Below are 130,747 nucleotides of genomic sequence, written 5' to 3' on the forward strand. Positions count from 1 at the left end.
AAAGAAAAGAAAAGGCATTTCTGCTTTCGTCTCTCCCCTAAAGGTCATGGAGTTAGAGATAGGGAGTCCACACAAAAGCCTCCAGTCTGTCGGCAGTCTGGTCTGGCCCAGTACGGTGCCAAAACTGAGGTCATTATCAACAGAGCAGTCCCAAGCTAAGCATATTTTTATAGATTGTGCTTGTGTGTGTGTGTGTGTGTGTGTGTGTGTGTGTTTAGGGGAGGTAAGCATGAGTGTATGTGCTTATTTGAACGAGCTGAGTGTGTGCGAGTTTTAGTGCATATGCACAAAACAAAAGCGCTCCGCAGAGTGTACAGCGCAGTCGTCAAACGTGTGACATGCCGCCATTTTCTCATCACAAATTGGTCTGAGATAAATGGAATTTTTGCTGAGTTGAAAAGTTTACCCAGACATCAAACTGATTTGTGTCGTTATGATGTCTGAGGAGTTATAATGTCAACAGATTGCTGATGGTGCACTTTGCGCGGGCTATTAATGAGGCGGTGTGAAGCTAGCACTTCTCGGCATGCTTCGAGAAGAGATGTCCGTTAGCTAATTAAAGAAACTCAATCATTTTATACTCCAATCAATTACCTGAAGCAGGTGGTGGAAACGGGGCCCGACACTCTGGCCCCGTGTCTCACGTCAGCTAACTATACCCGAAGACACTTTACTACATTGTTGAATGCCTTTATGAGGAGAAAGACTAAACAAGAGGCTTGACATGACTTTATTCGAGCTGCCAATCTTTGTGTGCAGCAGACTGCAGACATGATGTTATGTCTGCGCGTCAGATCACAAGCTGCAGTGTGATCATTTCATTTTTTAAATATCTCACAGTATCACCGAATAGGAATAAATGGGTCCATGCAATTTTAATGACCCTTTTTAACTTATTTTAGATATCAGCAAAGTCCTTTTGAATTATTTGTAATTATCTTTGTACTATAGCATGTACGCTAAAGTGTTTGCCTGTGGACATTCTTTTTAATCACTGTCATCGAGGGTTGAATGTGTTTTTTGCTCTTACACACTGGAGAGAGCACATAGCTATAAACAGGAATTACCCAACAATCGCTTTGTGAATGTGGTGATAACAGCGTGTTCCAGCACTGCTGGGGGATCTCCCTGGGTGGAGCAGGCTGGCCCAAGGGATGGAATGAGTGAGGGAGGAAGGGAGGGAGGGAGGGAGGGAGGGAGGGAGAGGAGGAAAGTCATTTCTGATTAACAGTGGCAAAACGGGGCATGGGGTCATGCCCATCTGTCGCTAAAAAAGGGAAGGACAGGCCGGAGCAGTCAGGTGTGTACGTTTATGTGTTTGTGTGCTATGTGTGTGTGATTCCTGTACACCTTTCATCCCTGCCACAACAAGCCCCCCCACTCTCCACCCTGAAGCTCATTAAGCAGTGACCTCTCACCCCCTGCAGGACGGGAGGGATGAGGGTGGGAGATGTGATCAAAGCCGGGGGCCTTCCTGATGAAGTTTGCGCTGCACCGCATTCACCTGATTGGATCTGATAGCAGCTGTCTCGCCTGTGTTGCAGGGCTGAAGCAGTGATTGTTAGTGAGAGACACAAAGAGGAAAAGTCACGACAAGCTGTGAACTCATGTTTAAAGGCAAAGTTAGGGACATTAAGGTCGATCATGTTAATGATTAGAAAATAAAAAACGACCAGATTTTCTAAATCTTCTCATTGAATTGTCTCTCATAGTATTGAGACATCTCTTAGTTCGAAGAGCCCATGCAGCTTTTGGGATGCAGATCATCTTTCCACTATTAGTGTGGCATGCATCATCAGTGTTCACCTCACTGTTCCTCTTCCAATCCCTTGTCTGAGAAAAGGAAACACCACGTCCCTGTCCTCAGCGATCTGTCTTGATGACTTCCCCTCCGTGTATATGCGTGCGTCTGATTAAGCCGTGCACCTTCGGTGCGTGCACAAGTGTTGTTGGTCAGCCGGGGTCGCAGCAGAGGAAAGAATGCGGCAGTGGAAAGGAATGCAGGGCTGATTAGCGCTTCTTACCTGTAAGTGAACTGGACGTGCCGGCGTGTGATGAGACCGAGGAAACGAGGGAACAATAGGACAGTAGAGATTCCTTTCCACGCCGCATTCCAGCGATCCTGCAGCCGGGGCCCCCCGCTCAGAGCTTTGATGAACCCTTCTCGCGGCTTCCTGGGATTGTCGCTCCACCACAAACACAAAAACATGAAGCGGTCGGTGAGTGGGGCCAGGGAAGAGAGAGCACGGCCGTCCTCAGGATGTCCTGTTTTGATTAGCGTTAGCATCCTAAATGCACCATAGAAATATTATTCTAACACAGAGAAGAGCTCCGTGGTGACACATCCACTTCTTTCCACTCTGCGACCTCCAGGGTCAGATACACTACAATGAGCCAGGAATCAAAGAGGTGCTCCTCACCCAGTGATCTGACTGAGGAAATCATGTGAGGAAAACAGAGCGATGAAATGATAGGGAGAGGCTTCAGGGCCCGTCAACAGGTGAGAGTTTATCAGGCCAATGCTTTGAGAATTTTATAAGAAATACCTAATTTTTGGAATCATCAATAATGCCCGAATTGTTATCAATAACATATTGATGGCATCTCTAAAAACTGGAGTGTTTTTCTTTGGATGACAGGAAGTGGTGAGTGGCGGAGGTGGATTTCTGAAATGCCTCCCTATGCTAGAATGAGCTGATATTCCTCCTCAAATCAAAAGAGCGTGTTAGTTTCTCAAAGAGTTTTAATAAATATCAAAGTGGGTAAACACTTTATAAATTGGGGATCAAACTCATGTTATTACTGCCTTGTCAAGCTCTTTGTAACAACTCAATAACTACTAACAGCTTCTTATATATTAACTTAAGCTGTTATTCAGTCAGTCTTTTATGAGAGATAGGGTTAAAGAATTAAGGTTTAAAATACTAAAATAAAATAGCCAAACAACTAAAATAGCTTATATTATCATAAATCTGAGCTGATTTCAGTTGGCTGAAATTGGTAATGAACTGACGGTATTTCCCGTTAATCCTTAGCTCTGTGTTTTGAGCACCAGCTCTTACACACAGTGTCCTCTTTGTAGCTATGTAGCTCACACTACATCTTTTCTGTCTCCTGTGGAATCAGAGAGCAACGAAGCATTGCGGCATGGTTTGTTGTTTTGCTGGTGCTTGAGGGCTTTAGTTTGACAGGAGGGCACCACTTTGTTCACCTCAGTGTCCAGAAGGGACCCCGAGGGACCTCGGGGCCTGGATGTCTCTGTCAGGGCTGTGGCAGGACTCGGGCAATGGGGGGCCCCGCTGCTCACTGGGTCAGTGGACAAGCTAATCGATTTTATCTCCGTTTCACACAACACGCCAAACCCCTACTGGCCTGATATTCACATGTTCACTGTTCAGAGGAGTATGCTCCTTCCATCTTCTGTCTCTCTCTTTTTTTTCTCTTTCAGTTTCTTTCTTTTTCTCCCACCAAATCTCTTGTGTTTCTCATTTGTCTTTCTTCTACTGTGTTTTGTCTATTTCCCCTCTTTATCTACCTCCCTCGCTCCATCTCTCTTTCTCCCCCTTAGAAGGGAGCGTTTTAAATTTAGCCTCCATGCCTGTCTCGACGATGGCACTCCCCTAGAGGGAGGCTGGTGGGCAGGCAGAGGAGCCCTTGTTTTCTCGGCCCATTCCTCTGGATAAAGCGTTGGAACAAGGGAATGAAAGCTTTGGGAAAAGGTCTGGAAACTTCCCATTCATCAGTGTAAGGAGATACTGCGCTGACAGTTAGCAGACGGCCAGCCAAGTACAACACGGGACAGCCGCGTGGGCCTGCAGTGCTCGGCTCAACAGACAGACAGAGCGAGACCAGACCAAACACCCCACTCATCTCTGTTTGAGGAAGTAACACATGTTAACATTTTAGGCATTTATTCTGATTCTCTCGCGCAGAGTGTCTCAAGTGCGAACAGTAGAATAAGTGAATGATTACTGGTGCAATCATAACTAACATAGTAATGAGGAAGAGCAGGGGGCAACAAAGTACAGCACTGCAGACACATAATGATGACATGCTGTCATTTAAGTCGTGGAGCAACCTGTGGTTAGTTCAGTTATTTTCTGATTTGGCGGAATTGACAACTTTTTCTACTTTTCCAGGTCCCAAATGAATTGTGTGTCATTACTGGTATATACTGTGTGCTATGGGTTTTGTTTTGTATTTTTATTATCAGCTTTCATTGTTTTGACAGTCTTTTTGTGTAAGATTCTACAGTTTACATTTTCATCATTATTTTTATTGATCGCCATTTTTCGTGTCCTTTCTCCTGCCTTTTTTTGCCAGTCTGACTCACCCTCCCACCATAACTTCCCATCAGCCACTGCAGCAGGGAAGAATGCACGCATACCCTCAGGGGCAGTAATACATTTATGAATGCAAAGATTTATACGCACCCATAAACACGTGCACCTACACATGTTTGAATATTTATCCATCCTTCCAAGGGATTTTGGACCCAACACACTTGTATACACACGGACATGTACCTGCTGAGCTGGGATGGGACAGCGCATTGGATGGCAGTGCATGGTGGGACACTGCAGGTGTGAGTCTGTGTCTCTCTGCCCAGCCATTAATCGCTGCCATCTGACAGTTCAATCTATGAGGGGCCGAGTGGAGCAGCCGGCTGGTTACCAGGGCAGGTCATTACTGAGCATGGAGGCAGCCAATCGCATCAGCGATCAATGACAAAGGTTGTAGAGGGAGAGAGTGCAAAAAAAGTGAGGGAGAAGTAGAAGGAGGTAGGGGTTGAGAAAGATGGAGGGCGAGAGAGGCGATGGAGATGTAGGGTGAAGGGAGGGGAGAGGAGAGGTATGGCAGGATAAAGGTAGTTACGATGCTGAAGGTCAGTTCTTGGTTGTGGAGTGGATGACAAACAGGCTGTCAACTGCCAAGAAATGGAGATATTCATCTGATGGCGCACAACAAAAAATATGGCCCCTTGCACATGCACACCACATAAATGCGCACAGAGACACAGTCATTGCCATAGCAGCTTGATTGAGAATGCAGCAGGGGAATTTAGTGTGAGGCATTGTTTTATGAATTCCATATACAAGGTGTTGGCAGTCTGCGCCGCCCTTTTAGTGGTCAGTCCGGGTTGCGCTGTCGTAAAAGTAATGACCGGCTGTGAAAAAAAAAATATCTGTTCATGAAAACGGCACAACTCCCCTTCGGACCCGCATCGGCTGCCCACCGCGTTACCACGGGAACGGCTGCCATGACGAAGTCCGTCCCGTGGCGTTTACCCAGAAGTCAAACGCAGTCTCCCTCTAACGGAAGGAATTCCATATATGCTTTCATAACTCAGTGAATGTCGTTTTCACCTTCTCACCCATGTTTTTCCTCAAATCTTTTTTTTTTTTTTTTTTTTTTGGAATGTTGATGAAGGGATTAATTGATGTTGTGGGTGACAGTATTTGGCCAGGGCTCTGATAAAACAACAGTGAGATCTCTCATTTCTCCCCAGAGGCCTAGAATAGCAGAACTGGTCGTTTATTCTGCACTATCTCTCAGCAGATCCACTGGCCCTCTCTCCCAGACACACACACACACACACACACACACACACACACACCCCACAACCAGGTCATCCCAGCGTGGACAACACTGAGTGATGATGAGTCATTATAGAGAGTGTGCCCTTCAACCTCCTCCAGTCTTTATGGATCACTCTCTGGCAGAATCATATTCCCTAATGCCAAGTTCCTGTCCATCTGCCTGCCTGTCTGCCGGACAGTCAGGCCCCTAAGTCTCTCTCTCTCTCTCTCTCTCTGTCTCCCATACTCTCTCACTCTCTTTCTCCCCTGAGTTTCACACACCAGTTCATCCCAGACATCTCTGTCTCTGTTTATTTTAATAACAAACAGAAAAAAATATACCTCCCTTTCCCATTACCAAATGTTTGAATTTGATCGTTTTCATGTATTCCATGGTGAGAATAATGGACATAAGTGTTGATTTGTTCAGATCATTTTTAGATGAACATGAGAAAGTCTTCAAAAGTTGTCTGTTATCCAAGGGTGTAATAGTTCAGAAGATGAATTATCTTTTCATCCGTAGCTACCATGTACTTCAATGTTGAGATTGGCATGCAGCATCACTGTAACTGAATTCACAGTAATCCAATACATCTCTTTGAATACGAGTGTTTTCCCTCCATCTATTTCCTAACTTGCATACGACCGTGGTAATTCCTCAGTGCGCAGAGAAGCAGTGCAGCAAGGAGAGCAGAGGGAAGGAGTCAGTTTGGATTTCTACACATCCTCTTCTCTCTGTTACTTTAGTTAATCCAATACTAACACTATGCCGAGGATTTTCTCTGTAGATCAGGCGGCTAATATGTTTTTTGTGGACGCTAGCATTTGATCCTTCTCTCAACAAATGCAATTTGTTTGGCCTGATTTGATCAGTTGCAGGCACATAGTTCAATGCAGGCAGGAGCAGGTAAACCCTCTATACGATGGGAGTTAAAATGTGTTTGTGTCCGTGAGAGGGGAAACTCTATTACAGGTGTCCTGGACCACGGGGCCCTGCTGGCTCTGATGAAACGCTCTTTGGGTGTCAATGCAATTGTGATTTTGTCTAGCCCGGAGACTGGCCACCTCTTGGGTTTTAAAGCTGGCCCTGAAAGGCAGAAAACAAAGTCTGGCTGTAAACCGTACAATTACAATGGTGGAAACTTTGAAGGGCACTTCCTGATGTAACATAGTAATCTCCCTCGGGACACCAGAGAATGATGCTGTATAATTTTGGTAATTTTTTTGTGGAATAAGCATTGTTGTATGTTTGTGCAGTGCATGCGACTTGTAAAGTGGTACTGCTCCCCAGCCAATGACATACTGTATACATTGTGTGTATATATATACCTTTGAAATGGAACAGACTGTATACTACTACAGCAAGCAGGCATAAGCATCGGTAACATGGCTCTGAGATACAAGAGATCCACAGGGCCAGCAGGATTCTGTTTCTTTATGACTTTTTACTTATTTTAGCCGGTGATAAAACAGCATTATAGTAGCCACAGATGTGTTGTCAGTAAGACTTTGTTGAAAAGCAGTGTCACAATTTGTTGTTTGAATCGCCTCTCCTGCTTTCAGCATTATTGGACAATTGAAATCTTTTTAAATTTCATATTTGGTTTATTTTGTAAATGTTGAATCTCATTTTAAAGGCAAAACGCAGTTGTCCCCAGATGTATGTACCACCCTGCAAAACATTTGACCTATTTCAGCCCCAGAGGGTTCAGAGACATGGGATGCATGCTATGTCACATCGTCCCCGCCCAGAGCCCCACAGATCAAATACAGGTATGATTTATGTCCGCTGTCTCAGCCTTCACGGTGCATGTTCTCCCGCGTTGGAGCTGTTGGTCAAACCCAACCGCAGTAGTAATTTGTCTCCTTACATGTGTAGGAGGTGAGGGGCGAAGGTCAGTGAAATGAAAATGACCAGACCTGACTTAATTGTTCTATCTATTTGTGGTTTGAGACAGGATGTCTGTCTGAATGTCTACCTGTCTATTTGTCCATCTGTCTTGCTTCTCTCTTGGCGCCGTGTCTTGTGTCAGTTGGTCGAGACCCTCTGGCAGCAGTCAGGCCATTATGGGCACTGATCTGATCCAGCAGGAGTAGAGGGTTCACTGAAGAGATCTGTCTAGGACAGATACTATCACTGTCAAAACACACAGGCCGATGGAAAAGTTTTCTCTGGTTTCCCTGGTCCTTATTAACGGTGTTATCAAGCTCACAAAGCTCCATGCAAAAAAAACTAGAACATTGGTTGGAGTGGAGTTATTATTAATTCTTGCCTGTATTTTTATGTACATGCCGTTAAAATATAACAAATACACTCATGGTTCAGATATGATGCTTAAACACCTTTTTTTTCTGCCAATTTCCTCGCCAGCTTGGCACGTCTGACAAGGTTAAGCCAGCAAATTGTGGCGAGAAATGCTTCCTGTGTGTGATTACATTTATCATGTATAATTAGGAAGTTCTGCTCTGTCTACACATGATGACCTTTCACCCCGAGTGTGACAGTTGTAGACTGGTGTTGCCAGACACCCAAATGTGCTGCCCAGGTCGTGCTGCACCACAAAGTCTGGTTTCCGCTGCAGGATCAAGTGTCTTCGATTTGGGTTTATTTCTAAGACTTGAGACTATAAGATTTGAGGAACTTATCTGTGATTCCTTTTCTCACTGAGACGATTAGTCATTTAGAGCATAATTTCAGATAAATGAGCGACACTAAAACTGCATTACATACAGATGTAGATTGGCACTTTGCCGTATCCCATTCAAATGTTCAAACTATGTTTGACATGACTGCAGACTGCATCTATAATGCTACACGTTTTGTTAACTCATGATTAGAAGTAATACTTAGTCAAGTATGATTATATGTGTTAAACAGGGTTGTTTAGAGGGTTGTTAGCGTTAGATGTTATTAAGAGGTCGCTGCAATGCTATTTTCAAACAGGAGATTAACATATGAGATGGTGAGGATAAAAAAATGATTTATTTTTTACACGTACTTATATGGTTAATGCAACAATGTTCAATGATGTTCAAGAATATGTACAACAGAGAAACCTTTACACCAGTATCTCGTATGGGTTACAGTAACTATAGGTGAACTACAGTGACTTTAAGTAACACGATAGTGAGGCGCAATGGTGAACCCATCATAACGTGTGTTCACCCTTGTATACAGAGGCAGTGTGAGTCGTGTGAAACCCTGGTTCTCAATGTAACTTTTTCTTTATTTGTTGATGTGTGTGCGTGAGCCATTGCCAACTTCCTATCTGTGATGCTTGTGTTGCCTGGGCTATAGTTTTCTACTTATTTAAACCTTTCTCTAAATCTTAACTTTCTTTGCTCTTTTGTTTTCTTCCCCTTATACTCCTTTCCTCCTGTCCATTGCTCTGTCATTTGTTCTTCCTTTTCCTTTGCGCTTGTACCCTTTTTGTGTTATAATTCCCACCTATTATTTCTGTCCCGAGCCCTCATTAGTCATGTCGCTGTCAGCCGCCAGCTGCAGACTCGCATACACACAACCGCACGTATTCTTGCACATGCACAGGTATGGAAGTCATCAAGGAGAGGTCAAAGGTCTGCCTCATTACCCAGCCCCAGTGAAAACTGTTGGTGTGTTTTATGCACTGGTATCAGAAAGCAGAGGGAGGGAAATGAGGAGAGGAAGAGGGGGAACGAGGGGTGGAGAAAAAGCAAGATAATGAAGAAGACTGTGGCTTTAAGAGGAAATATGAGAAGAGAGAATGAGTGATAGAAGGGACAGACAGAAAGACCTCTTCTTCATCACTGTATCAGTGCCTGGTCTACTCCACTCCATGCATGTAAACCAGATCAATATAGCTCGCTCAGAAGATGGGAAATTGTGGTTAGGTGGAGGGTTTGAGGGGTTGAATTGAGCTGCTGGCGGCATACATGCCTGGTGTTTCCTGACGTTAAACACAACATCTCTAAATAAAGTCATTAAAAGCAGTCCAACAGAAGCCCATTCATTCATTCATCTTCTTCTGCTCGCTCGCACACACACACACACACACACACACACACACACACACACACACATACATTCACATTATCTCTCTTTTTCTCCCAGTCAAACACACACACCCACACACATACAGAGTTGAGACTGCGTGGGACATGATACGCTGACATGTGACAGAAAGCAAAGCAGGAGTGTGTGTGTGTGTGTGTGTGTGCATGTTCAAGTTCAGCCTCGGAGGTCAGAGAGAGGGAGAGAGAGTGTGTGTGTGTGTGTTGGGGTGTCAGCTGGGAGCAGTCAGGGGGACACTGGTGATGCAGACTGACATGGGACATAAACACTCAGTAGTATAGTGAAGGGGCCCATTGTCTCAATCGCCGCCATGTCAGTCTCTGTGTAATGGAACGATATGTCTCTGTATGTTTGTCTAATTGCCCAATCTCCCTCTCTGTCTGTCTGTCTTCTGACATGTCTATCTCACTGCCTGACTGTCTTTATTTCTCTTCTTTTCTAGATACATTTACACCGACATTTTAGGCATAAGATTCTCTTATCCCAAATGTCTGCCAACGATCTGCCAATTCCTGGAGAGCTGTGTCTGTTTGTTATGTGTTTTTCTCTCCTGGTCAAGTCAAATCATCAGGATGTACAATCACAGAGAATATATTTTAAAAAATAAGTGGGCCGGTATAAGAAGATTTCAAAAAGTCTGTCATTCTGAGTCACAAAAAGGACAAAACTTTGGATTTAGTGTTACGAGAAGTGGCATTAGTCGCAGGTGGAATTGTTAACAAGTTCAGTGGTCCAGAACATGCAAGGGAGTTATTAGTTCTGGGATTTCAGAGCTGTGGCTGAGCCCAGAAAGGAGGTAAAGGTGTGCGGAGGATATGAGATCTTTGGGGTTGAGGTGCCGGGATTGTGATGAGGTGTGTGAGATTAATGGGAGTGAAGCTTTAAGAGAGGGGAGGCAAGTAAGGGTGAGGTGCTGAGGACATGCCGGATGGGTGTTGAGGATTTGCGTCTTTGTAGGTTTGAGTTTCTGTTCTTGTCTATATAAGCCTGCATGGAAGACAGTCGTATTTCAATGTTTTTAGTAATGTTCTAACCTGAATTTAGACTCAAGAACCTTAACCTGTAATGTCCGCTCAAAACCCCACCGTGTCATGTGAAAAATGTATGGAAGTCTAATCCATACTGGGCTGTTTTATGCATTCCTCAATAAGATTTCATTCAACAGCAGAAACATGTATTAAAGAGAGACAGAATGTATTAAGATGTCAGAATTGAGGGCTTTACAGGCAAATATGGAGGTGGTTAGAGAAGGCCAAAGTTCATCCACGTCTCTTGGCTGTTTTATGTGCTCGCTGCCACTCCCCATCTCAACGTGCAGCCGCCAGCACCTTCTTTCTTTTGTCAGTTAAAAAGTGGTTCATGTTACGTGGATAGTATTAATGTTATTATTTCGATTATTTACCGTACTTCTTTCCTGAATACACATTTAAAGCAAAAGAGGCACTCGTGATTTACATTTTTAGACAAATAGTTTTAAAAGTGACCACATCACTTACAAATGCTTTTTCAACTCTTTTTATTTTTTTCTTCACACAGTTACCAGCTAGAGTTACTGGCAGGGACCATGTTTAGAAACGGGTAGGCATACAGAGGGCTAAACTGTAGTAATAATCCAATTATAGTAATAAGTAGCCCAGTCAAACATGAAGGGGTTTTACGGGCACCTCTCTTGAAGGACATGTTTCCCTATGGCGGCTTCCTGCTCACACAGACACACATATTGAATGGCTTCAGCTCAGCTCCTCTGTGTCTAAGTAGTACGCAGTGTCTGTTTATTGTAGATGAGGTGTGGATGTTTATACTCTCCACGGAGCAAAACAAACCAGCCAGAAGTGTGAGGTGATTCTAAAATAATCCACGAGCTCTTTGGCAAATTGACACAGTGTAGTCCCTGCTTGTGTTATTTGTTCATGTTGGCCCTGAAAATGCACTTACACATTCACCTCCTGGATACCAATGTTAGTTCCCTGCAGGAAATGTATTCTGTATCTCTAAATGCTCTCTTTTAATCTATTTGTAAAGCCTGAGATTAAAAACATTAATTTAGCTTGACGTTTACATTAAAACAATATGTACGGATCTGTCTGGTCAGGCCAGCAGACATGAATCACACTCAACTAATCAAATGAGTCATTTAATTACCCTGGTATTCACACATAATTAGGAATCTGTTCTTCTCAAATTCTTTAAAGGTTTGCTTTCATTATATAATGCTTTGTGTCATCAAAACACATTCATGTCCGGAAGGTTGCAGAGGTTGCATTGTATCATGAAATCAAAACAAATGATTTTGTTTGTATACCTTTTCACACTGTCTAGCTTCTTTTCCCCCCCAGTTTGCCCGTGCATTAGCGTTTGTATAAATACATCATAGAAACGCACACAATGGCCGAGGAGGGATGGATGTCAGTGGTCAGAGCAGATAAGAATGACAAAGCTCTACACTAAGCCACGTCACCACCAGGCCTCTCACCTGCCTGTCTGTCACACAAACGCACTCAACCATCACAGAGTGATTGTTTGTGCCCATGCATGTGTGTGTGTGTGTGTGATTGATGCGCTTCGCCTTCCGACGACTTTACTCCCGCCCACCAACCACCTCGCTCCCTCTTGTCCCACCTCAGTCTGGACTGTCAAGGAAACATGAGGCCTTGGGAGATAGCAGCATGCTCTCCGGGCCGGCCCTCGGCCCGCTCTGTCTCTTTTTCTCTTCCTTGTGCCACTCACCGCTGCTGTGGGAAAAGCAGAGGAGATGAGGCCTTAAAAAACAGATCATTGTCCGCCTCCTAGATTAAAGCCAGAGAATGTGAGCATTGTCCACTGAATGGCTAAACCTTCCTGCTGTCACTCAAATGCTGCTCTGAGCGCTACTTCATGTCTAAGAGGCTTATCTGCACTGAAAGGCCCCTAGCTGCTCTTGGGAGAGAGGACGTAATGAAGCGTGTTTTTTTTTTTTTTTTTTTTTTTTTTTTTCTCTTCTGTAGGGCGAAACCTGCTGCTGGGGGGCTGGTGGTGGTGGTGGTGGGTGGTTAGGGGATTCAGGGGGTGGACGTGGCCAGTGGGACAGCTGCAGCCCTCGCCCCCAACCGCTCCCACTCCTTCTAACTGCCTCTCTGGAAAGAATTGTCATTTATCTAGTCTCACATGAGAGGGAGCGCCGAATACGCGGCATACGGGCCTGAACCCCATTGCTAGCGTGATGGGGGGACATGGGGACATTATGTGGGGACGTGCCCAGGGACCTGCCTGTTGTCCTCGCTCAGCCGTCTGTGGGGATGATCAGCAGGCCACTGATGTGGTCCTCTCTTTGTGCTCCGCTGTTTGAAAAGGGGAAAGTTTAAGTGCTGCTCGCATTCAGGGCTGAGGGCCAGCCAGGCTGGGAGGGTTAGCTAAGCCTTGAGGCCTGTGTGTGTGTGGGTGTGCATGTGTGTGTGCTTGCATTATCATAGCCTGTATAAGAAAAAAACTGCAGGTTCCTTGGTCAACATCATGATTATAATATGTACAATTACGTGTCATCAACATCCTGTAGGAGTAAACTTGTTTTGTTTGTAATTTGAAAAAACTGGAATAAACCTGAGCCAAAAGACAAGAAGAAAAAGTGACTTATTAACAAAATTTTAACAAAGAAAATCAGTTTTTTTGCACGTGATGAAGTCATGCATTATTAGGTGTTCAACAACAAAGGTCTTTCATCAAAGTTCTTCACCTCACGGCTAGTTTTGTTTTTGTTCAGCTGTTTCTGCTCAACGAATCCTTGCAAGTGTTACCACCATGCTCCACTTGTTGAGTTATGAAACATCTGCCCTGATCTCTGCCACTGCTCCGGCATGGCACGCGTGGGTTTCCCCCAGTGGTCCACATATTAGTTTGCGGATGATTTACAGAAGCCATCAAACCCTGAGCCCTGCTGTCCTGTTCCGTTTGCCCTCTGCGTGGTCTGCTCGTCCGTCTCTGTGTCACGACGGACACACCTGCATCCTCGGCAGCCCCCTCTAACCCATAAGCTCTGTCCACTTCCTGTCTGCAGTAGCACTATTTCATTGACACAGGTCCTTGTAGCATGCAAAAACACAGCTGGGCTGGCATATTCAGTACGTAGAAGTGTCTGATTTAAGTGTTTTGGAAACAGAAATGTGTTGAAATTGTGATACTGGGTTCTTTCTTTTTTTTTATCACCTTTCCAAATATGGCTGTTTTAGTTTATTTGGCTTTTTTCCTTCAGTGCTGTCTGTGTTGGTAAAGGGATGTTTAAAACATGACAGAATGATTCACTTTATGAGCCCAGGGATGGTGTTTGCTCTCTCTTCTCCCTGTCAGGCCACGAGCCATGCATGCACTCACTTAATGTGATCTCTGACCTGGGCATCTTGTGGGGTTAGTGCAGCCTGCGCCTATTCTGTCTTGTGGCGGGAGGTCGAGTGGGCTGGAGAGCTTCGGAGTAGACCAGAGGGCTTGTCGGCTGGAGGGGGATGGGAGAGGGATGTTAAGTGGTGTGGCCCAGCTGTGGCGGGTGGCCCAGTGGTCCATTTAGAACTCCAGCCCCACGCTGGGAGATGGTACATCCCGACAAGCTGAAGGGACCCAATGCTGGTACCAGCATGCTCTTGGCTCTGTCAAAATGTCAAAAAAATGAAGGTCAATTTGTAGGAACATCACTTGTGCAGCATGTTAAAATGGAAGCTCCGGGTGTCCTGTGGCGCTCTATCATTTATTGTGACTTTAAGAGCTTCAGAGAACCATCTAAAGCGGAGACAGAACAACAAGAGTTTACGTTTAAAGAATACTTTCATTTTGACTATGGTGTTGACTACTCTGCTGATATTCCCGACCATTTCCATGCAATCTGTTGTGTAACAAAGTAACAGTATTCAAATACTGTCCTTTTATCTCACAAAATGTTTTTGTCCAACTCAAGAGGATGAAAATCGGATTCCTGAGAATTTGAATGTTAAATAGAAAATGATTCATGGGAATGATCACTACATATCAATGATTCACACAATACAATGTGTCCATGCACCCAAGAGTGATAGGTGCCACATTGTGCAGGAGATGGAGAGTGGATTTGAAGGTTCTTTTTCAGTAAACATTTAAAAGAGTGGAGAAGTGAACAAAAGCGTTAAGAAGGAGCTGTTTTGTTGCCCCTTTTTTAACCTAAATAGGCGGTCTGTCCGACCGAGGCCTTGGCTTCAAAGTATTATCCCACACATGAAATTACCATTTCTATCAACTGGGGAGAAAGATTATGCTTTTTGGGTGTTCTTCTGCGTTTCTTCCAGTGGATTCACTTGGTGAATGTGACACGTTTTGTGTCTCCCACCCCCTATTGAATTTAAAAGTTCTCTATTCTCAGAGTGAGCCGAGGAGAGTCCTACACGCGGGCTGAATAGACACTAAATCTTTCAAGGTTAGGACTTAACCTTCTCCCACTCTAATTCATCTTCAAACTTTAGTCTGAAACCAATCAATATCAGATGATTGGTAAACAATGTGCAGTGTCTGATAGGCAGGTACCAAGGGCCCTCAATGGGATTGCAAATGCTTTGTGCGTCCCGAGTCGCTTTTGCTCTAAAGCACTGTCACAAAAAGTGAAATTACCATTCGCTTGGAATGATGCCATTCATCTTTGTCACAGCGCCAAGCTCAGCACGCAAGCCGCTCCCCTCAAATTAATTCCTTGTTTTGCATCAGCTGAATTTGCCCAAATCCAGGAGGATGGCTCCGGCTACACCTCGCCTGCATTCTTTAATGTGGCAATTCCAGCTGATTTCACTATGCACAAGGCCCGGTGGCTTTATTTACAGCCTAATTCGCAAAGAAAAGGAAATAGATATGAAAATAAGTTGGGAAAATAAGATAAATCTGGTCAGGAAATTTCAGAGGGCCTGCCTGTTTCAACCAGGAGAGTTAGAGTAGCATAATGCACATAGCTGGCTCCTGTGAGCCGACGCTATTGTCAATTTGTCATTTCATGTTGCAGGAGCTCCCGTACAAAGGTAATGTCTTCCCGGAGGCTCTTGCCCATGTAATATAAAGGGAAAGCATTGTAGAATGAATATCTGAGGGATTCATTTGTTATCCTGCATGAGATATTCCACAAGATGTCAGGACAGGTAAAGTCCAATTTAGAGAGAAAAGATTGTAAACAAAAAACAGTCATTTATTTTCGTTTTTTAATCAACTTTTTGATGTGCCAAAAGTAAGATTCCCCAAAGAACAACATTTAAATACAACTCTTTGATTAGAAAAAAAACATCTTACATTTGTGTGAAATCACCCTTCGTTTGGATTGACACGGAACTAGTTGAGACATTTCCACTAGGGGGCTGTGACTTGTTCTTTCCTTCGCTCTCTCCTGTGCTTCACCGAAGCCTCTTCTGCTGCTGGTTAACCCAGCCCTGCCATCAGAAGCCGTCCGGCATTTTAGCGGTCACATCTTTGTTTGTTTCTCTCTCCAGCTCATGTAGATGTTATCCCAGTGTTGTTTCATGGTGCAATGACAGCAGTGATGAGATTTTAAAGAGTGGGTTGTCTTCTCCTTTTACTGTCCTCTCCCTGTTTGACTTACATGCTAAAAATGGTTCCGAGGCTAATTTATGGTTGCGGTGACTGTAACCGCTGATTTGTGATCCTCTGTGTTTGTGTTTATGGACCAGGCCTTATTTTCTTCATCTTATCTGCAGGCAGATGGACAACACGGGTTGACAGGGTTTATTTAGATGTTTGCTTTTTCCAGCACACAGTATGATGGAGTGCAATTACCAGGAATGTGGAGTGAAGCCCTGGGGTCAAAGGCGTTTTCCTCCCTCGTATGAGTAGACCAAGGTCTCTTTGCCTAATTCCATGTATAGGTTTTGACAGACGTTTGTGGCATTTCTAAGCATAGCAAAGCGAGGAGTATGTACATTTGAAGAATCTGCGGAAGCTCTCGTTTGGACGAACGTGATCAGGGATGGTAACAGTGAAAGAGAGGACAGGACAGGGGCTGCTGGAGATAAGTGGGTCAGGCCTGAGAGACCGTTCTTCACCTCAGACACCTGCACCTCTCCACAGATCCCCCATCAAGGGCTCACTTTGTCCCCGGGCTGCACCATTGTCTGCTGAAGGGCCCTCCAGACTCCAAGTGGACTCAGCCCAGCTCTCCCCAAGAGACAGACAAAACAGCGGATTCTAAAGTGCCAGCCCCTTGGCATTCCCCTGCCTTTGGGAGATAAAGAGGGGAACTTCGGCCTGATTCACTCCTCCACTCTTCATCCCTCTCCACAGTCCTCCCAAAAAAACAGGAGATGAGGAGGAGGAGAAAAGAGGAGACTTGTGAGGGGGTAGCGGAGGGGTGGTCTCAGGGTCACAGAGTGATTAGTGAGGAGCAGAGTGGCGCTCCTTTTCCCCTTTGGTCCTCCTCCTCTGTGGTCACTGAGAAATGACTTCCACTGGGCTTACTGGGGAGTGTGGGTGGAGAGGGAAGTGGAGGAATTATTCCCTTCTGTCTGTCTGTCTGGACTATATTTAACCTGCCTGACAAGATGAATGTTTCCAAGGGAGTTCTACCCTCAGCATAAATGAAGCCATTATACTCTGCTCTCTTGTCCTCTCCTTTGCTTTTCATTAGAAACCGAGGGTTTAGGATGAAATGGCAGGAGGACGGTCAAAATCAGGGTAAAATACAACCTGAGCGCAAACGCAGACATGCTGGGCCGCCGCAGGCTCTGTTATGAATGTGTGCATTAACACCGCCAGTTTTGCTACTTATTTTTCATGAGACAAGTCCTGTATCCGCACTCTCATAAGCACACAGGCACATAGTCAGTGGGCCACATAGTCTTTTCAATATGGCACATCAAATGCATGGACCCTCCCAAAAAGCAAACACTGGCATTTATACATGGACACATGCACAAAGTGCTGGTGTGGCCAGCCTGTGCAGGCCATACGAGTTGGAAGTGATTAGGGAGAAATATGCCTGTCTCCCTGTAATGTCAGTAATAGGCAGCAGCACATCAAAGTCCAGGCCTGTCAGAATGATCCGGATCAAACCGGCCCCCATCTGGAAGCCATAACAGACTTTTCACTCATTTAAACACTCTTAAAACACACTGAACAGACATGGAGCTCCCGTCTCTGCTCACCACTCACCACCACTCATATCAGCACCCTCTGCCTTCCGTGTGTGTGTGTGTGTGTGTGTGTGTGTGAGTTACTCTCTCATTCCCTGAAAATTCTCCAACTCTGTATGTATTTTCACATTTAATGGTAAGACCATATGTTTCACATTTGTGTATTAGGCTACCAATTTTAGATGATTAATGTTTTCAGTGGTTTTTTTGAACTAACTTTAGAAGAAATAACATCGACAGTGAGCCACAGATCCAGTTTTGACAGTTAATAGTGATATCTATATATTGCCTAATGCACAGGCAGACATTTTTGAAGCAGCATAAACATCTGAGGTCCCAAGATATCAGAGATAATATTATTCTTTGTGAAGGGCATGAAAATTGGAATCAAGCACAAGCCTGTTTTCAAAGTCAAAGATAAGTATCTTGTCCGTGCGATAATGACGCGGTGCATTCTGAGACAATGATGTAGAGTGCTTCCCTCTCGCCTGCCCGCTCACACCGTGTTGACTGGACTCCTGGACATATATTATCTTTCCAAACACAAGTCGGACACGGCTCTAAGTGTATTTTAATTGGCTTTGAGCCGCCTTCCTAAAGCAAACAGCTGATGGTGTAGCTGGTGGTGCGGTGTGCTTGGTGACTGATGGGTGGCCTGCAGTCAGGGTGGGGTGCAGTCCGATTGCCTGTCCGTCCGCTCCACCAACAATCTGGCCTATACGGGACTCCATTGTGTCTGCGTGTGTGCACATATGTGCGTTTGTTTAAATGACTGCATGTCTGCGTACATGCACACACCTCTGGCATACTTTGAATATCTGTGTGTCACTCTAGGGTGTTTCACATTTAAGCTCACTCGCTACTGTAAAAGAGCTTAACGCCTGGCAGATAGCATCTTGAGTTAAAGTGCAAGTGATTTAATACTAACAAATAAAGTAGGCATGTCAGCGGGCAGCCTAGGCCCCTGCTGCGGCCGGACAGGGAGTGGGCCTTCTCTCATATCTCCACCAGACAGGGAGACAGGGGGGCCTCTGGCTCCACAAACCGCTGATGCTGCTAATGCACGCTACTTTTCATTCCCAACCTTCACAGTCTTCTGTCTTTCTGTCCTTTTTTTTTTTTTTTTTTCTCTTTAAAAATACATTGTCCATGGATCAGAAGTGCCAGTTCCCACTGACGAAAGATGCAGCATTTCTTTAGTTTTCCCTTCTTTTTAAATTGACTGGTTCGAAAGATTGACGGAGGGGTACACAGTTGCATGGCCACCATTGTTTAACAGTCTGTCGTTGATGTTGGCTGAAGTGTCAAAAGCAAGACTTCTGTTGGATTCATGTATTGCTGGCCAGCAGAAAATGAGAGTGGAGTGGTTCGGAGAAAAGGAAGAAGGGGCGGCAAGCTGAAGAAATAGGTTTTCGGAGTCTGAGCTCAGCATATGCAGAGAAGTCCTAAAAACGATTTCGTTTTACAAGAACCAAGGATCTCACTGCTAACATGGCCAACTCCACTCTCATAAAATCTATAGACATCCATTATAAAACACCAAGGCACTTATAAGTTGTTTCGCCCGAACCCAGCACACGGGGCCGTCTGCCTCCAAATCCCCTCTGGAAGTGTTTGAAAACAAAGCAAAGCTTTGCTTCAACCTCATTAACTAGTTATAATAAACAAAACAATGTGTTTTTAATGGATGGCGAATCCCGTCTCCCCCTTTCCCCTCCCAGCTCTGGTCCAGAGCGACTGGCCAGCGGTGGGTTTCCCATGACTGCAGCTTGCGGTGTCATGATGATGGATGGGCAAGGTTGGGGGGTGGGGGTGGGGGGGGGCCCTCCCTCTTGCCCTTCTCCTTTGGGACGTCCAATGGACTGACAGGCACATTGTAGCGCCCGACCCGTGCTGACGTACTGCTCCGCCCGCTGGCACAGCCACAGAGAGCCCCAGAAAATGCCCGCTTTTCCACTTTCACATCCAGCATGTTTCACCTCACACGCAGTTACAGATGCGGAGGAATGCATAAAGAAGCATATGCAAGTGTGTACAAGAGGACACTCTTAAACAAACTCAGTGTAACCTTTAATCATTTACTCGATACATTGCAGTAAATGCGTAAAAAGAGACACATTTGCAATATTGTCCTTATTTTCCAAGTTTCCTGATGAATCATTTTGAAATTATAGTTGCTATAATTCACATTTTTAAGGGTAATGTTGAATATTTAGTGCAAATATTTTAGTGGAAAACATCGGTCGTGTAGCGCTGGGTCTGCGTGCTGAAAGACCACCTGTACCTGACGACCCCTGCTGGCCCTCAGCGGGGGGCCACATTAGCTTCCTGATGAATAAACACCAACAGAAGCTCAGCGGCCCCAACACACACTCCTATGCCGTTAAACGAGAGTGCCACCCATGTGCATACACACCTCTCTCCGTCCATCTCTCCTTCTCTTTCGCTCTCTCTGTCTGACTCACTCCACAACACGCAGAGCTCCTTTGGAATAAAATTCTCCCAGCTAGTGTAAAACAATCCAATAACAGCCAGCACCTCTCGAAATAAAACAATAGCTCAGCTCATGCTGGTGTTGTAAAACAGCTCAGCCCATTACATGCACGTACGTGTTACCATACTGTATATCTGCCCTTTGGGTAATAGCACATTTTTCCTTCATTTGGTGATTTAGGGATTATAAAAATAGCAAAGCCTGTGGTTCGTTCAGGTGTGACTGCAAGCGTCTTTCACACTTATTCGTACATTGTGTTTTATGCACTTACATGCTTCTGGTTCCAGTTGTTGCAGCAGAGCGCTGCCAAGTGAGCAACGGTCCTTCTTGAGTGCTCATTTTTTCCCAGTGGCTGCCGTGTTGACTGCTTCATTAGGTCAAAGGTCATTTGAATAGAAGGATAAGATATAAGACTCAGACAGACCGAGTGTGAGGGTGTGAGCGCCCATGACCCTTTGCGACACTGTTCCAACGTGTTTGTAAACAGGATGTCATTAACACTGGGAACTGACCAGGCTCACAATGACTTTTGTCTCCTTCGGTGTGTGTGCGTGTGTGTGTTTAGAGAGGAGGTAGAGTGAGGGTGGGAGCCAGAGAGAGAGATGAGGGGGTGAGGTTGATAACATTTCAAATAAAACACTTCGCATACTTCCACTGATAAATCACCACCCTCACAGTTTTCTCAGAACTGCCCTTGTACTTTTCTGTCCAAACAACATCCAGGTTAACTTTGTCACATCAGATAAGCACTGGCAAATATGATGAAATTTATGGCTTAGCGTGGCTGCTGTACTAATACAGTGGTGGGTTGTGTGAAGCTGTACTAAGTGCATTCAACTGTCAGCTCTTATTGTGGTGTCAGTCCTTCCTTCTAATTAGTGTCCTCAGCAGGCAGGAAGTGGGCCTGGGCTGGACTAATCTGTCAGTGAGGCCAGACCATCCTCGCCCCAGCGACTGTTTCCTTAGATAAACCCAGAGCCCTTTATCTAAAAGAGTTGCGACACTCGGGGGGTCTGGGAAGCCCCTAGTGATTCTGTTATTAGTTCTTTGATTTAATTTTTTTTACATATAATCCAGACCGGGATGGACTTTTATGTAAAGACAATTTTAATCTTTATTTTAGAACCTATGAGAATTATTAGGGATTTCTGTGAGTTGGATGTGAAGAGAGTGGCAGTGCGTTCACATCGCGGTACAGGTCGTTATGACAGGTGTTGATTGAGCATGAGAGGGAGGAAGCGTAGTGAAGGACACTTCCTGGCAGACAGTTTTATCAGCGAGGGAGCGGAGGGGTCAGAGAAAGGGTGGATGAGGTTATCGCTCTCCGGTAGTCATGTACTGTATGCGACTGGTGCACCGAGAGCCTGTGGAGGCCTGGCAGCTGCCCAGAGTTGCTGACCAAGGTAACTGTCTCATTCATATAAACACAGTGTGAGTTATAGCCACATGTTGGGACTATCAAGTACAGAAGTTTGTTTTTTTTCTTCTTAGTTTATATTGTGCTGCCATGGTTCAATAGGTCATGAAATAGGTGGAAGGGCTTTCTCCGGTATGTCCAAAAGGGACCTGAGGTTGTTTGTGTATTGTCTAAGGGCGCTGACACATCCTGCAGAGATATCTCATGCTTGTACAGATTGCGAGGCTGTGTTCCAGTGACTAATGTGCGAAGCAAACACACAACTCGAGGAGCAAGACATGTAGTTTAAAGACTTTTTTGGCTCTCTGTCACACCAGTCACAAAACAAAGTCAATTAGACTCAGACAGGAAAAGAGAAAGTGAGAGAAAAGGAAAGGGAGAGTGATGGGGGGGGGGGGGGCAGCTTTTCCTTCCCCACTCCCTCCCTCCCTCCGTCCTTTTCTCCCTCCTTTCCTCCCTTCCTTCTCTCACCACCAGCGGGGTCCAATTCCTCCACTTGAGCGCTCAGGGCCAGCAGCGGGCTGATTAGACCCACACCCCCAGCCGCGCTCCGCCGAGGACTCTGCAGCGGGACGACTTCAAATGCACCTCGCTCCTGCCACCCCAAATAAAACCTGACTGGTCCTAATGGACACGTTTTAATCTCCCTGGGTTATTTGAAGATTTCTCCAACCCGCTGCTGGCCACAGCAGAAACAAATTCCTCTCGCTTTGTTGATTAAACCGCTGCCTCTCCACCGTTGCTTATCGTCCAGCAACGAGCCGCTCTTTTTAATTAAAAGTGAGACACCACAAGTGTGCAATTAACAGCTGGTAATTATAGAGCTCTTCAGAAGTGCAACACTCCACCTTCATTTCAATTATATAATGGACAAGTGGCTATTTGATCTCCAAATTAGTGAACTCTTGTAATATTTGTTTTGTGGCAGATTTGGAGGGTTAATAGTGGCCTATGGTGGCCTCCCTCTTCCATGATTGATGCAAGAGCAGAAAGGGGGATATTAAAAACTGGAACAGTCCATCAGGAAATGCAAATCACACCTTCATGTTTATGAGCAGGCAATGGGCCTGGCTGGCCAGCCGTGGCGTTTCATGTGGGAAAAACAAGCGCCCACTCTGCCGCAAACTGATTAGTACATTTGAATTTGAAAGTTTAATTAAGTGTTTCTAATACAGATCGTTTTGGAGAGTGACACATAACATTAACTTGTTTGATACTTAATTTTGCTGCCGTTTGATTGCAAAGCAAGCGCGGGTAAATCTGCAGCACAAGTGTGGAAGCATTGAGCGCTATCCCAAAGGAGGCAGAAGCCATGCACTTAATTTAAAACCTTTAACTGATAACTGATGAAAATGTATTTAATGACCAATGCACTCTTTGAGTGTATAAAGCGGAACACTTGTTCAGTTTTAATTACAATTGATTTCCATCTATGTACATGGCTGTGGCTTTGTTAGTTTAGAGTTAGCATTCTTTCACTCAACGCAGACCATCAATATGAAAAAAAAGTGGACCTTGATTGATTTTTGGCTACACGAGAGCATGCAGCAGGTTCGAATGTGGCAATTATTAATTGGCTGCAACACTTGTAATGTCTTTGGGGGATGCTTTCCATCCTGGCACTTTTTTTTTTCCGGATTGTCAATGTATCAAGTGGTTCAAAAGAAGTTTAATCTTTGTGCTGTTGTGATTTGTAATTGCTTTATTTCCCAAGTCAATATAGTTCTTTTAAAATGTATTTTCTTGGTGGTATATAAGAAGCTGCACTGCGCTGCCTCTTTAAGATTTGATATAAAAATGTTTCTGCATTTTCATACAGTATACATAATTATTCTAAAATGAAGTCGGTGTTTCTTTACACTGACCTAATATGATGTTGGACATAGCAGATTAGCCATGGTAAAAAGATTTTAATGAAGCAAATTTGCTCCGTCAATAGAGCTGTCAAATATAGAGAGATGCACCCTGAGACAAATAAGAACCATATTGTGGTGAAATTTAAGTTTATTTAGCAAAGATTAAACCCCACTTGTAGAAATAATGCCGTATCAAATGCATTAGTGTAAGAGATCTCCAGATAATCTGTTTTAAATTATGCTTGACATGTTCAGACAATCTGTCATTAATTCCACAGGCATGCCACTCCAAATATGTACAAATCAGGAAAACCAACGAGAGAGAAAAAGCATGACGTCAACAGTCTCAAGTCACTCAAGCCCTTTGGAATCTTTCATTGGTGAATATTGGCAGCTCATTGTGAAATAAACACCAAGTATTTAAATTCAAACCAGGTCATTATGGATGGTTCTTAAACAAAATGTCAGTCATTAAGGGAGGCCATGTGGCTCTGCTTAGAGTCCCCGTTTGTTTGAATTAGGAAGAAGAAACGGGGGATTTCTGTGATCCTTCTCATCTGTCTGAATGACACACTGAGCGTCACTGAGCGTCACTGAGCGTCTCTGTGTGTTTGTGTGTGTGTGTGTGTGTGTGTGTGTGTGCCCTTGCTCGCTTGTGTGTGATCTCAGTCTAATCTGAGTTGTTGTTACTGTCATGTTCCTCCCCTTCCCTCATTGTCCTTCTGCATTCCCACCTCAATCTCACTGTCATTTGGCAGCTGTCACTCTCCATTTATGTCCACCGTCTACCCTCCTCCCCACACATGCACACAATAACACACACTCACATTCTCTCACAGGCATAAAATGCAGGTAAGAATAAAAGAATATAAATGAGAATAGTGCAAAATATAAGAAAATTATTGTAAGGAATTTTTAGATTTTTTGTTTTGTTGTATTGTACATTGCTCATCCAAAGAGGTTAAAACAATGTTTAATATCTTTCAGCAATATAGATATATCTTATGTGTATCAAAGAAATGAAAGTAAATAATATTGCATGATTACAAACTTTAAAAAAATCGCAATACTACTATAGGTCTTTGAAGTGGCAGGTCAAGCTGAATGCCCTTCTCAGTCTTGACAATGACCCACACTGTTTATGACCAGACTCCCATGCAGAGCTGTGTAGTGTATTACACACAGAGACAACAATCCCCATACAATAGCACAATCCCACTGTATTGCCCAGTTATATCACCTCCTAAATAGAGGGAAATTGACATCCATAACAAATAACATAAACAGCTTCAGTGCTCCGAGGGGGATTTTGTTGCTCGGGGCGCGGGGCTGAATGTTAGCCTTCCAACAATCATTAAACAAACATCCTCTCCAGGACCTTTCCATGCCCGGGTCTATTCCACATGTCACACTGTGGTTTGGAATGTCTCTGCAGCCGCGGACATTATTGTATGTAACAAGTTCTGTAACAAAGTTAAGGTGGAATTGGCCTGCTGCTGTGGTAGTGCTTGAGGCAAGCAGACCCTGCGAGTGGAAAAGAAACCCTCAGACAAAGTCTATTCATATCCAAAAATATTAAATGGAGGATGTCAGGTTGGTAGTAGGTGGTCAACTTGTCACATTAGAAAATACTCCTGCTTTCCAATGGTTAGTTTGGTTTAGTCTCTCTTTCCCAAACACAGACCGTGTTTCTGATTTAATTCAGCTTTTTAAAGGAGTATCGGTACCTTCTGTGTTGAATCTGTATGAGACGTTTTCAGCCTGTATATGCCCATGCTTCGGAATTGTGCAAAAGGGTTTTTTTCTGAATTCATGTGAACCATTGTGCATGTTAAACAATGCCCGTATTGATAACCTCTGACCTGCCACTGTAGTACCACAACAGCTCTTTTTCAGTTTCAGTTTCAAGTGGCAGCCGGAGGTGAGAGAAAAGATTCATTAAATGAATCTGAGCAAAGAAATGGGAGCCGAGGCTTTCTCAATGTCCAAAGGTTTCTCAACAAAGAGAAGCTTGTTAAAGGAGATGGAAGAGCTATGGAGATTTAGTAGCACCCTGATTATACACAATATATTTCACTTGTTTACTGAATGTTTCTCTGTTGCATCACAGAATATCTGTGTGTGTATGTTCCTAGTAGTGTCTGTTGTCGCCCGTGTGTGTTTAAGGTGTCCAAGTGATGAGTTTGAGTTTGTCAGATGCCTCAGCCCCGAGTTGAGGGCCATTTGTCATTGGTGGGATTCATTATACTTGTCCCTAACCCCCCCCCCCAGTTGGGCAGTGTGATCACCACTGACCCCACAGCACCTTCATTATGTCACCACAGCCACCCTGTCACTACAGCAACTCTCTAACTGTCTGGGTGACACCCCTGGGTGGGACTCCAATCTCTCATCCAGAGGCCTGCCTGTCTCTGAGCTTGTCACTGTCTGTGTGTGCATGTGCGTGTGTGTATGTGTGTGTGCGTGCGCATGTGTTCAGACATTGGTCTTTGGTTTGTGGGTTTTTACGTTATTAGTTCTTAATAAATCGGTATGTCATTTTGAACACTTTGATTGCTTTGTTGGTCAGTTTAGTTTCCTATGTCTAACAGATTGTCTGACTGAATTCTCCTAATATATCAACCATCTGGTTCCCCAAACAAGTGCAAACCATGGAGGTACAAACAACACTTTTCTATTCCAGCTTTTGCACCATCTCATCTATTATCCCTTAACAATAATTTCAGGCACATAAACCGACCCCTAAATTAATTAAATGATGTCCCAGTAGGTGTTTGGCACAGTATATATATATGTATATATTTTGGTTACCCATTCCTGTGCCACATTATCATATTCTCCTTCCCATTGGGATCATTTCAGATAACACACTGGACACTGTTATGCTATTACTTCTCCCCCTATTTTCTAATCAGCAATTATTCAATTATGTCCCATTACTTGGAGGGTGTTGCCAATGTCGCCGCCCTGGGCGTTTAGCCCCTGCTCTCTGTCAAGAGGAGACCCCAAGGGCTCCGCGGAACGCCTGTGATTAGTGTTGCGTCTGCAGAGAGGTGACAGAATCCCTCTTCAAATATTTTGTCTTCATTTTACGGCTCTGAGATGCAATTATGGAGCAGCAGTTCATTACGGCAGCACGCGGCGCTTCATGTTTTATGCATGCTGCCTCATTTAGGGCCTTTATTAACGAGCCAGGTCTGACCAGGCTGCGCTATGGCCACCGCCGCCTGTGTTTGTGTAGGTGTGTGCCGGCAATATGAGTAAGCACAAGTAAGGGAGTGAGTGAACGAACTGGAGTGAGTAAGATGGAAAATAAAAAAGAAAAATGTGATTGAGAGAAAACTGAATGAAGCGAAGTGTGTGTGTGGTCAGTGTAGTGGTCACTTCACCGTTGTGCCCTCTTTATTCCAGGAGCCGGCCCCATAACGTGGCTCTATAGTGTTGAGAACGGCACACAGGCTGGCTTGGCTTTAAGGCAGTAGATTGAAGGGGTGGGGGCAGCAGGGGTGACTAACTGCACCTCCCTCAGCAGAAGAAACTCCATCTGCATCCAACATTGAGACAGATGAGGCCAATTTGGCTCCTTAAATTTCTGGGCTGTGATGGATGTGGGGTGGCTGTGCACAGTGAGAGGTTCGTAGAAAGGGTGTGAAGGGAACAGGGGAGAGAGAAGGGAGACAGGTGAGAAAGAGGGAGACATCCAGGGTACAAAAGAAAGGGAGAATTAGGGGAGGAAAGAAGGGTGAAGGAGACTCACCTCTGAGCATGAGCGGTTTGAATTTATCGCTTAAATTGATTTATTTACTGTATTGCCATTTTTGCCTTGCCTTGTAATATACAACGCTGATACAGAAAGTTGGGAAAGAAAGTCGAGTTTCCTCGACTTTAATACAGTACGATATGATGCGAGTACATAAGACACACATGAGTTTAGTAGGCCGTATTTGGTAAATGTTGTTAAGTGATCAAACCCCCTGACCGGACACATTAAACTACAACAAACAGCATGATGTATTACTGTCTGATACCAGCGGCTTTCCAGGATTGAACTGAGTCTAATCTAAAGCCAATGTGTCCATAGCCAGAAATTTATGTAGCCAAAAATGTTCTTGTTTTCTGTTGGGAGGTTGGCCAACAACATTACACACTCAATGCCCACCAGGCTTTTCTTTCTCTTTAGGGTTCAGTGTTTGCGCACAATGGAAACATACCTGGACAAGGCTATTAATTCACTGATATATCATGCATCTGATCTCAATCAGGTGTGCCTGATTATTAATGTCAAACACTTGGCAGAATGAGCTCAAGATTGCATGCATTACTTACAAAATAAAAAAATGTTATGTTACAAATAGAAATTTCAAGTAGTCAGCTTGTATTTACCTACAATTTTGCTGAGCTTTAACTGACTGATGGCCTTCCCACTGCCAACCAGAGCTCCCATCTGCTCTGCAGATCCGCCCCCTTTGATAAGAACTAGCATCCTCAGGCCTACATAAATATTTTATCAAGTATAATGGAAATTGTCAAATCAATCTAATTGTGTAATACATTATGAAGACATCAAACTTAAACAAAGCGCATATGCTATCATTTCTTTTAACGACTGGGACAGCCTGGGCCGGGTTGAGCTGGCGGTTTGGTACCCAGGGGGCCTTCCACAGGGCTGGGGGGCTGGCAGCAACCACTCTGGATATACGTCTCTCTCTGCTCTGCCCAGACCTGCCTCGCTCACATTTCATCAAAGGAATCAATTTCTCAAATGTGCACAACTGTGAGCCATAATTATATTAGGGCCCAATGGCAGTTAGCCATGACATGAAAGCGAAAGAGGCAGAGTGAGGAGAGGGTGAGAGAGAATGCATGTTTGCATTGACATGTATTGTGTTGTTACTAATGCAACTTTGGGATAAACATTTGGTTTTACTCTTGGTTTTAGTAATAAATGTGGCTTTCTGCTTTCCGATTGTCATGTTTATGTTCTTGTTTCACCTTTCAGTGGTACTTAGTGTAGAGTTGTTGTCTTTGTTCTTTGGAGGTAAATATCGCTGCTGTTTCTTTCTAAAAGAATAGAGGGATTGCGGTGGAGGAACAGGGAGATGGATGAAAGGAATGGCACAGGTGCCCAGAACAAACAAATCAAAGGTTTAGGATGTGTGGTGTGGCAGGATGGGGGGGGGGGGGGGGGGTGCTGAGTTTGGATTGAATCGGAGGCGAAGACAGGAGAGATGATGGGATTAATGACCTTTATCAACACATTGTTTTTCTACACGTCACTTCAGAGGAGAAAACAAACAAATCAATATATTGAAAAGTTTGTTTATTTGCACATGATTCACACTTATACATCAGTGACTCAAGCATATGATAAGCAAATGCTTACAGAATATGGAGAGGCACAAATGGTTATTATTTCTTTCACCTAATTTTAAATAGTAATGGTCAAAATGTATGAAGTCACAATATTGTTTCTTACAGTAAACTATTACAGGACCCTGATAACCTAGATTTCCCGCACTTGCAGAGTTATTCTATCTCATCTTCACCCCCCCTGCCTCTCCTCTCGTATCCCCTCCTCTTTCCTTTTCTCCCACTCTTTCCTCTCATCTTCTCTATCCCGGGGTCAGCATGTGATTTGGAGGGCCCTCCCTCTACGCCCCGGCTGATGTATGGCTTGTGGAAACAATGTGAGCACCGGGTTGTTATTCTGTTTGCTTTACATTTGACAGGCTTGAGTTAGCGTCCAACTGGGATCCTATCTCATTAGCCCAAATGTGTGGCTAAAACAATCATAAAAATCATTTGGCAACCGGCATCCCACTTAGGAACACCTGTCAACATACAGCCGGAAGATAAACTCCACAAATTAGACTCAGGACTGAGATTGAATCAGGGAGAGGGATAGAGAGGGAGCGAGCTGCCCATATGCTGCATGTTATTAGAGAGTTAATGATATGAAGTGGTTGGGTTGATGGTGAGGCTTCCTCGCTGATGATATTGATTGTGGTTTTAGTACGTAACCTGTGTGTGTACGTGAGTGTGTTGCACATCCAAGTCTGTGTCGTCAAGACTTCATTCATTTGCATTTCATTAAAAAGAAATGTGCTTTGTTAATCCGTCATATTGATTATCCCAAACAACAACATAAGTAGAAGCACAGCCATTTGTCTTTTGACACAAATGTATTATTTCTTTTTCGAGAACCTGCTAAATTGTGTGCTCATGTGTTTGTATGCATGTGTGTGCCATTTGGTAGTCTACAATTGTATGATTTTCTACAAGTCTCTCCTCACTCTCACGTACTTTTCTTTAATTATTTTTGTATGCAAACAAGCCAACACACACTCACGCACACACTTCTCCCTTTTCCTCGGCTGTATCTTCCCCTCCTCACCCTGTCCAAACATACATCTTTATCAAGCGGCTGTTGTCGGACAACATTAGATAATTAATAGGCCATTTGTCAGGCCTGTGAGGAACATGTTAAAATCCCCAAGCAGCCCAGATAAATCCTGCCGCGCACACAGAGCCTTTTGTTGTGTCAGCCTGCCATCGGAGCTGCAGATTTACCATTAAAGGACCCTCATTATTAATCACAACTAATGCTAATTAATTAGGTGTCTGTGTGTGTGTACACAGAGGGACCAGCTCTAAGTTTCAGTTTGTTGTGCGATGTTAATTGGTAACTCGGCCCAGGTCCTTTAATGGAGTGTTTTCCATTTGGAGGAGGGAGCAGTTGACTAACATAAGGGTGAAAAAACATAGACAATGCTCTCATTAAATTAAGACTGCGTAAAGAGCTCTGCTCTTGTTACTCTGTGGTGTGTGTGTGTGTGTGTGTGTGTGTGTGTGTGTGTGTGTCTGTGTGTGTGTGCTTGAACAGTTTGTACAATGAGTGCCTGTATGTGAGCAAATGAATGTTTAGATTTGTGAATATAACTGTAATAATGGCATTTTATTCAGAAATACAGTACCTGCAGTATTACCTGTTTTTGTCCTCAATTTTAAGGGTATTTAATGCTATTTTCAGCACTTTTTTTAGGGTCCAAATAAAAGCATTCAAATACTACCTAAAATCGACTATAGCTACATTCCATCATTTTAAAATAATGATAATTCAGCTACCAGGTGTAATTCGTCCCATAACCTTTGCTTTTCTTTAACAAATTCTTAAATAGATATTTCACAGTTTGAGAAAGACAAAATGGAAAAGACAGCAGCATTAACAAATGTCCTATTTTATTTGTAAATTTCACTCTTTAATTGTTTTTGGTTGTATAAACTAATCTTGAGAGATAAATTATGGACAATTGGCTAGGACTATACTGTACATATACAGCCACCTAAGGCTATGAGTGTTTGTGGTTTGCAACACTCAGTACCACAGTCACCCCAATGGACCCGCGGACCAAAAGAGTCCCTAAAAGCGGCGCTAAGGCCTCCATTAAGCACAAAGACAGAGTTAATTAGGAAGCTTATTGCCTCTCCCGAGGGCTTGGGGCTCCAAACGCTCTCCTATACACCCTGCTGAGGGAATCTAGGCACAAACTGATGCACTGTAATTAACTGTGCTTAGCAAATCAACAGCAGCCATTTTCTCTTTGGCAGTAGCTGTAAGAGCATTCAAATTAACATTAACTAAAGATAATTATTTTTATTTTCGTTTGAATTTAGTCACAATGACTTGTCTCTCAGATGTTTACGCCGACATCGCCCTCAGGGTATTCTCATTTTTCAGGCAAATGAATCAACATGCAATAACGGCAATCGTGCCGTATCCCCCTCAACCCCTCCCTCAAATTATGAATCCTCCAAACAATTTCTAAGTAGGTTTAGCAGCAGTGCAGTAGCCATGATAAAAAAAGAAGGTTCTGCTTCTTATCTCTACACCAGGAAAAGCATGAATGCTGTTGGAGAAATGGCACAAACACACATGCTTTTCCTGGTGTAGAGATAGAAATAGAAAAGAGAGGAATGATGAAGAGTTCAGTTTCAGAATCTGGATGTGATGACTAATGGAGGGGATCATGTGTGATTATGTTTGACCTGCAATACAAGGGTAAGCCCCCCCCCGTCCCATTTGTCTGTTATCACAGGCAACAAATGATGTCTACAGATAAGCATGATGGCCAGTCCTCGTAAGGTGAGGAGTTCATTTCCATATTTCATGATCTAAGACCCCATCAGTCAACTGTTGGAGCTCTCTATCTGGCTAGATGAAGTGGTCTTTGAATTGGGCACAGGTTAAATAGGTGAATAATGGTCCCACCTTACACATTGCAGTGTTATCGCCTGTCTAGCTTTGTGCATTATGAGCAGAGATGCAGGAACTGGGGCAGAAAACTTAAATTTACCAAAACTGTTGTTGGCTAAATATCATTTTTCATTAGCTTCCCATAAATATTTTTTGTAACAAATTGTATAGTATACATAAATCTGATTATGTGAGTATACATACATAATTCACCATACATATTATAAAAAAAAAAAAGCAATGTATTTTTTTAATTGACTCTGTTATCACATAAGAGGTGACAGAGTGAAATGGTTGAATGTAGCAAAAGACACACATTTGTTCGAAAGAAATGTGTAAGTGCAGGAAAGACAGAGGTGCAGAAAAAAATGAGAGAGGGGGGGGGGGGGGGGGTTAACTATGTCCACAGGTAGGTTATTTCTCTCTGTAAACATATGTATCCATTTGTCCCGTGGGTGCGTCCCCTTGGCGTCCCGTCGGCAGTGGCTGGGTCATACCTCCATTAAGGGCTTTGTCACAGTGATTAATAGCTCCTTCTATCATCTTTAATTCACTCCCTGATGATGGCGGCCCTGCTCGCTGCTCGGGGTAATCGTGTGATGTATGAGTCCGCCCAACACCTCGTGGCAGAGGTGAAAATCATTCCACCCATGCAGATAGCAGGCCCGGGAACAAATGTTTTCCCTCCTTAATAAAAATTAATGAATTCGGCGTCAAGCGAGAACATTTAAATACATATAACATACAAACATATGCGCATATCTGTGTTTATGCATCGTGCCGTGGTGTATTTTCTGATGCCCTTGAGTGATTTTGATGAGGAGATAATACTGTTTTCCTCATTATTTTGCACTGAATCTTATGTGTTGTCTTTCAGATATCAACATCAAAGTTTAACTTTTTTCTATTTTACACTTGCTTTCTTGTACTATCCTGATGTGCCATCTCTGTTGAGAATGCAGTTGAAGTCATGGTGCTGCTCCCAGCTGGAGTTCCCCTTCGCTACCCAGAATTCTTTTAGACCTCCCTATTTGATGAAGGGCGTCAGCTTGCAATGATGAAGTAATGTCCATTACTGAACAAACAAACAGGATTATTTGCTTTAAGTAGACTGAGACACCCTGACATGCACACATACACACGCGCGCACACACACACATACACACACACATATCAATCCGATCATCTGTGTCTAAGTACAGCTCCGGTCTTTGACTTATCAATCATCTGCACATGAAACCACAATTTTTAAAACTCTGAACATAGCATATTTGCTTTCTGCTAACGTTTACCTTACAGAAACGTATATGTTTATGAGCTGAAATGCTCTCGTGGAGTCCATTGGACCGGGGGAATTTCTGGTCTAAATCAAATATAAACTTTGAGACCAGTGTGAGGGGGGACATGTCAAAGGAGAAACAGCAATGGGGGGATACAGTTACCTTTAAAAGCTCTTGTCCCTCTACCATATGGCAACCTTCACATCCAGGACTATAACCGCGGTACTCCGTGCTGAAAATCATTACCTTGACTCCGAAAGCCACATTGAGTTTCATGCCCGGCCCGGCTCAGCAACGTCTTTAAAATAAAATTCCCCTCAAACTTGCTGGGCCCACACAGTGTGTGTGTCAAACACAATAGTTGCGTAGACCCTGAGATCAGGTATTGCTGCAGGGGATCACTATGAAAAATACTTAAGTTGTAGATCTGGTTGGACAAATACACGAACATAGTGCATAACACAGAAAATGCAGCCAAATATCTGTAATATACAGCTGATTCAGCACAATGTGTTCATGCATTGGGTTTTTTGTTCCCAACAGCAAACGCACGTTTTGACAGGGAATTATGATTCTTAACCGGCAGAGGAAAACAGCTCCTGAACTACTGCGGTAGTTGACAGTTTTGCATTACTTTTCACAGGACGTTGTGCTTTGACCTTGCACCTTTTTTAAGGATATTTATATGCAACCCACTTTGCTTATCTTGTTCATCGAGTATAGTGGTAAAGGTTGTGGCCGTTTAAAGGGGAGAGCACATGAAAAAGTTCAATGACTTTGTCCAGGTCTTGAGTTAATCTCTCAGGTTAGTTTATGACCACCTGTGGCCAATCACTGTGACCCGTTCAGTCAATCAGAAGCACGGTTACTTCATGGCCAGTGAACAAGAAGTGCGTGTGTGTATCTGTGTGGATCAAAGGTTCCATGGCTGACAGCGCAGCGGTACAGTGTCACACAGGCAGCCCTTTAGGAATGTTCCTCAGCCCAGGGATGGGTTGCGGAGCCTCATTAGCAGAGCCCCCTCTCACCGTGGCCTGTCGGCCCGCGTTAGGCGCTGCCCACGTCAGATGCACGCTGGGGGAGCCTGCAGCTTCCTGTGAATCATTTCCGGCTTTGAGTGTCTTTCTGTCTCCTCGTGTGACACCTGGCCGGCAGTCTGTCCCGCTAGATTGTCCGTTTGCTCGTTTGGTGACCTGTCCGATCGTCTGCATGTGAACTTGTCTTTCTCCGTGTCTGACTTCCTTCACATGTGAAATGTATCCGTCTTTCTGATTACTGTGCTCTCTGTCCTCCTTGTTTGGGAGAACAATGCTACTTTGCTCCACCTGCACACTGTGTCAACACTGCGATTGATTGAATCCCTCTTCCACCATTAAGCTCCACCAGCCACGTGTGCCACTCTGAAGAAGCCCAGTGTGGGTTCAAGGGTCGTACTTCTATGTCCTGTTTCACTCTATTCACAATTAACCCCAGCATGCTTCCCTCTGTTTTCACTGTACGGTGGAGAAAGAGTTCAGGAAAAGGAAATATAAAACAGTCAGAGCAGTACAATGCTGAGCAGACCTTGCATAGCCACCTTGGCATCAGCCCAAACTAATAGCAAACAAACCATGTTGTTGCTGCAGGTTGTTTTGTTTTAGCTCCAAATGCCTGTTTTTGACATATCGGGTGTTCTTTATAATTTTGATATGAATATAAATGTGTCCGTTGGTTTTTTCCTAGGCCAGGGACATACCTAATGATTAGAAACTAGAAACAAGGAAAACATTGACATTAGAAAAAAGTGTGCTCCTGTAATGCTCTCCTGCTTATTATTACTGAGCCCAATGAAAGTGGAATGGAGGCTTTGTCACATGACACCACCACATGTTTTTATCATGGTATCTGTTGGACCGGCTGTCTTCCGCTAACTGATCAAGTTAAGATATGTACACTTTGTATGTTTAACTCAATTGTCAGTGCTGTCAGGAACTCATTGGAAAGATAACCTGTTGCCATCGTTAGTTTGTGATAATCCATCAATCACAAATATATCCCTGAGCATCACCCTCACGTAGAGACTCTCTGTGTGTCTTTCACAGGTGATGGTGACGATGAGTTCGCCCTCTACCCATCCGACATCTTAGACGATGTATGTGGCTCTGACGGTGATCCCGCTACTTCTTCGGCCCTGGCAGAGTACCCAGCGTCCCCTCTGCTCTCCGAGGATGAGGCTTCACCCCAGCACCCCTTGTCATTCCAACACCCGAGCAGCTTTTTACCCCAAGAAGAAGATTTGACCATTCCCCTGGACTTTGAACTGCGAGAGTCAGCAGTTCCAGGCGGAGGCCTGGGCATCTGGAGCCGCAGGAGGGTTAATGTCGGAGACCGCTTTGGACCATATGAGGGAGAGCGCATGCCTTGTCTCCGAGACCCCACTCAAGGCTGGGAGGTAGGAACATGATAAACGATGAAGAGTTCTTGTGCATATTCTCAACGTGATCCAAAATGATTGCCTTGCAGAGTCGGTACTAAAACATCGACGTTTGACAGAATTAGTGTTTCAATAAGTGTACTGCAACCGTTATAATATCAAGAAAACAGGCATTTTTTAATTATGGAGTGACCACCATGTTTTTCAATGGTTTTAGGTTAGATTACATTGTAGCTAGGTTAAATCAATTTGCTCTACTTATAACAGTATAGCTTAAGCTTTGGTACAAGTATGAAAATTGCAGTTACAAGGATTTTCTGTAACAGTAATAGCACACTTTCTGACAAGGTTTTTTTCCTTGGCCAATCATGTATCATTCGCATCAGGACTCTTTTTTAAAATATATATATATCCTCCCATGTCGTCATGCTCACATTTAGCCCAGTGACCACAAGGTTGTTGTTGGCGTTTGTTGCCCAGTGATCTAATATGAGCTCAGTGCCACTGAAAGAAAGGGAGTCGAGGTTGTGCTCTTAACTCAATTAAAATGAAAAGCCATAAATCCCCTTTTCATCCCAGTTAGGGACCCAGTGCGGCCATTGGCAAATCACATATTGGTCAGCCGGCACAAATAATCGAAGGCAGGGTCACAGGACAAGGTCAAAGGTTAGATGCGGCCTCCGTCAGTGTCATGCAGGTTCAGTTTTATAGAGTAGGAGGAAGGGGCTGGCAGAGTATCAGCCTCATTAAGTCTCCCGAAATAGATCCCCTCTAATTTGGATGTGAGGATTTAGTCCTTCATACTCAGGCCTTTGTCCCTTTGTCGGACGGAACCAAGCTTATTAAGAACTGCTGACCATGCAGTTCATAAAGTGAAAAGTCGCAGGTTTAAATAAAAAGATGATTCAATACAGCAGTCCTTCTCTTACCAGAGTCTCCCAAACCCTTAAGTCCATTTCAGTGCTGTGCTTTAAAGCGGACTGAGAACATGTTGGTAAAGTATCAACATTCGGCTCATATAAATAGTTTGGGATTTGGACCGGTGCTCGTTAGACCATTACTCCAGCCCGTCAGCTCTGACTCAGTGGTTTTGGCGCCTCGAACCAAATCAAAATAAATATCTTTCTTTTTTTCACTCTGGACCACATTTCTCCAAGAAACAACTTCTCCCTCATTATCAACTGCTGGGTGAGACGCAATATATAAATCCTAAATGGCTCTTAAATTGTAGTGAGGGAAAACTCTTCATTTTTACCCATTTTCATAATACAGAATCTTAATAAAAAATCTCTGTCCCTCTCAAAGAGATTTACAGCTGGTTGAACAAGCTCTCTGGGTTATTCTTTTTCCCAGGGAAGGAAATAAAGGAAAAAGAGATTTCATGAATTTTAATCCGGTGGTAATTTATGGGGATCTTGAATAATAATATGTATTTAAAAAGCTGGGATGTGTGTGTGTGTATGTGTGTGTGTGTCTGGGGGCAGGCGGGTGGGGGGATTGAGGGGAAAGATGGGATCCTGGCGAGGCAGCACTGTATCACAATGTTTAATTACCACCCTGACAGCGAGCCATAACTCTTTCCATTAAGTAAATAAGTTGTAAAGAATTTATGATGAAATGCCACATTATTCAGAATGGATATTCAGTGATGACATCCCTCTGCATTAAATATGGTAAATGCCATTAAGCCCTCCTGACCCTCCCCCCTCTCCTCCCATGCCCACCCGTTCACCATCCCTCATCCGTTGCTCACCCCCCCCCCCACCCCACCCCTCCCGCCTGCAAACCTTCAATATGCCAATAAGCCTGCGGAGGGTCTGTAAAAATAAAATTGATTTGGTAAATGTGAGTTAAGATAGATATGTTTGCTTTCATCATCAATTCTGTGCGCCGCAGCGAGGTGATGTCACCGACCGGGGAACGCTAAAGTGGCGCTCCCATCTGGAGCGTTTGATGGAGGGCCCTGAGCGGCCCAGGCCAGTGGTGACAGACTGGGGGAAGTTTGTCACCAGGGAGGCCACCGTTCCTCAGAGCCATCACCATAAATTTGGGGGCTTTATTCATAAAGGGGACGAGTGAGTTATAGCGTCCGTGATGCTTTATGAATACAGGAATGGTGACTTATGGGAAAGATAGGTCCGGTAAATAAGGGGTAGAGAGGCAGGAGTGAGCGGTCTGTTGGGCTGAGATGCCCACCTACACTGCTGTATGCAGAACCAGGGTGCTGACTCTGCCAGTACTCACAATGCTCACTGTGTGTTTGTGCATGCAGTTAGATGTGTGTTTGTGAGCTGTGTTAAGGATTTTAGAATTGAATCGTTTCCCAGATGTTGTCTGTCGGTATAAACAATGTATCACAACCCAACCACTTTGTTGACTGAAGCTTTACTTTCAGTTAAAAAAATGTCAAATCTGAAAATAGACTGGATTTATTAATTCGAAAGATCAATGAACTAATGCATTAATAAGGAATTAATTTAATGGAATTTGTATTTACAACAGAACAATAAACACCTAATATAGGAACAATGGGAGTTTTGTAATAAATCCAAATAGCTTTGAATATCTAAATAGAAAGTGAAGTGCCCTTTCAACCCTGGTGAATAGTGAAAGTCTTATTTGGACCCACCAGAACAAAGCTGACGAGCGATTCTATTACCAAAGTTTAGCACATGGGCTGAGCTTAAATTCATCTAACGGGGCAAAGAAATCAAATAATAGAGGGTTAAGTACTCGATATGTTTTCCCAGACTTAATTTAATACTTTCACTCAAGTAATAGAAATACAAATTATAAAACATGAACTGAAAATATATTGCATTCCAACTTTCATATTTGGGATGAGGTGGCCAGCTCTTGCCCATAGTATTTGCATGCATTTCTCCATGGCTTCCTTGAAAGTACTCTTAACGCCTGGATGCCCACCAGTTTATATTCTGCTGTCTCTCTCTCTGAGTCGTTAGGCACATTGAAATTCAAACTCCATTTGTGTCTGTCTTCTTCTCAGCAGCGACAACAATGAGACAGAGCGTTAGAGTCCGGGAGAGAGTTATCCAGCACTCAATGAGCCTTTGGGCTCACCCAAACTCGCAGCCCCACGGGATTATGGGCCCTGGTCTTAGAAAACCGGGTGCCTCCTCTCCTGCTGTAGGAGCGATGGGCGGAGCAGGTTAGGGGTGCGAGAATGGGTGGGATGGTGAGTGGGGCGGGACAGGGGCGCTTTAGGGCCTTTGTGCACCTCTTGAGTGAGAGGCGGAGGTGCAGGTGGAGGCGATAGTGTTGGTGGTGGGGAGGTGGTGAAGGAGATTAGCAGTGATGGTGAATGGGAGTAGAGGATTAGGTGGCTGGGCAGGGCCTTTCCTGCCTCTGCCTGTCTCCTGAACCTCCCGGTCTTGAGAGGATGGGAGGATGTAAGGAGGAGAAGCAGCTGCCTGGCCAGGAGGAGACCCATCATTTAAACTGTTGTCAGCTGAAAATCTTGCATTTTCTAATGATCTACTTAGAAAAACAAATGTGTTTGCATTCGGTTTGTTTTAGTGTTGAATGAGAAACTTTCAATTTGAGATCCCAAAAGACATTTTGTGATAAAACGTGAGCTTATATAGCCTGTGGTTATGGTGCCAGCAGGTGATTTGTCACATTTACACAACCGCGGAAATCTCGCATGCAAATTTTTCAGGCAACTGTAGTTCATCTGTAGTTACTTTTTTGCCTTTTTTATATGTGCAGACAGTGTGAACTCTGGGTGAGGTCGCTCCTGGAATCGGGTTTTTTTTTGTGGGTTGCATGTGTGCACACATGCGCTCTTGTGTGTGCATGTGTGTAAGACAGAGTGTGAGAGTGTGGATGGAGGGCGTTTCGAGAGGGCGTGTTTTTTGTGCACGGATAAGCCGCTGTCCTGAATGAATGCAGATGTCTCTGGCTGGCTGTCCGCCTGTCCCCTGTGCACTGACGGCCTGTCACCTCTCTCTGTCACAGGGAGAAAGAGCCACTCTTGGTCCTCCTAAAAGCCCCTAATCCCCGAGCCCCTGCCACATCCCATCCACTGTCAGCGGAGATGGCCCTGCCCACAGCAGCGCTTAGAAAGGCAGGCGCTAGGGATGAACCCCTCTGTCACTCACGCACCTCTCAATGGACACACATCTTCACATTTTCACACACACACACGTACACACACGTATCGTTTTTTAGAAATACTAAGTGAAAAAGTCCTGCATCTGCAAAGGCGATGTGAATGGCGGTTGTCAATGCATTGTGCTGCATGAACACAACGGCCGCGCTGACATCATTGTGGGACCCGTTCTCTTTCATGAGAAGAGCACTAACTAGCTGCTGAGACACTGTCTGTAATTATGAAGGAGCCGCTCACAGCATTCGCTGGGGTCTCATTGGCACTTAATGAATTTTAATGGGGACAATAAAGATCATTAAACTCTGTTGTGTGTGACCGGATATTGTAAAGAGGGAAATGTGTCACCATGTAGACGGAATGTTCTGGACAAGAGGCTGGTGAGGAAACACAAGGCCCTTAATTATACCTTCTTTTATTGTAAATACCGCTACACTTCTAAGCTGTGTCGGACTAGTAGTTGGGACACATAGTTGGATAGACCTGATGGTAAGTAACTGCTAGGGTTGTGGGCTAAAAGTAAACATGGTCATGGGCACAAGAGTTTAGCTGGATTTGAGCTAAGAACCAGGCTTAGTGTAGAACATGAACTTGGACTAAGAGGTCTGAGGGTACAGGACAGACTTAGGGTGAAGTGGGTTTTCACCTCTTTCTATAGTTTTAATAAAGTCTCCAGCAGTTAACATTGAGGAGTGCCTTGTTATTGTCCTGCTTAGAGGCTGACCAGTCACAACAAACACAGAACTATATGGCGTACTAAGCTAAGCTAAGTCTAGCTTTCACCCTGGTTTCTGAATCAACTTGCATGCAGTTTATGATCTGATTCCTACTTAATTATGATTTGACTATAGTTTATTTGCTATAACCATGGTCTTTTCTTTAACATATCCATACTGTAGTTGCGATGGACAGATATTGTAGAAAGTGAAAATTGTAGCTTTAGACATAAAAACAATTGGTGGCATTGAATGTAATCTGGGGTTTTACAAAGTTATCCTCTATCAACATTTTTGTCAAATCTATTCTATCAAATCTTTTATTTACTACTATATCTATAATGTCTAAAATACCGCATGTCGCAACAACCAGTCACAGTAAGTTTTTCGAAGACTGAATTGATTGACAATTGATTAGTTGGATTGGCCCCAGCCCAGTTGAGTAAATATCATGTGCTTTACCTGCTGTGCTACCAAAAACACCCCTGGCCTCTAACTTCCTTCACATGGTGCAGAGTGTGCAGCCCCGTAGCGCCTTCAGCCGCGTGTGTCTGTGTCTGCTTTTGTCTCTCCTGGAGTCTGTGAGGGAGATGAGCTCCCCATTCAATGTAACTGGAGCTTGATTGTCTTGGAAGGGAGTGATGTCCATTCAAAAATCCCAAAGACAAAACAAGCTGGGGGTCCGTCTCCCTGCCTCTCAGTTGATTGGTAATCCCTTTCTTTGGGTTAATCTGTTGTGTGTTGGTGCTAGTTGAGGCGTGTGTTTGTCTGTTTGTGTGTGTGTGTGTGTGTTTGGGGGGGGAGGGGGGGGTTACTGATGTTCTGATCTCATGTGAGAGAAGATGAGGCACATGAGAGAGTGTGAAATAAAGTGTGAGAAGATTCCCCTCTCTTAGTGCAGGGTCAGTCAAATCCTCCACTTTCTCCGGAGGTGGCTCTTCTCTCACACTAAAACAGGACAAGAAAAAACAAATTTCTGATTTACCCCTCATTCCCTCCTTCTCCTCCCCACTCCTTCCTCCTCCCTCATTCTCTGTCTGAGTTCCCAGCAGGGAGGGGAAGCTAGGTTAACTAACTGAACAAAGTCAGAGTGAATTGCAGAAGGACAAAGGCGGGCGTGAGTGGGGGCTATGCCAGTTGGTAGGTGTAGCCAGCAGCACAATACCAGGTGAAGGAGGCTCTCGTCAGGGGTCTATCCAAGTAGGTCAAAGGTCATGGACCTAATTAGATCTGAAGTGAATGGAGGGACTTGTTTGATTGAAGGAGGAGGCCGGGAAAAGGAGAGATGAGGAAGGAGGAGTTCACCTGTTTGAAAAGCACAGAGGGGGGGACATGTTTCTCCCCCCATTATATCTGACCAGTCTGGATGCAGAAAAAAATCGGACTAGCTGATGGCTCCCAGTGGGACTCAAAACACACAGTCTAAGCTGAAAAAAAGGGGGCTGATCTGATCGGAAACACATGCAGGGCAAACTCAATAACACAATGACAAACGTCTAGACGGCCACAGATATAATAGAATTTATATGCAGGTGCATTGACTCATCGGCGGAATATAAATGCCACTGCCTTGTAACACACATTTATATCATCTATCCTCAGCTGTTATAGCACTCTGGATACACTGAGAGAGATGCACACTGCATGACTTGCCGGAACAAGGAAGCTTCAAAGTCCCTGTCGAAGCCATTATTTTCGAGGCATTTCTGTGTTATGCGATGACTTACAGGGAAGTAAAAGGAGAAATGAGAGATGAGAGGTGGCATGTAGCAAAACGCTTACCAGCTTGCATTCATTTTACCACAAGAATTTACCAAAGAGTCTATTTTTTAAGGTTAGAGTGTTCTGAGTGAACCTTTAAGTCAAAATGTTAAACAACCTCCTAATTTACTACTCGATAGGCAGTAAATGTGTTGGAAGTATTGAGGTAACCTTAGGAAAGGACTATGGGGAATGTGCTACTGACTCCACATAAGAGCACTTTAATCAAACGCACCTCGTCGACTGTCTGCAGAGCTTCCCCTGGGCAAAAAAAAGTGCTGTTATTAATTTACACACACACAAAAATCAACACTACATGTTTGTAATGTGTATGCGTGCCCATAACTACACGGTAAACCCCATAGGTTTACACACACACACGCGCACAAAATGTGCCCCCTGCACTCTGCACAGATAGGAGTGAGAATGAGGGGACCCCTAAACGGCATACAGGAAACAGAGGTGATGAATTCCGTGTGCGGGGCCACAGAGAGAGGCTCATAGATACCTTATCTAGGGGGATTGATAGGGGAAGGGCCTTCCCTTAAAACACACTACTGATTGTTTCCAAATGTCTTCTCAACAGGGAGGGTTAGAGAGAGGGAGAAACGGCGACTCGGGGGCAGAGCTTGCAGGCTTTTTATTGGTCCAGTCCGGGGAAACAGAGAGGGAACAGCAACTCTGTCCTGGCTTTGCTGCCCCGAGTTGCTGCTAGTGCTTAACTACCAGTCAGATCGCATTACCCAGGCAGTAAATCTAAGTACCGGTTAACGCAAATAATCAAGAGCTAATACTGCTCTACAAAACCACTTTCTCTGTGTCTGTGGTCAGCGCTGCGCAAACAGGCACGGCCCTCTGTCCTCTTAGCCTCCGCCAGACTCTCCCTCACTCTCTCACGGCTATTATAACCTACACACAGTCACAATCTCCATATACTTATGTATCCATGTATCCCGTATGGAGTGTGCTGCTTTGTGTGTTTAGTGTGTGTGTGTGTGTTCACTCACATGTTGGAATCTCTCTTCTGTCTCTGCACCGCAGTTCAAAGGGTAATGGGACATTGCGGTCTGGTTTGAGAGCTTATTACTGGGTTAAGCGCTAAAAAACGCAGGCCGGGCCACATTCAGCACAGTAACACCGTACCCCTCTTACAATTACTCCATATTGCCGCTCCAATTAGAGTGGAGCAGTTCCAAAACCAGAACTGAGAGCTGCCAGGTCTAGAGAGAGAGAAAGCAGAGGCCCCGGGTGGCAGTAATGAGGTCTTAACCCCGACTTTGCTCTATTATGTCATAATGCTTTAATTCGAGCCATACGATAGGCTGCTGTGCACTCTTATGTTATTGGAAAGTCAATATTTGTGAGCTGGCCCTGTCTGGTCCCCTCAGATGTGGCCTGGGAGTAAATGCACAAAAGCCAAAGATTGCTGAGGAGTGAATGATTGACAGAAGGCCACATCAGGTTGCTCAGGAATGGTATTGCATGATGGCGTCCTGCTTCTTGACAAATTGTGATATGATAAGATAAATAATATGTCACGTCTTCGCCAGCTGATGGATACTTTAGTCTATAGAGCACTATGTCACAGATATAGTTGTAGTCAATGGAAAGCACCCTTTTAGTACTACCAGCAGGGCAGTATTATTACTAATAGCAACAGCAGTGTTCATTCAGTTTATTGGCGGCAGTTCCTCATGTAAAGTAAGATGCAGGCCATTGAATTGATCCTACACAGCATCTGTGATGTAGACTATGCATTTTTATGATATGATTTATGTTGGATTTGACCTCTACTCGGAGATTTTACTTTACCTACTTTTAAGTATTTCGCCGAGGTCCAATTCTGAGGTACTTATACTTTACATTTCTATTCTACTACATTTCAGGGGGAAATGTATACTTTTTATCCACATTTATTTATGTAATAGCCATTTGTAGAAAGTACTTTTCAGATTGATATTTCACATATAAATATAAAAATATGATGCATATAATTTATATATAGCTAAGCTACCCAACAGAAGTTACCTTAATCATAATCAACTAATATCATTTATGAGAACATCATGCTCTGAAAGGAGGCAGTTGCCATAATGACTGAAGTATGTTTTGCTGGTAGTTACATTTTAATGCTGGACTTTTACTTGTAATGTGGTATTTTCACATTGTGGTTTTATTTCCTCTTACACAACACAGCGCTCCGGCCCACACACCTGAGACCAGCCACTCGCGTTGGGATGACTCTGCAGTCAAAAACAGTTTTTGGCCTACTGTTGTAGCGAGTGCTAATTAACTAAAAGGGTGTTTGTTCATATTTTGTACAGTGTTTGAAGGTCACATTTTAAATTCGTGTGGCTCTTGTATTTAATGGGGTTAATTACCATGGTAATTATCACTACTCACATCCTGGTCAATAATTGTTTTGTAATTGCTTTCAGGTTGCATAATAATGATACAGTCCATCAATTTCTGTCATTGCATAATTTCTAACAGGGGAAGTTTGGTTATGTTCAGAATAAACATGCGTTCCTTTTGAATAATGAGAACAAAGTGGCAAATACTATGTTTTGAAATAAGTGAATCAAGTACCGTACCTGCTTTTACAGCTTCAGTAACTCGTTCAGAATAATTTGAAACTCTCCAAAAAAAAATGTTTTGAGAATTATTGGAAAAAAACTATTCAGCAATGGTACAGCAAAAATACAAAACACAATACTCTTCTGCAAGTGCTCCCTCTCTAAAGTCTCACGATGCTGCACTATAGGCTACATATGCTGCAAATCAGACTTCACTTGTGTTCTGCAGAGTTACATTTCTTGTTTACACTCACAGTGACTCCAGGAATGTTATTGTAACTCCATCACAGCAGCTTTTGCAGAGTATCTTTTTTCATACCAAGCATTGTTCATTGTTTGAAGATGTAAATTGAGCAATAAAAAGGGAATGTTTCTGGGATATATTGGATTAGACATCCAGCATACTGTATGCTCATGTGTTTTGCATCATAGATTTCTCAACTTTAGTGTGGGGCAGGGGATTGGGCTCTACACATGGCAGTCACCCTAAAACACACAGATAAATGCAGCTCACTCATGCGAAGATCGTGGGGAATAGATAGTGTTTCTCCTCCCGGGAGAGAGTGGAGGGGTGACTGGGATGAAAAGGGGACTTAAAACATACTTGTGCATAGCGACTGAGGGGGTAGTCTGTGAGAAGATAGGATAGGCAAAACTAGACAACGAGACAGGGTGAAAACAAGAGTGATGGATGAGGCAGACGAGAGACAAAGACGGATAAAGGGGAGAGAAGAGTACAAGAGAGAGAGACTAAATCAGTCATAGTGAATGAAAGAGAGGCAGAATGAGCTGAGAAGGTGGAGAGAGAACTCAATGTCCTGTCTCTGGTACGTGCCGAGGGAGACAGATTTCCCGATGGAGTGTTCCCAAGTGTCCCTCTGCAGTCTGTAATAGGATTTTCCAGGCTACAGCAGGTAGTCTGTGAGGGAACTTTGTTCATCGGCGCTCACAGATAAGGGTTAATGCAGCCCAAAGGTTCCTCCACTACACAGGGCGCTCTGGGAGTCTGTCTCTCCCTCCTCGCCGAGCCTGTGCTGTCAGCAACAATCCGTCACAAAGGATTTCATCCTGCAAAACCCAGTGGCCAATTCTGACATCTCCAACAAACTAATTGTTGTCTCCAGTCCTGGCAAGCCCTGTGAAGTCCTAACGAGTTAGCGTCTTCTGCACAGATGAGAACAAAATTGCAAAATAAGTGTCTCAGCCGAATTATGCTTTGTCATGAGCCCTAAACAGGAGAGGAGAGGAGAGAGGATGCCAAGACAGACCAGACCAGGCCAGAGTCTCTGAGAGCAGGGTTTGTGTCATCCGTATTCTCTCCTCCAATTGTTCTCTTTCTCCAAACTGTTTAATGGCTGCTTCCCTTCCCTCCAAACCACTTTATGACACGCATTGTAATGTCTTTAGAGTTCTGGGCAGCCTCTGATCGGGCCATGCAGCGCTTCTCTCTGGCCCTGAGTGACAGTGGGACCAGGTCCAACCACCACCCAGGACACAGAGCCATAAATCATCCTGCTGGCACCGGGCTCCACTTCCTGAACAGCTACCAGTTCCTGCAGGGGACAAAAAGGCCTTTGTGGGCTTTAGGCTGCTAGAGCTTCTCCTCTCTTTGAGGATTCTGAAGTTTATGAGCAATGCTGAGAACGATTGTGGAGGAAAGACAGAGTTTACACACACACACACACACTCTTTCTTTCTCTACGTAAGTTTAATAAGGCTGTGACTGAACTACGGCTAATAGCCACTGAATGCGAACACCTGTTGAACAGCAGGTCTTGATCAGATCAGCCACTGTTTGTTCATGTACGTTACCATAGAAACTTCCCATTGATGTTACTTTACGAAGATAAAGTCATCAGCCTTAAGTTTCTGCAGGAGTCCAACTTGGCCATTTTATCACTGTATAGTGATGTGTGAAGAATCAAGACTGCCGGAGCTGCGGTGGTCCTCGCCAAAGGTGGCCTCCCTCCATCACTCCATCCCTCCCTCCTTCCTTTACATTCCTCATTTCCACCAGTCTCCGTCCTCCCTGTGTGTTTGGATGGCTCCACCTCACTGTCAGGCTGTGAGGGACGGCTGTTTTCCTTGCAGGCCAGATCAAGACAGGAGATTGGCCCCGGGGGGCCCGAGGATGTGAAGCTTCTGACACGTCCCGTAAATCTAGGGTGTCCCATCTCCAGTGCTCGATCTGCGCGCAGCAATGAGAACACCAATGAGGCGTGAGGATGAACATTCTTCAGGCCGTTCTCACACACAAACCCCTGGGTTTTGCTTGGAGAATAATACCTCGCTGCCGCTCTTCTCTGAGAGCTGTCCACCTCGGCGAATATTCTGCCTTTCCACCCCTGGTGAAATACGTCCCCAAACCCCAACTTATTAGCCATAAAAGTTTTCACAAGAAGGATGCTTGCTTAGTGTATGGTTTTGTGTTTGCGTAACATGATGAATATGAAATGGTATGTTATTCTTGTGTCTACTAGAAGCAGTTACAATCTGCTTATGTTGATATACTTAATTCCCATAGTCCTTAATATACTCACTCACATACACACACATTCTTGCACATGCACAACATCAACAAGACAACATATTACTCCCATGTATAGGATATACTGTATGTGGGGTAGTAACATGTTTGACCTATGTAACTACTTTCTGTCTATCTTATCTATATCAAATGTAAAATGTACGGTATTTTTTACTAAATGTTTGGGCCATGCTTTCATGTGTGTGTATGAGAGGAACATTTGCAGCACACAGAAAGACAAACAGACGGGCAGTTAACATGCAAATCAATAGAAAGAGGTAATTTAGGCAAAGAGACAGACAGACAGACAGACAGAGAGTAGACTGACCAAACAACAACAGACAGGCTGGCCAGCCCATGTGTTCCCTTTTCTCCTCACCCACCCAGCCACGTTAGCCAGATTTTTCACCCAAATGGAAATGCAGCCTGTCATTTCCACGAGCCTCCAACCGCTCTGTCTGTCCAATCCGTCACAGCGTGCCGGCGGCCGCGCAAATAGGCCTGCCACTCTCACTGTCATCTGAGTAAAGGATGTCCCATCGTTACCACAGGGTGGGACCAGGCAGCACTCAGGTCCACTTTCACTCCTCCTCATTTTTCCTTCATCCTCCTGCCTCCTCCTCTTCTCACAACCTCATCCAAGTGATGAGCCTTTTGGACCTCCATAGGAGTGTGAGGTGTATGAGTGTTTGGGGGTGCCGTGTATTTTTTTTTTCTGTGTGCAATGAATGTTCCAACCCCATACTCCAATCTCCCCATCAAGAGTCAAAAGCAGTGGTATAATAGGAGCAGGGGTGAGGTGAAATAAATTGTGTCCTGGACTGGTAACCTAACAGCCATCATAAATAATGTAGACCTATTTGAAGGGGAAGATGGGGCATTAGAAGCTATTTACACTGCAGGAGCCGTGCTATCGATCAGCACGGGGCGTCCCATGGATAAGAATGGGATGATGTCATGGTTATTTATGGTGATTCCCGATGGTAAGGCTACAAAAGGGGTTTCAGGGCGACAGCATCATCAGTTTTTTTGGGGTGCAGGGGGGGTATGATGCATTCTGTCATCAGTGGAACAATCAGCAGGGTGTTTGAGGGAGGTGAGGTGTAGCAGTAGCATGCCTCTGACATACACATACCAACACACACGCACATTTAGTTTGCATGGACCCGCATATACAGACACAGACAAGCCAACCTGCACACACAAACATTATACATGCATACAAACACACACAATGCTAAGATAAATGCCTCTGGTGTGATTAGGGTCCATAAAAAGTAGTTAGAGGAGATGGCTCAGAGGACATAGAGTTCATCTCTGTCTCCATGCTCCACATACACCAGCATGCGCATATAAAGAGAGTGCAATAAAACACTGGTTCTCCACCGCTGTGCTCTGAAGTGAGCCAAAGGCCATATGCAATGCGAGTCTGAGAAAGAATTACCATTCAGGGATCACTGGTCAGGTCACATAAGTACATGAACCTCAGTTGTGTTGGATGAGAATTTAGGAATTGTGAGATCTGGAGACTGGCTAAGGTGTGCCGTGGGATTTGACTTGATATCATACATACTGTAGAGGGAGAACAAATAATGATATATATGTTCTTTGGAACATTCACAGTGCTGAGTGCAATACCGGTGTAATAGGTATGGCTTGTAATTCAGTCACCTCAGAAATATATATATATATATATATATATATATATATATATATATATATATATATATATATATATATATATATATATATATATATATATATATATGGTGAAATATTCTTAATTATTTAAAAATATCATCTCTTGATAATCATTGCTCTTTCAGTTATAATTTCCCCCCCAAAAAATGTATAATGTTGTATAATGTGGTGTAACCACATAGAAACATAAATGGACTAGCAATTATGGACACACTTAGACTTTATATGGTGCCGTATTAACAGTGTTGGGACGCAGCAAACACACACACACACACACATACAATACATCAATAAACCTTCATTCTGCCATAAGCTTTAAAAATGGTTGAAGAAGGGGAGCGACAAGGGTAGAACTACAGAAAGAGAGACTCCCACAGCTGAGGGAGGTGTGGTGGGGCAGTGGAAAGAGGAGAACAGGAGGGGAGCAAAAGCTGGCACAACTCCACAGTGTTTTCTGTCGCTGGCCCCTCGGAGCAGGAACATTATTGTGAATATTGGTTCAGAACTTCTGGCACCCAACCAGACACCGGCCCCTGCCTGTGGAGGAGGAGGAGGGGGGGGTTAGCAGCAGGGTTCAAGTCCCGTCATGCACACACACCACTACTGCCATTAACCCCCCCCATCTCCTCAGCACACTCAAGACTAGAAAGGCTCCACAACAACAAGATGTGTGGAGCCTAAAGTCCTGCCCAGCCCTGATAACAAGTCCCAGCTTTTTTTTAAATAAGCAAACACATGTGGCTGTTTGATGTCACCCTTATCTCCGCTAACTTTAAATTCTCAGAGAGTTTCTCCGGCGAGATCAAATTCAGTAATTAATCTGCTTGCTTTTTTATGAATTGTTATTGAGCAAAACTTTTTCTCGCACTCAAAAGCTTGCAGCTGTGGCCGTGCACCAGTGGAGTTTCCGGCAAGGCTTCTTTCATTCTGCTAATGAGAAAGCAGCTAAAAAAGCCTGAAAAAGTCTGTCGAATTCCGCACGGACTTGTTTTGCTTCGAAACATTTAAGTTGTGTGATAATTCTTGGATGAGCGGTGTGGAAGTATATAGCCATTTGTATGTTTGTCATAATACGGCTCAGCGCTGTCCACAGTTGTCTGCTTGCCTCTTGGGCCTGAGGGCCTGATCCAAAAAACAGATTGCACATCATTTTCAAATTGAACTCTTCTGTTTTTTTTTGAGTCTCATTGGAGAAGAGGAGAAATTGAGCTTAATGAGTTCAGGGAAAGACAATGACAGAAACCAAGCGGCTGGATTCTAATTTTCTTCAGAACTTAAGGAGTAAGTAGGCTAAAGGCAATGATGCCACTAAAAGGGCAGAAAGCAGCCTGGCACAGAGTTGAAATAACAAAAAAAACACAAAGAGACCAAAGTAGGAGTTGTGGAGAAGTGGAGAGGGCACCTCCCTTTAATGGGAGGAGGAGGAGAAGGAGGAGGGTGTAAGGTCTATTCAAGAGGAACAAGGAGACACAATGCAACAGGGTCAATGCTGGGTCAGCAAAGTCCATGAACTGGAGGGTACAAGTGGTGGCAGGCAGCAGTGAGACTGCAGAGCATAGACAGGTGAGCTGTTAGCGAGCCATCAGAGGAATGTGATGCAGGAAGGTGTTTTCATGCTCAGCCAAGAGAACCAGACCCATGCTCTCCAACTAACAGTAGAGAATTACACTCTGCTAATGCATTCGTGTATGTACTTAAGGCAGTTTTTGGAGTGAAGACATTCAAGTGGTTTGTTAAGGTCTTTTGACAAAGCCATCACAAAGGTCATGTATCTATAAGTATCTCTTTGACCTGTCACCCATGACCCCTCAGCCAGACAACACAACAAGGGGCTTAGAGAGGCGGTACCATGGTAACACGGTGGGTCAGTGAAGGGACAGATGGGATAGTACGCATCGTGTTTTTACACTTGCATTATGTTGTTTGAATGCCCATATACACCTGCATGCACAACTGTGTTTTCAGGTACGGTATGTGTGCCCTTCACCAGAGAGTGTGTATACCTGCTTCATATTTGTCGCCGTCAGCAATGCAGTCATTAAGAGAGGGCACATTGAGGTCTCTACTGCACTCTTACACTATAAAAAAAAAACAGCCCCCCCTCAACGCCAAACAAGCCCGACGAGGATGAGTCGTTGGGCTCCCAGGTCTCTAACCCAGCTTGCCCTGGGGGAGGAAAGAGGTGGGGGTTTTTGTCTCTCACCCCCCTTTTGTTAGAGTACCCCCCGTAATAAATCTGGATCTGGTAAATAGCCCATGAATAAAGGGAGATTTTATCCTCGGTGGCACAGGGAAGATTTAGTGGGCAGAGGCAGCGTCGCCTCTCTTCTGAACAACTACAAAGTGGTCACTCAGCGAGCCTTAAGAGGCATAAAAAGCCTGCGGTAGTTCATTAAATCTCCAGCATGAAGATGGGACCGCTGTGGCGGTGATTTACGGCAGTCAGGTGCATATAGAGGCAGTGGCACTCAGCCCCACCTCTCATTCTCCGTCTGTCCCAATGAGGAAATAACTAAGCATGCTGCGCTATTTATTGGCTGCATATTTGGGAGACACAGAGAGAGAGGGACGGGGACACTTTGAGGACAGAGAATGGGCTGAATTGGAGACAAAAGTGGTGTTTTTTCAACCCTTGTTTCTTTTTGTCAAACGTTGAATACGAGCAAGGGATCATACCTGAAGCTTTCTTTGATGATCAGCCATGTTGGTGTGGCTCCAGGTGGATGTGCTCGGCCCTAATAAAGAGTCACGTGAGGTCACAAACGGTAAAGAGTCAGCGGTCAAAGAATCAGAGTGAACTTTTCACTCTGAAGCTGGTTGACCTAACCTAACTGGCTTTAGTTTCGGGGAAACATGGAAACATTACTCTGGCAACGTTTCTGCATTCAACATCATGATTTGGTTTTGAGACTTTACTTTTAATAATAACGTTTGTTAGTGAATATTTCTGTTAATAAAATACGACAACTTTACTTTTTGAAGCCATATTCAATGCATCAGTGTACTACATCATACAGGCTCTTGGAAACATTTTCTCCTTGAATTATCCCCACTGCAATAAGATCTTGCTGTGCCTGTCATGCACACATGCAAATCCTTGCCTCCTGCCTTTTAAACTGGCCTTGCTTTAATCACTTCACCTTAATATGGTCACACTCTCACCTTGACGTATTTGCCGCTGAGCCACTTGAGATGGGGGAACATTAAATATTTGTTTCCAGATTCTTCTGTGCTTTCTGTCGGTGATAGGGCCTTCACTTACTCAGCATTGTGTTTGTTCTGTTCAAACATTCACACCGCAGAGAGGCAGGGACATCGGATAGAAAGTGCAGTATGTGTCATGGTAATCTCAACCACAAAAGATTTGATAATGCTGTCATGGAAATGAGTTGTGTTTTGATTTGTCTCAGAAAGTCACAAGTGCCCCTCAGTAGCCTTCAATATCACGCTATACCCATGAAGATATGGCTGACAGACATTTTCCCCTTAGATGAATTGCTGCAGAATAAACTTAATTAATGTTGCTCTCTCGTAGCCGATCATTTATTATTTGCCGATCATTTATTTTTTGTATTAAGTATAAAGTTTACAGTATGAAAGCCAGGTGCTGTACACAATTTTTTTTATTCAGTGGAGATGTCAGAAAAAAATGCCATCGTATCATCTCAATGAAAAATTGCTGTCATAGTTTTTTCCACATAGTTTTCCAGACAGCATGTTTACTTCTCCGAAAAATGAGTTTAAAAAAAATGACCAAGCAAACTTTGACTGTTTACACTCCCGTCCTTTTTTCATTCCTGCCTCCGACTCAGAAGGTCAAAGCAAATCTGTTAATCTCCTCACTGAAGGACAGCATAAGGGCAGATGAATGCCATTTACCATGGGAGTACTGGACTATGACTCTCCAAATAGGATGATTTAGGCTTGTATTAATCAAATTCAGAAATGTCAAGTTTCCTTGTCCTTTATAAAGTTCCTCTCTTTCTCCCCATTTCTCCATCCTTCGCTCTCTGTCGTCCCTCCTCTCCTCTCTACCCTTCATCCACCCCTCTTTCCCTCTCTGATGCCCGGGATAAAGATGTAGGGCCTGATCAGTGGAAGCTGATGTCCTAATAGAGAAGTAATGAGAATAGATCTGCTGGCTGCCTGGCTGTTTTGCGTGTCCCGGCGTGCCACTGTGTTCAACCACTTATGAAAGACACGAGGGGGAGAGTGCGATGTGCTCTGGCCCTTAGCACAAAGATAATATTCACTGTTTTATCCACCTCTGCCTGACAAATGACTGTCATTAATCAACAGCCAGAGAGTCCGCCCTGTGAGTGTGTGCGTGTGTGTGCATGAGTGGTAAGAAATAGAGGATAGAGGTGAATACAGAGCATGTGCCTTTCTGGGTATTTGTGCAAGGAAGAAATGCAAACACACACACACACACACCTTACAGATCTTGCTATAGATAAAGGATATTAATTTATTGGCCTACAGGGTTGTTGCCTCCTAGATTTAGGTTCACCTTCAAGCTATTCATAGTGTAATGTGTGTAATAGAATAGAACATAATCTAAGAAGTGAGAGGGAAAACTCAAGTGTATAGAAAGACGTATCCAGAGAAAAAGCAAGAGGGACAAGTGGGAGGGTAAATTAATGTGGAGGTTAACGGGCACAAAGGGCCGGTGTGAGGGCCAGTTGTTGGCCCTCTCAGTAGATGAGGTGGCAGGGAGAGAGGGCCCGAGGAGGGCCTTTGTGTGAATGAATGCGGCTCACCCTCCAATGTTATCATGATGGTGAGTCATTAATCACAATCCTGACAAAATACACAGTGACCAAGAGTCACACACTTGGCAGCCAAGTGTACACACACACACACACACACACACACACACACACACACACACACATAATATACAAGGACATATAAGCACCCAGTGCTAACTCGTACAGAATGTGTGTGTGCACATGTTTGTAACGCTCTCTAACTCACCTGCCCTGCTCAGAGACATACTCACATCTCCTGTGGGCCACAGCAGTGATTGCCAGATAAAAACTAGTACAACAACAAAGAGCTGCTGGAAAAGGCTCAAACTGTAGACTGATTTATTTTCCATTTACTTTTACCAAAATGTCGAAGTATTCTTTATACTTCTGCCCTCCAACGCCTCACCTATACGGAGTAACAAGCTACATAAAACTCTTTACTACATCAAATTGCTGTACGGTAAGGGAGGTCTAAGTAGCTTGCTACGATAGGACTTGGCAGCCAAGTGCTGAGAGCTGCTGGCCTACAGAGCTGGTATCCTGCACAGAGGCTCCACTCTCTGAGTTGGCTCTTGGCCCTGGTCCTTCCCAATGGCCTCGGTCTGGTCCTACTTGTCCACGACCCTGCCAAACCTCCACCAAATCCCCGAGGAGCATCCCTGCATCTCTGATCTGCGCCACTCTGCTGCGCTCTGCCAAGTACACACTCCAACTGCCCCACCAAATCCAGGCATGACCTGACACACACTGCCCCGACTCTCAGCAGAGGCCAACCCCCAAAACAAAAAAACCTTCCTCCTCCTCCTGTGACCTCTTTCTTCTTCTGTTAAACATATTTTAATTGATCTGTTGCTGTTTCTTACACTTTTTCACACACACACACACACACACACAAACATGCAACCCAAAGTCATTTGACACTGGCAGCCCTTTCATATGCACTCGTGCCAATAACAGAACAAATTACTTTATGTTGTGTTGCATGTTGTCATAGTGAACTCTCTTACACTCCTCATTTACAGCCCTCTCAGACTTTTTTTTTTTTTTTTTTTTAACAGAACTCTTTCATTTGCTTGTATCCCAGCAAAGGGCCCACCTTTCCCATATTTCGTTTTCCTATTTTTCCCTTCTCTCCAGAAACAAAATTACATCCGAATGAACGGTGCAAAACACTTTTTTTGTCCCTCTGTTCTCACTGCTATTGTGATTTTTCCCTTTTGTTTTGGTAAAATGTGTATTCTCGAACTGAATGGCCCCTTTAGTTTAGTCTGTATTGTTATCTTCTGTCCACTGTCTTTTAGTATGTTTTCAGAAGATGTAGATGAAATACATAACCGCATGCATGGGACAGTCATTACTGTTACTCTTTCATCTTAGATTGGTCGGTGAGAAATGTAACCCTGCTTCTCAGGTAGGCTCCATCAAATTCAACCACTCCAGCACAGTCAAGTAGTTGTTTTTTTGAAGTGCCTCCCTCCATATCTTTCTTTCTCCCTCCTTCCTCTCATCCTTTGAGATCACAGAAGCCACCGTAAGCCCGGAGCATGCCCCAACTGGGATATGCCCACCAGGGAGCAGCCTGCTGCTGGAGCAGTGCCACAGCAGCTAAGATTTTAAGCTTCAGGAGACCGCTAAGTTACTGTGGTCACTCACAGGAGGGATCTCAGTCCCTGCTCATAGTCGAGCAGGAGACAGAGGAAGCCTTTGAAAAAAAAAGAAACGAGAAGAAGAAAGTGGTAGAGAACATCAGGGAGAAATTGGGGCAACAATGTGAGAGGGATACACATCTGTACAATAGCTGTTTACTGTTGTACTGTTCTGGGCTCCCTCTGTCTGTCCCTCGCCTCTTTGTGTCCGTCTGTCAGCCAGTGTCCTGAGAAGAATGTGCGGCCTCCACATATGAGAGCATTTAACAAGGCTGTAGCCGTCGCGTTTAATAGTTCTGGTGATGATAATTGTGGGCCGCGTGATGGCTTGCTCGTTAAAGCCACTGCAGTAAGAGTGGATTTCAGGGCTGTAATTGCAGCTCATTAGGATGATGCCAATCGGGAGCTCTGGCCCGGCTCAACGCCCATGTGCGTTCTCTGTGGCCCTGAGCTCCCGAGGTCCTTCATGCAGGCACTCTGTAGTGCAGCACCCTTATTAAACAAAACCATGCAGTGGACACATTTTACACAGCATGATGTTCTGCTTTTATTCTGTCATGTGGGCTTCATCAGATTTTTTGAGGTTTTAATATTGTGTAATATTTTCACTTGCTGTCTTTAATTCCCAGTTGTTAGGAGATTCTCAGAATTTCCCACTTGGCAAATACCTACATTTAAATTTCTATTAACAGTCAAAGAGGTGGTTTAGTATATTTTCCTGATTTATATATCAGTTAGCTTTATTTAACAGTTGCAGCCAAATAAAAAGGACATATTTCATTCACGCTGAGGCAAAATGTGGTAAAAGACCACATTCTTTGAAAGTTGTAAATATCTTTAGCTCTAAAAATTGACGAAAATTGCTTTCTCGTTTACTTTCAAATAAAATTTGCATTCGGGCCGGCATTGTTTTGCCCAGTGTGTCATGTTTGGGAGTTTGAGTCAAAGCCAGGTTTAACCAAGCCTGGAAGTGGAAGCTCTGATGTGGCCTCTGTCCCTGCGTGGGGGTGCCCACATGCCTGGTGTATAATTTAAGATTTCTGGTGAGCTAAATAGCACTCTAGCTCAATAGCCATCAATATGGCCGCTTGTAAAATGTGTCTGGGACCAGTTGGAGGCTGGCTGGCTTGTTAGGTGCTGGGAATATTTGAGGCAGGTGGTGGAGGGCCAAGGCCAAGGTCCATATGGATCTGATCACAGAACAGTAGTGGCAGCTTATGAGGTTTTGTTGCTTTATTCCAGCACATGGTGTCTCTCTAGTTCCTTCAGTCAGTAGCTCTGTTTCTGTGCTTGTCTGGATTTGTCTTTTCGTCTCTTTTTTTTGTCATGCCTGTGGTGTGCGTACATATCTGTTTTCTGTTTCTCTCCTCCATGTCTTAATATTCTAAACTTTCTTTTCGGTGACTTCCTTTTCAGCTTTCTATTTAATAATAATAATCACACGGTCATTTTGTTGTGTGACAAAACTTTTAGATGTTGTTTGCATACTTGTCTTTGATGTTGTCAAGTACATCTGGAGCTTCAGGCAGATTTAACTATGGACAAGTAAAGAATAAAACCCTCTCGCTTTTCAGACGGCCTGACTTCTAATCACAATGTCATGTTTTCAAATGCGCTAAATGAATCCCTTCTCCCCCCTTTGTCTCTAACCTCAAATATTTATTGTTGGCGTTGTCTGTTGGCGGTGAAGGGAGCGGCCGGGTGGAGGCTTGGAGGAGCACAGAACTCTGCAGTGTGCCGCGGCCAGAGAGGCAGAATGTGGGCCCAGCTCAACCCGGCCCTGGGGGCCCGAGTGTGTAGCCGAGCTGCTTAATTGAGATCTCAACGTGACATTGAGCGCTTGTAAATTACAATGTTCCAGACGAGGTAGAGAGGCCTTCATCTCAGCAGCAGCAAGCATATGGTTTGAAAGGCTGTGTGCACCTCCCTGCTTGTCTGCATGTAGTTAGCTACTCTTAATTTTGTAAGTGCTGTATTTGAGTTATTAGGTCTCTCTTTTCTGTGATATGGCTGCAAAAAAATTCTTAGTTAAATATCTGTGCCAGTCGGCATTTTTGCGGTCATGTAAGCTCTCCCTACCCTCTTTTCTAAACCAATCCACTCCTTTCGGTTAAACCTCCAAGCAACGTCATCAAATTACCCCACCCACTTCTTCTTATTGCTCCTCCCATTTTCAGTCATTTATCAACACCCACTAGTTGATTTGAAATGCAGCAGGACTGTGATACTTAATGATTAATCAAGCATCTTTCTTTTATATGTTTTAAGTGCTCAACTTTCAAGGATAGGCTGACATCTTTTTTACACAATTCCCCGTTAATAGTTACAGTAAAACAGATATTAAATAAGAGGAACCAACAGTTATAAATAGCAGAGAGCAACAGAAAATTAATAAGTTATAGGATCAGTTAAAGCGATCACCGGCAGGTAGAGAATAATTATTGAGAACAGTCTTGAAGTTAACCGTAACCCACTGTGACATGTACATGCACGTTGGCATAGAACACACACCTACACACACACACACACACACACACACACACACACACACACACTTCCACAGGTTGTAGGAGAACCACAAACACACACAGGCACACATGCATGTATACAGACTTGTCAGTCAAGCAGCTTGACTGTTTATATTAAGAAGTTGTAATGAGTGTGATGTCATTTCTCCACGCTCTTGAGAACAATCTGGCAATCTGGATACTGTCAATCACTCTGTGCCTGCAGGCGTTAGCAGACCGAAAGTGAGGGGAGGGGGGCTTGTGTATGTGTGTGTCTGGAGGAAGGGAGGGAGGTGGTACGTTTGGAGAATGTGTGTGTGTGTTAGTTTAGTTTCGAGGTTCTGATGAGCAACTCTTGAACAAAGACCCAACATATGAGCTGCACATGGTGCCCTATTTGAGGAATGGGCTTCATCATTCTCACCTCATCACCGTAGCGACTGCAGTCTCGCACACGCCTTAACACGCACCCACACGTACCCACTCTCAAACGCACACCCTCACACGTCCGCGCATACCGCTCCACACATGCATATATGTCCACCCCGCCATTCATACGCACAGCTGCCGTTCACTTACCCACAAACACCCGCAGTGCCCCTTTCCCCCCCCCCCGTGACCACTGGAAAGGATGGAAATCTGTTTACTTTTTACATTTTTCCCATGCTGCAGCAGACAGGAAATGTGTGAAGGAGTCCTAATGGGCGCTAATGACACTGACCCATTGTATGTGTGAAAATGGTGTGATTTTTTCTCTTTGTCTGAGAATTATTGAGTAAGTCAATGCGGGAGGGAAAAGGGGGAAATATGCTTTTCATTGTGTTTGGCAACTGCTAACTTGTGCACGTGTGCAACTGTTGTTTGAAATTCTCTCAAAGTACAGTGTCTCATTTACTGCATGCCTCAACCCATGCTCATTAGCATGATGTAACAATAATTACTGGTGACTTTCCTAGAAGTTGCTTTGCAGATCTTGGGGGGGGACAGAAGGATGAAGACTGTCGGAGGGGCGGGCGAAGCGGGCGAGCGGGAGACTACAAAGTGACCAGCCAAGCGACCACCACTGTGTCTACGTCCTTGCTCTTTTTGTCAAGTGCATGTTAATGTATTAATGAAATGCAAAATAGGAGGGGGGCATCCATATAAACGACTAATTAAAATAATGAGGAAGGAAAAAGCATGTAGTGCAGTGTCACTATTGATTAATTCATTCATAAAGAACGGGCGGGCACAGCGGGTACAGCCCCTCCACTTCACAATGTTCCCAGAACTGCTCAAAGAAAAGGAGGCTGGCGGGAAACAGAGGCAGACAGACAGGTACATTGTACAGTATTGAACTGTCAATGCACCTACCCAGTGGGGCCAAGAAACTAAAATAGGTAGTGGACCTAATGGGTCTGAATTCATATTTAGATAAGCATCAACAACTAACAGGTTTAATCGACGTAACTTTACCTAATTAGAACTTATTATATTCAGCATCTCTAGTTTTGTCCCACACACCTTTATCGGTACCAGCATTAGAATCTCTGTCATTTTTTTTTATTTGACTAGAAAAAGTGTCTATTAAAAACATTCCTGAGATAAATCTGTTTTTATGTAACTGATTTATTTAAGTAGCATATGTGTGCATACATGTGTGCACATGTATGTGGTGTGACCCCCCCCCCCCCCCCCCCCCAGTTGCTTAAGATTTCCATTACCACACTCCTCTTGAGGTGACTTTGAATGTTGAATGTCTGCTTGAATGTTTCTATCAGGTCATTTGTATGTATCCTCGGTCTCTGAGTTCTCTTACAGACAGATTAGATTCTGATTGCTCCCCGCGTCACGTCCCTGAACTATGTTGCACTTTACTTCCTTGTTTGGTTCTCAAACATGTGAACAGCACTAATGTTTTCTGCCCATATCAGTTCCCGTTGCTCTTATTTAATGCCTTTTCTCATGCTTCTCCAATAACAGTTGTCTGCTGTTGTGTATGTGGCAAATGGTTGTGTTTAAATACAGGAAATTACATTTAGAAATTTTGCATCGTGCGTGATGTCTTCCTTCGTATTCATTGACTTTGTAACTGAATTATATTCAATCATTAATTTATATGGACCCAGGTGTCCTTTTTTAGATTTCCTGTGAAAGTCTGAAATGTTTCATATTTCCATTTCCTCCTCTGTATGTCTCATTCCCTGAATCTTTCTTTGTGCGTCAGTCTGTGTGCAGGCAGCAGCAGGGCAGCTTGAGTGCAGACAGACGTTCCCTGCTCCCTGCAGAATCAAGGCCCATCAATCATGTTAACATGTTAATTAGTGGGATTTATTTTATTCAGCAGAAATAACAGTGAGGATCCCATTACAGAAACTGGCCTGAGGGAAAAACGTGTGTGTGTGTGTGTGTCATGAGCGTAAATGTATGGGTTGGGGGGAGGTCCTCTGGGGGAAGACCCCCTTCTCCTCTTGTGTAACACCCAATCTCTCTCAGTGGCACGCTGTGAGAAGTAACGATAAAGCTGTAATCAATCAAAAAACTTAAGTCAATCAATTATTTTTGAAAATCAGACATCATGTATCGTGATTTGTGTGGTCATTGCGCGACATGCAGCAGTACATTTCCAATATGTCAAGCTCGATTCACTTAATAAAAGCGAACGGACATGCAAATCGCTGGCTGCGTTTTATTGAGCGAAGTTGGTGTGTGAGCAGCAACACTCTTGTGAGTGGAGTGGAGGCCTGCCCAGATACAACTAAAGATTTACACTCCACTGCTCACTTTCAGAGTGTAAATAAGATTAGCAAATAATACGCAGCGCTCAAGTTACTCCACCTGACAGTCTATGATAGGTTTCGTGTTGCGTGTGTAGCAGAGGCCTGGGCTGTTTTACAGCCTGGCTGAGATGCATACGCTTGCTGTGCATTTGCTTGTGGTTGTTCTATATGTGTCTGTTCAGAGGTGAGGGTGATGCCAATAAATGTCTTATTGTGTTGATATAGGGATAAGTACCTGTAAACATAGACGTGCAATGTGTGCGTATAAGTGCGAGTGTGCTCATATAGGCAGCTGAGATGTGCATTATACAGAAGGAGTTGCAAGTCAGCGTCAGGAAGAGTCTCACAACGTGTATGTTCAGTGTTCTGCTCGTCCCTCTCTGCCGTCTGACAAATCCAAAAATCAGGTACATCAAATCATTATGCCTGTAAGCACATGTAGTTCCATTAGTGGGTCACACTTTATTCAGATTGTCCAAGGCTGACACTATGTGTGACATCAAGTTGACTGTGTTTAACAACAGATAAACAGGAAAGCTGAGAGCAAGAGGCCAGTCATGATGTGTTAAAACATGTGACACATCTGTTAGGATACCAGGATACCCCTGAAGAGCCCTTTCCCCCCCTTTTTAGATACATTACGATGAGGTTTTTTCAATCAGTGCTCCATCACTGAGGCAGGGCGTGTGCCACTGACACATAAAAAGGAAGGTGACCGGCAGGAGAGGGAAACAGGAGCTGGGAATCTGATCCACCTTGTCTTTATCTGGCCCAGTAAAACAACACCACGCTCAATAGCACATCAGCCTGCTGCAGACATACACGTGTGTGCACTTGTGTGTGCTCCTCACAGTGAATGTGTTTTCCCATCTGTATATTTCCATACAAGCCTGTGTGCATTTATGGGCATGAAAGTGTGGCTGTGTAAACAGTTCTGCTTGGTGCCATTTTTGTTTTCATACCTAAGTATTTTGTGTGTGTGTGTGTGTGTGTGTGTTTCTGTGATATGTGCAAGGCTGTTTGATTGTTTCACCACCTGTGCTCGCCATGTCCACAGATTAGTGCCTCCCACCCTGACACTCAAATCAAACACGGCTCAAGTTTCTCAGCTGTCTTTTGTGTCGAGCGTGTTAAGCGATTTTTAAAGTGGCCCTATCCGGTTTCTCCTCCGTGCTGAGGGGGCAAACTCTCACTGCCGCTCTCTATCTCTAACTTTCTCCTAGTTTTTTTTTTTTTTTTTGGTCAAGTCAAGTGCAGTTCCTGGCCTCTTTCTTTCTGAAAATGGAGGAATTAAAATGATGAAACAGACGAGATTAAAAAAAAAGGAAGATTGTGACACAGATGTTTCCAATTAGCAGTTCCGTCACTGAGTGATTGAAAGACCCCGAAGCTATGCGTTTGCCCACTGTTGTCTGTCCTGTCCATTCCACAGAGTGAGACATGAGTGGAAAGCTCATGTCTCACTTTTCATTCAGCATTTAACTGCCATCCTATTTGCATAGCTGAGGACAGAGGAGGGGGACAGGGAGATGTGTATGCGGTGGCTAACGAAGTGGCCTGGAGAGTGCATGGATGGACACTTGCCAAGCAACCCCCTCCTTGCACCCACAGCTTACTCCCAGTCACGGCTGCCCCCCACCACCACCTCCCAGCACATCGATGAGTGTACCCACTCTAAAAGCTCACAAATTCTGCTCCCTGTGACAATGGTTAGGTCAGCCTAGATAAAGCACGTCCATTAGAGGCAATCGAGCTGGGGGACAGAGAGACAGAGACAGACAGGAGGGCAGGAAAGGGGGGAGTGGGAGGGCTTTGACAAATACCAAAGGTGGCCATAACTCTGCTTGCCTCCCTGGGAAATTTTAGCTGTTTTTTTTGTTTTTTTTCTCTCTTTCTTAGAGCCTGATAAGTGTCTTTGAATGAAATGGGTTTTAATTAGCAGTTCCTAAGTGGTGACGGTCATTTGGAAGTTCATTAGCATATTGCCCGGGTGTTTGGCTGTTTAGATGGCGGTGATGGTGCTGCTCTCTGGGGCTCGCTCTGTCTTTTTTTTTTTTTACCATGGCAGTGGGTGTGCAAAGGATTAAGAAAGAGAGATACTGAAAGAGAAAGAAATGTAATTCAAGAAAGACATTCTCTAAGCAATGTTGCACTTGTGTCTTGCCATGTTTCCCTTATTAACCTCCGTTATTGCTCTGTTACAATCCTTTCTTCATTTCTATTTCTTCTATCTCTCATCCCTCCTTCCTTACTCCCCAGTTTCTTTCACTTTCAGCGGTTGGCTTGTGGTTATGTGGGGATGGAATTTGATGGCTGGCGGTTGGTGGTTGTTCTGTAGGGGCTTTGAAGGAATCCATCTGTGACCGTGTGCTTGTGGTTTGGTCAGACGGTGCAGACCGGCCTGCTGCGGTGGCGTTACAGAGTGGTACTCGAAAACAGGGGACGGGGTCATCGTAAGACATCGTAAGCCAAGATGCTGAATGCTGCTGTGATCCTGTTGTAATTACATTTGCAGGAAGGTTTTCCTAGAAGTTTTGTGGTATTAAGATAGAAGGTTGGCCTAGTTTGAGGAGATTTCATGGGAAGTCACTTTAGACAACTCGTATGCTTAAGAATTATGAGAATGAGAGGAATAAATCAAGGATCACTGTATTGTTAACAACAACTGGATCACCAGTCTGGTTAGAAGTGGCGAGAAGATGAATTGGAATTTAGTTCACAGTTGTTATAAATGAAAATATTATGAATAAGTGGTCGACTTCTGCTGACTTCTGTTGATAGTATACAGGAGTCCACCTTTTTTAAATTAGATTATAGTCTTTGCACCTGTTTCTAAATTCATAATGTGCACTTCCAAGTTGAAATAAATTGATAATATTAAATATATTTCAATTAGAGTAAAAGTAACACTTGTGGCAGACGCTTTTCTTGGATGCAATTCAGCGTCCATGTATTGATGGAGTTTCCTGTGGCCCCCTCGTGGTCATGTTTTCAATAAATGAACTGTGAGGTCAGTGACCTCGCTTTGACAAAAGCTTTGACCTCATTCTCAGACAAATGGCCAATAGTATTGACAGATGTATCAGCACCTGTCAATACGTTTAACAGTAACATTACAGTTCAGACATAAAGAGAGACTCTGAACACAATCCCACCTTCAAATGCAAGTACACGCACTTGCTACGGACATTTGTTTGACTGAACGCAGCGTGAGAGCAAACACACCTGCCCTCCCTCTCCCGATCTCACTCCTGCCCACACACACACACACACACACACTGAGTAAGATAAGTAGTGCTTAAGGAATATATTTGTTGTGATTTGAATTGCGTATGTGAGTACTGTGAGAGATCAATAGCTCTATATGGAATGGCGGGAGATGTCAATGGCTTAGTGACAAGGACTGACTAATGAGCAAAGGGTCTAATGGCAAAGAAAGAGGGAGGCAGAGTGCGTTCCCCTCACGATCACCTATACCTTATTCCCCACCTCCTTCTATTCCTCCTTAAATCTGTCCTTTCACCACTCAATCACTGCCTCTTGCTTTTTTATCAGTCTTCGACCGTTGCCTCACCCTCTCCTGCCCTTCCTCCTTTCTTCCCTTCCTTATGCCTTCTTTCTTTCCTTTCCTCCCCCTCTCTTCATACTGACATCACTCCCTCCCTGTGTGGTAATGTTCTAAAGTTGGCCCGGTCCATGGCGGACTGCTGCCGATATAGACTGATTAGCTATAAATCTGGCTGCGGTGACCAGTTACCTCATAGGGGTCAGACAGACAGACAGAAAGACAGACACGAGATGAGGTTGAGTGAGTGAGCGAGTGTGTTTGTGTTAGCCTGTGTGTGGATACCGACATCCACACGCTGTCTGACTTACCAGGCTTTATTAATGCAGCGATGACTGATAACACTCACTTTCAATCCATCTCGCTCCCAGTTTAAATATTAAACCACAACCAAAAGCCGGGCGGTGACCTGAGCTTTTCCAAGGATCAAGTCTGTTTGAATGGGAAACACTTGATGAAATGCTCATAGTGTTTTTGACTAATCCCACAGGAATGTGTGTGTTCATGTGTGAGTGTGAGTGTGTGTGTGTGTTCTCTCTTTGTCACTTTGCTCTCACTGAATAAGATCTGTCAACATCATTAACTCAAGCACATTGTTTTTTTAGTCTAAATCAAGGTAAATAGATAAATATATTGATGCAGAAGAAACTTGAATTGAATTACGTGATTTACACACTTTCAATTCTCACTTACTCTTAAAGAAACCGTTGTACCTGTATCTATACTTAGGCTATGAATATGTTTATGTGTAGTTCACAAGAGTATACAACCATAAGGACATTTTATATTGCAATATACTTTCCTGGACTGTGTCATAAAAAACTCAATCAATCAAACAAGATTTGATTTATTTATCAATAATTATATCCTCCGAACTACACTCACCTTCACAACAATGCAGGATTTAAAAATATGAAGTGAGTGACACATCTTTGGACTGTGGGAGGAAAGTGGAGCACCCAGAGGAAAACCCCTGTGAAAACAGGGAGCGCGTCCAAACCCCACACAGAAACAGCCAGGACTCAAATTATGTGCAATTGTGGATTGACCCATATGGAAGTTTTCCCAAGTAGCTCTGCAAAATTCTCAGGAAGGTGCAGGTATACGTGCAAAACATGCAGCATAGTTCAGCAACTTTTAGACGGTAGTGCTCATTATATTTGGCCCCTGGCTCTTCCATTTTAAAATGTTATAGATTTGTTTTCTGTTGACAGAAGGGAGGCGATGACGAGAAGTATGAACAGACAGTTTGACCTTGGCACTCCGACTCTGGCTTTGCTCCGGTGAGCTCAGAGAATGGCCTGAAGCTGCTCCCACAAGGTGTTCTGTTCACCACATGTCAAAGAGAGCCCAGGAATCTGCCTTAATCTAGACTTTGATCAGATCTGCATGTATGCCACTCGTCTGATTATTCTGCTCATATTTGGTGTGTACATGATTGTTTGCACATGTGATTTCATGTGTGTATCTTGCATTATTTACTGCATTTTTTGCACGTTTTTGCATGGAGGCTCTGATAACAACAGCGTCAATGTATTGCTACGATCGTAGCAATATATTTATCCATCTTCCTATTGATTAATTGTCTGTCCATGTTCATAAATAGACCAGATCTCTGTTCTTACCTATAGGACTTTTACCCTTTTAAAATTGAACCGCTTTCAAATTTAGAACCCACTAAACAACAAGTTTAAAAGTGTGATGAGCAACAAGAAATATAAGGCACCTGGTGTGAAAAAAGCAGCATCACAACAAGTTGCAAAAAGCAAATGCTGTGTGATTGTGGCCAACAATAGCTCCCAAAGAATATCATATTTCATTACATTTTAAAACAAATGCAAGTACAATGCCAGACCCATGCAGTATCATATCCTGTATGTTAATGACAGCTTGAAACCTTGTGGTACAGTGACAATGCACGAAGAGCGCCCGTCTCAGAGAACGCAGTCTTGCACGAGACTTGCGGGTCGGAAGCATGTCTGGACCGAAAGCATGCTGTTCCACTCAGCACAGACAAGCCCCTCTTCACACAGTGTGTCTCTATGCCTGTTTCTTTTTCAAATTGCATTAATATTAACACATGATAATGAAGGTCCATACACAGACAGAGAGGCCTTTTCTCTCTCTCTCTCTCTCTCTCTCTCTCTCTCTCTCTCTCTCTCTCTCTCTCTCTCTCTCTCTCACTCACACTCACTCTTTCCCTCTGTACGTCTCTGTCTCTCTCTTCCTGTGACAATCTAAACCAGATGGCACGGGTCACGGAGTGTGATGGTGGTAGTGAAGTGTGCGTGTGTGTGTGTGTGTGTGTGTGTGTCAGTGTGTCAATGTCCAGATATGTGTGTCTGTGCATGCGTGATTTGGAGGGGATCAAAAGTCAGGACAGGAGGGGAGAGAGTGGGGAGGGGAGGGGAGGGTAGGAAGGGTATGGTAGGGACGTGCCAAGCCAGGAGTCAATCGTCGGGGTCTGGGGTTGGAGGGGAGGGAGGGGCACGGGTCATTAATTTGCTGTCCTTTGTTTTGTCAGTTTGTTTTCATGAGGCCCTGGTCGAGCCGAAAGTAAAAGCAGTCAGCCTGAAAATTGTCTGCCTGCTCTGCAGCATGTTCTCCCCTCAGGGCTGACCAAGCCACCCCTGGGATGGGGGGGTGTTGCTGAGACAAGGAAGGAGGTGGAGAGGGGAGAGGCGGACGAGGGGCGCAGGGGTCGACCCCACTTCCTTCTCAGCCACTTCGGCCAAGATTGATCACAGATTACAGATAGCAATCCTGCCCACTCCACCGACTCCTCTGTCTCTCACCCTGTCGCTCGTGTTTCTGCTTCACTTTGCTTTCAGACAGGCGATCAGCCAGAGATAAGACCTCACCCCACCAATTAATATCAGGAAATGAGTGCAAGCAGCAAAGCACTAATCAATGCACACTCATGAACACACAAAGTTATTCTTGTGCTCGTTCAGCCAAGGAAACAGTGCTTCATGTTGTCTTTGTGTTTCAACGGCTGCTGTAGAATTCAAGGGTTTTTTTGGTAGACGATACTTATGACGTGTGTACTGTTTTTATTACACTATATCACAATGTTTAGACATCGAAGTAATAATTAACATTTAGTGCTGGAAAATGATTTCAGTTGCGGACCTGTTCAAATCAAATTTTGGCGTTCACTGGCTCCAGTATGAGAATTTCTCCAATGCCAGTAATGATGTAGTATGCCAACAAGGTAAACACATTTTAATATGAATGCACACTATAATAGTTTTGCATGAATAAAAACAATGTAATGCAAAATTGAATGCCATTATTTCCATCTGCATTATTTTCCGTATTACTCTTCATATTTACTTAAACATATCAGGCAAAAAGCAGCCTGGTATGCCAACAGCCGCAGTACCTATGAACCACATATTGGAGCATATAACGCATCGTAAAAAACAACAACACAATCACAGTATTTATGAAAACACATGTGAAAAGGAGGACTGCACACACCAAGGTATTCTAGTCTTGATGAAAACAGGTAAGAAAAATACATTGTTTGGCAAAACATTGGAGCAAGTTAATCAGAAATGTGTGTGGGTGTGTGTGTGGGTGTGTGTGTGTGTGTCTGTGAGTCTGTGTGTGTGACTGGCCCACTGCACGCTGAACCAATAAAACTGAAAATCTGTGGAGTAAAACACTTTACTTCTCTGGTTACACCCCCCACGGTTTTCTGCTGCATGCTGGAATTCCCACCTCTGCACCCCAGGGTCCACCTATATTTCCCACAATGCATTGCTTGGGGGGTGGGGGGCAAATGCCCCAACACTGTCAGGGTAAAGGAGAGAGAAGGAGAGAGCGGAGAGGAGAAGACAGAAGAGGTCAAGAGTAATAGTGGGCATCAGAGGCGAGACAGAAGCTGAGAGGAGGAGGCGAGAGAGATTTAGAAGGTGTTGGCACAGCTCACGTCACGCCAAAGTGGGACCGAAGGTCGCAGGGCGGGCACACTGAACTGGGCACAAAGTGCGTGGGTGATGAAGAAGAAGGAGGGAGGAGGCGGGGCAGGTCCATTAAAGTCTGGGCAAATGTGACTCCCAGATGTCACCTTTCCAACCACCAAGCCAACACACACAGGCAATCCCATACAATCCCCAAACCCACATTGGCCTCAGAGTGAGTCAGTGCTTAAAGAACTATGAAGTGTCGGTGTGTAAAAGAGCTACATGTGCACATGCATGTACTGTGTGTGTGTGTGGGGCGAGTGTGTGTTTGAAACGCTCAGGGTTTTAGGCCTTGTTAAATGCAGCCTCGTGGCTACAGAAGCTCAGTGTGTGTGTGTGTGTGTGTGTGTGTGTGTGTGTGTGTGTGTGGGTCCGGCCGCTAACGGGGGGGGGGGGGGGGGGGGTTTACCAGATTGTGGATGGAGGATATTAAGAAAAAGAGGGGAGGGTGCAGAGGGGCATATTTCACAGAGGCACCCCTGCTGAGTGCTGTGTACCCACATTGTTATGAGTGCACAGATCTTTAGGCCTGTAAAAATACCAGTGCTCCACTCAGCAGCAGCGTACAAAGGAGAGCCCTCGCGCTTTGTTACTCTCTCTCTCAAAAACGCCAAGTGACATCAGCCTCCCTTCCTTCTCTCTCTGCCTCGCTCTCTCTTCAGTTTCCCTCTCCCCGCACTTCTCCTTCCCTCTCTCAACCCATCTCTCTCTCTCTCTTTCTCCTTCTCGCTTTCTGTCTCTTTTAAAGTGTGTGTAATGGTGTTGTAATTTCTCTGTCTGTCTGTGCTCCGGGAGGCCTAGTGCAGCCAGATGACTGCGAGCCGACTAAAGTTTCACAACATGTAATTAGGGCCTAAGTAGCAAGGTCAGTGCTGCCTGGCCCTGTGGCCGGCCCCTCTCACCCCTCCTGCCCTGCCCTGCAGCAGCTATCTCTCCCTCTCAATCTTTCCTTTCCATTCACTTTTTAATTACGTCTCTTTTTTGTCCCCTTCTTCTCTCTCCATGCCCCTTTTTCTGTCAGAGCTTTTTCTCCTTCTCTCCCTCCTCCTCTCCCCTTTAAATGAGGCATCTCGCTCCAGCTGTTTCACATATCCACACCATCTCATTTAGATAAAGCCTGCCATCTTCCAAAAAAGAATGGAAATCATGTGACGGCCTCTTTATAGAAACTTTTAATTTAATTGTAGTTTCTTCTCTTATAAATGGTTAATTGAAATGCCGGAGGGTAGCCTGACTCGAAAGTCAATAAAAAGTCCTCAGAATAGAAGTTTATAGGGGTTGTCTATGTACGTAATTAAACCCTTCAGGCGCTTTAGAAAAAAGAAAATCTGTAAAATAAATGGTTATGCAAGACCGGCCTGCTGAGAAAAGGGATCTAGAGAGACGGAGGGAGACAGATAAAGAGAGAACAAGAGACAGAGGCTATTAGGACAGTGGAGCACACAAATCAGTGGCCCTACCGACACCTCAGGGATGCCTTCACGGTGGCTGACAAGAGCAATACTCCACAGCCCTCTGCCTCCCCGAAAAAACAACAAGGGAGGAAGGAGAAAGCACCCATTGACATTTTTTTCAGCGTGTAAAAAAGACAGCTTGAAGAGGGGGCTTTTTCCTCAGAGGTTACTTTTGAATTACAGTGACAGTTGTTGGTTTTAGTTCGTCCACGTTTTACTAAGATGGACTGTAACATATAAGAATAAACAGTAAGTGCACTTCAACTCACTGTCTTATCCAGTAACTTGTGTCTGAGTTGTGCATTTTTCTATCTCCGAGGTTAATTGGCTGAAACAGTGTGCACCGCATGCATACTGTAGGCAGTGGGGTGCCGGCAGTGGTTTAAGTTCACACACACACACACACACACACACACAAAAACCCAACTTCTAGTTTTATGATTACAGCATACTTCAGGGAATGGGGGAACCCGTTAAGATACAGCTGGGCTGTTGGGCCAACACAGGGAGGTCCTGACGGTCACAACTTTGTTTACGTGTGCTCATAAGCCTATATTTCATTCATCCATAGATCCACCACATGCATTATATCCTTCTATCCGCACACATCTGTTTGTTTTTTATGCTACTGCCAACAATGTGTATTTTCTAATGTGTGTGAATACGCACATGTGTCGTTTTTTTCCGAATGCGCGTGGACGTATGGCAGGGGGTTGTGTTTGCATTGTCCTTGCACATCTGCATACGTCTTCTCCTTAGACATCTGTTCGTTTGTGCGTGTGTGAGTCTTTATGTGTCTGACGGGTGTTGACCAAAGAGGTGGCCTGACTCCTCCTGACTGATGATAAATGACAGCGCCAGGAGCAGATAACCCTCCAGGAGTTTTCGCTCTGGAGAACAGCGGTGGAGAACATTCTGAAACTCCCCGCTGACCTGACACACACTGCAGCCTCTGTCCTGTTTGTTTTCTCTGCCTGTCTCTCTCTCTCTCTCTCTCTCTCTCTCTCTCTCTCTCTCTCTCTCTCTCTCTCTCTCTCTCTCTCTCTCTCTCCCTCTCCGTCTCTCTTTCTAACATCGCCACAACTGCTCCCTCTCCCCCTCTCTCCTTCTCTCTCTCTCTGCTCTGGTCAGTGATAGAGGAAGGGCCCAGAGCGACCTGCTCACTGTGGGCAGCACACCGTTCTTGGCGCCAGCCAGTCGCAGGAGCCCCCCTCACTAGAGATTTGGGAGGGGGCGCTTCTGCTGCTTCTCTTTTGCCAGTGTCTTGTAAAGAGGGGAGAGGAAAAACCTTAAAAAGAGGGGTTGATCTGTTATCAGGTAGCTGTGGCGTGGGTCGTGCCAGAGCTCCTGTCGTCCGGCTGTACATTGGGGTCTTTGTTCAGAGATGTGTCATTAGCTTGTGTGTGTGGTTACAGTAAATGGGTGTTTTTGGATGGAAGATGTGGGTGGACGAATGGATGCATGCACAGTAGCTTGAAGCTGGAGACCAACAACGATTCCATGGCTTGTTAAATCAAATGCCTAAATACATCTATTGGGGAGTGAGGAGGAGTGTGGAAGGCTGCAGGCTGGGTTGTAAAAGGGGGGGGGGGGGGGCTGGATGGTTAAGAGGAGGAGGAAGAAGAGGAGGAAGAGGAAAGGGGGTGGGCTGCTTTTACAGCCGGGCAGCAGCAGCAGGCTCTGTTTAATATATGAAGTAAAGAACAGATCCAACTGCGTCATTAACTCTCAATTACAGCCATGAGGCTAGCAGGCCGGGCTGAGCTGAGCTGGGCACTGTGTAATCTGTACCTACACGTGTGTGTGTGTGTGTGTGTGTGTGTGTGTGTGTGTGTGTGTGTGTGTGTGTGTGTGTAGGTGTGTGTGCGTGTGTGTGTGCACACGCAAGGACAGTTAGAAGCACAGAAGTGCATTGTGATGGAGAACATACTGCCTGGCTTGGTGTTAAATCGTTGCTGAAAACACACAGACGCGTAGCAAGCATATTAAATTCTCCTTTACAGTGTTTGTGCATAGTAAATATGGGCCATGTTTGTGTAGTTCAGTTCATCTAAAATGCTTTTTAAAACGATGATGCTTTAGTATTTATGGTTCTCTTGAATTTACAACTGTGGTTGTTTTTATAAATTATCAAGCAGGGGAGGCCAGTTATTTATAAAGTATCCTTTTTATCTACGATACAATATGTCCAGAGAGATTTATTTGCAGTTCAGCTTATCATAATTATTTGGAAAATGTATTTTTCTTATCATTCATTAGAGTTCAGCTCTGTGACTGTCGGCCGGACTACTGTCAGAAGACAGAAGTCATAGGAAGTGCCGAGTGTATGAGGAGACAATTGTAATATCTATAAATCTGAGGCGGCCGGAATAAAGTGGAAATGGATTTCCCACTCTCGCTTTTGCGAGAGTGGGAAACACAGCTGTAACCTGTTAGGATCATTTTGCTTAATTAAATGTTTCTATTAAACCAAAAAACATATTAGGTTTCCTCAGAGCGCTCTCATTTAAAAAGTTAAAGCAGAAACACTCACACTTAACTACTCGTATATCTCCCTCTGTGTCTCTCTCCCTCTCTTTCCTTCCTCTGCCTTCCCTTTCTCATAGATGAGTTTAGTTATAAAACTAACTGATGCAGATGAGGCCCGTTGCCCACATGTGACTGAGATATGCTTGTGCTTTTGGTTTTATATAGAGACTTTTCCACTTTACAATAAACTCCATGACAGCATATCCAAATCAACAGACACAAACAGCCACCAGTGAGAATTACTTTCTCATTTATTAAGGGCCTCTGGTTTTTGATTAAATATTTTTACAGGGTTTTTTTGTTGCTGTTTTCGAGAACTGTATGCTGACAGACAGGTTCACAGAGAAACAGATAGCTGGACTGACAAGCAGATACATAAATAGACAGAATGACAGGAAAGACATTTACACAGATAAACAAGATAAATATATGGACAGACCAAATCTGTTTGGGTTTCAAACCAGTTGCTTGTCGAGGGTATTTTTGGATTATCTTTGCATGTACAGTAAACCATCTAATCCAGTCAACGATGGATGTATACACTACAAAGTGGATTTTAAAAGTCCTTCCTGAGCTGTCTGGTCTCTGGGATGCCACAATGACAGTCTTGTTTAATTGGTTTTCTTTGAGGACATTCACATTCGGACTGGCTCCTTGTCAGTGTTTTGGGTTACATGGAGTTCTTCTTGGCACCCAAAAGAGAGGTTGGACCTGACTCACATTATGCTCTCCTCTGGCGTGCCAGGAAGGGGTTACAACGCGGGCAGTTTTTGGCTTGGCAGAGCGCAGCTTGGCTTGGCACCGCTCGGATTGGCATTTCCATCAATACCGAATTTTAATGAATGGCAGCTACATGAGCAGCGCTCATCAGTGGCTGCAGTGATGATGATCTTTGAGCACATGTAAAAGTCCACAGAAAAACTGCTCAGTTTGATACGGATTCAGAGATGAAGATGAAAGAGAACATAAGATAATGTAATGCACAAGTATAAATATGTTTGCTGAATAAACTAGTTGTTTAAGGCGCATTCCCTCAAACCCTGCAGTGAACTTGAGTACAGCAGCTGCCGTGACCATTATCAGTTTGTGACGACGGACGCTCTCTCACCACAATGACTGAAGTATTCAGTGTCTCATGTTTTCTCATTCTCACACTGTCCTTCAGAGCTTCCCTCTATTGTAGCGCGCCCCTGTCCCATCCTCTCATCCTCCCACTGTGTTTGTGTGAAGAAGCTTGTTTCCCCGCTGGGCCAGGGTGCAGGGATGCCAGGCTGAAAGGCCCCAGGGGAGAACGCTTTTTGAACCCCTCTTGTCCCCCTGGTTTGATGCAGTGCATCTCTCACTTGTAGGGTGTCTTTGTCCAGCACTCCAGGAGGTCCATTACTTCAGACCGTTCCAACTACAATCTTTGAACCCCCCCACGCTCCTTAAAATCCCTTCATCCTCTGAATGCTGCTATCCTGTCGTCCTGGGTAGAGAAACAGGGGCAAACAGGGGTCTCCAAGTGTCTTCTGTTTGTGACAACTGGCATGCCGTCTTATATTCAGCCATATCGGAGCAGACGTCAAGGGAGTATGGTGGTCTAGCAGTTCAAGTGGTCCAGTCACTGAACTAGAACAGTTGGAGTGGGTATCCTATACAAAGAGATTGGGCCACAGAAGAGGAAAGATAGTAAAGTCCTCTTAAAGTTTGTCAGTTTTGTTCTTTACGGGGAACTTGTCATATCAGAACAAATGGATCTTATCCTCCTTCAATGATTTCAGTTTCGCTCTGACGGCCGTTACATGGACACAATGGACGGACAGAAAAATAAACAGACTGGAAAAATAAACAGACTGTACCTCACTTTGTAATTCGGCACTCTAGCATTTCTGAATGATGGCATTAAATGTGGATCCCACTTCTATTCTGAACAGAGCAGCTACTCAAAAGCAGCGTGTAAGCCTGAGGCCGTGTGCGTAGGTGTGTGTGTGTGTGTGTGTGTGTGTGGTGGTTTCAGATGGACCGCTCAGGCCTGAGAACCGGGGCAGCAGTAGAGTGGTGTTTCTGTGCGGGGCTTCTCCCTGGGTATTTACTGAGGGGATCTGACTGTTTGGATTGGTGATTTAGGATGTTCACTGGGTCAGAGGGCACAATTATACACAGAGGCCGGGGTCAGCTATGGATTGCCTTTCTGCCAGCTCTTCTCAGTTTACCCATGACGCCAGGCCCCCACCCCATCCTCTGGATCAGCCCACCCACTTTAGAGACACAGAGTACCATTGACCATCCTGATAATTGTTAAACTTTTTAAGAAATGTACTCGCAAATAGATAGCAAGTCATTTTTTCCACCAATTGCATTTTGCACTATTATATGTATTCTTAGTTACCTGATGAGCTTTGGTTGTTAAACTTCTAAAGACAAGACGAGCAGCATGGCCGGTATAATAAAAGTGGGCCACTGGTCGTAAGGGTTCACAAAATCACCCATCCCATTTCTATCAGCATCTGCACGCATGTTTTGTACCCTGGCAATATATAGGCATCATGTAAGCAGAAATACTAAGCTTCAAAATGTTCATGCAACCTTGATGTTCATCTCAGGAAGCTATTGATGGATTTACATTTTGAGATTATGCCGAAGGACAGCAATTCCTTCAGTCGGGCTGGGACGATATGCTAATTGCCGATTTGATACATATTCTGATTTCTAAGTATTGAAATTCTATATTACAATTTAACGCCATTTTTGTTTCCTTTTTTAACACTAGATCAGGGGTCTTCAACGTTTTTCAGACCAAGGACCCCCCAAACTGATAGAGAGAAGGAGCAGGGACCCCCGACTATATATATTGTATAAAATTGTGTTTTATAGTAAATGGGCCTAGTACACTGCCATTTATAAACATACCTTGTCAGCTGATACCAATGCCAATATCAACATTGTCTGTCAATTGCATGATAATCATGCATACAAGCTATTCAAATTGACGTTTTCATTTTAAACATAAATGTGGAAACGAAAAATGAGAGATGGCATATTAGTGCCAGTGCCATGCATAAACATACCTGTTATCTTTCATACAATACTGAACTATTAAAATAATGGACAGATTCATGTTTAGAGAAAAAAATAAAAATTGTAATTGTCTAATCAACCAAACATTTCGCGGACCCCCTGTTGAAGACCTCTGCACTAGATCATGTGAAACAATTTGAACCATGCACTTCTAAGGACTTTTACTTTGGAAAATCTAAAGTTTTAAAGATAGTCGTACATTGTGAAATCAATGTTTTCCCACCTCCATTGTTCAGTGTGAACAGAGGTTGAGAAAATATGACAAAGTAAATGCAGTTTATGGTAGAGGAAGGAATGAAATTGCTGCTCCTTGTATTTTTCGGGGAAGTTCAAATCACCTATGGGCTCTGCACTATGGATGACATTTCTTCCTGGGCAACCTCCCCTTATGTTTGTGCTTGATGATTTAAAGTGATTACATGGAAGCGCACAGAGTTCTGTTGAACTTTTTCTCTATTTCTTAAACTAATTTACTGTTTGCACGCAATGCAGGTTGTCACATTGTATCACCACAGCAAAGACCTGAAGAAAAACTTTGCCGCCCGCCTACCCTCTAAATTTCAGTCATGTTCCAGGGCTCTTTTTTCATGCCATTCCTGCAGGAGTTGTGGGTCTTCCCCTGCGTGACCACTGACAGGCCTTTACGGTAAAGAGCTGGAGAAGCTGAAAGGATGTGTGTGTGTGCGAGAACACCCCGACTCCCCTGCTCTCCCTGTGTGAATACCTTAATTCATTTACCACTTCGAGGTCGCCAAACCCAAATATTTGCCTCTGCGCATATTTAATATTTATGATGACGAAAGCAAACATTGCCCGGTGGATTGAGTGACACGGAGAGGTCAATCTCTGGGTTTGGCCGGAGGGGGCAAGAGGGAATGTTATTGGTGTGAATGTGTGTGTGTGCTCTCCTGAGAGAGCCAGTCCACATCTTAGGAGCAGTGCACACTGCTCTGTTTGCCCTGAAACACACATGCAAATATGACACGGTTCAGCAAACAATTTACATGAATTTGTGTATTATGGATTCATGAGCCTAAATCTCAACTTGTCCTCTGAAAAGGACAGCTGTGTTGATGAAAGGGTGTTAAAGTGTGCGCGTGGGTTTAGACGAAGGGGGAGTGTGTTGGCCTTATGGTTATGTGCCTGTACCTAGGTTACCTACATTTACATCTGTGTGAGTATGGGTCTACGTCTTTTCTTGCTTGATTGTACATGCACATGCTGTGCAACTGTATGTGATCCAACGAGGTGATCCATTAGGGGGGACAGTTTTACGAGCTGGTTTCAGATCTGGATCAGCTTGGATGAGATCCTGTTTCCTTTGGACTGATCTCTCTCACCACTGATTCCGGCTCAGGAGCTGCATGACTAAACGGTGCATACCTAATCTCTTTTGAACTACAACCCAAAAGAAGCAGCCTTAAATTGTAATATCAAGTTTGCAGACAAGATCTACTTTCAGATTAAGTTGCATGTAGCTTTTGTAAATGTATATGCCTTTTGCTTTAGAGAGAATCTGAGTTGGACAAGATGGTATAAGAAATGAGGACTCTCGGGTGGCTCTCACACATTTGTCTATGTGCAGTGGCTTTTACAAATGAGCACACACAATGCATTAACATGTGTAAAAGTATGTGATGTTTAATCGACATCTACACGCACCAAGTGTGTTGACATCCCACCCACCATTCAAGCAACCTCACCGTGACCTCAGAGACTGATAGTGTTTGAGGAAGCAAACTCAGGAGATCTCTTATACACACAGATCACCCCTTCACCTCCCTGCCCCTATCTCCCCACGTTTCTGCCTTTCAATCCTTTCTTTCATATGAGTTATCTTTATTTTTGCCCTTCCTCCTTTCACCTCTGATAAGTTATTGTGCAAGTTTGTGGAATGTACACAGGCCAAGGATCTCGATGAAGTGTCATTGTTCCGTTTGTTGAAAGGCACTCTGCTCTCTTTCTTCTCTTTGGGATATGAGCGAGGGAAGAAAAGGCCTTCATGGCAGAGTGATGAAGAGCCTTTCCGTGAAAGAGACACAAAAAGATGAGGAAAGAAAGGGAGAAAATCCTGAGACAATATTTAACAGTGATTCACCTACAGTTCACACCACCAAACAGAGATATGGACTTAGTAACCCAGTCAAGGGGAAAGCAGGTATGCGTGTCTGCCAAAATATGTGTCTGTGCATGTGCGCATGTGTGAGAAAGAGATAGAGAGAGCTCATGCATTCTCTTTTTATTTAGTCAGTTAGTGATAATTGCAACACACTTACCTCACTTGTGTGCAATTTGAGTGCAAATGTAAAAGGCTTACATGACAACAACAGAGGAAAAAAGCAGAAACAACGGCGCACTTTCTAAACGCCACCGACAGCAAGTTATTCACGAGTAGGAAAGTTCATCCCAACCGACCAATTAGTGCCTTTCTGCAGCCACCGTGACAACCCAGGGGACCAATAGCGAAGAGTAATGGAGAAAGAGACGCCGAATGACAAAGTCCAGCTGGGACTCATCATATTAAAGCCCTCTTCATGTTGTCAAAGATGGATGGATGGATGGAGTGAACCCAAGAAGAAGGCAGGCGGGAGCATGACAGTTTTATAGAAAAGAGTTCATTGATCCCAATGTCCACTGTGAGCTGGGCTGCAAAACAATTAAAAACAACTGCTGCTTTTTTAAAAATATTAGCTGAATGAATGACGGGAGATGAAATGAATGTAGATTAACAAGGAGGTGACATATACAGGAAAAATAAAATAACTAAGTGATTAAGTTGGTATGCTATTTTAGGTAAATAATTTTTACTTGAATTTGCACAAAAAAATGGGTAACACAAAAATTAAGGAAAATACTGTAAAAGTAATCAGTTCTCATTTTTGCTACTAAAAGCCCATAATCGTGTTCATTGCTCATCTTAACCAGATCAAACAAAACAAAAAAAAGCATTGGTGTCATCAGCAAAAAATGTTGCTTTTGATGGAAGTGATCAATTTACATGAATCAGACAAATATAGGCCCTAAGACTGATCCCTGGGGAACAGGATATTTTTCCATACACTTCAAATCATTTTTAAACCTTCACATTGCTTTGGTGACACAGATTAATTCACCAAGAGCGAACTTGTCCTTTTGGAGTTTTCTTGCAATGAATAAGGTTCACATTTGCAAATGCGGATCTCCCAGTTAGCTGGCAAAAGAGAGATATTGAATAAAGTTCAGATTAGGACACTGATATTTTCATTCTAAGGTGCACACAGGTGTTTTCCCTGTAGATTCATGACCTCTTGTCCATGCGTATGGCCTTTCTGCCTAGTTAAAGGCCTAACGTCATAACTTTGGCTGTGTATCAGAAGGGTTGGATTCCACTGCTTGCCCATCTTTGCTTCAGACAAGATTTGACTGGGAAGCCGAAGGCTGGTTTCCACGGGAGGCAGAAAGAGACACGCTCTTGGGGAGATGGGCCTAATATCAGACAGTAGGACGTAATCAGAATTAGGTTTTAACCTGTCAATACAGTTGCAATACCACAGACACACACAAAGAAAAGCTTTCTGTAATGATATATCATTATTAAAACTGCCCTCTTGGTATTTTTATTGTTTAAGAATTCAACATCCTGCTTATAACACCAGCCTGCCAGTTCTGGTGGGAACAGAAGATGCTTGCCGTACTCCAAAGACATTTAAAGCGCACCAAACCCCATGGTGCTTCACAGGATAAATGCTGATGAAATGCAGGTCTTTGGACGTGTCTAGTGGGCAATTGTATACGGACAAGTGGAGTTACTTTGTGTAAATTAGTAGAATAAAGTAATTGTTGTGATGGGGATGGGGTCAAGGCCATGTTCATGGTAGTGGGGTGAAAGCAAGAGCCTGTGTGAGAATGACCTCACTGGGGCAGCTGGCAGCACTCCCTCTCTTCTTTTGTCAGCTCCAACCATTTGATGCCATTGAAACAGAGCAAGGCAGAGAGATTGAGAGAGCAAAGGAGAGTGCTAGTGTGAAGGTGCAGAGCAGCGTGATGCAATGTGAGATAGCAGCTGAGTGAGTGTTCTCTGTGTGTAGTGTGTGTATATGTATGTGTAGTGTGTGTGTGTGTGTGTGTTTAAGCGCATGCAGTGTGTGGTGAAATGACTACATTTCCTCTAATCGCACCAACCATTCTATTATAGCTCTCTCTCTATTAGCTCTCACTCATCTCTCACCCTCCTCTTCCTCATCATCATCATCTGTCCATCCTTTAAGCCCATTCTTTAATTTGCCAGAAAGCGGAGGAGGAGGTGGTAGCACTGAGGTGGTGGTGGCATTGGGGCGGGGAACTGGGTGATGTTTTGAAGGCTTTGAGAGTTCCACACCTGTGGGTGTAAGGACAGTTTGTAACCTTATCTCCTATGCTTTGTGTGTCTCCCTTTTCTTTGGCGCTGGATGTGAACAAATTGAGCATTGTGTTTAGGCAGGGGCCAGGAGGATTTTGAAGGAAGGAACCCAGCGAGCCCAGGCTCTGCACAGCAGTAGCCTGAGACGAAAGAGATCAGGAGTGATTCCATGTGTAAGATTCCTTCCTTCTCACGGACAGTGCTAATGAAGTGTGTGCACCCTTTGTTAGACAGGCTCCTCACGAAGAGCCAAGCTCTCCTACAGATACTCCAGAAAGGATTGTATTCTCAGTAACGTCTTTGCAATGTATTTGTAGTGCCCTGAGGGTTACGACAAGCAGTTACTGCACTGAACATATGCCAGAAAGTTTCAGTTTATTTAGATGTGTGATTTAGGATGTATCGGTCCATGCTAAAATAATCTTCTTTATAGCTGTTCAAAAAAAAAGACCAAACAAACTATTACCCTCTCTGGTAATATCTACTTTAAAATATCCTTTACAAACATTATTTTCGGGCTTGCTGATAGATATTGCATGAATGAAGCACTGCACAGTCTGTGAATGATATCTGATCCTGTGACATGCTGGGAGTAAAGTGTTTTTTTATTTAACCCGCAAACTTTATCTCTCACAACTACAAGTTTCCAAAGACAATTTCACATGTCTCTCTCAGTTTTCATACAATTTCTGAATTGACATTATACATATGTAAGTATCATCTACTCTGTGTGTACATCAGAGGGTTATGTCTGCATAGAGCTATCGGAGTCCATATCCGCTGTCACGCTCTCTTGTCTCCGCTCTGTCGAATGCAGATGAGGGGGGAAATTAGCCAGTGTGGGAATATCAGAAGAGACAGATACCCGTGTCACCATGCATCCTAATAAAATAGGCTCCTGTTTCCAATTACAGCCGGCTGTAATGATAACGCGATGTGAGCAGCAAGACAATAGTATTGCATGTCTGCTGAGTCCCGGTCTTGTGCCTGAGCGAGGGTGAGAGAGGGGGGAGAAAGACTGGGAGGAGGTGATGAGTTGGAGGGTGAAAGAGGAGGCAGAATGGGAGGACACGATGAACTGCAGGAGTTAAGCAGTAAATGATGACAGTGGACGGGAGGGAAGGAACTTTTGGGGTATTTTTAGGTCCATCTTTTCCAAGGATGTTGGACACTGTCATGTGGGAAGACATAGGGGCGCAAACCAAGATAAAATAAACACATGGGTCCAAATGATAGCTTAAAGTATTTATAATGTACTGTTGCTATATCTTGCTAGACAGAACTTGGACAGATCCCGTCGACAAATTAAGCACTCCAGCTGTTGCTTTTTGTTTTCTTATTTCAAATGTACTCCGTTAACCTCTACTTCTATTATTACCGCTGCCAAAGTCTTCATCGTGGGGCTCCTCGGGACTGGAGAAGCTACTGAGAAGCTTCCAGCACCACAACTTGTGCTCCCTGGACCTATTTTACTCCCACTCCACACTCTATCTGTCTTGCTCACCCTAGCGTGACCCAAACATGCGGCCAGTGAATCCAATGTGTTTTCTATGGACATGCAAGGAGGGTATGGAGGCTCCAAACCAAACCTCAGCCATGCCAGGCCTATGAGGGAAGGAGGGGCCCCTTTTTGAGGAAGTCATCACAGAGTCCAAATAACAGGGCCGTCCCCGCCTGGGGCCCGCTGTCAGGCCGATGATCGATGGTCTGAGTCTCAGATGTCTGCCCCGACTGACCAGTGGTGAACAAAGAGGGGCAAATATAGAGACAGAGAAGGGGTCATCCCTGCCATGGTGGGAATGGATGGAGGGAGGAAGAGAGCTGAGGATGGAGGGAGGTAGTGTAAACCCCAGCATGTTGATTGCTAGTCTCTTCTTTGATTCGAAAAACAGACATGTCTTGCTGTTTCATTTCGTTTGTAACGTGTCCAGAAATCGCCGGCATTTAGACAGCGCTACATTTTAGTGATTGCCGCTCCCGCAGCTGTGGCCACAGGAATGCAGCCAGCCTTGCTTGCCTCCTTCCTTTCCTCTCCGTCTTCCCGTCTATCTCACATTCAAGCCTTCTCTCGTTTCCACACCTCCGTGCCTACCCTTCGTTCTCTCGCTCTCTCTGCCCTGAGGCGATGACTCCGGCTCTTCTGGGAAATCTCTGATTAACACTGAGGCCTTTTTTTTAACCAAGAAGGCCGTCTCTTTTCCCTCCCTTTCTCCTTCCCTCCTCCTTCCAGCATTCAACACACTCCTGAGGTTTAGCAAGCATCAGTCAGACCTCTGGAGGGTGCTCTGCTTGGCTTACGGACTATGTACAAGACAGACCCTCTGTTGTACCTAAATGGGTGGTGATGATACACATTATCCACCTTCAGCAGGCCTCATGCATATCGGATCTACTAGTCCGTCCCTGCATCATGGCTGTGAACCCAGTCTAGGAATAAAGACACACATTTATGTTATTCAAAGGAAACAGCATTCAGAGGACAAGTTGTGATTAATATATTCTGGCTGCAACATGTGATACTCTTCAGTAGTGGACTGATTAAGTTGATGTGCCTTCTAGAGTACAATTTAGAGAAGTGAAAAGATCTAAGACGAGAGTTCCCCCCCGATATGTTTCTCTTCCCTTTTTTGTGTGTTAGAGACTTGTTGTTTTATAACTCTGACCCTGTTTTTTGGAGCGAAGAAAGGGAATCATATGCTGTAAAAATCATAAAGCCCTTGAGTAAAAGTTGTGATTTTGGGCTACACAAATAACGTTGAATTGACAGGGTAATTTTACACCAGTTTAATATCGCTGCCGGTAAGGTTTTACCTGAGCTTTGTCAGTGCCCTATTCTTTTACAAACAAACCTCAATGACCAAGATCCCCCTTTTACAATACTCTCTCTGTGAATAAGAGAAAAAAAACAGCCCTGACTGTCAGCCAATCTATTGTGAGCAACTGAGCTGGAAGCAGTAAGCTTAATTTTAAGTGCTTTCACAATAGCCACTTTCCCACAACTGCGCAAAGTAAGGCTTACAAAAACCAAGGGCAACTGCAGATGTTTATAATGAGAAATAGACATGGGCATTTGTCCATTTGAATCATTTAACCAGCTTAGAAATAGTTTTTCGAGCAGACAAATCATGAAAAGCATCAATGAAATGTAGTTTTGGGAGAAACATGGGTGATGTTAGTTAGTGCGCTCGGGCCCTGGAGTGGAAAGCAGGCCATTGTGAGAGCAGAAGAGCTGTGCTGCCTTCAAGGCCCTGACACACAAGCACTTATTGTTGTCTCCCCTCTCCATATAAGTCAAACTAAGCTGACTGAATGTACTTGACCCTTCACCCACTCCCTTTTTTGTCTCCCACTCCTCCACTCTTCCTCTTCTGCGCTTCTCTCCTCCTCTGCGTGTGGTCTCACTATAACCACCTGTCTCCATTACTGTTGGGTTGTCCCATATCTAGACTGATAATTGAACACGCTTTCACGTACTTGAACCAACTCAAGTGTGTTTACCCCCCACGACTCCAGAATTCATTTTTGCTATTATTTAGGCCTGTCTTCTTGAGACGCCTCGTCTGATCATGAATACAACACCTGGTCTGGGCCTTGACTCTGCTTTACTGGCCCAGGCTGCTCACCGAGATGTGAGTAAGAGGTTTAAAAAACTAAATCAGACAGGGGTTGGTCTGGGAAACCAGATGCTCGATAGGACAAAATACATATAGCTTCGCATATTTGCTGTAGAAGAAAGTGTGTAAAACTCTGAACTAGAGGGGGCATCCCAAAGAGGAAATGCTGCGCTAAAATGTGACTTCTGCTAATTCAATTAAATCAATCTAATTCATTCAAAGCTTTATTCTCCTCAGCTGAATTCAGCCAAACTAAGCACAGTTTTAATATTTTAATTGAGTTCAGGGAGCCAGCAGGGATTAACAAAATGCAACAGATGCAGCATGTTATAGAAAAACTGCTCATGCAGTCAAGCCTCACAAAATGGCATTTGATAAGTCCAAAGAGGAAGTCAGCTACAAAAACAAATCGCTCATCAGTGTAAAGTACATAATGATAAATCAATCAATCACTGGTTCATTTACTCGTCGGTTTAGACACTCTCAAGTGGCACCTTGAGGACTTCAGCTTTAATTGTCCTGTGGAGGGCTGACCAGGGCAGCCAGTAATGGAAGCTGTTTTCCTCACCATGTTCCTGACAAAGATTTCAATCAGCTGTGCGCTGCTTGTGCCAGTAACCATACAGACTGACTGATTCACTGAGCTCCTCGCTGTGCTTTTCTCTCTATTTTTACATACTGCGTGGTGCCAAGCCAGGCTGCAGTACAATAACTACTGGAATAAAACATAACTGTTATTTTGCCGTGAAGGTTTGATCTCGTCCACCTCAGCTAACAAGGCAGTGTTGCTAAAAATTGTAATGTGATAATTCAATGAAGTTTGATGCGGGGTGGTTAGTGCTTGTAGATGGGTCCACTCAGATGCGTCACGGTGTCTATATGTGGAATATGACTATCATGGTTTAGTGTGTCTTCTTTTTTTCAGAGGGTCAGACAGAGCTAATTAGCAGGATATGAGTCAGGTCCCTGCTACAGTGAGGATGATGTTGAGAGGAAATGACCTTAGATGACCAACTGAAGAAGAGGGATGACTGAACCTGGGAGTGTTTGCGTGCGTACGTGTTTGTGATCCACCAAGTCAATTGCTAACCATGTATGGCAAAATAGAAACTTTACTGTGGAGCCGGTTTCCCTCAGAAATACAATATAATTTCATGTAACGGTGTACGCTGAAGCATGTCTTGAGTAAGTTTGAACTAAAGTTTGCAGTAAGTCAGAGAAAATATGTGATGCCCACAAGAACCAACTGAGAAAAATGTGGTATTTGGCTGTGGGGGATAATACAGCATATACCTGCATTTTGAGTACTGCACCACTGGGACTGTACATTTTTAAGAAAAAGAAGGAAAGGAAGTCATTTTGACTTTTAGAGCTGTCTTTTCAGCTGAATTCAACAGCTTGAATTATTGTTAAAATCAATGCACAAGAGAACAATTTTATGCTGCACTGTACATGCTACAAAGAGTTCTGCACTTAGTGACATTTTGTAATGACATAACTCACTTTCCTGTTTCTCGGCTGTGTGTTGTTTATTGAGTTGAGGAACATATAGAACATACAGAACATATTTTCTAAAACTGTTCTAATCTGTCTCGAAGATAATATTGGATTTTTCTGTCGGAGCTTAAGATTCACTTCCACTTCAAGGTGAACGGCTGTTTTGCCCCTATTGTTTTCTGTCTTCTCCCATTCCAACTGCTTACATTGTACCACCAGCAGCAGCAGCTATGCAGGTGGGCAGCATTAGAGAGCTGAAGGTCGGAATGCTGATCAGATGAGATATAGTAGTAGGTCTGTGCATGTGTGAGTATGTGTGTGTGTGTGTGTGTGTTTGTGTTATTCCTAATGTGAGGCGGTTCATTTGGTCTGCTGCTTTAAAACAAAAGGGCTCTGGTCCAGTTTACTCCCATGGGGAGGCTACCTTTGGCCAGAGAGAGAGAGAGAGAAAGAGAGAGAGAGAGAATGGAACCACGTAGCTTGTTGGGCCCTCCAACGCTTACTCCTCCACACTACTTTATGGGAGGGTCAAGGTAGTTAACTAGTGGCAGGCGTTCAGATGGGTTCTGCTCCGACTTCAAACGGAGAACATTATGGCCGTGCGCGCTCACAGGATATTGCGCTGTAAGGCCACTGAACACGGCTGGGTTAGAGAGAGGAGGCTTTGTATTGAGCCCATTAGAGCCCTAAACCAATACTAATGAAGCCGTTTCCTGTACAAACGGAGCGGCTCAGGGGAAACTGTCTCTAGCTTTTAATAAGGCCCTCTACAATCCCAGTTAAGATGCTGGAATTTTTGTATCTGGGTACTGAGTGGGTTAGTGCTGGTTCCAAGCAGAACCTACGTTTTGAAAAGTTAATTACGCATGATTAATGGAGCGTTTTCCTTCCAATGATATCTGTGACAGCACAAAGCTGTCGCAAGGCTTGTCAGGCCCAATTCGAGCTGAATAAGTATTTATGTGATCGTATGTGATGGGCCTCCTCTCACCAGCACCAGCCCTCATCAATCAAGCCCTGCTGCTCGCAGTAGTGGGAAATTGGTCTATCAGTGCGGCTGCCTACCCCCCCGCCCCACTGCCACCGCCACCGCCACCTCCCTCCCTCCCCATTCAATCAGGCCCGAGGCTACAATGCTTCTTTAGCTCTTACTTCTGACCAACGCAGGGGTCACGGGGGGGAAAGTGGGAGCCAGAGCTGAGCCCATCCATTACAGCTCTTGTTTCTCTCGGTGGCAGCCGGACGACGGGATTCTATTAAGAGCTCCGTCTATTCAGCACTGAGATTACACCAGGGCCCTCTCGCTGAGCACACCTCAACACCAACCCCCGAGCCCTCACCAAAACCCTTTACCCACCCTGGGGGCCTTATAGCCCCCCACCACCACCACCGCCGCCGTCAGCCCACCGCAGCTTGGCCGCGGTTCCCTTCCCTCCTTCCCCCACCTTTTTTTTTTTTTTTACACTTCCCACTAGTAGTGTTGTTGTTTTTTTCAGCAGCCAGAATGACAATAATCACTGAGAGAGAGACAGAAAGAGAGAATGAAACAGAAAGACAGGAGGAAAAGCTTAGAGGAGAATGAGAGCAGACACTCTAACCTGTTTCTGGTTTCGATGTGGTCACACTCGCTGTATGCTGCTTGGACAGCATTTGGCCTAGAAGCACTGCCACACACGCGTACACACAGGCTTGCAGGGAATGAACACACACACACACACACACCAAAGCTATAAGAATACTCTCCCTCTCAAACAGAAGACGTAGAGCTTCAGCACCTGGCTAAGAGACCGGGGTCATCTCCACCACAGTATAAACACACTTAGATGGGTAACATCACAAACACAACTCTGCCGCAGTTACGTCGTAAACACCCGCCGACACCAGATCAAACCGCCACTCCTCCGATGTTTAAGAAGCTCGTTTGTCTCCTGCCGGCCTGAAGAGACTCTTCATTTACTTAATATGTGTTAGCACTTGAGAGAGAAAGAGAGAGGGGAGTGCTGCTAGGGTCGCGCCCCCTGCTTGGATGGATGGGGGTCTTCCCGTCAAGGAGTAGGAGAGAGACAGGGCTCCTGTCAAACAAACAGAAATTTAATACGTTGCCTTCTATCAGGATGTCCACAGTGTGTACATACTCTCTTCGGCTTGATTATAAATAACCCCCTCTATCTTATAAACAAGTGGAGTGAAGGCATTCATCAGGGATAGAGAGGTATGGGTGTGAAGAAGGTGGAATGTTCTCTCCTCCAACGAGGGACTGCTGTCGCGTCTCCGTGCGGCGGGGATGATGGAGGAGAGGAGAGGAGGGGACCAGCACAAGATGGAACAAAAACGAAACAGAAGGTGGATGAGAGATTAGGAAGAAAATGGAGGAAGAAGGTAAATAGAGGATCTAGTAGGGAAGCAGCAACAGCAGGAGACAAGAACAAAGGGGATTAATAAAGAAGAAAGTGGAAAGAGACGGGACAAGACAAAGGAGGGTACCAACAAAGTAGAGGAAAGGAAGAGAGGGCAGATGCTTGTCCTGGCCAGTGAGAGGGCACTCAGGGTGGGGCTGTGTGAGGTTTACTCTCCCGGTGCTTTGCTGCATGGTTTGGAGTGGGCAGCCAGGGTGCGGGTTAACGGGATTGGAATGCTTCTTCAAGGGGGCAGCCTAATCAGCACCAACTTCCTCCGATTCAGAAAGCATAGGCCTCGCTCTGCGCTTCTTTTGTTTCAGCCGGGCTCCGCTGACAGGACGGAGGAAGCAGCCGTCTGACAGTCAGGGTAGATGTTGAATGTGTATAAACACCGTATCCATGGGGTGGGGGGGGGGGGGGTAGAGAAAGAAACTGACCAACTTCAGCGCCACCAATGTGTCTGCGTGTTGATGTGCGCTCGTGCCATCTGTGGGCATAGACGCACCCGCTGGCTTGTGTGTCTTGGCGGCGTTTTGCACCCACATTGCTGGCCTCTCCCAGTGGAAAACACGCGAGACGTGAGCGAGAGAGGATGTGTGAGGTGTACTCTGCACACTAACACGCGCTCTGTCAGGCCAGTCATCTCCAGCTGCCCGCCCGGGACTTTTGTCTTTGTTAAATGTTGTGTGACAATGAGATTTTCCAAAGTGCCATCTAGATAAAGAAGTGGATTGAGGGAGAGGGAGGAGGGGGTGGGGGACTCCGATAAGAGCCGAGATGGTCTGGTCATAGTCCAGCGACCCTTCATCACCGCTGCAGCCCCAGATATATCTCTTCTCTGTCTCTGAAGCACTCACACACACACACACACACACATGCCTTCATCACTTTGTCTCTCTCTCTCTCTCACCCTCACAGACTCTTCACACACTTCTACAACTGCACCCAATCTCAACACACAAGCAAACACACCTCTATTCCATCACCGCAGCTCTAGATCCTCAATCGATCCTCACAGCACCCCAGCAGACACCTGCAGGTGATTGATCCCCAAATCAGTCCCTCACAATCCCAGCGCCGTAAAAACCATAACAACCCGTCATAAAAGCTGATTTATCTTCACCTAGCCCTGGGCCTCACAGTTAGAATATTAACCCAAAAGTGTATGACACCAGAATGATTGGTTTGGAATTGAATAAACCTTGGGAGTATTGACGCACATGTCTGACGGTTCATATCAAGTCTGACTACTGAAATGTGCCAAGTGAGATTGCTTTATCCCAGGATATACAGACATACACAGAGAACTTTTGTTGTTCTCGTATTTACAAGCCTTGTGTGCACCAATAGTATCATTTATCGACTTTCAGACTTTCATCATATTGGGATGAAATCGTCTTGAAAGTGATTACGTACGCGCTTTTATTAAAAACTAAACAGAGCTATCAAGGATTTTGGTCTCACGTTAATTGCTGTGAACCTCAGTGTGATTATTTTACTTGTGACTTTATATACATTTGTCGTATTGTAATTGAGAATATGGTATCATTGTTGGAAATATCCTGACATTTTGACATTTTGTGAAATTGTACTCAACTATATCGGCTACAGCGCAACTAGTGAAGTATGTTGAGTTGCAGAGGTATTAATAAATATTGTTAAGGGTTTGAAATACTACACAGCTCCTCGGGTATAAAAAGCTATATTGTAAATGGTGTTTTAAAAAACACATATACAATACGATCTTCAATTCATCATAAAGTCACCATAGTAATATAGTCATATATAAAAAGTCATTTATTTTTTGTTGTTGTTTGTTGTTGAGGGTTTGTGTTTTCGTCTGTGTCCCGGCGTTACTCCATGTGTGTGTTCCTTTAGGAAACAGTGCCCAAGCCACATTTTAATGAGAGCGTTGGTCTAAATGCCAGAAGCATGGTGTACTGGCAGCAGCATCAGCATGTGCCCTGTACTCAGCAGTGCAACGAGCTCCCGGGTTAAATATAATCCCAGCCTAACTCGGGGGCCTCTTTGATGCTACTGAAAGCCAGTGAAGCCTTTAATGGGAGCCACTCCGTGTCCCTGTGTTATGTGTGAGCTGCTCAGCTTTCCTTCATTTTAGGGTTGTTGCAACTGATTTGTTGTTTTCCGAGTTAATTCTGACTTTAATCATGTCCACATACACTGACCTGACCTGTGCTGGGTAACAAATCCCTGTGTGTGTGTGTGTGTGTGTGTGTGTGTGTGTGTGTGTGTGTGTGAGTGTGTGTGGTGGGGGTTTCCATGCGTGTGCAGACAATCTGCTTATGCTTTGCACTTACTCTAGTACATTTTCTCACTTTCTCACATTGCAGTTTTGGCCACTTGTACATTTTGGACAAGAAATATCCATTTGGCCCACTCGCCATGTTTTTCTCCTCGGTACAACAATACGAGCCTTTCTCTGTGCTTTGCTAAGAACAGGAGGGAAACACTCGATAAAATTAAACACACAAAAGGGTCTGTGTATCTATCTTTGGGTAAATGGTCTTTTTCACCAGTCGTTGCTCTGTCAAAGAAAAATTATCTGGTTATAATGTTGTTTGTTTTACCTCTAATCGGCTTCTACACAACTCTGATATATATCCTTCATTCATATGATATTAGATGCTTACTCTATTAGATTCAGGTTACAGTTAACTGTCATGGCAGCTCTCTCTCCTGTCACACTGAACAAGTGTTACGTCTGTCTGCTATCCGCCAGCATTAAAATATTAGCCTTCCAATTGGACGCGGTATATGAAAAGCAGATTGTCGTCGTGTTGCAGCAGAGCCCTCGCTTTAAACGTGAGAAGAGAGCTCAATAAATGTAATGAATGTGTGACACTTGAACATCTGAAGTGCCCGTGTTCAGTTCCATACCGCCTTACCTCTTGTACATAAAAAGCCCTTTTAAAGATGATATCTATGAGCGTTTTAGAGCCGATTTGTTCACCCTGCGGCGACCGGCAACATGCTCTAATTACCTCCACCCCCCTTTCTCTGGCTGGACTGGAGTGGGTCGTTTAAGTTTCCAGTCTGTCCCATGCGTGTAGGAGCGGTGTGCCCGCTGAATTTATGCTTGAAAAACGTGACCTTTGACTCTTGTGCAGCTTTATCGCACCCCGAAGCCCACATACAGTGTGGCCCTGTATGCTGAGGGTCTGCGGAGGAAGTGCCTGTACTACTTTCTGTACATCACTGCCAACCCCACACACCCCCCTCTACCCACTCAAAGCCCCCAACTTTCTACAGCCACTTAAAACCAATTATCTTTAAATTAACTTTTGAATGATGAATAATATCCACTCTCCAGTTTTACATTCGCCCCCCTCCTCCTGACGCTCGGACGATTTTTGATAGTAGGTTCAGTGATGATCCAGTGAGCATGTCTTGTTGTTGTGCCATTCCTGCTGTCAGTGTTTTGTCCGATTTTGGCACATGGAACAATATATCTCATTCACATTGAGGAACCATTAAATACCACATTCATTCTAATAAAATATACATGGAGGAGATATGTGTGCCTTTATTGGCCCTGCACATGCACCCCTGCTTCTGCAACACAGATGTTGGCCCAGATTCTGTGCATTTTGAGGGGATTCTGTTGTTTTAATGTTTTAATGTAAGGTTTTTGAGTGTCTCTTTATTGGTCTGCAGCTCAGGTTAACAAATTCATTCTAATGATGGAAAAACAAGAGCCTCTCTCACAAGTCCTTCTCTGAACTGGTAAATAAGATGAGATAATTTATGTATTCTCATAAATGCTCTCAATCAAGCATCATGCCTTGTGATGCCTTGCCTCCCTATTCTAAAAGAAAATAGTTATTTTAGATCGTTAATGAATAAAAGCATCTGTTAATATAGACATTGATGTGCATACAGTGGTCTGGCCGACCTGTCACTGCACGGGGCTGTCAGAGAGGGAACCGACAGTGCCAGAACAAAATGACTGGGTGCTAATTCAGCAAAACACGCCGGGCCTGTTCCTCACAGGCGGCAGAAATTTGTCAAGAAATCATCCTTCTCTCTCTTTCTGTCCCTGCCGGAATTCCTGGCTGAACCCGGCAAATGAAAATAATCCAAAGTAATTAGAAGTGAGCTGGTCTGGTCCTGAGAGCCCCCGGGCGGCCGGGTAAACATGGCGGAGGGGCCAGTGGAGGAGGGGGGGGGGGGGGGCGCTGACCTTGTCCACATAAAGCAGTGATTTATGAAGTGCAGGGCACAGCAGCAGGGCTTCTGTCTTCTCCCGCAGAACCAAATTACTGAGGTGGAGATTAACACGCCGCTCACAACGGGCCTACTTCCAGACCCAAGGAAATTTTTCTTATTTACATTTTCCCCTTTCATTTCCTCTGCTCTGTCTCAATGGTAATTGGGCTATGAGGACAGCAGGCCCATCCTTTTAATATAGGCACGTTAGGCTGCACAGTCCATGCATTGTGAACTAATCGACGCGCATTAAAGAAGTTGCAGAGTGTTGTGCAAACTCTAGACTAACCGTTCGTTTGAGCTTTAAATTAGTTTTTACCACTTGATTGGATCGCCCCACATTTAAGCAAAATAAAATGCGCAGGGGGGCCGTGTGCACACAGAGTCATGATGGAGGCTTAATGCAGCTTTTCGACCGGTGTCAATGGGAGGTCTTACCGTGAATGGTAGAACTATTTCATGTGGACTTGGCTGCGATATTTTCTTTCTCTCCTCGCCTCTCTTTCTTTCTTTTTTCTTTCCGCTCTCCTGGAGGATGTGCTGGAATGCACCACACAGGCCTACACAGTGTTTCCATGTGGCCCCTCGGCTGCTGCAGCGGTGTATAGGCTCTGCTGCTCGCTGGCTGGAGTCAGTTTGCAACCCACACGGGAATCCCCCCTCTTCTCCAGCCTGTCCCATCTGACTTCACATGGCTCTAGATGGAGCAGCAAAATCCCAAATCACTTCTTTTTTTTTTTTATACCAGAAAAAAAAAAACATGGCTGCAAAGTTATTCAAAGGATAACTGGCCAGTGTTAGCCCATGAAGCTCAGATCAAGTAAAATATGAAGCTATTTGATCATAAAAATTCTCCACATTCATGTATGAATTGGTTTTTTTTGCGTGACTGAGCTCCTAAAACAAACAAGAAAGCCGCAAGCAAAATAAGCATAGGCCCATTAAAGCAATTTAACCTCCTTTCATGAATTTCACAGCACTTTAAAGCCTCAGCACTAAACATTACGCGGATGCTGTCCGTTTTAAGGGTATCTTAAATAAGTATGAAATGCTGTGTGGCATGATATAGTCGGAACTAACATACCCTGAAGCCTGCATGTGTTTGGTTTGTAATTTGTTGATAAACAGCTTTTCCACACCGCTATTTAGTCGCTATGTCAAAACCATTATGACAAAAGGCATGGCATAATTCAGATAAAACAGATCTATTTCATCTCAGCATATCAGAGCAGTGCTTATGGCGGATTGGTGAAATAAATATAAATTAGAGCTACGCCTTGCAAATCATTCTCGTGGTTTATTAACAAACGAACAAGCGTTTTAAATTCACCCCCATCGGTCTTTTTTTCCGTGTAGATTCCAGAGCTTTATAGCCGCTCGTTCAGGTGATTATATATTCAGGCCCATACAGCTGAATCTTTCATGTCCCATCTAGCAATTTGATGCCTTAATGTAGATGTTTTGTGCTGCAATTCACACGGACGAGAAAGAAATGACCCCCATCTTATTATAAGTCAAAAAGCTGAGTGATAGAGCAGACTGTTACAAACTGAGATATAAGCTGCGGTGCTTTCAACATAAAGTGAAATTCACGGCTCAAAAATAAAGGCCAGCACGTGATCCACAAAGGAAGGTTGGATTTAATTTTTTTTTTTTCTTTTCTTTTTTTTTGGGGGGGGCTGTTGGAGTCAATTTACTCACTCCAAAATGTTAGACCCCTAACACTTCCAAAACGGTTAATCTAGACTACATTTCCGGGTATAAAATAGTGCAACTAATGACGTCTGACAAGTGTCGTAATTTAACAATTATATATTTTTTAACTTTTGTTCCGACTTTGATTATTTTACTAAATTGTCAATGGTGGAAATGCTCCAGATTAAATTAAGAAAAGTTCGCTTCATAACAATAAATGCAAAGCCATAATTATGTTTAACTATCATATTGTCATCTAAAAAACTATTCCTTTAGAAATGTTTAAAAAGTTCAGTTCAGTTGAGCACGCCCTCTCCTGACAGGGTGAAGAAGTACAGTTCTTCTCGTTGCCAGACTCATGGGGTCCTTACCCACAATTTAGCCACGGTGATACCACAAACCCCGCGTGTTTATCCTCCTTTTTTTAGACATTTCCTCCTTTTCAGAAAAGAGCTCGGACCCCTCTCTCTATCAGGATCCTCGATCAGACCCGGAGAGGCCGTGAAGCAATCACTTTCCCAGATTACTTGTATTTAATACACAATGCATCATAAAACAAATCCCTCATCCTGACAGGAAGAAAATAGAACAGCTCATTCGACTTGAGCTTTCCCAATTTATGGCTAAATTAAATAGGGTTCCAACAATGGACAAGTCGAGGAGAGGCAGGAAATCAATGACCGGGCGGACCGGGGTCTCTCCTCGGTTCTCAAGGAGCGCGAGACGATGGGAATCGGTGGCGGGGTCCTGCCTTATTTACACATGATTTTTCCTGTCCTTCCTGCACATTTGCTCCGCAATTTCGTAAAACAATAGGCATTATCTGGGATGGAAGGTCAATGTCACAGTGTGAGGCGTTATCCATCATCATCTGCTCTCGTCAGCCAAAGCCCTGTCCTCTCCAGGTTTATGAGCTGCCTAATAAACTCCGCTCTCTGACACCGAGGACGTTTTTTTATTATTCTATACACTTGTCCGTTTATACGTAGTATCGGTTTTTAAGCTTTAAACTTTCACATCTAGATAAAACACCAACGAATTCAAACTAATGCGACGTGCTCTCTCTGCTTTTGAGCCTATACGTGCTGTCAAGCAGGTGCACAGAGGAAAGTTAATACTCCACAATTGAAATATGCATTTTTAATACGAGATTGATTCAAACACCAAACTGAGCTCGTCCCTCTGTCTAATCTTTTTTTTTCTTTTAATATGTTTTAGTCATTTTAAAACAGCTTTGCTTATTGTGTGTGTGTGTGTGTGGGGGGGGGGGGGGGGGGGGGGGTATTTTACAGCCACCTAACAACCAGGTCCTGAGAAAAGCAGGTGATTAGGTCAGTGTTTCCCAAATTGAGGCACAGGGACTTCCAATGGTCCATATGGAGTTTCCTGGAGGTCCCCAAGAGGAACACTTAAGTCTAACTGTTACATTATTATAGTTCTCACTTTTCTTATTGTTGTTGCTATAACATAACTGTGACACAAAACTAAGTCATAACCTGGAGGTAAAGAAAATGAGAATAAAAACCTCCGTTTCAGTTTAGGTTAATAATGCCATAAAATGGTCCATGAACAGGCTCGGCGTGTTGTGAAAAGAAAAGAAAAAAAAGTTTGGAAACACGTGGATAATGATACGTGCTTTGATGCTCATGTTGGTTCATTAAAGTGTGCAGCCTGTGTGTGTAGTTCATCCATTCAGAAGCCCCATCCCGACCTCTCCCTGACCCCGCTCACCCTCTCCAACCCCGGGCCCCTGTCACTTTAAAATGTACTGCGGAGAAGGAGTCGCTTCCGACCGGGGACCGAGGCGAAGACGGTCCCGTGTTTTGTCTCTGGGCTGTAGGGATGGACGCGCCGGGTCCTTCTTTATGAGACAATGCGCGCAAGAGAAACATCACACAAAACTGTCCGGGACGCGCGAAGTAGGGGGCGATGTTTGAAACCAACCCCCCCAACACACACACACACACACACTCACACACACACACACACATGAATATATCCGCTATCATATAGACGAAACATCCCAACTGGCGGAGGAGGGGGTAAGAGGAAGAGAAAAATGAAAAGTTGAATGGCTACTCGTGGACACCTGGGTGCGTCAGGACAGGAGGGGTGACAAGTGAGGAGCGGACGAGCCGAGCGAAGCGCACACAGCGAAGAGTTTGGGAGCAAGTTGATGTGCCGGAGGTGGTTTAGTTCCGAGCCGCGGTGTCTGTAGGACAGTGAGAGGAGACTGACCGAGTCCGCGGTGTCCGTGAGACGATATAGTGAGAGAGGATTTACTTTGAACCGACCGCGCGGTGTCTGAGGGACAGTCGCACCGGCGAGGAGTCGACTCGTCCTGCGGCTTTGAAACCTGAAGAGACACCGCTACCGAAAAACAGCAGAACACTGGTGATTTTTTTTTTTTTTTTTTTTTTTTTTACAATGCCAGAAAGCTGGAGAACGCGCCGCAGCTAAGACAATTTGTAGTCTTAATGTTTATTTGATAGTCGAGTTGTTTTTTTTCGTCGTTCACAGTTGTTTTTTAAAGCGGAGTTTTCATCACTTTTCATCAGTTTAGCAGCGCAGTTATTCTCCCAAGAGGTTTTAACTGTCGCACGCGAGTTTCAACGGTAAGAGGAAACATACGTTATGGATAAACGAAACTATTGATTTTATTTAACGATTTGCATATAGAGCAAACAATAAAAAAAAAGGTTCATTGTTCATTTCGTTGTAAACTTAGTTTGATGGTTACATTATATACCGGAGAGTGTTTTTGCATGATGAATGGGTAGATCCAGTGTTAGTCCAGACAAAGGGCTTTATGCAAGCTAAATATTTATTCAGTGGCAGGTTATGCAAAGACAGATTTGTGACCCTGGTGGAGATTCCTCTTTGCATCCCAACAATCGGCTACTTCCTCGTAATTTCTAGCAGTCGCTATTTCCTGCTGTTTATCTATTTCCTAGTGAAGTTTACAGCTGCTGTGTAATAAATATTAACACCTTAAAACGACGTTAAACCGTTGACAATTCGTTGAGGGAAATCCTGTATGAATGTTTTGTAAACAATAGAAGTGCAGTGGTCTTATGATTTGCATAATAATCCAGTTCATTCTATTTATTGTTATTTTGGTTTTAAGATGCTTGAAGAGTTTTGTATGGGAGAGTAATGCAATTGTTTTATTCGTTTATCATTAGTATTTTTATTAGTGCTATTATAGTTATTATTATATAGCTTAGGCCTAATTAATATAATTTTAAATTCATATTTATAAAAAGCAAACTTCAAATTTGTATAGTTTACTATTTAATTCGATGAAACCACATTTTCAGAAACGAATTCAAACGTCAGCTGAAGTGAATTTAAATCCAGAATAATTTAGCAGCATATTTATACAATTCGTTTTCATTAACAAAATGATACCAGACTGATCAATCAGAATTTGTTGCATCACACATTTTTCCATTCTTGTTTTTTTTCTAATCTTATTAATTCATTGATTTTTATATTTTTAGGGATTTACAGTCTTGTAATGGTACTGATTTATTGTTGCTGGAAAAAAATATATATAATTGACTTTTTATTGCTGCAATGGGAATGAAATATTTCCTTTAAAACGTCCTCAAGACTAAACAAAGAAATAAATATCACAGATATATAATAGATTTTATTTAATTTCTAGACATTTATTTTATTATTTTGTGGTAACAGAAAAAAAGTTGTTTCCCTCCATAAATTACTGTACACATGATGATTATAAATACAAAAAAATGCACATAAGCTTTTTTATATTCCAGAGGAATTTTTAGATAATTAAAATAGACTTTCCTTGTACTGTACCAAAATATGTGTGTAAGGGTGTGTGTGCGTGTGTGTGTGTGTGTGTGTGTGTGTGTGTGTGTGTGTGTGTGTGTGTGTGTGTGTGTGTGTGTGTTGCACCACAGATCAGCTCCTAACATTTGAGTCTTATTTCTCTGTGGGAGGTATGTGGTTAGTCAGTGTTTGGACACAGTAACCTGGACTGATACTGATCAAAGTCTGATTTCTCTCTCCCTCTCCCTCTCTCTCTCTCTCCCACTCTCCTTCTCCCTCTCCCTCTCTCTCTCTCTCTCTCTCTCTCTCTCTCTCTCTCTCTCTCTCTCTCTCTCTGCAGATCTTGGACGGGTCAGGCCATGTAAAATTCTGCGTGGATGCCAGCAAGCCAGATATCGGGAGCTGGCTGAAGCACATCCAGTTTGCACCTGCGGCCAAGCAGCATAACCTGACAGCGTGCCAGATAGGTGATCAGGTATGTGGACACACTCGCAGCCTGCTTGGCTGAACAACCTCAACAAAATACAAGATGAATATGATCTGAAGAAAAGAAGAAAAAAAAGAGAGCAAGAAAAAAACAAGAACATGTCTTGATTTCAAAACTCTCACATGGTGATGTGCCTGACTCTTGCTGTCTGGCTGGATGAATCAAGTGCAACTGAAAGTCATTCAGATCTTTAAAACTGCTTTTTTTTTTAAACAGCTCTGATGCCAGAAGGCTTCCCTTTATTTTCCAATGGTTGTCCTGTCTGCGTGCTGTTGTGTTAAAAGGTGTTATTGTGATCCAAGTCAGATAGTCCCATGAGTGGCTGGCCCACCCTGCCTTCAGTTCTAACTCACACACACACACACACACACACACACACACACACACACAGCTCTCCCCCACGCTGAACCGCAGAGACTCTTCGCTATCTGTGTGTGTGTGTGTGTTTTCTTTTTGGAATTGTGCTCTGGCTTCTGCCATGCGAGGACCACAGGGCAGGATCAGAGGCTGCACGCCGAGATGATAGTTCCACACACTTCCCGGTCACGCTTGCGATATAAACTCTTAGACATGCCAGGAATGTCACAGTCCTTTTTCGCTGCTCACCTGGCTGCACAGGGAGGTGCGTGCTGTGCACATGGGGGCCTGTTCACCTCGGTAATCCCAAGTTCTCTTCGACACAGAAACCTGCAGCATGGCAGGAAGACAAGAGGCTAAACTAGATTTGACATGTGTATGGAGCATACCATGGCTTGACCCGAATAAAAAAACATAATCTAGCATGCACACTTGTCATCACTTCTCACTGGTGGTCCACCATAGATTACTTGTTGAGCGTCGCCTGTTGAATTTGCAGTCCAAAGTACGTGACAGTAACATATCTATGACCCTGAAATCATTTGGAAATCTCCTGAAGGGAGAAACTCAGAGCTTCTGAGGAACAAATCTCCCACTCTTCCTCCACATGTCATCCTCCTGCGCAGTAAGGAAGGAAGAGGTTGAGAGAGTGGATAGCCCACGCTCTTTTCATGAACAGTATTGGAAATGGGGGAGAGGAGGAGAAGAAGAAGAGGAGCTTTCCAGGACTACTTACCCACTCTCTGTTAAAGGAGACAGAGAGACAAACAGGCAGAGAGGGCTTTTCTATGCCGCCCTCTCCGCGAGGTGTGACTCGCTGTCAACACTGTGGTTCTGCTCGGGTGGCTGTGTAAGGCTCCGACAGGTCACGGACATGGCTATGATGAGGTGATTGTTAAGTATTACACACTGTCACAACACAGCACAATGTGCCGTCTTTAAGCCTTCCGGCCAACATTGGTGTTTTTTGAAAACACTGTAGCGCCTCACAATGCCTGTCTGTATGTTTAAAATGAATAGACTGAAGGGGGTGGTCTTGTAAAGCGGCTGTCAGTTTTTGATAGCGTGTGTGTGTGTGTGTGTGTGTGTGCGCGTGTGTGCTTACGAGAGCTTTTATGTGTGCATTGAATTGTTTTGAGTGTGTGAAGTGTTTCATTGTGTCTCTGGAGTGTGTGCACACACCTGTAACTGCCTGTGTTTCTACATGTATGCATGTGTGAACTTTAGTGTGTGTGTGTGTGTGTGTGTGTGTGTGTGTGTGTGTGTGTGTGTGTGTGTGTGCGTGCGTGTGTGTGTGTGTGTGTGCGTGCGCACGCTTTGCTGGACTGTGAATTGTTCATTGCGGTTCAGATGACTCCCCATGCTCCTCATTCCGAGCTGGAAATGTTAAAACACAGTACCTGATTCCAACAGGTTTTTACTGCCACAGAGAAGTGCTGAGTCTAAAACCAGCCTGAAACCACATATTACGCAGCCGCCGCACAACGCGTACCATCACCAGATTTTCACAGGCCGAGCTACCCGGGGCTTACATATTACTTGCTCCTTAAAATCCTCCCTCAGAACCAAATTTAGACAACTCTTCTCACTCCGCGCCGTCAGCAGAAATGACTTGTTGCATGAATTATTTTAGGACAATGTCACACAACGACAGCAATTTCCAGGTGTGCTGGTCGTCATTTGGTCCTGGTTCATTACCAATTTAGCCCTGCCAGCGTGAGAGTAAAACTGGCCTCCGTCCTGTTATTCCTGACCCAGTTCTGTTTATCATAAAACTTTATGACCAATCTCAGGAGGGTGAGGGAGTGAGAGAGGAATGAATGAGTGAGAAGAGAGAGAGTGAGGGAAATGCCTGTTATGTCTTACTGGAGGAACAGTTAGGAATATCTCTTCTCCTTTCCCTCTCTCTTTCGCTCTCGTAATTCATTTTTAGCCCGTCAGCTCTACTATAATGGCATAACAGAGCTATGTTGTGAAAGCATCTGCAGTGAACATCTTCAACAGATTTTCAAATATTAACAAAAAGAAAGTCAGAACTTATTGGAACGTCTTGCAATCTTCTCTGTGGCCATCATTTCTCACATATCGATTCTCTCGTTCCAAAGGGAAAATTAAAATTTAAAATTTAAAAAGTGAGTGATTTGAATGTCCAGCTGTTTGAATTTAATGGGACTTAAGTTACAGATTACATTTGTCTTCTCTCATATTAGAATTAGCTGCACATTCAGTATTTTCACTCTATCATAACAAGGACAGCCTTTATTTGCATGACCTTTGTGTTTTATTGCTTTACATATTTGACATATTACATATTTGATTGGAAAGTAACAGGAAAGATTGGAGATGAAGGAGATGGCAGGTCTCGCAGTTTGTGAGTCACACTGAAACCTGCAATTAATTCATCGTGCAAAGGTTTGAATTGAGCCCTTTACAAATACAAAAAGCTCAGAAGAAGAATTTAGAAGAATTATACAATTAGTTATTATTGTTGATATGCAAAATTCTTTAAAAGTATTCAGAGAAAAATGAATTAATGACAAAGAATCTTGGCTAAGCTAATTTGTAATCGTTAAGTCTTTTTTAACTGCCTGCGACCTGCTGTTTGAGTCCAACTTTAGCCTTTGACCGTCGCTGCCACAAGCTCCCCTGATATCCTCATTTGTTTGCTAATGCGCTGAGCTGAACGACGCAGCCTGAGCACTTCTTGCACAGATCCCTCCACGATCGGCATGTTTTGTCGTTAAGATAATTAGGGCAATTAGGGCTGGAAAACCCCTCCACTGCGCTCCTCACTCCACAGATTCAATTGAAAGGAAAATGGATTAAAAGTGTAATTAACATCATCCAACGAGGCCCTGAAGAGCCTTTCATAAGACAGTGCACAGGGATATGAGCGTTAATCTCATTCGCTCTATTGATTCTCACTCAGTATTGAGTGGGATGAAGTGGCTGAGGGGCATATTAGCAAAACACAGACAGTCATTCACTGTGTTAATACACTGGCGGTGAAATCATGAAGGGACTGTAACTCACTGAGATAACGGCTTGAGATGTATTGGGTTATGAAAAAGAGTTGATTGTAAAAAAAAAAAAAACTATTTCAAGATTGCACATGTACAAACTTGGAACAACCTTGCAAATCCAACGCAGATCATTTAAACAAGATGCTACTCATTGAGGTCTTAGGGGAGCAAAAAAAGGCCCGAAGGCCTAAAAAAAAGTTATTTTTAAGATGTTTCCACCTGACGAAGTTTCTGCTTCTTCACGAGGTCACTTCACCACAGCTGACTCGATCTAAGATGAATATAGCCACGTTGGCTCCCTTACATGGTCATCCAATTTGCTGGAACCAGCTGCACGTTGTGTGCTCGTACTCTTTATTTCTATCTAAGTCACGAAATGGTTTTGTTTAGATGCCAAGTGATGGTGGCTGCCAAACGTGCTGTACATGTTGCATGACCCTGATAGCCGCAGGAAGGTTGCATCTCATGTGGACATGCACTGTTGTTGTTGTTGTTGTGCTACTGCTGGGCAAGCACAAGTACCCAATGTAGTAGGAATTCTAATATAAATTTGATGATACTTTGTGATTTATTTCAGCTGGAAATGAGGAATAGTGGAAGTTTTGTTTAAGTGCTTGGTTGAGGGTCTGCTGTATCTTCCTTCTTCCATAGCTTTTAGATGTTAATGTAGCTTGAGATTCAAAGGTTTTTTTTTTGCACTAAGAGCAGCAGCACCCAGACTGAGAGTTCCTTGTAGCAGGACAGCAACGTCACTGAATGGCATACCTGTCAAATGAGCTCTGTGTGAGAGAGGAGTCGGCCGACGGGGTGTGACCGGGGAAAATGTGACTGTGTTTACTCTGCTAATGACTAATCGCGTCAAGGTAATGAAGTAGTCCGATTATAGCCTTTGATCCTCTTGTGGTTGTAACCTTTGACAGACAGAGTGAGAGAAAGAGAGAAAGATAAGTATAGTGTGAATGGATAAATGCACAAACGTAAGGAGAAATGATGCATCGATATGGATCGATGGAAAATAATTGATCAACATGTATAAGAGCTTACTTTCCCCGGCTACTGCTGCAGTCTGCGCAGAGCAGAGGAAAGCTTTTGCATTAATGGGATCTATGTTTATTTCCAAAGGAGAAATGTTTTGAATTTCTTTCTCAAATAATTTCTTCTGTGTTGTTTTTCTCTCCCGTACAAGTAACAAATGGTCTTGATGCTGAGGCTGCTTGCTTTGTCAGTGTGAACTCAGACACCCTGGCTATCTTATCTACAGAATAGCCTGTTATTTTAAGCCACTGTTAAGCTGCTGGCCATCACTGTGTGTGTGTGTGTGTGTTTGTTGGTGTGTGTCCATTACATGCTAAGGAATCAAGCGCTGCCTCGTCTGTTCTTCAGTGGGTTGCTGCCTCTTTTTTGTTGTTGTTGTTTGTGTGAGTTTTCACTGTTTATCTGCGGCGGCCCTCAGGGAAGGGGTGGAGCTGTCGGGGGAATTCCCCTCATATTCGTAATCGCCCTCCTGTGCCTGCTCGTGTGTGCACTTACGCTACCCCAAAACACATCATCATGTGCAGCTAGCAGAGAGAAATAGAGCTCCAAAAATGTTCATTGATCCCTAAAAAGAGGGAGGTCAGAGGTCAGGCCTGCAAAGTGAATGTTTGCTCCTTGTTTGAAAGACTCACCATGGGTCTTCTGTCTTCCTCACTATGTGTTTCTTAATTGTCTAATTATATGTAAAACATGCTGAAATGATAGACTACTAGTTGCACTTTACCATGACCTTTACTCTTGATTTCATGGACGAAGTGGCTTCGACAGTGTCCATTAATTTTTATGTTCCGACGCCCTGGTAGCTTTCCAAAGAGCTTCCCTCCTCGTTCTCGGTATCAGTCTCTCAGAGCGGAATCCCTGCAGACTCGCATGTCTGTTTGAACTGTTGCTTTATTGTTTCTAAATCACAATATTGTTGTGGCCTTACAAAGGTGACGGGCACAGGAAGGAGTGTGTCTGTTTGTGTATGCGTGCATGTATGAAGTTCCATCCATGTTCAAGCATGTGTGTGTTCATGGTGTGGACAGATGTTAGAGTAGGGTATGTCAGGGATTAAAGCTTCTGTCCGGAACCCTCACAGTTCAGTTCCCTTTATTCTTTCTTAGAAACAATGGGGTTGCAGCAACCAGACATCAAAAATGCCCCCAAAAAAGTTGGCAAACTTGTTCTCTATGGAGCGGTTCAATTGATTCAATTGAAAATATTTGAAAATGAAATGCTGCAAAAATGAAAACAAGAGCATTTTTCTTTACATTGCATTCAGTGGTTGATGTGTAATTTGTCTCTCCTGGTCTGGATAACTGTAATGACTCTGGTTAAGCCCTGTAATGGGAGTCAGACGTGTAGTGCCTGCCACCCTCCCACTAACTTTCTTGGCTGCTTAGATTTTTTTAATGCCTGACTTTAAATCGTACTTTCATGCTACCACAAAGCTACATCGGTTACTGTGTCCCAATCACTCCTCAGTTATTCACATGCAAGACCTCGCTGCCTTGGTCAGACGCAGCACTCACTTGAGCTCCCCTATAGTGACTCTCAGTCGAGGAACTTCCTGTGCTTCAGTGAGTCACAGTGGAGCCTGTAAAAGTATGGAATGGATGTCATATTTTGTATTATATCATTTTCCAGAAGTTAGAACAATGACACAAACAATTATAGCATAGTCGACGGAATACATCCTGATCTTTATTGTGAGCAAGATATTTATCATAACTCTCTGCGGAGCCAGTGTGGCTTTATAGTCTCCTCGTAGTGCTCGCCAGGAATTCTGTTCATAAGCGTTGTACCTGTGACCCGTGCCTTCCCAGAAGCTCCCCCTCCCCCCTGCCTTTCTAATAAATCCCCCCATCATCATTGTCACGTCGACACAACAGAGGAAGGTAATATGTTAGACCTCCAAAGCGTGCCAAAAATAACGCCATGTTGGATTGTTTCACAGAGAAAGGCTATTGTGTGTCCATGGGAAGCACCATAGTCCCAGGGTCTCTCAGCCGATTCTTTAAAATGACTGACCCTCTTCGAATACACAGTTTCACAACCAATCAGCATGTATTATAGCTGTAATGTAATCAGCACCTTTAGTATTTTTATAGAAATGCTGAAGCTTTTAAAATAAGTGGATTTTGGTGGAAATGTGCTTCTTATTAAATGAGCACCTAGAAGTGGTGTAAGTTAATTGATCTTGCTGTTTGGAAGTTCCATCCATCGCTGAAATATTTCTCGTGTGTGTGTGTGTGTGTGTGTGTGTGTGTGTGGTGGTGGTACATATATGATAAGCATTGTGAAGCAGATTCACCGATGTGTGTGTGTGTGCATATAGTACCAGGAGCTACTCCAAGTGACCTCTGCTGGTTTAAAATAAATGTGTTGATCTGTACTGTTTGTTTTACTAATTAAACTGTGATATAAAAGCATGGTTTAAATCATAATCCCTTTGTGTGTGTGTGTGTGTTGCAGATCTTCTACAAAGTCACCAGTGAGATTTTCCCCGGTGAGGAGCTGCTACTTTTCATGAAGGCTGAAGAGTATTCATGTGACATCATGGCTCCTGATATTCATGGTCTGTACCGCACAAAAACCCATTTCTGTCCATTGCTAAAACCTGACCAACACATACGCCTCACTTAAATGCATAATATGCTAATCTTCCTCTCTCCCAATCCGTGCAGAGGAGAGGCAGTACCGCTGTGAGGACTGTGACCAGCACTTTGAGTCCCGTAACCAGCTGCTGGACCACCAGAAGCAGCCGTGTGGGATGCCCCCCTCCTCCTTCCTTAACCCAGGTGTGACTTTTTACTTTTAAATTGGTGGGCTATTTTCATACCATTGTCAACACTGGATACTGAAGAGTGACAAGACGGATGTGTAGCTGAACTGGGAGAATATGACACTAATGATGCAAGGGGCTCTGTGTCCCACCCGAGTCTCTGAAAATGAGCTCATACAACAATGACACAGGAAAGAAGAGTCTACCAACTGCCATAAATTGTGTTTTATTTAGAACGTTGTGTTCATCTGAGACCACTGAGCCAGAATGACCACAGTTAATGCACTGAAGAATATATTTGACCTACATTACTTGCCCAAGACTTTAGACTTCAAGCTGTATGTTGTGATGTAGTAACAAGAGATTCAGTGCAACTTGTATGATACTGGACCATCATTATATTTCCCCCTTATGATCTGTGTAATGGAATGACATAGACTGCAAACATACCCCACACATAGTTTACATTTTAAGTTAACTTGCAGTTTTGAAATACTTCTGATATACAACTTGTAGTTAAACCCCAAAACACAATATTTCTTTTTGGGGGGTTCATTTTAACTGTATTCTTGCGTTCCTTTATCTTGTCTGATAGGAGGGGACAGTGACCTGCAGGCCCAGGAACCTCAAGATCTGCGACCCCTCCTCATGTCCCATGGTCTACAGGAGTGTAAGGAGTGTGACCAGGTCTTCCCCGATGTCCAGAGGTAAGTCAATAGCTGACACACTCAAACACATACATCTATTTCGGGAGATTTGTGTCCGATTGTCATCTCCATCAATACACATGGAGAACTGGAGCGGTCAGACAGCCATATGATACAAAACTCAATTCTAAATCCTCATTTTTGTTTTTCTTGTGTTTGTGCTTCCTGCAGTCTGGAGGCCCACTCTCTGTCCCACACGGAGGAGAGGGAATATAAGTGTGACCAGTGTCCCAAGGCCTTTAACTGGAAATCCAACCTTATCCGACATCAGATGTCGCACGACAGTGGCAAGCACTATGAATGTGAAAACTGCTCAAAGGTAGAGTGATGACTTTTGGAGGGGGAATTAACTTCTTTTTTTTTTTATTAGAGATTTTTATCACTCTCCTATTTAAAGAAGCAGATAGTAACTCCCCCGTGTGTCTGTGCGGTTCCTTTCCCCAGCAGGTGTTCACAGACCCCAGTAACCTACAGAGGCACATCCGCTCACAGCACGTCGGGGCGCGGGCCCACGCCTGCGCTGACTGCGGCAAGACATTCGCAACGTCTTCCGGCCTCAAGCAGCATAAGCACATCCACAGCAGTGTCAAGCCCTTCATGTGTAAGTCACTAAGACCCTACCTATGTAAGTCTCCTCAGTACGTTATAATAATCATAATAATAATGATAACAATATGCTTGTGACTTGCCTTTAATAGAAAAGATGTAATTGCAAAAATACCTTTTTGTCCTTCCTCAGCTTCTTCTCAAGAGTCAATCGTTGTTCATGTTCTACAGGAATTACACATGGGATTATATAGTAGCTGTGTTTAGAGTGGCAGTGCCATTTCTATTAAGACAAGAGTCATTTTTTATCTGCATCAGCACTCTCACACAGTGCTGATATGGTGATAACAGCATTTAAACTAGCATGTAATTTGACTCAATCCCTCTTGGTCTAACCTTGTTGCGGCCTCTCACAGTGACCCAGCCTCACCTGACGTTGATGCTACAGCTAACGCTGATTTCTCTCTCATACACACACACACACACACACACACACACATTTTGTCCCCACTCCTCTGTAAACGCTAACTCCTGCAAGACGAAAACACATTTTGACCTTTCACATTTTCGCCACCTCACTACACAGATCTGATCCCCATCCCCTAAAGCATTATGACCTTCACCCTTTGCCCCGTCTCTCTTTCCCTGCCCCTTCACAAATCAACCCTCTTCCTCCTCCTCAAACAAACACGCATTAACACACTCACACATATGTATATGGGCCGGAGTCACTGCATCTCCACTGCAGACCTCTGACTCCCCACTCTTCTCCTCTCTCCCTCCGCCACATGCACCATTCCTCACAAATAGCAACCACATGTAAAGCCCTCTTCCCCATGCTCTGTCTGAATAGGAGTCCATTTGCTGTAATCAGCAGAAAATATGCAGGTTTAAAAACAACTAATGGCTGTGTAAAAAAGGCAGAGCAGCCTCAAACATGACGTCTGTCTGGGAGAGACCATGAGTGCATCCAATGTGTTTTTGTTTGTGCGTGTTCTTTTGTAGGGCATGTACGTGTTTTGGACATTGTTGTATTGTATCGTAATTATGTTTGTATGTAAGCGCACGCAATGTGTCAAGGATGTGTGTGTGTGTGTGTTTGTGTCTCAGAGCTTCTGTATGCAAGTGAAGAACTCAGTCCTGCAGGGTTATTCCTTTAAGACACTGAGCTAGCCACCGCTCTTCTCTCAGGAATGTGTATATAATATTTTGTTTCAGTTTATTAAGAGCTGATGAATACACGTGTGTCATGCGTGTGTGTTGTTAGTCTGTAAATGTCACAACTACATGATTTATGGTGCAGGGCTTTTTCTTGTAGTTTTCTCAGGTCATGTGGCTATACTCAAGATTTAATAACTATTTATTTGCTCTTATAAATTATTAATTAATTGTGTCGATGCTACAGTATTTTGTTTAGCACAAAATGTATTGCTCACATTTTAAGTAGACATACTACCTACCTCACTGGAAACGTCTACAGCCCAAACAGATTAATTGTAATTAATTGAAAAGTATTTAGATAGTTTCCAAATTTCTTCATCTGTGTTGCAAGACACATGGACAGCTTCCCGAGAGGAAACAACATCAAAGGAATCATGCACTCTTCATTTTGTTTCCCCAGATGTTTTCAAAACTACCTTTCTATCCTGATTGTATCCACCAAAGCCAAGCCACAAATACACTTAATTTCGACTTAGTTTCCTGGGTCTATTCATTAAAACAGACTTTTTTTCATAACATTACATACACTCTTGGCTTGAGGATTCCCATTTGACGTTCCTCTGTGTCTGTTTATTTAAAGCTGTTTCCACAATACTTTTTCCCGCTCTTCCTCTCCGTCTCCTTAATTTGCCTCTTGTGCACCTTGTGGCTGGAGGGCATCCAAAGTATGCAGAAGTGTAATCACAGTATGCGCCAAACCACTTCCTAATCCCCTGTTTTGAAGATCTCATAACAATGACAGCAAAATCAATCATCCTGAGCTGCCTCTAACTGCTTGTCGGATGATCAAAGTTTTATCCAAACGTTAGCTGTAGTGTAGCTGATTTGCAAAATACCCTGAGGTGGGGACCAACAAAGAGATCTTCCCCCTCTCATAAACTGCATTCTTGACTTTTATTAGAATAGCGAGAGAAGAGAGCATGGGGAAACAATATGTACTTGGCTACTATTCCCTTTGTAAATTCGAACAAATAATCTATTGGTAATAGATAATGTTGACAGACTAATAATGGCGATAGATAATGTCAGACAGTGAGGTTTTTTCTCAGGGCCGGGTGTTGCCACTGTATGTCATCCAGAAGGACAGACAGGCATACAGGGGTTGACTGTGGGAAGGTCACTTAGCGCTGGACGACAGGGACCCAGCTAACGGGCCTAGGTGAGGGGGCTGAGGGGGTGACAGAGAGGCCCGGAGGGGGAAGAGGGAAGAGGGGCAGTAGAGGACGTGAGACCTGTCCCTGGGAACCGGACTGCAGGATAGGATTCATTCAACTCTGCTTCCTTCACAAACTTAAAATAGAGCCATTGTACTGCATGCGGCTGAGAATGTGTGTGTGTGTGTGTGTATCTCTATGTCTGTGCTATGTGAATATTTTGTGAATGTGCCTGCATGTCGGTGTGTCTGTGTGTGCGTGTTTGTCTGTGTGATTGTTTATGGACTCCCTGGGAGCGTCCCTGGGAAGACAATGGGGCTGGAGATGCCTGGGAATTTGGTTTGATGTGCAGGTGATGAGTGGCAGCAACTGACTCACACCGTCAACCAAACATATTCCCTAACAATGCCAGGATCTGGACACACCTCTCCTCCTTATTTTGCTGGAAACTGTTGTCAGAGTAATAATGGGAATATGAGCAAATCACTCATGTTGTACTTCCTCTGCCTTATAGCCTCAGCCAGCCTGAAGCTTGTTAAATAGAGATGTCATATCATGTGATGTTATTTTGTGTGTGTATGTGGGAGGGGGGGTTCGGTGTGTACTGATACGTTCTTTATCTGTCTCTGTGTCCCTGCAGGCGAGGTATGCCACAAGTCCTACACCCAGTTCTCTAACCTGTGCCGTCATAAACGCATGCATGCAGACTGCCGCACACAGATCAAGTGCAAGGATTGTGGGCAGATGTTCAGCACCACATCCTCCCTCAACAAGCACCGGCGCTTCTGTGAGGGGAAACATCATTTCACAGCAGGGGGATTGTTTGCCCAGGGTATGCCACTCCCCGGCGCCCCTGGTTTGGACAAATCAGCTCTGGTGATGGGCCACAGCGCTGCTGGGCTGGCTGATTACTTTGGGGCCAGTCGCCACCATGGTGGGCTTACCTTCCCTGCTGCTCCAGCATTTCCCTTTAGCTTCCCTGGCCTCTTCCCCTCTGGACTCTACCACCGGCCCCCGCTCATCCCTGCCTCCTCTCCTATCAGACATCCAGTCCATGCACCTCTCACTGGGCCTGGTGCAGAGCTGAGTAAGAGTCCACTGATGCCGCCAAGCCCTGGGCTTCAGGAGTCCCGAGAGCTCCTCAAGGCCCTACGTAAAGATAGTGGTGCAACTGGCAACCAGATGCCAGGTTCAGAGCTCCACACCCAGAGCTCCTCGTCCTCCACAAAGCAGCGGAACAAGCAGAGTGACCAGTCCGAGAGCAGCGACCTGGACGATGTAAGCACGCCCAGCGGAAGTGATCTGGAGAGCACATCGGGCTCAGAGTTGGAGAGTGACATGGACAGTGAGAGGGAAAGGGGGGCTGCTCGAGAAAATGGCAAAGGCCCCAAGAGGAAGGCAAGTGAAGGAGCCCCCCAGAGCCCCAGCCTGACAGACAGCAGTGCTGCTAAAGACTTTCCAGGCCCATCCCTCATCCCATCCTCGCTGGACGAGCACACAGCCGTAACAGGGGCTGTCAATGACTCTATTAAGGCCATTGCCTCCATTGCTGAGAAGTACTTTGGCTCCACAGGACTGGTTGGCCTGCAGGACAAGAAGGTCGGGGCTCTGCCCTACCCCTCCATGTTCCCACTGCCTTTCTTCCCAGCTTTCTCTCCTCCAGTTTACCCTTTTCCAGAAAGAGACCTCAGACCTCCAGGCCTGAAAGGCGAGCCACAGTCTCCAGCAGATGACTGCAAGAAGGCACAGGGCAAATCTTCATCCCAGTCACCATTTGACCTCACTACTAAGCGGAAGATGGAGAAGTCTGCCACATTTGCCCCCTCTAAACCAGGCACCTCCCACTCCATTGGGCAGGATCAGCCGCTAGACCTGAGCCTGGGGGCTAGGGGCCGTGGAGGCAATGCAAGAGAGGAGGAGTCCAAGAACAACTTGAGCTATGAGGAGGAGAAAGCAGTGGTGGAAATCCCAAAAGCTGACACCTCTTTACAGCATGCCAGGCCGACCCCTTTCTTCATGGACCCCATCTACAGGTATTGTTAGTCCCGGTAGTGTACTTCACCAGAATTAAAGTCACTTATCTACTTGGACTGCTGTTACATATTGTACAATGCAAAAGTGTTTTCATACTGCCAAAACTGTTTTGCTGTAATTTACTGTCATCTAATTGTTAACTGTAATTTTGCAATACTGAATATAAGTGTACAAATATGTTCTGCTGTACATGCGTTAAGAGAAATCTACTATTAGCAGGGTTGAGAAGAGGAGAATGAGCGATCCGTTTGAGACTCTGAAAGACAAGTACATGCGGCCAGCTCCGGGCTTCCTCTTCCATCCACAGGTAGGTTCTGAGTGTGGCATCAGAGGGAACTGGGGCAACTTTGGGGCAAGGGCAGGAATTTAATAACATGGCACACACCTTTTCTGGGCTAAATCACACATTCTCTCCAGTCCCCCTAAACACTTTTACCAATACACTTTTATTTACACTGTTGCTCAGTTTATTTGATTTTAGACTTGATCTTAGATGCCTTGATTGACCCCGGATTAATTAAATAGACAACAACAGCCTGAATCTGTCCGTGTAGCTCTTGGTCAGTTTCAATTCAAGATAGTTGTGATGTCATGTAACCATGGCAACTTCACTGTTACAAGTTCAATGTTAGGTTCCCATATCTACAGATGTGACAGCAGCGTGGCGTTAAAACAGTTAAGATATTATTATGACTCTTTCTGTGAGGAACTCTAATTCAGAATGATCGTCCCAAGCTGACTAAAGGGGATTAATAAGGCTCCAGCCTTATCCAAACTACTGCCTGTTAAGCCCGTTGTTGGCTATCTGAAACAGATGTGGCAGAGAGAAAGGGCACACTCTGACACGTCTGCCCATAACATGTCTTTGACTACAGTATAAAAAATGATATGCTCTTAAAGCAATGATTTCTGCCCCTGGGTTTTCTGTGCCAGTATTTCCAATGGCAGACTCCAGATATGTGTGTGTGCGTGTGCATGCGGGTGAATATGTTTGTGTGTCTATGACATGTTGCATTGACGTTCATTTGTTCAATCTGCCCCCGCGGGTGAGAACGGTCCGTCGGAAAGTGAAAACACCACTTTCTCAGGCATATGATTTCTTTTTTTTTTTCTTTTTTTTTCTGGCTGTTTCAGGTCTGGTTTTTACAGGCTGTTTCATTTGTCTGATTTATGTCCCCTGTCCAGAGTGCTGCATGGGCCCAGCCTGCAGCAGCCACATGGCCGTCCCACACGCCTTAATGAGGTGTCCTATCAGTAGAAACACTAACAGAGTGCTTAGGCCATCTTTATGACTTTATGATGTCTGGACACACAAATCATTCCCAGAAACACTAGACCGGGTAGGTCTAACCCAGACCAGGCAAGGGGCCCTTCTGTATACTTATGAGGGGGTTTGTTTTCAGTCACCTGACTCACTCATGAGCTACATATAAAAAAGCAAAGAGGTTGCAAAGCGGAGGGGACTGGAACTTTTTTTTCAAACTTTTGTGATTCAGCTTTTTATGTCCTGGCAGGACATTTTACTGCTAAGCAATACTGGCTTAGATTACATACTGGCAGTGTATTCGTAGCCTGCTATAATGAGCTTATTGAGCACCAGGAAGTGTTGGGAACTATTAGCGTCTCCTATAATTCCAGCGCCATAACTCTGCAGATAGGCAACTCGTTGCTCATTCAAAGTTAATCACATTTGGACCCATCGTTCCCTCTGTACCCATATGTGTCAAATCTAAAGCTGTTGATTCATGCGCCACTTCCTGGTTCTGACTGCTTTCTCTTTTCCTTCTGTTCCGCCCCTCAGTTTCGTTTGCCAGATCAGAGAACTTGGGTAAGTTCCTCTTTAACCTACAGTACTGCTGTGTGTCTGTACTCCTACCAAACAGAACCCATCTTCTAATTAATGCATGGGCTGCATAACAGTTTACAACTGACATCACCCAGCATTCGCATGGCTTTAGCCCATCACCATCACGCACTGACTGGACTTGTGTCTGATTCTGGCCATAAAGCTACTTTATTGTATAAATAAATTGAATCTGAATGTTAATAATGGTCATCATATAATATTATTTTGTATTAATTCGCCTTGAGTATTTGAGTCTTGCGGTTTGATTTGCTGTAGACATATGCCCTCTCTGATTCACATGAAAGGGTTTCAGCGGGGATTTCCAGCCGAGCTACACCCTGTCCATCCAACAGCTCCGAATATACAGAATGTTTGCTTATTTGGAGAGAGAAGCAGGGCTTTGCAAATGGGCATTGGGGGATGAGTGAGATGGGGGGTGGTGTTGAGGGGGGCTGCTTTACATCAGCGAGAGGGTAACAGTCTCTTTGGGACACTGGCGGGGGGGACTGGGGGGTTAGTTCCTCCCTCCAAACATCTGGTTCCCGATAAAGATCAACAATTGAGAATGCATCTCACTAATTAAGGCCCTCACAGCATCACTGACATCTGAAGATAGCCAATCAACTGCTGGTCCCACAGCGACACTACAGCAACAAGCAAGTTCACAGACACACACACACACTCACTGCCCGGGGGGGGACGGACAAGGGGGTTTTGGGAGGTGTGTATGTGTGTGTGTGTGTGTGTGTGTGCGGGGGTCTCTTATAGAAAGGAGTAGGGGGGTTATAAAACCTTTGAAATTTTGCTTTACAGCTAAATGTGGAGCCGTTTATCCTCTTGTACTTTAAGTCGAACATTTCCACACACACAGCATTGTCAAACAGTGGCCTAATGAACCTGGCTCACCATCCATAAAAATGGCTCCATGGCCGAGGGTTTTTCTCAGCGTAATCTATGGCAGACTGATGGTTACCGGATTCAATCATTAATACATTTAATCCATTGGATTGGACGTGTGAATCATTTACTGCTCGACTGCGAACAATTTGACTGGTTTAGAGAATCTGCCAAAGAACTTAAACATAAAAGATTTAAAAATAGATCATTTTGTCTATTTTCACCAACATGGGCCATGCAACAATGACTTCACCTGGAAAATATTAACACTAAATAAATCATTATCAATTGTATATCATGTACCAAGCTCAACGGTTCATAACTTAAGTTATGCAAGATATTCTTTTCACAAAAACAAAGCTGCATTCCAATGTCAATTTTATTCCGTTACATACACCAAGACAAATAGCAGTATGTATTTATAACGAGCACTATGCCTTTAATTTAGAAGATATAGAGACAAAGGTTGAGCAAAGCAGTGATATTAAACTCTTAATAGAGTGCAGCAGCATGAGAGGTTGGAGTTGTGATCAGAATTTCCCAGTAGATGGAGCTAGGATGGAGTATTTTCAGTTCTAAAAAGTGTCTTATCGGACAGGCTCGATACTGCTGACAGCTTTAGGGGCCTTAATGTTCCCAAGAGTTATGGGTTCTCGTTGAGCAAGGCAGACAAACTGAGCGTTCACTCCAGTGGCTGAAAAGAGCCCGTTGAAATACACAGTGCACATTCAAAAGAAATATGAAAGCATTTCACCTCCCTCTTCCCCACAACCCGTTGCCTATCTTTCAATCCATCGCTCTCCTTCTCTTTCTCTCTTTCTCTCTCTCTGTTCTCTCCCTTGCCTTTGATTCATGGCATGCAGCATTGGCATATTCATAATCAAACGGACCTGACACTCCACATCCTCCCTCAGTGGGAACGTCGACGGCTGCGGCAGGAACTTTACACTCGGCCGTCACTCCTAATCAGCCGCTCCCAACACCAGGCTCCACCATCATCCATCAGCCCTTCTCTCTCCGGGCACTCTTCGCTCTTTCTTGTTTGCTTTCTTGCTTTCTTTCTTTCCTTCTCTCCTCTTCCTTCCCACTCTTATCATCTATCGTCTAGTCCTTCATCATGCTCCTTCTCCGATTCTCTTCCTCTGTTTCTTTCCCCTCGGTCTGCTCCATCTTGGCGTGAAGCCTGAGAGTGACAGGGGGTGAAAGCAGGAGATGAAATGTCAGAGTCGGAGCAGGGCTCTGGTGGACGACCCGAATCACCATTGATTTGCTGCCTTATTGAAATAAGAATAAGAAACAGGCTGAAAATTCAATACACGCAAAATAATGCAAATTTGTGTGGACCCTTTAAAAAAAGGGGGAAAAAAAACCTCCTGTGTGTGAGATGGGCTGACAGGCCCTGCGGCCTATTGGGACCCCCGCCCCTCCCCTCTCCTCCTCCCTCTGGTCCTCCCTTCACTCCCCCTCCAGCCCCCGCTCCTCCCCCATCCCGCCCCTCTCAGCACAGCGATATCATTATTACCCGTGTCTGGCCCTTGATCAGTAATGTCAACATCTTTCATATTGACGAATGTGCTGTCTGCCCGCATTGTGCACAGAATAGTTTACAGCCCAGCAGTGGACATGAATCACTCCTCTGCCACACACACACACACACACACACACACACACACGGACATGTATCTGACAACACACATACACACTAAGCACGTACAATCACGCTCACATACAATGCATATGACATTCTACACACTCTCACAAATACAAATGCATTACAAATACATTCTTCTCTCTCACACATACATATATTTTCTTTTTCACACACATGGATGGCTATTAATCAACTTCGGCCACCGTGCAGGACGTAGTTTCTTGTTCATAAACACGCACACAGACCAACTGATAAGTGCGTATATCTCCTCGGAGAGTACCTGATGAAAGTAAACGTTCAGCTTCATTAGTAGATTGGCTGCAGTCCTTAATCCTATGTGTGTGTGTGTGTGTGTGTCTGTGTGTTTATATATGTACTGTGCATACATGTGTGTTTTTAAGGGAACAAGAGCTGGCTGAATTTAACATTCAAAGTTTAACGCCTGCTCGCCACTGCCCATGAATGGGAGCATACTGTTTTTTGTTTAACTGCAAAGTTATGAATCAGTATCAAATGTACTCGTCATGTGCACAAACCAGGGATTTGACCTTGCGATTCATGAATCATTGATGAACGTCATAATAAGAATTCGCCCAATACCTGTTTCACTGTAAACAACGCTCGTCAATCAAACAAGATATGATCAAATTAGTCTAGATATTTATTATATATTCAGTAAGAGACATTTAACAGTAGATGAGAATCAATCAAATATTTGCAGTTTTTGCTTAATATTAGGACATCCACAGCAAATGTAGAAATGTATGGTTGCTGTAATCTTTCAGTGTTTAGGACATGTGCACCAACCAGTACAGTATATTGGTCTGAATTATTCATTGCTTTATGCTTTTTCCATTCCATTAAGATTGTTTTTGTGACATGATCACGACAAGTGATGCAGCTTTCAAAACTGATAAAAGTTCAGTTTCTTTGCTTACTTGCAATGCTAAATGATCATGAAGTATGTTTTTAAACACAACGCTAACCATAACTCATTCTGTTTTTTTTCCCCTCTCCTTTGTGTCCTCAGATGTCGGCCATCGAGAACATGGCAGAGAAGCTGGAGACGTTTGGCTCCTTGAAGCCAGAGTCTGGAGACCTGCTGCGCTCCGTCCCCTCCATGTTTGACTTTAGAGCCCCACCCTCTGCACTTCCAGAGACGCTGCTGCGCAAGGGCAAGGAGCGCTACACATGCAGGTAACTGCGGCAACTGGTGTGCCATGTAGTATTTTAATTTTTGAACTGTCGTGGTGGTCATAAATTAACAATCATCTATGGAATCTAGTTTTGCCATTGGCATTGGAGTATTTTTTATTTTTTTTAACAGTAAGAGTTCCTATTTCTGTGATTTTTAATAGTAGAATAATGCATGTTTTTAGATTACTGGTTTAATGTAATTAAAACATATTTTAAAATGTGTCTTACTCATTAATAGATATTGTGGGAAAATATTCCCACGCTCTGCCAACCTGACCCGCCACCTCAGGACCCATACAGGAGAGCAACCATATAAGTAAGACTATTTCTACGAATCTAAAGAGCCACTTTCGAACCCATGTGCTGTCTTTTGGAGTCTTTGTGTGTATGTATTGTTGAAGAAGTGTGTGGGTGTTTAGTTTTGGTTTGAGTTGTGTAAGGACGAAACAACAACAACATGTCAGCTGAATATCAGCCTCCTCTCTTGCCTTCTACCAACATCAATCCATCTGTCCTCCTCACTTCCAAGAATACACTCCTTACAAAACTATATAGGGAAAATTCTCGTCTAGATTTGCACAATAGCACATTATATCCTCAGTGAATAACTGGGCTGTTTTTCTATCCTCACAAATAGGAGTGAGAGCAGCAAACACGCTTTCACACAGCGCATTCTCAGGCAGAGAGATGCAGCTCTTTTGTAAACCGTGCATGGATGTTTTCCCAGGGAATTCTTGTCTACAGTTAGAACAGAGATTATGTGTGTTTTCTTATGGCCTAAAAGCCTGGAATGATTATCATGCTGCTAAATAATTTGCCTGATGAAAAATGGTGTCCGTCGCCAGGGTGACAGGAAGAGAAGAAGGTGGGGGGGAGCAAGGAAGTTTGGTGAAAAATTGGGGTGACGAGGAGCACGGGCAGATGTCCAGGGCCGGCAGCTGTGGTCATTTCTCTTGTGCGTATGAGACTCTAACTGCAAGCCCAATGGCTACTTGCCGCAGGCTTTCTTGCCAACTAAAAGTGTTGTCACAAGATTAAGTTTGTTACTTTCTTGAATCATAGTCTAGTTGGCAAATAAGAAAACGGTTACAAAAATCTCCCTGCCTTCCGTCCCTTTCCAGGTGCTGCTGAGGTAGAAGTAACAATGCAGCAGCAGTACATATGTAAAAATGAATCTTGCACATTTACTACATTTGGATAATGAGTAAGCCCTGGCTAGCACTGCTCTGCTTTGTAGTTACTAAGGTAGTGGAATGTTGGCGCAAAGCTTGGAGGAGGCCTGCTGACCACAGGGGAGAGAGAAAGACAGACGCAGGCCTCTACTGCCCCAGTCTGATAGCCTGCACTCAACACGCTGGCATGCCATTAAAGATCACCGCTGTTTATTGTAATTTTTTGTGGAGATAACCGGGGGGTTCCTGAGGGACAGCCAATCGAGCGAGCTAATTCCACCAGAAGAAAAGATGTAATCTTCTCGTATAATTTTGCATGGAGAAACTTGGCAAGAGGCTCTAATTTTGCAGGGCTAGAACCAAATCTGTTGCGTGCTTACTTTGTGAGGGAAGAATGCAATTTTATTGCACTGGCTGGAGATAAGAGGCAGAGCTGTTCCACCTTAAACAAGCTCCTCCATCATCTCTTGGACTGTGGGACTGCTGGGACTGTATGCATGTGTGTATGTGTGTGTGTCCCACATTATGTATCCTATTATGTTTCCCACAGAACAAACCGCGGGTTCGTGTTTCATTATGCAGCACAGTTCTGACTAGCAGCTTGTGTATTTTTTATTTTTTTTTGCCATTTCGTAATTGTTTTAATTGAAAGGCCTCCACTTTTCCCGCAGGTGTAAATACTGCGACCGCTCCTTCAGCATCTCCTCCAACCTGCAACGTCACATTCGCAACATCCACAACAAGGAAAAGCCCTTCAAGTGCCACTTGTGTGATCGTTGCTTCGGTCAGCAGACCAACCTTGACCGCCACCTCAAGAAGCACGAGAATGGTAACCTGTCAGGTGAGAAGTCTTCAACATACATTCCTGGTGTTGAAGAGATAGTGAATTTATCTGAGTTTTCACAGCTGATTCAAGCCTTTGTTTTCCTCTTTCCATATCTCATTCGAGAAAATGAGAGCTGCTTTGCTGATTTGTGACATAGCAATGCTTTGCATGATAAATCCTTCTGCTGATTATTTTAAAACATAATTTACTCAAAATTAGAAACAATTTTAGAAGCTGTAATGAGATGAATCTTTCATCTGCCTCTGCAACAGAACAAATCCTTTTTGAATGAGCTGCTTTCATCAGCAGCAGAGCTTACGGGTTCAATAGGTTGCATCACTCTGAATCTGAATCAGCAGAACAAACAGTGACACCTTGCCAGCAGCTGAGAGCAACAGGCTCAGATTGTTCCACTTAATCAGACATGATTACTCTATCGAATGCGAAATCAGTTATCGACCAAGCATGCCTTTTTGCAGCATCAAATAATTTATCCCACAACATAGATGAAATAGACTGAACATTGTTAAGCAAAAACAGCTGTTTTAACATAGTTCAAATATAATAATATCTTTGGGGGAAACAAAGAAACAAGTTTATAAACACACACAATTACATTTCACGCACAACCATCAGAACTGGAGTTTTTTTTTTTCTTTCTTTCTTTCTGCAGGCACAGCGATGTCGTCCCCACAGTCTGAACTGGACAGTGGCAGTGCCATATTGGAGGACAAAGAAGACTCTTATTTCAATGAAATAAGAAATTTCATCAGCAACACAGGCCAGAACCAGGCATCACCGGACCCCTCAGAGGAAGGGTAAGCACAGTTGTAACCCTGCTTTTTTTTTTTCTTGATCCCGTCTCCAGCTGCAGCGCTAAACAAAATGTTTACAGACAAATATCATCCAGGCTTCTCACCCACCACATCTCAGCAGCAGGGAAAAAAGGCCCTGGCCCTCATTACTGCATGTTGAACTCTTGGATTAATTGTGACTACATTAAAACTGTTGAACTTAAAAGGACTCTCCGGGCTTGAATAAGTATGAATAACGGGCTATCTGCTATCAGCCCATTTTAGACTTGTATTTTCAAACCACCCAGCCAGCTCTCATTAATCATGACATCATGCTCAGAGGTCTGGAGTAGAGAGCAATCATCTATGATGACATTTAAGATAATGGCAGGTTTTGGGAACATGCAGGAGCTCCTTGTGTCCGCTGCCTTTCGGCCACACGTACGACAAGATATCTGTGCATGCAACTACGTCTATGCATTATGCAAATAAATCCTTGGAGCTGTGATCAGGTCGGATAGCAGTTGAGAGGTCTGCTCAGGTCTCTGAGTTTGTTTTCACGTGCCTCGCGTTGGTGTGATCGCAGGACAGATTGTGAGTCTGGATAGAGATCTCGCAGACTGCTGTATGATTGTGCAGAAGGGCCTGTGAGAGCAGGACCGGGGCGGTGGAGCGTCAGAGGGAAGGGGAGAGAAGCAGGAGGGGGAGTGCAGCAGTTAGCCCACCACATCTGGAACCAACATGTCTGCCTACAGGAAGAGGGTAGAGGGGGTGGGGTCAAAGGGTCGGCCCGTGTTTCCTTTCAAAGTGCTGTGCTCCTGACTACTTCTGATAGATACTTTATCCCCAGCAAATTACCACGTTTGAAAGCGTAATTAGCGAATCTGTTTTCTTAATCACAGAGCTCGAGCTCTCTCTTTTGGAGCTAGTCCCTCCTCTCAGCCCTGCAAGCTCGACACGGCACGAATACCACCTTGTCGGCCTCAAACTCTCCATCCCGGCAGGAGATCTGTCGAAAAAACACAATATTATCAGCTGCTGATAAAAGAGGAAAGAGGATGTAGATACTGTATGTGCTGAAATGTAATCTGCAATAATTCCCTCTCTCCCCTTCCTCTGAAGTCACTGCATGCTCAAATGCATCGCTTTACAAATCCAGTCCAGGTATCCTGTTTATAAGCATCATATAATTATGTGGAGATGTGCTTGATGTGTTTTGTTTCCTATCTATCTACTTCACCGCGTCCAGTTCTCTGTTTGTCTCTGAATCCTTTGTGCGAGAAATGGCATTTTTGGGAGCTGACGAAAGACGTCCCAGAGTGTAATTAGTGAATCAGTCTAAATGTGGTTCCAGATGATTTACCAAATGGTGGTTTCCTGTGGCACTGAGACGGAGGGACAGATTAAGACTCGGGGAGTTTGGATAGCTCGCCCTCTCTCCCTCTACGGGGATAGAGGAATGGGCCGGTAGGCAACGCTCTCATAACTCTCCCACCAAATGGGGCTGTCAGCTAAATATTTTGCCTATTAGATGAATACGAGATAGTAGAGAAAATAAACAAGGAGAAAGGCAAAGCACTCCAGTTAAGTGCTGCAACGATCAACCCAGTGCTGCTGTGCCCAAAGGGGCTCCAGAGCCTCGATGACAAACGGGATTCCGGCCCTCTCGATCCCAGCTGCCTTGTCCTGCCTTAGACCCAACTCTCTCTGTTCTTTATCCCATATGCTGTTTTTGTATATATAAAGAAAGGACTCTCACAAGAATGTGTAGTAAACCAAAAACAAATGACAAAGGACAAAAGCCAGCACCCAGTTACTGTATTTAACCTGTGTATAGACCTCGGTGTATTTAATTACCACAGGAATTCTCAATTTCTTAATTACTTTCTTCAACATAAAAGGAGTGTATTTATGAAACATACAGCTAATAAAGAAGATGTATTTTTTTTTTTCTTAGAATGTACTACTCTATCAAGCTGTATTGATCTAATCAATGTTCCTGGTCGGCAGGTTAAATTGCGGTCCATTTGAAGAAGAGAAGCCGCTGATGGCCAGCCATGGGTCACGTGACCTGGAGGACGAGGAAGCAGAGGAGCTTGGTGCTGATGAAGAAGAGGGGGAGGAGCCTAGCAACACCCCTGTGAAACAGGAAGACGAGGTGCTTCCTAGTAGCCTCAGTGATGACATCGTACAAGACGAAATGGACTTCAGTGGACCCAACGACTTAAACCTCAACTGCAAAACCTCTCCTCGGAGGTAAATTCGAAAGAACTAAAACAAAATGTTGCATTGTATAAATCACGATGAGTTGCTTGACAGCAGGTTTCTGCTTCACCTCCAGGTATAAGGAGGAGCAGAGTGGCTACTCAGCCTTAGATCATATTCGTCACTTTTCGGACATGCGCAAGCTGGAGGAGAGCGAGCTGAGTGAAGGAGATGAGGACGATGGATCATTTGGCTCCCCCTCACTGACTGATGAGGTCAAACAGCCACTCTTTAGGAAATCTAAGTCTCAGGTAAAAGAAACATTGACAATCAGGGTTCAGCGTTAACGTTTTTTTCACTTGCCCAGACGGGCAAATGGGACAGAAATCTGATTGCAAACAGTACATTTTTACTCACCCCAATACAAATTGTTTTATTTTTTAGTGCGTATCAAATAACAATGAAGACTAAAGTTAATTGTCTTTGAAAAAAACAACCCTGTTTTATTCGCATCGCACTCAAACTTGCGCATAATGCGCAATACACAGTTGGAGATTTGCCTACATCCTTTAATGCCACCCAACTAAACTTCTGTTTCCAAAATGCTCGCTTGTGCTTCAACTCATAAACTTTGTTTTTACCTGCCGCCATTTTCTCGCGAGTGCCCGATCGGTATGAGCAACCCTACAACTGAGATGATTGGAAATGGCTCACCCTTAAAAAAACAATGTGTTTAATTTCTTTTACCGCGCAAGTGAGTTGCTAACTTGCCCGATGTTGTATTTTAATGTTCCTGGGCAATCAGGAACTCCTTACTGTTAAGCCGTGACATTTCACATGCGTGCATGTTTATCTACATATATACATTTAAGCATGGTAGCTAAACGTGATGCTTCTCCCTCTCCCCCAGGCGTACGCCATGATGCTGTCTCTGGCTGAAAAGGACTCTCTCCACCCAGCCTCCCACACCCCCGCCACCATGTGGCACAGTCTGGCACGGGCTGCTGCTGAATCTAGTGCCATCCAGTCCCTCAGCCACGTATGATGACACCCCATTTGCGCTTTCCTTTCACCTTTCAACCCCCAAACCTGACCTATGGCACTGGGAGCCCATTGCAGGGGCTATTTGCGGTGGCCCCTGGTCGTCCACAGAGTGACTGCTGAGCAGAACCACGGCCCATTTGACTGCTGAGCGGAGCGCCTTACACACAAAGCAGGGTCACTGTCCATGCAGAACCCAGCAAAGCCCCAAAAACCTCCCAAGAGATTGAGAGAAAAATGTCCCTCTTAGACCTTAAAATTTAGTTATCCCATTAATACATCCCAGGATGAGCAAGGGTGATTGTGGTGAAAATAATAATAAGTAATAATAGCTGTATTTATTCTGCTGAATTTCTGTTTTGCACAGCAAAGGCAGCTGGTGGACATGGAAGATAGATGTGCTGATATCATTGCTAAACTGCATTTATTCCCCAGCACATAGAAGAAAAGGAGAACATTTGAAGCTGAGAGGGTGAGTGTGGTTGTGTCTCTAAGACAGCCAGTTTCAGCCTAGTATGTTTCATTGAGCGTAAAGCCCTGGCTCATCTGACAGAAGTATCTTTAAAATATATTACAAGAATTCCCTTTAACCCCCCCTAGAGATCCACAGGCGTTTCTCATAAATACATGTACTTGATGATAAAAATGAAGGGTGGGGTTAGCAACCTCAGTTCAAATGAAAACCGCTCCATGTAAGGACAGCGCTAACAGTGCTTTAATATCACTGAAGTCATTGAAGAACAAAATAAAAAAAAAAGGAATTGTTAAACTGAAATCAGGCCAGTTTCCCATCTGCGTTTCCATAGCTGCGTGTGTCTGCACAATCATAGCACTGTACAGTGTCTACCAACTGTTCTCCACTGCACTCCATCCTGCCCGCCTGCGCTATCTGTGAAAGGATATAAATAGATTGTCTTTTTAGTGGAAGAGAAGAAAACACAAATTTTTTTTTTTTTTACTGAAATAAGTAGCCAGTGCTGAAGTTAATTGTTGTTCTGTAAAGGGCATATGTCTTTTTCCAAACCCTTGAATCCATTCTAGTCAGCCAACAATACCACTAAATAGCCTGAATGCTAGTCGTTAGCTACTCCATGCTCGTGTGTCTTTCATTTTTAGACAATCATGATTTTGTTTTCATTTTTTTTGTTGGTGTTGTTGTTGTTATTTGCTGTTGTATGTTGAGAATTGTATTTATTTCTTGGCAAACTGTAGTTTGTTTACTGAATAGCACTGCTCTTAGCCCAGGTGAAGGGGAGATTCCTCACCGGGCCTATCCCAGAGTTCAATGGGGTTTGTAGATTACATTTGAGTGCCGGATAGTATTAAACATACAATTCACTCCTTATTCTTCTAATGGAACCGGTCGATAAGTAGATATTACTTAGGTTTTTTTTTTTTCTATGACAATTTAATGATTGAATTGTAAAAAATGAAAAACATTATAAAGAATGAGTAATAAAAAAAAGCCAGGTATAATTTCTCCATAAACGCATGATTGGTCTGGTAAGATCTGTATCTGACATTTTCTACGGTTGTCTGCAAGCTTGTGTGACGTTCGGTTCATGTTAATCCCTTGTGCCAAACTTATGATAAATAACAGATTACTTTCATTTATTCTCCCGTTTTGAGGGACCAGATTTGTTTGGTTTGTTTATGTCGTTGTTTTGTTTATAATCGATTTTAAAAAGTAATCAGCAAGTTGAGGTACTTTGTTTTAATGCTTTCTACAATGTAACTGTTATGCATTTCAATTCAATACTGTGGGAGGAACAACTAAGAAAATAAAGGACTACAATGTGGATTGACTGGTCTTCCATTCTCTCTTTATTTCTGCTTTACATTTGACTCACCCTTTGTCTCCCATCTCCGTCACACCTCCCCACGTACAGTCCTTCTGGCTGCCCATCAGTTTGGCCCATACAGAGATTTATACCAAGAGACATGAGTCAGAAAACCACCTGGCGCTTTCTTCTGGCGCTCCCATGGCCTCCAAGAGCGAGGGAGAGCCTGAACTCTGGTCCTCTTTTTTTCTTCTCCAGGCTTTGGCTCGCCTAGAGCGAGGGGCAGGAGAGAAAAGGCTGGAGAGGGCTTGAATGTGGTAGTGGGAGCGGAGGCAGGAATGTGTCTTCTTTATTTGTGTCCGTTTGTGAGGCATGATGGATGAGTTGGGTAGATGTGATGACCTGGCTCATCGCTCAAACGCTCAATAAGAGTCCCATCCTGCAGCAGGCCTCCCCATCCGGCACCCCCCTCTGTCACTGCTGCCAGCCGACGTGGGCGGACATTGTGGCTGGGAGGGTTGGAGGTTCAGCGGCTCCATTGTCCAGAGAGTGAGCTTGGGTGGGGGGTTGGAGAATTGGGCATGACAGTGAAGATGGCTGGCGCTGACGCTACACATTTACAGTGCTCTTGGCACCCTAATGGATGGGGTGTTTTCTTAGGGCCTGTCGTCAGCCCTCAGGACTCCATGGGGCGTCCAGCTTTGATGAGGTCACAGGGGGTCACGCAGTGTTGATGAGGTCAGCACGGGTCGTCCAGCTTTGATGAGGTCAGCTGCAGTGATGGTAGCGATGGCGCAGGCCAGAGCCATAATGGAGTGGCAGTGTTAATTGTTTGTAGTATGAGTTTTGCCACCTGTACTACTGTGGACTCATTTATATGAGTATGTGAAGTTGTCAGCAGTCATGCAAAAGCATCACTTTTCCCTTAGATTTGTGTCTGCTAATCCAGGACCTGCATTAAACCTGCAGTTACTCGTTTGCTTGTCCACTTGAGGACGACGGAAACCAGCTGTGAACACAACACTGACATATCATCACCTGTTAAGTTGATATGGTGAACTTGTTATTTACACATCCAGCAGATAAGGAAGAACATCGTATTCATCTGGAGTCCTGTTTCTACCTTGCATTTTAGTAACTGTTCTTAATAGCTTTGTTTTAACTCCTGGAAATATCCAACTTCTCATCTTCTGAATGATCCACTATGTTCACCAGTTGGTCATTGGCTTTGTCTGTCTGCTTGGTGCTGAGCAGGTAGTATACAATGGGTTTTTAGAAATGTATCGATGGAAAGAGCAAAACCCTGTCTAGAAGCCACCCCTTTTTACAATGCACATAGTCAATCGATCCATTGCTGTTGAGAGAACTATTAATTGCAGCTTAAGCTACTATTTTTGTAGTGTACGTTCGTGCTTCATCACATTGATGCCATTTATGCTAATGAGAAGAAGAAACAGGAAACATACCTTGACTACATCTGGGAACTAACTCGGCCACAGTATCCCCCCCCCCCCCCTCCCTCAGTGGCCACGCCCCTACTGCATTTCAAATTGCCCATGTAATTACATCACCTACATAAAGAACGTCCCCCGGACAAAAGTCCAAAGGCACTGCCTCTTGAAAGAACACCAAAATATTATGAATAGACAGCAGTGTGTGTATAATGTCATTGTGTGTGGGCAGTGGAGTGGTGCGAGGAGGGCACCCGGGTGAGTTTGGCAGTGTCACATTTAACTGTTGTGCGTGTGCCGGTTTGATCAGCGTTGATTAGCACATGCCAATGTCACCCATGTATCCTCTCACACTTAATCAACACGTTGGGACGAGTTATTGCCGTCATTAACCCACACCTTCTCATAAAGGGCTCAGTGTGTATTGAAGTGTGGCTGGCATGGCCGCTGGATGAGTGTGTGCGTGGGTGTCTAAGTGTGTCTTCAAAGAGCTAAGGAAGTCAGACAGAAGAGTCTGCATTAGTCAATGCAATCTGTTTTAGGTAAATGTGAAGTGTGTGTGTGCGTGGTCCGTGTGTGTGTGTGTGTGTGTGTGTGTCAAAGGGGCTGGATCCCCAAGCTGCTGTGTCCCTACAGTGTGTGTGTGTGTGTGGACGGGTGGGCACACTGTGGGCAACGCTTTGTGGGGCTTGGAGCCACTCAGCTAATGGCGCAGCTGGCACAGCCTCAGAATCCATCAGGCCTCATTACTGCTCCTGTTCAGCCTCCATCCTCTTTTTCTTTCCTCCCCTCCTTCTCTCTCTCCTCTCCTCACCCCAACCCTCCCTTCCTCTCCTCTGCCACCCCTTCACATGTAACTGCCCCCTCGCTGGAACATACATCACACCCCCAGGAGTGAGAGGCCATCACAGCTGGCAGCTCTCACACTGATTGACTTGGCACCCGTGCTGACTCAGACGCCAGGGGAAACGTTTTTCTGGAGAGGGAGGCATGGATGGGTGTGGGAGTGAAGCCTTTAGGAAGGGATGGTATGGAGTGGTGCTTGCTAACAGTTGGCACAAGTGGGAAGTGTGTTTGGGTGGGGAGACTCCACAAATCATCACATCAAGTTGTTGTTGTGTTTAGAACAATGGCAGCACCTCCTCTGTCTGTGTCCTCCCTTGAATGTGTGTGTGTGTGCGTGTGTGTGTGTGTGTGTGTGTGTAGAGCAGATGATTGCAGGCCAGTCAGACTTTCTCCTTTTCTTCTTCTACACTTAACTTCTTGTGTTTTTTTACTCACCCAAGCCCTCTCCTTCTTAGAAAGCAGCAGAGCTTAAGGTTGTGGTTTCATTACGCCGTTTGTTTTTCTCCCTGGAGGCTACGGGTTATTAGTGTTATTGATGGACACTCAGCAAAGTCCCAGACCAGAGCAGACCAGAGCAGAGCAGAGCAGTCGTGCACATGGTTTTAATATGACGAGTCTAATCAGGGCAGGCGTGGTGGCAGAACCACTCGGAGCCTGCTATTGAAATCATCTCATTCTTTGCTCATAGAGTAGATTAGTAAATTGCGGCCTTCAGCTGCATTTGTAAGGGGGTGGGTACAGCAGATTAAGGTTGTGGTTCTGCTGAAACAATTTAAACATAAATTGTATGCTGACTCTGACTCTGACGTCCCCATGACATTACATTACATATCCCTGCACAACTCTTCTCTTTAAATATACACCTGGCACTCTAATAACAGACCTATTTTAAGGTACTCTTGATTTGTTTGTTTGTTTTATTGCACATTTTCATATTTTATATTTTTTAATTATGTCTTTTACTTTTACTATTGTTTTCATTGTTATGTACCATTAAAATTCCTTGTAGGTGCAAACGTACTTGGCAATAAACCGATTCTGATTCTGATTCATTATCAGCCAATCTGAATATATAAACTTTATTATGTTCATTATATCGTGAGCCATTTATTCATATGCACACAGTTGAATCAGAAGTACATTCAGTGGCTCCATGCTTTTTTCTCTATTGAGCGCCATCCAGTGGTGAATATACTAATGTACACCAACCTACATCTAGTTCAACTTTAACATTTCACCTGTTCAATAAACAACAAATTAATACTAATTCTAATATATATATAGTTTCTAGTTGGATCAGGGCAAGTGATTATTTCTGCTGAAGTACACGCATATGTTGAAGAGTCTAAATAAAGGTTCCTTGCCTTCACTTAACATATTCCGAGTGTGGGAGAGTTCCTTGATATATATCTCTGTACAGCCTTGACATTTAACATTTATTTTTCCAGGCAACAACCTAACAAATGGTGCAGGACGTGCTGAAGTGGTTTCCCTTCTCATTCTTTTATCTGAGCCGACAGCTTTGTCAGCTTTAGTTCAAAACACTGTGGCCTTCTGGGAGATCTGGTTCAACGCAGAGGGGCAGAAATGATCTCTGGGACTTGAAGCTATGGCAGTTAAGTGATAGAATCTCTTTTGCAAAGAGTGGCTTATGCTTAATTACGGCGAAAAAGTACCCATGATGCGATCTTACCTTTTACGGGCTATTTCATCTGCAGTTTCCTGCACCCTTCTCTCTCTCTCTCTCCTGCACTCCTGATGAGCCAGCATGGATACAACAGTAAGCCTTTTTTCCCCCCTAAAAAAGCATTTTAGCACAAAGAGCATCTTTGTTCATGTGCTTGTAATAAAACAAAAGTGGCTGTGAAAAGTGCTGAGATCATTAACCAAAATGATGTCTGAATCAACTCCTTTTCCTATGACCATCTTAAATCCAACAAAAATAAAAACCCTGCTACACACTCTATCTATGTTATATATTTTTGGCATGTCAGCGGTTCATTTGTGGCACAGTTGTCTGCTGTGGCACCCAGCATCATGTCTGGAGGGCAGTGGAGGAACTAACACATTACATTTACTCTTGTTACTGTAACAAAGACACTTTTTGTGTACTTGTCCTTTTGGAACTATTTTTTTAAACTGTAATGTTACTTTTCCCTAAGTCCTATTCATAATAATTCATATTCATCACAAGCATGGGCGGACTATGAGACGATTGGCCCATGAGCACAGACATGCAAAAGGACCGTCCATCCACAGGAGCAAGACACCCTTTTGGAAGCTATTGTGTGTCTCTTTGCAATAGTATTTTTTGTTTTTGTTGTTGTTGTTATGCGTCACTTTGCAGTCGTTTACTATGTTTTTTGTGGACATTTTGCATGTCTTCGTTGTCGGTAGTTAGTGGCATTTTTGCAGGTGAAGGCCAAGGTGGGCCCTCAAAGATCCATGATCACATGGTACTTATCTGCTTTTCAGGTCGCATCCGTGACAAAGTAAAAACAAAAGTCACACGAAAAAGTCCTGATAAACTTTGTGAGAATGGAACAGAAGAAACGAGAGAAATCAGCTGCTGCGGCAGAAAAGAAGCTGCAGGTGTGTCTGCGGCCACAGGTGGGCGAGGCTCTAGAGAGGACACACGCACACGCACACACACGCACACACACACTGACACACGTGTAGCCTACGCCGGAAATGATCCGTTATGAATGTTTGCGTTCATAAGTTGCCGATTTCACGGTCGGGGGCTATCACTTTGAGGCGAGCACAATCAAATGAAGGATCCCCTGTGGTGTGTGGTTATACTTAGCATTATTGGACCTCAGTATAGTTAAAAAAAATGGCATCTATCTTAATTAATGACTGATTTAATGCAATCGGTGTGCACGCAGAGTGACGCAGCCACGGTGTTCGTGACCTGTACAGTATGATGTGCACGCCGGGTCCGGCTAACATGTCGGAGGAACATCTACCTTCAGTCAGGTGTGTGAGCAGTCAAAACGTTTTGAATTCGAGGAGCGCATGTGGGACCGGAGAGGCCGAGAAGACTGCTTATACTGGGGCAAAGAGCCCGAGTGGAGTGGTTCTGTTATCCGATGAGAAGGAACGAGCAGATGGAGTTGGCGCATAGTGTGGAGGACTTCTTGGTGCCGTTCAGACAGGTGAGTAGCTACAACACACTGAACTCTCCAGATGAGAAGTACAACGTTTATTGTCGATCGTGTTTGTTATATAGTCTGAGTTGTGAGAGTTCTCCTGGGTAATTCCTGTGAGGCTACACTGAGGAAGACTGATCATAAATTGTATGCACAGGCTGCAGAGTGTCCGTTTGTTGGTTTGGACAGAAGGGGTCTTGTTGCTGTACACCTGTCTGTCTATAAGTTGACATCTAATGCAAATTATTTCGTAGCCTAAAGACACAAAAAATAAATATATATTTAACGTGACAGTACTTTTACTTGAGTACAATAGGCCGGTATGCTTTACACCTCTGGTGGAGGGCTGATCCAGTGGTGCAGTGGCCACCCAGGGCTTTGTAGATGAATGGCCTCTCTGGGGCTGTTTGACTGGAAACAGGTGTGTGTCATCTGAAGATGAAGGCCTAGCCGATAAACATTATTGGAGAACATCTGCTGCTTGTCACAACACGGGGCGAGCCGGAGCGGCCCCCCCATCCATCAGCCACACCGGGGTGTGGGTGGGTGGGGGGGGTGGGCTGCCATCCTCTGCTAGCCGGACCCGTTCACCCATCACTCACACCGGGGATGCTGGAAATGGGGCGCAGGGTAGGTCCAGGCACCTGCCTGCCTCTGCCAGCCCACAACCGCCTTAACCCAATAGAGGAGAATATGCTCCAGCGCACTTGAAAAATGCCTCAGGGAGAGCACGCTCTTTCTGACACTGACACCCCACACACAGAGTGAAGAACAGACACACACACACACACACCTTACACCACCAGTGCACCCTGCTCAGGTGCCTCTCACACCCCCAACTAGTTTTGCACTACTGTCAGGAAGGCAGGCTTGGCCTTAATGCTTGACCTTTCGCTGGTTGATGAGAGATGCCTGGTAGTAGCCGAGCACACTGACATATCCACACACACAGGATCCCATTGGTCTCTGTGACAGCTGGAACCTCCCCCCCCCCCCCCCCCCCCCCCCCCCATTTTTCTACCTCCACACCTTACTGCACCCTCCCACCCCCATCAAGGGGAAATCAATACCATGCAACGCTGCGTTCAAAGCACAAGATTACAAAATAGACATTTAAAAGCAGGTGTCCACAGATGTTTTTGTCGTTATTTATTTGGTTCATGAAGCTTTTTCTCTTTGTTGGAGTCCAAACACAACCACAGATCGTAAAAAGACTGTTGAAAAGGTGACTGTAAAAATGTAGTTTATCAATTTAACACAACAAAATGTATCAGTGTAGCACCACTGACATAAGTACGCCAGGAAATGAGCACATGTAGGCTATGACTGATAACTGGCACTGACCTGAGATATAAAACAAATAGTTTTTGCAAAAAAAGAAACTCCCTCGTTTAAATCAAATACACATGTTTGGTTACAGTAGTGATAAGACTAATCTTGTAAAAAAAAAAAAAAAAAGGCTTCTAGTGTTGTGCAGCAATAGAAATGTGTACAGGTACTGCAGAGTATTAACATCAATTTCATCATTTTCTATACGACTCCCAAACTCCGTATCAGCTGCTGACTGTCTGTTTTTGTCTGAAACAAATGCAATGCATGCAAGGTTTGTGCCTGCAGTATTTGGTGACCAGCACGGCGCACTGCAACAAGAAAAACCCCCATGATCAATGCTAATAAATGGAGCGTGGTTGTAATAAATTGTTCTATTTGTGAAGGGCCAATAAAATAAGTTAACGTGAGTCTGTTCTTGTCAAAGATTGTGAGTGATCTGGTAACCAACAAACCAATAATCTGAGTTACTTTCTAACGGGAAATGATGCAGTTTCACAAAAA

The 130,747-nt window shown here is 44.2% G+C and overlaps 1 protein-coding gene across 5 annotated transcripts; it reads left to right on the forward strand.

Annotated features, from left to right (window-relative positions):
* The first annotated feature begins 35,428 nt into the window (after positions 1-35,428).
* mecom (MDS1 and EVI1 complex locus) lies at positions 35,429-121,688 on the forward strand. Of its 5 annotated transcripts, XM_076100934.1 has the most exons (17): positions 35,429-35,479; positions 97,065-97,199; positions 104,084-104,186; positions 104,296-104,409; positions 104,989-105,100; positions 105,272-105,419; positions 105,548-105,701; positions 108,662-110,054; positions 110,275-110,362; positions 111,857-111,883; positions 115,480-115,646; positions 115,885-115,962; positions 117,490-117,659; positions 118,318-118,462; positions 120,449-120,694; positions 120,780-120,954; positions 121,554-121,688. In XM_076100934.1, exons 1-17 carry the CDS (start codon positions 35,444-35,446, stop codon positions 121,686-121,688), a joined length of 3,426 nt encoding a protein of 1,141 aa, XP_075957049.1. In that variant the 5' UTR covers positions 35,429-35,443. The 5 variants fall into 5 exon arrangements, with proteins under 5 accessions (XP_075957049.1, XP_075957050.1, XP_075957053.1 ...); XM_076100935.1 differs by lacking the exon at positions 111,857-111,883; XM_076100938.1 differs by lacking the exon at positions 111,857-111,883 and having other exon boundaries at positions 109,670-110,054.
* The last annotated feature ends 9,059 nt before the right edge of the window (positions 121,689-130,747 follow it).

The sequence above is a fragment of the Anarhichas minor genome, unplaced genomic scaffold (assembly GCF_050575085.1).
Source record: "Anarhichas minor isolate MPS153535 unplaced genomic scaffold, ASM5057508v1 ptg000026l, whole genome shotgun sequence".
Taxonomy (NCBI): Eukaryota; Metazoa; Chordata; class Actinopteri; order Perciformes; family Anarhichadidae; genus Anarhichas; species Anarhichas minor.

Coding starts and splice junctions, on each gene's coding strand:
- mecom (XM_076100934.1), top strand. CDS start 35,444: ATGCCTTGTCTCCGAGACCCCACTCAAGGCTGGGAG. Junction 105,420..105,547: donor AATGTGAAAACTGCTCAAAG/GTAGAGTGATGA, acceptor TTTCCCCAGCAG/GTGTTCACAGACCCCAGTAA. Junction 105,702..108,661: donor CAGTGTCAAGCCCTTCATGT/GTAAGTCACTAA, acceptor GTGTCCCTGCAG/GCGAGGTATGCCACAAGTCC.